The sequence below is a fragment of the Triticum urartu genome, chromosome 1A (assembly GCF_056163025.1).
Source record: "Triticum urartu cultivar PI428250 chromosome 1A, HENAU_Tu73, whole genome shotgun sequence".
Classification (NCBI taxonomy): Eukaryota; Viridiplantae; Streptophyta; class Magnoliopsida; order Poales; family Poaceae; genus Triticum; species Triticum urartu.
In genome coordinates, this window is record NC_141873.1 from 420,181,434 (window position 1) to 420,325,612 (window position 144,179).

The window sequence follows — 144,179 nt, forward strand, 5'->3', positions numbered from 1 at the left end:
CACATATTGCCTTGCCTTACCTATAAGCTTAAATAGTCTTGATCGCGAGGGTGCGAGATTGCTGAGTCCCCGTGGCTCACAGTTTACTTCCAAACCAGATGCAGGGCCCGATGACTCCGTTCCAGATGATGCGCTTGAGCTCAAGTGGGAGTTCGACGAAGACTCACATCGTTACTATGTGTCTTTCCCAGATGATCAGTAGTGGGGCCCAGTTGGGGCGATCGGGACCATATCGCTTGTTGGGGTTGATCTTTTATTTTGGTATCGTAGTCTGACCATGAGTGTATTGGATGATTGTAATGCTATTTAACTACTTTGTGTGACGTGGCGAGTGTAAGCCAACTATGTACCTTTCCCCTTATTATCTTTTTACATGGGTTGTTGTGAAGATTACCTTACTTGCGACATTGCTTTCAATGCGGTTATGCCTCTAAGTTGTGCTTCGACACGTAGGAGCTATAGCCGCATCGAGGGCGTTACACTTCATATCTCTCGACCCGGGCGTGAGCTTGGAAAACCATTTTCAGCTCTTGGAACATCTGATATGCTCCGTGTTGCTCAAAACGCTTTTGGAGCCCCTGTTCTAAGCTGTAAAGCATGCCGCACTGAATCGGGGAGTAATCATCACTACGTGTCTGCCAAGCGTTCATAACGTCTTGTTCTGCAGGGAAAACAGGTGCTTCACCTAGCGGTGCATCAAGGACATATGCTTTCTTGGCAGCTATGAGGATAATCCTCAGGTTACGGACCCAGTCCATGTAGTTGCTGCCATCGTCTTTCATCTTGGTTTTCTCTAGGAACGCGTTGAAGTTGAGGGCAACATTAGCGTGGGCCATTTGATCTACAAGACATATTGCAAAGATTTTAGACTAAGTTCATGATAATTAAGTTCATCTAATCAAATTATTTAATGAACTCCCACTCAGATAGACATCCCTCTAGTCATCTAAGTGATACATGATCCGATTCAACTAGGCCGTGTCCGATCATCACGTGAGACGGACTAGTCATCATCGGTGAACATCTTCATGTTGATCGTATCTTCTATACGACTCATGTTCGACCTTTCGGTCTTCCGTGTTCTGAGGCCATGTCTGTACATGCTAGGCTCGTCAAGTCAACCTAAGTGTATTGCGTGTGTAAATCTGGCTTACACCCGTTGTATGCGAACGTTAGAGCCTATCACACCCGATCATCACGTGGTGCTTCAGAACAACGGACCTTAGAAACGGTGCACAGTTAGGGGGAACACTTTCTTGAAATTATTGTGAGGGATCATCTTATTTACCACCATCGTTCTAAGCAAATAAGAAGCAAAAACATGATAAACATCACATGCAATCAAATAGTGACATGATATGGCCAATATCATTTGCTCCTTTTGATCTCCATCTTCGGGGCGCCATGATCATCATCGTCATCGGCATGACACCATGATCTCCATCATCGTGTCTTCATGAAGTTATCTCGTCATCTATTACTTCTACTACTATGGCTAACGGTTTAGCAATAAAGTAAAGTAATTACATGACGTTTATGTTGACATGCAGGTCATAAATAAATTAAGACAACTCCTATGGCTCCTGCCGGTTGTCATACTCATCGACATGCAAGTCGTGATTCCTATTACAAGAACATGATCAATCTCATACATCACATATATCATTCACCACATCCTTTTGGCCATATCACATCACATGGCACATGCTGCAAAAACAAGTTAGACGTCCTCTAATTGTTGTTGCAAGTTTTTACGTGGCTGCTATAGGTTTCTAGCAAGAACGTTTCTTACCTACGCAAAAACCACAACGTGATATGCCAATTTCTATTTACCCTTCATAAGGACCCTTTTCATCGAATCTGATCCGACTAAAGTGGGAGAGACAGACACCCGCTAGCCACCTTATGCAACTAGTGCATGTCAGTCGGTGGAACCAGTCTCACGTAAGCGTACGTGTAAGGTCGGTCCGGGCCGCTTCATCCCACGATGCCGCCGAATCAAGATAAGACTAGTAACGGCAAGTAAATTGACAAAATCAACGCCCACAACAACTTGTGTTCTACTCGTGCATAGAAACTACGCATAGCCTAGCTCATGATGCCACTGTTGGGGAACGTAGCAGAATTTTAAAATTTTCTATGCATCACTAAGATCAATCTATAGAGTCATCTAGCAACGAGGGAGAGGGGAGTGCATCTACATACCCTTGTAGATCACGAGCGGAAGCGTTCAAGAGAATGGGGTTGATGGAGTCGTACTCGTCGTGATCCAAAACACCGATGACCTAGCGTCGAACGGATGGCACCTCCGCGTTCAACACACGTACGGTTGGGAAGACGTCTCCTCCTTCTTGATCCAGCAAGGGGAAGGAGAGGTTGATGGAGACCCAGCAGCACGACGGCGTGGTGGTGGAAGCAACGGTGATCTCGGCAGGGCTTCGCCAAGCTCCAACGAGATAGAGAGAGAGAGAGAGAGAGAGAGAGAGGTGTTACGTGGGGAGAGGGAGGCGCCAGAGACTTGGTGCGGCTGCCCTCCCTCCCCCCCCCCACTATATATAGGGCCCCTAGGGGGGCGCCGGCCCTAGGAGATGGGATCTCCAAGGGGGGCGGCCAAGGGGGGAACTTGCCCCCCAAGCCAAGTGGGGTGCCCCCAACCCCTAGGGTTTCCAACCCTAGGCGTAGGGGGAGGCCAATGGGGGGCGCACCAGCCCACCATGGGCTGGTTCCCCTCCCACTTCAGCCCATGGGGCCCTCCGAGATAGGTGGCCCCACCTGGTGGACCCCCGGGACCCTTCCGGTGGTCCCGGTACAATACCGATTACCCCCGAAACTTTCCCGATGGCCGAAACTAGACTTCCTATATATAAATCTTCACCTCCGGAACATTCCGGAACTCCTCGTGACATCCGGGATCTCATCCGAGACTCCGAACAATTTTCAGGTTACCGCATACTAATATCTCTACAACCCTAGCGTCACCGAACCTTAAGTGTGTAGACCCTACGGGTTCGGGAGACACGTAGACATGACCGAGACGGCTCTCCGGTCAATAACCAACAGCGGGATCTGGATACCCATGTTGGCTCCCACATGTTCCACGATGATCTCATCGGATGAACCATGATGTCGAGGATTCAATCAATCCCGTATACAATTCCCTTTGTCAATCGGTACGTTACTTGCCCGAGATTCGATCGTCGGTATCCCAATACCTCGTTCAATCTCGTTACCGGCAAGTCACTTTACTCGTACCGTAATGCATGATCCCGTGACCGAACACTTGGTCACATTGAGCTCATTATGATGATGCATTACCGAGTGGGCCTAGAGATACCTCTCCGTCATACGGAGTGACAAATTCCAGTCTCGATAGTGTCAACCCAACAGATACTTTCGGGGATACCTGTAGTATACCTTTATAGTCACCAAGTTACATTGTGACGTTTGGTACACCCAAAGCACTCCTACGGCATCCGGGAGTTACACGATCCCATGGTCTAAGGAAATGATACTTCACACTAGAAAAGCTCTAGCAAATGAACTACACGATCTTGTGCTATCCTTAGGATTGGGTCTTGTCCATCACATCATTCTCCTAATGATGTGATCACGTTATCAATGACATCCAATGTCCATAGTCAGGAAACCGTGACTATCTATTGATCAATGAGCTAGTTAACTAGAGGCTTACTAGGGACATGTTATGGTCTATGTATTCACACATGCATTATGATTTCCGGATAACACAATTATAGCATGAACAATAGACAATTATCATGAACAAGGAAATATAATAATAATCATTTTATAATTGCCTCTAGGGCATATTTCCAACAAGAACGAGGGGGAGAGATAGAATTTTAGATGGGCCTATCGAGTGCGAGTGAGATATGCATGTGTATGTGTGACCTAGGTGGATGGAGAGTTTGAGAGAGGGGGAAGACCTCCGAGACGACATAGTGGTGTGTGAGAGAGTTACAGTCAAAGAGCCAAGGAATCTTTGTGCGTACGATGAGTGCACCCAAGATATCTAGCTTGGACTAGCTAGAGTATCATACATAGTGTGCGAGAGAGACCTATAGATGGTGTATATATGTTGGGGAACGTAGTAATTTCAAAAAAAAATCCTACGCACACGCAAGATCTTGGTGATGCATAGCAACGAGGGGAGAGTGTGATCTACGTACCTTGTAGATCGACAACGGAAGCGTTTGGTTGATGTAGTCGTACATCTCCACGGCCCGACCGATCAAGCACCGAAACTATGGCACCTCCGAGTTCTAGCACACGTTCAGCTCGATGACGATCCCCGGACTCCGATCCAGCAAAGTGTCGGGGAAGAGTTCTGTCAGCACGACGGCGTGGTGACGATCTTGATGTACTATCGTCGCAGGGCTTCGCCTAAGCACCGCTACAATATTATCGAGGACTATGGTGGAAGGGGGCACCGCACACGGCTAAGAATATGATCACGTGGATCAACTTGTGTGTTTCTGGGGTGCCCCTGCCTCCGTATATAAAGGACTAAAGGGGGGGTGCGGCCGGCCTAGGAGAGGCACACCAGGAGAGTCCTACTCCATCTGGGAGTAGGATTCCCCCCCCCCAATCCTAGTTGGAATAGGATTCGCGGAGGGGGGAAAAGAGAGAGGGTGGTCGACCCCCTCTCCTTGTCCTATTCGGACCAAGGGAGGGGAGGGGCGCGCGGCCCACTTTGGGATGCCCCTTCTCTTTTCCACTAAGGCCCACTGTGGCCCATATAGCTCCCGGGGGGTTCCGGTAACCTCCCGGTACTCCGGTAAAATCCCGATTTCACCCGGAACACTTCCGATATCCAAACATAGGCTTCCAATATATCAATCTTTATGTCTCGACCATTTCGAGACTCCTCATCATGTCCGTGATCACATCTGGGACTCCGAACAAACTTCGATACATCAAAATGCATAAACTCATAATAAAACTGTCATCGTAACCTTAAGCGTGCGGACCCTACGGGTTCGAGAACAATGTAGACATGACCGAGACACGTCTCCGGTCAATAACCAATAGCGGAACCTGGATGCTCATATTGGCTCCTACATATTCTACGAAGATCTTTATCGGTCAGACCGCATAACAACATACGTTGTTCCATTTGTCATCGGTATGTTACTTGCCCGAGATTCGATCGTCGGTATTCCAATACCTAGTTCAATCTCGTTACCGGCAAGTCTCTTTACTCGTTCTGTAATACATCATCTCACAACTAACTCATTAGTTGCAATGCTTGCAAGGCTTATGTGATGTGCATTACCGAGAGGGCCCAGAGATACCTCTCCGACAATCGGAGTGACAAATCCTAATCTCGAAATACGCCAACCCAACATGTACCTTTGGAGACACCTGTAGAGCACCTTTATAATCACCCAGTTACGTTGTGACGTTTGGTAGCACACAAAGTGTTCGTCCGGTAAACGGGAGTTGCATAATCTCATAGTCATAGGAACATGTATAAGTCATGAAGAAAGCAATAGCAACATACTAAACGATCGGGTGCTAAGCTAATGGAATGGGTCATGTCAATCAGATCATTCACCTAATGATGTGATCCCGTTAATCAAATAACAACTCTTTGTCCATGGTTAGGAAACATAACCATCTTTGATTAACGAGCTAGTCAAGTAGAGGCATACTAGTGACACTATGTTTGTCTATGTATTCACACATGTATTATGTTTCCGGTTAATACAACTCTAGCATGAATAATAAAAATTTATCATGATATAAGGAAATAAATAATAACTTTATTATTGCCTCTAGGGCATATTTCCTTCAGTCTCCCACTTGCACTAGAGTCAATAATCTAGATCACATCGCCATGTGATTTAACATCAATAGTTCACATCTTTATGTGATTGGTTCACATCTTCATGTGACTAACACCCAAAGGGTTTACTAGATTCAATAATCTAGTTCACATCGCTATGTGATTAAGACCCAAAAAATGATTATGTTTTGCTTGTGAGAGAAGTTTAGTCAACGGGTCTGCCACATTCAAATCCGCATGTATTTTGCAAATTTCTATGTCAACAATGCTCTGCATGGAGCTACTCTAGCTAATTGCTCCCACTTTCAATATGTATCCAGATTGAGACTTAGAGTCATCTGGATCAGTGTCAAAACTTGCATCGACGTAACCCTTTACGACGAACCTTTTGTCACCTCCGTAATCGAGAAACATATCCTTATTCCAGTAAGGATAATTTTGACCGCTGTCCATTGATCTACTCCTAGATCACTATTGTACTCCCTCTCTTAACACAGTGTATGGTATACAATAGATCTGGTACATAGCATGGCATACTTTATAGAACCTATGACTGAGGCATAGGGAATGACTTTCATTCTCTTTCTATCTTCTGCCGTGGTCGGGCTTTGAGTCTTACTCAACTTCACACCTTGTAACACAGGTAAGAAACTTTTTCTTTGACTGTTCCATTTTGAACTACTTCAAAATCTTGTCAAGGTATGTACTCATTGAAAAAACTTATCAAGCGTCTTGATCTATCTCTATAGATCTTGATACTCAATATGTAAGCAGCTTCACCGAGGTCTTTCTTTGAAAAACTCCTTTCAAACATTCCTTTATGCTTTGCAGAATAATTCTACATTATCTCTGATCAACAATATGTCTTTCACATATACTTTATTAGAAATGTTGTAGTGCTCCCACTCACTTTCTTGTAAATACAGGCTTCACCGCAAGTCTGTATAAAACTATATGCTTTGATCAACTTATCAAAGCATATATTCCAACTCCGAGATGTTTGCACCAGTCCATAGATGGATCGCTGGAGCTTGCACATTTTGTTAGCACCTTTAAGATTGACAAAACCTTCTGGTTGTGTCATATACAACTCTTCTTTAATAAATCCATTAAGGAATGCAGTTTTGTTTATCCATTTGCCGGATTTCATAAAATGCGGCAATTGCTAACATGATTCGGACAGACTTAAGCATAGATACGAGTGAGAAACTCTCATCGTAGTCAACACCTTGAACTTGTCAAAAACCTTTTTGCGACAATTCTAGCTTTGTAGATAGTAACACTACTATCAGCGTCCGTCTTTCTCTTGAAGATCCGTTTATTTTCTATGGCTTGCCGATCATCGGGAAAATCCATCAAAGTCCATACTTTGTTCTCATACATGGATCATATCTCAGATTTCATGGCCTCAAACCATTTTGCGGAATCTGGGCTCATCATCGCTTCCTCATAGTTCGCAAGTTCGTCATGGTCAAGTAACATGACCTCCAGAATAGGATTACCGTACCAATCTGGTGCGGATCTCACTCTGGTTTACCTACGAGATTCGATAGTAACTTGATCTGAAGTTACATGATCATCATCATTAGCTTCCTCACTAATTGGTGTAGTAGTCACAGGAACAGATTTCTGTGATGAACTACTTTCCAATAAGGGAGCAGGTACAGTTACCTCATCAATTTCTCTACTTTCCTCCCACTCACTTCTTTCGAGAGAAACTCCTTCTCTAGAAAGGATCCATTCTTAGCAACGAATATCTTGCCTTCGGATCTGTGATAGAAGGTGTACCCAACTGTCTCCTTTGGGTATCCTATGAAGACATATTTCTCCGATTTGAGTTTGAGCTTATCGAGATGAAACTTTTTCACATAAGCATCGCAACTCCAAACTTTAAGAAACGATAGCTTAGGTTTCTTGCCAAACCATAGTTCACACGGTGTCATCTCAACGGATTTAGATGGTGCCCTATTTAACGTGAATGCAGCTGTCTCTAATGCATAACCCCAAAACGATAGTGGTAGATCGGTAACAGACATCATAGATTGCACTATATCCAATAAAGTACGGTTATGACGTTCGGACACACCATTATGCTGTGGTGTTCCATGTGGCATGAGTTTGTGAAATTTTTCCACATTGTTTTAATTGAAGACCAAACTTGTAACTCAAATATTCTCCTCCACGATCAGATCGTAGGAATTTTATTTTCTTATTACGATGATTTTCAACTTCACTCTGAAATTCTTTGAACTTTTCAAACATTTCAGACTTGTGTTTCATTAAGTAGATATACCCATATCTGCTTAAGTCATCTGTGAAGGTGAGAAAATAACGATATCCGCCACGAGCTTCAACATTCATCGGACCACATACATCTGTATGTATGATTTCTAACAAATCTGTTGCTCTCTCCATAGTACCGGAGAACGGTGTTTTTGTCATCTTACCCATAAGGCACGGTTCGCAAGTACCAAGTGATTCATAATCAAGTGGTTCCAAAAGCCCATCAGTATGGAGTTTCTTCATGCATTTTATACCGATATGACCTAAACGGCAGTGCCACAAATAAGTTGCACTATCATTATCAACTCTGCATCTTTTGGTTTCAATATTATGATTATGTGTATCACTACGATCGAGATCCAACGAACTATTTTCATCGGGTGTGTAACCATATAAGGTTTTATTCAGGTAAACAGAACAACAATTTATTCTCTTACTTAAATGAATAACCGTATTACAATAAACATGATCAAATCATATTCATGCTCAACGCAAACACCAAATAACACTTATTCAGGTTCAACACTAATCCCGAAAGTATAGGGAGTGTGCGATGATGATCATATCAATCTTAGAACCACTTCCAACACACATCGTCACTTCACCCTTAACTAGTCCCTGTTTATTCTGCAACTCCCGTTTCGAGTTACTAATCTTAGCAACTGAACTAGTATCAAATACTAAGGGGTTGCTATAAACACTAGTAAAGTACACATCAATAACATGTATATCAAATATACTTATGTTCACTTTGCCATCCTTCTTATCCGCCAATCACTTGGGGTAGTTCCGCTTCCAGTGACCAGTCCCTTTGCAGTAGAAGCACTTAGTCTCAGGCTTAGGATCAGACTTGGGCTTCTTCACTTGAGCAGCAACTTGCTTGCTGTTCTTTTTGAAGTTTCCCTTCTTCCCTCTGCCCTTTTCTTGAAACTAGTGCTCTTGTCTACCATCAACACTTGATGTTTTTCTCGATTTCTACCTTCATCAATTTCCGCATTACGAAGAGCTTGGGAATCGTTTCCGTTATCCCTTGCATATCATAGTTCATCACGAAGTTCTACTAACTTGGTGATGGTGACTAGAGAATTCTGTCAATCACTATCTTATCTGGAAGATTAACTCCCACTTGATTCAAGCGATTGTAGTACTCAAACAATCTGGGCACATGCTCACTAGTTGAGCGATTCTCCTCCATCTTTTAGCTATAGAACTTGTTGGAGACTTCATATCTCTCAACTCGGGTATTTGCTTGAAATATTAACTTCAACTCCTGGAACATCTCATATGGTCCATGATGTTCAAAACGTCTTTGAAGTCCCGATTCTAAGCCATTAAGCATGGTGCACTAAACTATCAAGTAGTCATCATATTGAGCTAGCCAAACGTTCATAACGTCTGCATATGCTCCTGCAATAGGTCTGTCACCTAGCGGTGCATCAAGGACATAATTCTTCTGTGCAGCAATGAGGATAAACCTCAGATCACGGATCCAGTCCGCATCATTGCTACTAACATCTTTCAACACAATTTTCTCTAGGAACATATCAAAATAAACACAGGGAAGCAACAATGCGAGCTATTGATCTACAACATAATTTGCAAAATACTACCAGGACTAAGTTCATGATAAATTTAAGTTCAATTTAATCATATTACTTAAGAACTCCCACTTAGATAGACATCCCTCTAATCCTCTAAGTGATCACGTGATCCAAATCAACTAAACCATGTCCGATCATCATGTGAGATGGAGTAGTTTCATTGGTGAACATCACCATGTTGATCATATCTACTATATGATTCACGCTCAACCTTTCGGTCTCTGTGTTCCGAGGCCATATCTGTATATGCTTGGCTCGTCAAGTATAACCTGAGTATTCCGCGTGTGCAACTGTTTTGCACCCGTTGTATTTGAACGTAGAGCCTATCACACCCGATCATCACGTGGTGTCTCAGCACGAAGAACTTTCGCAACGGTGCATACACAGGGAGAACACTTCTTGATAATTAGTGAGAGATCATCTTAAAATGCTACCTTCAAACTAAGCAAAATAAGATGTATAAAAGATAAACATCATATGCAATCAAAATATGTGACATGATATGGCCATCATCATCTTGCGCCTTTGATCTCCATCTCCAAAGTACTGTCATGATCTCTACCGTCACCGGCATGACACCATGATCTCCATCATCTTGATCTATATCAATGTGTCATCACACGGTCGTCTCGCCAACTATTGCTCTTGCAACTATTGCTATCGCATAGCGATAAAGTAAAGCAATTATTTGGCGCTTGCATCTTATGCAATAAAGAGACAACCATAAGGCTTTTGCCAGTTGCTGATAACTTTAACAAAACATGATCATCTCATACAACAACTTATATCTCATCACGTTTTGACCATATCACATCACAACATGCCCTGCAAAAACAAGTTAGACGTCCTCTACTTTGTTGTTGCAAGTTTTATGTGGCTGCTACGGGCTTAAGCAAGAACCAATCTTACCTACGCATCAAAACCACAACGATAGTTTGTCAAGTTGGTGCTATTTTAACCTTCGCAAGGACCGGGCGTAGCCACACTCGGTTCAACTAAAGTTGGAGAAACTGTCACCCGCTAGCCACCTTTGTGCAAAGCACGTCGGGAGAACCGGTCTCGCGTAAGCGTACGCGTAATGTCGGTCCGGGCCGCTTCGTCCAACAATACCGCCGAACCAAAGTATGACATGCTGGTAAGCAGTATGACTTATATCGCCCACAACTCACTTGTGTTCTACTCGTGCATACAACATCAACACATAAAACCTAGGCTCGGATGCCACTGTTGGGGAACGTAGTAATTTCAAAAAAAATTCCTACGCACATGCAAGATCATGGTGATGCATAGCAACGAGGGGAGAGTGTGATCTACGTACCTTGTAGATCGACAACGGAAGCGTTTGGTTGATGTAGTCGTACGTCTCCACGGCCCGACCGATCAAGCACCGAAACTATGGCACCTCCGAGTTCTAGCACACGTTCAGCTCGATGACAATCCCCGGACTCCGATCCAGCAAAGTGTCGGGGAAGAGTTCTGTCAGCACGACGGCGTGGTGACGATCTTGATGTACTACCGTCGCAGGGCTTCGCCTAAGCACCGCTACAATATTATCGAGGACTATGGTGGAAGGGGGCACCGCACACGGCTAAGAATATGATCACGTGGATCAACTTGTGTGTTTCTGGGGTGCCCCTGCTTCCGTATATAAAGGACTAAAGGGGGGTGCGGCCGGCCATGGAGAGGCGCGCCAGGAGAGTCCTACTCCCTCTGGGAGTAGGATTCCCCCCCCCCCACCCAATCCTAGTTGGAATAGGATTCGCGGAGGGGGGAAAAGAGAGAGGGTGGCCGGCCCCCTCTCCTTGTCCTATTCGGACCAAGGGAGGGGAGGGGCGCGCGGCCCATTTTGGGCTGCCCCTTCTCTTTTCCACTAAGGCCCACTATGGCCCATATAGCTCCCGGGGGGTTCCGGTAACCTCCCGGTACTCCGGTAAAATCCCGATTTCACCCGGAACACTTCCGATATCCAAACATAGGCTTCCAATATATCAATCTTTATGTCTCGACCATTTCGAGACTCCTCGTCATGTCCGTGATCACATCTGGGACTCCGAACAAACTTCGATACATCAAAATGCATAAACTCATAATAAAACTGTCATCGTAACCTTAAGCGTGCGGACCCTACGGGTTCGAGAACAATGTAGACATGACCGAGACACGTCTCCGGTCAATAACCAATAGCGGAACCTGGATGCTCATATTGGCTCCTACATATTCTACGAAGATCTTTATCGGTCAGACCGCATAACAACATACGTTGTTCCATTTGTCATCGGTATGTTACTTGCCCGAGATTCGATCGTCGGTATTCCAATACCTAGTTCAATCTCGTTACCGGCAAGTCTCTTTACTCGTTCTGTAATACATCATCTCACAACTAACTCATTAGTTGCAATGCTTGCAAGGCTTATGTGATGTGCATTACCGAGAGGGCCTAGAGATACCTCTCCGACAATCGGAGTGACAAATCCTAATCTTGAAATACGCCAACCCAACATGTACCTTTGGAGACACCTGTAGAGCACCTTTATAATCACCCAGTTACGTTGTGACGTTTGGTAGCACACAAAGTGTTCCTCCGGTAAACAGGAGTTGCATAATCTCATAGTCATAGGAACATGTATAAGTCATGAAGAAAGCAATAGCAACATACTAAACGATCGGGTGCTAAGCTAATGGAATGGGTCATGTCAATCAGATCATTCACCTAATGATGTGATCCCATTAATCAAATAACAACTCTTTGTCCATGGTTAGGAAACATAACCATCTTTGATTAATGAGCTAGTCAAGTAGAGGCATACTAGTGACACTCTGTTTGTCTATGTATTCACACATGTATTATGTTTCCGGTTAATACAATTCTAGCATGAATAATAAACATTTATCATGATATAAGGAAATAAATAATAACTTTATTATTGCCTCTAGGGCATATTTCCTTCAATATATGCATGCGAACTAGAAAGACCCCCCCCACACACACACACAAAGAGAGATAGATATGGAGAGAAAGGGAGAGGGACGAACAAGGTTTTTGTGTCGGATGCGTGCAACAGAACTGAAGATTGTCAACGAGAGAGAGAGAGAGAGAGAGCAGGAGTCCGAGAGAGGGGGAGGTCGCTTTTTGTGCATCAAAGACTGATATAAACCATGTTTCGATATAAACTTGCATTCAAATATTTAAATTGGAGAACATGTTGTCTGCAATCCACACATGAATGGATATATGCGTATATCAAATAAGTTCATTAATTTGACTTTCAACATGTTCATGGAGTACTATAATATTGTACAACATGCTACTCGATTGAGGTGTTCAATTTTGGATTTAGTTCACTATTTTGCACTACTGAATGAGCTATTTCATTGAATCAAGATATTTCATTTTGGGTTTGATTCGCGTTTTTGAGTGGGTCAACTATTTGTCATATAGTAAATCGCTAGCAACGAGCATGTAAAAACACATTACTCCCGAGCATCATCTCTCCATCTAAAAAAGAAGTGGCAAGCTAATATTTCAAAAGTTGATCCGAATCGACTTGGTAAGGTAGACGTGGATACTTGTTCTCCCAAAATTTGAACGAACCGTTAAACATCCTCTCTGCTCGGTGGAATTCGCCCGAGCAAATAAATGGGAGACGCGAAATTACCGTCCTATGTGGGACATGCATCAATTGGCCCGTTGTACATCGAGGGTAGTTTCGTAACTTCATCCAAGCGCGCCTTCTCCTCGACCGAAATGACATGTGCCGAATAATTCATAAACCATGGTCGGCAAAACATGCTCTCCTCGCCCGAAATAGCTCGCTCCCACTATTTGAAAACACGCTCTCCTCGCCCGAAATCGCTCGCGCCCACTATAGTTCGAAACACGCCCTCCTCGCCCGAAATCGCTCCCGCCCATAGAAGCAAAGTTACTCTACTATCCCCGACCCTCAGTACACAAACCAAAGCCGAGAAGCCTATAGGAAAGGGTAGAACTGTAACTCCCCCTCACATTTCAGACAAATGCGTCTGTAAGACATGGTTCCACTGCCCTCCCAATTTCCCCCGCCCGCCCCCATTCATACCTCGTGGGCGCCAAATCACCTTCTCCCCGGGAAGCTCCCTTCTCTCGAGCCACGAAACCTCAGCCCCACCTCCATGGCGCCCCCCACCGCACCAATTTCACAACCGCCCTCCTCCCTAATGCCGGAGACGATGTCCATTTGCCGTCGTGCAATGGGCCGTGTGCCTCTTACTCCGTGTTGCTGGTGCTGCCTCGACGATGGCCGCGTGAACCGTATCGGAGCCGATTCACCCCTGCTGTTGTTCACGGCGCCGGAGCGGCTCCAACTTCGGATCCGTCCAGAGTCCTAGCGCTGCTTCGGCGTAGCCGTCGACCATCGCGACATCGCTCTTTCCCTGCCGCCGGTCGCCACCGCAACCGCGTCGGCCTCACCGACTCGGTAGCTGGACCTGCCTACTTCACCATGCCGCCAGATATGTCGCACCCTCATTTCAAATCACCTTATTTAGGCGTGAGTTGTCTGAATTTTTATTCTGGGCCAATCGATTTGCAATGGGAAGCAGCACCCCTCGAGACGGCGGAGCTCCTAGGCTGTCGGTTGGCTGGTGTCTAACGTAAGGGTGCGGGGCCGCAAGTTTGCCACGGAAGCAGCGCTTAGATGGCTATCTTTTAGAGTTGCGTGGGTTGAAGATACTGCCGCCGCCGGATCTGGATGACAGGGAGTCTTTGTGGATTGGCTCGGGGGCGGCGCAACCACGGCAGTGCGGTGGGGCGGAGAGCGGGGTTTTGGCCGGGGCCACGGACGGCGGAGGCAGGCTGCTCTGCCGTTGGTCGCTGGCTCTTCGGGGAAGATTCCGAACAGTGTCAGCCGGGAGGCACAAGACGGCCAGCCATCCGGCGTAGATCGGACAGTACCAAAATAAAATAAAATCGTGTGACCCCAATTTAGTCTTCAGTCAACAGACGTGTGACCACTCTTGTACCTTGCTGTTGATCTCTTAGTGTATTTCTTCAGATCAAAGAGATATGTCGTTCTTAACATTATGTGTTATCTGCATCTTCAGACACACCGTCTTCCGACTCACCGCAGCTGCTCCAACAAGGGAAGCATACACCAGAAGGGAGCTATAGTCCCCACTCAACAGTTCCCTGCATCGAATGCGCGTGCCCGACATGCACAGCCACAACAACTGCAGGGCCATCGACAAGTCAGCACATGATGCTCACTCCTATGGATGGCAGCCAGATAGGTTGTACCCTCATCTTACTTGTGTGCAACATTTATGGCTTTGTTATTCATCTAAGCATGGAAAATAGATCATCACATTTCACTGTATATTCATGCTGATCTTATGGGTCTTGTTCAGGAGTTAACGTTGTTCCATAGTTCAGCTAAGATACTTGTTCTTTAGGTAACACTGTTCCATAGTTATCATCCATCAGCCAATGCTATCCCCCAGGCTCGTGATTATAGTATTATACCACTTCTAGTATTTCCTATGTTGTTCTTTAATACTTTTGTGTGCCATCTAGTTAATCTCGAGTACAAACGATACATATTCTATAGCTTTCATTTGTGTTCTCCCTTTAGTTTATGAGACATGTTGCTGCTAGTTAACCCCAGTCCTACTATTTATGTCGTCTCCTACAGGCACTCATTACATAAATCTAACTACTAGTTGTCTTCCATGCATGTCAGATATAATTGCACACACTGATATATCCACAAGAACCTCACGGAGCAATGTAAAGGCCAATAAACTTGATGTCAGTGATACCCAATATGATGGAACATGTAAAGGCAGTTCTTCAAAAGACTTGCAGAAAGATGATGAATCCTCTTCACCCCACAAGGTCCTTGCTCTAACTTGGCCTGTGATATGGGTACAACATGCATATAATGTCCTGAAGTGTATCTACTCTGTTGCAATGCCATGTGCTTAGCATGCTGATCATGCATGTAAATATGTCATGCCTTCCTGTTTTTAAGTACCTATTCCATTCATGATAACATGTTTTCAAATTCAAGTACTATCATTCTACTCTATCGCAATGCCATCTGCTTAACTTGGACATCATGCTTCTGAATATCTTATGCATTGTTATTCATCAGTATGTACTTCATCTGTCTACCATACCATGTTTTTTACATTGAAGTGTTGTTCTAGTGCTCTGTTGCAATGCCATCTTATTTTCCCAATCATACACGTGTGTGTTGCCTTAGTTATTTCTGTACATATTCCGCTAGCATACAGTTTTACATTCAACTAGTGTTTTTTTTTGCTGTGTTGTCCTGTTGTATCCCTAGCTCTTACACCATACTCCCTCCGTCCGGATTACATGTTGCCGAAATGGATAAAAAGGATGTATCTAGAACTGAAATACGCCTAGACCCATCCATTTTTTTCCGGATGGAGGGAATACATGTCAATATGGCATGCCTTTCTATTCTTCAGTGCCTATTCCATCTCTTTGCTGCCGCATGTTTTATAATTAAAGCATCATTCTTCTATACAAGGCATGCAAGGGGAAGACGACTATGTTAGAATCTGAAGGGTTACAAACAAGGCCTTTGCAAAAGATCCAAACGCCAGGAGATAATAAACCAACTCCAGTTTTTATAGATACTTCTCCAGCACAGAGAAACCCAACTCCTACTGATAATAAGCAGATTCCAGTGGCCAAAGAACTAGTCCGCTCCAGTCTAGCAAAAATATGTCAACTCAATATTAAGAAGCGTGTGCGTATCCTTGCATCATGAAATTTTATAGCATGCTGATCATATTTTCTACATGTTTCTTACCCATCTCTCTTTTAGAAAATAAGCTTGCCAGATAGAAGATTTTCTGCAATGGTATCATTTATGAGGAAAGATTCTTGCAGGAATTCTCTGTGCTCCAATGTAGATGTAATTACCTGTCGTATATCACTATATTTTTACATCAGCATGTATTTTGTTAATCAGCGTGAATCCAACCTTTATCTGATCTAAATTTAGTTGTAGCAAAATGTATGATTAAAGGCCACAATGTTGATTTTTGCAAGGAAAACTGCCTGGTAGTTTTGCATCCTGAGTTGCATGAGTGTACTATCTCATATCAGTGGGTTTGAATACTTTGGTTCTGCAGTGGGTTTTTCAGTGTTTTCTTTATTGTGTTGTCCTGTCGTATCCCTAGCTCTTACATCATACTCCCTCCGTCCGGATTAAATGTCGCAGAAATGGATAAAACTGGATGTATCTAGAACTGAAATACGCCTAGACCCATCCATTTATTTCCGGATGGAGTGAATACATGCCAATATGTCATGCCTTTCTATTCTTCGGTACCTATTCCATCTCTGCTGTAGCATGTTTTATAACTGAATCACCATTCGTCTATATAAGGCATGCCAGGGGAAGACGGCTATGTTAGAATCTGAAGGGTTACAAACCAGGTCTTTGCAAAAGATCCAAACTCTAGGAGATAATAAACCAACTCCATTTTTCATAGATACTGCTCCAGCACAGAGAAACCCAACTCCCACTGATAATAAGCAGATTCCAGTGGCCAAATAACTAATCCGCTCCAGTCCAGCAAAAGATTGTCAACTCCATTCTAAGAAGCGTGTGCGTATCCTCACATCATGAAATTTTATAGCATTCTGATCATATTTTCTACATGTTTCTTACCCATCTCTCTTTTAGAAAATAAGGTTAAACGATACAAGACTTCCTCCATTGGTATTGTATTCGAGGAAAATATCTTGCGGGAATTCTCTATGCTCCAATGCTGATGTAAGTACCTGTTGTATATCACTATATTTTTACATCAGCATGTATTTTGTTAATTGGCGTGAATCTCACCTTTATCTGATCTAAAATTAGTTGTAGCAAAATGTTAAAGGCGCCAATGTTGATTTTTGTAAGGAAAACTGCCTGGTAGTTTTGCATACTGAGCTGCATGAATGTACTATCCCATATCACGCACATTACTGAATTTTAGTGCTTCTCTGGTTGCCCATTCATTCATTGTGTCAATGTTGCTTTCGTATTACCTTACCTGGCTGATAATAGTTGTGCCATATTGTGTTAATTTGCTGTAGGCTAGTTTCCCAAACGTTCGTTGTGTCAATGTTGCTTTCCTATTATCTGACTTGGCCAATGATAGCAATGCTAGTGTGTTAATTTTGTGCATGCTGCTGAAGATAAGAAGACAAACTCTGAAAACAGCAAGGCAACCCCATTGTTTCTTTCCAGTAAATCTAGGCCAGATAATATGGCAATAACTCATGATTAATCTGTTTGGTTCCCATCCTAATTTATGTTATGATGCACTGGTCGAGACACTCTCCACTATCAATAATACAAGCCTGCCAAAATCGCCATCTGAATCTGTTCAGTATCCTCTGTCTCGAATGCAATGGAATAAATGTATGTTTGTGAACCAATTAATGGCTGAAGCAATGATGGAAATGGTGGATGAATCAGAGGTGCAGAGTCGTGCGACACAACAACTGATCAATGTTTTCAGAGACAATGTAGCAAAGCAGCAAGAACTTGCCCACATGCTTATGGGCGTCATCTGTGCTAAGGTTGCAGATTGTGACGTTGTAGATGGTTAGGTTCTGCTCATTTATTTGCACTGGCATCAATCTTTGATTGCCCAGCGGATGTAATTTCCTGTAATATATGCTGGATGTGCAACGTTATTCCCTGTATGCCGTACCTTTTCTCGTCATAATGGGCTCAAATTATCTAATTTGGCCTAAAGACATGAACGAACTTTAGTGGGCCCATTAAGTTAATGGACCGTTACTAGGCCGAAAGTTAATGGTCGGCCCTCTTACCTCCCGGGTCATTAACAGGCGGACATCGAAGCGGGCAACAGGTGGCCCCAATTTATTTCACGGGCCGTTAACAAGCCGTTACTAAGTTTGGGCTACATATGGCCCAACTATAATGTAGGCCTTTAGCAGGCCGAAAGAGACAGCGGGCTTGTATTGGACCATGAAGAGCATGGGTCGCTAAGAGGGCGAAAGTCAGGTCGTATTGTAAACGACCCAACTGTGTTGTTGGCCTTTAGCAGGTCGAAAGGGAAATCGGGCTGGTATTGGACCATGAAGGGCATGGACCGTTAAGAGGCCAAAACTAAGGTCCGACTACAAATGGCCCAACTCATTTATGGTCCGTTAACAGGCCGAAAGGCACACAGGGCCGGGAATTGGCCCAACACTTAAATGGGTCACTAAAAGGCCAAAACTCAGGTCCGACTACAATTGGCCCAACTAATTTATGGGCCGTCAACAGGTTGAAAGTGACACCGGGCCAGAAATTGGCCCAACACTTAAATGGGCCGCTAAAAGGCCGAAACTCAGGTCCGACTACAAATGGCCCGTCAGATTTATGGGTTGTCAACAGGCTGAAAGACACACCGGGCCGGAAATTAGCCCAACATTTAAATGGGTCGCTAAAAGGCCGAAAGATGTACATCCTGAAAATTGGCCCATCCATTAAATGGGCCGTTAACAGGACGAAATCTCATCGGGCCGATATTGAGCCCAAATATATAGCGGGCTGTTAACGGGCTCGAACTGACGATGGGCTGCAATGGTGTCAAATCTTTAACGGGCCGAATTGGCACATCTCGTATGGGCCGTCAGCTTAAATGGACCTGACACAAGTAGGCCTTATATGGGTCAGCCTGCTAATTTTTACTAGGTCGGCCTTTTTCACCGGAATGGGCCACTGTTGGGCCGTGCCATGTGTCGACCTATCATAGGCGCCTCTTGTCCAATGAGTGGATGACATCTGTCCCAACGATGAGCCGACACATGTTTCCTCTAGCCAATGATGATTTTACACGTGGAAAATCCCCATTGGTCGGGGCTGTTAACGGGTTATCGGATCCAAAACCCGACCCGATAGCTTAACGATGTTCCGTTACGGTGGATGCCACGTGTCGGTCACCCTTGACGAAAGCACTTCTGTGATGCACGATTTATCGTCATGGAAGTGGACACTTCCGTGATGATAATTTTGGTAATGTCATGGAACACTTCTACGACAGCACAGTTATGACTATCTTGATTCTGTCATAAATTTGTCATGGATGTACATGCATGACAAAAAACACGACCTACTGTGACAAACACGTATCATCACGGAAGTGTATTTTTTTGTAGTGTCGCCTGCCGGCTCGACGGCCTCCTCGCCTGACTCAGGTTCCTTGACGGTTTCCGCCGGCCCGGCTGCATCCTCGCCGGCGGCCACGGCACCCCCGATTCCCGTTGAGTCCGTAGCCTGGTCAGCGAGTGCATCCCCAACGCCTGACCCTGCCTCCTCGACGGCTTCTTCGTCTGCCTTGTCGCCGGCCCCGTCCGCCTCGCCGGCTGCGCCACCGGCCCTGCCGGTTGCCCCGGACACCCACATGGTCACCCGTGCTCGCGCCGGTATTCACCGGCCCAGCACGCGTTATTCTACGGATGAGTACCTCCTCGCTGCCTCGACGTCTGTGTCGTCACCCCTCCCGTCGTCCGCTCGAGCCGCACTTCGCGATCTGTATTGGCTCGCGACGATGCAGGAGGAGTTCGACACGCTGGTGCGCATCCGCACCTGGCAGCTTGTCCCGCGGCCACCCCATGCCAACGTCATCTCTGGCAAGTGGGTCTTTGCTACCTCTTGAGCACTGCGTTGGATTTCCCCGAAGAGGAAAGGATGATGCAGCAAAGTAGCGTAAGTATTTCCCTCAATTTTTGAGAACCAAGGTATCAATCCAGTAGGAGGTTGCGCGCGCGTCCCCTAGTACCTGCACAAAGCAAATAACTCCTCGCAACCAACGTGATAATGGGTTGTCAATCCCTTCATGGTCACTTACGAGAGTGAGATCTGATTGATATGATAAGATAATATTTTTGGTATTTTTGTGATAAAGATGCAAAGGAAAATAAAGGCAAAGTAAAAAGCAAAGGAAATAACTAAGTATTGGAAGATTAATATGATGAAGATAGACCCGGGGGCCATAGGTTTCACTAGTGGCTTCTCTCAAGAGCATAAGTATTTTACGGTGGGTGAACGAATTACTGTTGAGCAATTGACAGAATTGAGCATAATTATGAGAATATCTAGGTATGATCATGTATATAGGCATCACGTCCAAGACAAGTAGACTGACTCCTGACTGCATCTACTACTATTACTCCACTCATCGACCGCTATCCAGCATGCATCTAGAGTATTAAGTTCATGAAAACAGAGTAACGCCTTAAGCAAGATGACATGATGTAGAGGGATAAATTCATGCAATATGATAAAAAACCATCTTGTTATCCTCGATGGCAACAATACAATACGTGCCTTGCTGCCCCTACTGTCACTAGGAAAGGACACCACAAGATTGAACCCAAAGCTAAGAACTTCTCCCATTGCAAGAAAGATCAATCTAGTAGGCCAAACCAAACTGATAATTCGAAGAGACTTGCAAAGATAACCAATCATACATAAAAGAATTCAGAGAAGATTCAAATATTGTTCATATATAAACTTGATCATAAACCCACAATTCATCGGTCTCAACAAACACACCGCAAAAAGAAGATTACATCGAATAGATCTCCACAAGAGAGGGCGAGAACATTGTATTGAGATCCAAAAAGAGAGAAGAAGCCATCTAGCTAATCACTATGGACCCGAAGGTCTGAGGTAAACTACTCACACTTCATCGAAGAGGCTATGGTGTTGATGTAGAAGCCCTCCGTGATGGATACCCCCTCAGGCGGAGCTCCGAAACAGGCCCCAAGATGGGATCTCATGGATACAGAAAGTTACGGCGGTGGAATTAGGGTTTTGGCTCCGTGTCTAGTCGTTTGGGGTGCGTAGGTATATATAGGAGGAAGGAGTACGTCGGTGGAGCAATAGGGGGGCCTCGAGGGTGGAGGGCGCACCCCCCTACCTCGTGGCCTCCTCCTTTGTTTCTTGACGTAGGGTCCAAGTCTCCTGGATCATGTTCGGTGAGAAAATCACGTTCCCGAAGGTTTCATTCTGTTTGGACTCCGTTTGATATTCCTTTTCTTCGAAACCCTAAAATACGCAAAAAAAACAGCAATTCTGGGCTGGGCCTCCGGATAATAGGTTAGTCCCAAAAATAATATAAAAGTGGATAATAAAGCCCAATAATGTCCAAAACAGTAGATAATATAGCATGGAGCAATCAAAAATTATAGATATGTTGGAGACGTATCAGTCTACCGGCATAAGACTCGCCCTGATGGGTCTCTCGAGCGCTATAAGGCTCGGTGGGTGGTCCGCGGGTTTCGGCAGTGCGCTGGAGTCGACTTCACCGACAGGTTCGCCCCGATTGTCAAACCGGGCACGATTCGCGCGGTCCTTCAGCTCGCGGTCTCTCGCGCCTGGCCGGTGCATCAGATAGATGTGTCGAATGCGTTCTTGCATGGACATCTCTCGGAGCAGGTTTTCTGTCAGCAGCCGACCAACTTCGTCGACACGGCTCAGCCTGACCATGTATGTCTGCTCTCCCGCTCGTTGTACAGGTTGAAGCAAGCCCCTCGCACCTGGTACCAGCGAATCGCCGGTTTTCTGCAGCAACTCGGGTTTCGAGCTACTCGGGTTTGTCTACCACCAGGCTCCGGCGACCGCTTACCTGCTCCTATACGTCGACGACATCATCCTGACGGCTTCCTCGCCCGAGCTCCTTCACCAGCATACTGCTCGCCTCAACGCTGAGTTCGCCATTAAGGACCTCGGCACGTTGCACTACTTCCTCGGCATTGACGTGGTACGACGCGTTGATGGGTTTTCTCTACACCAGTAGCAGTATGCACAGGACCTTCTCGAGCGGGCAGGTATGCTTAATTGCAAGCCTGTCCCCACGCCTATTGACACGAAGGCCAAGGTCTCTGCGCTCGACGGCTCACCCGCGCCAGATGCAGCGTTCTATCGCTCCATCGCCGGTGCTCTCCAGTACTTGACCCTCACTCGGCCGGACCTGCAGTACGCCGTCCAGCAGGTGTGTCTCCACATGCACGCCCCTCGCGACACTCATTGGAACCTGGTGAAGCGGATTCTTCGGTACATCCGCGGCACCACGGCTCTGGGTCTTACGTTGACGGTCTCGCCCTCAACTGACCTGGTCGCCTACAGTGACGCTGATTGGGCTGGCTACCCGGACACGCGACGCTCGACTTCAGGCTATTGCGTCTACCTAGGGCCCTCGCTCATACCGTGGTCGTCTAAACTACAACCCACGGTATCCCACTCCAGTGTCGAGGCTGAGTATCTTGTTGTGGCCAATGCCGTCGCCGAGTGCTCGTGGCTACGACAGTTTCTTCAGGAGTTGCTTCTTGATGTCCCGAAGGCCATCATTGTCTACTGTGACAATGTCTCTGCGGTCTACCTCTCCATGCGAGAGCAGGTGGCTCTTGGGCGCGTCCGCGTTCTTCATGTTCCTACCGCTCAGCAGTTTGCCGATGTCATGACGAAGGGGTTACCGACGCCTACATTTGAGGAGTTCCGGTCCAGTCTATGCGTCACTGGTGACATGTCGACTGCGGGGGGGGGGGGGGGGGGGGGCGAACATATATGTGCATGTATCTGTTAGGATAATCTCCTACCGGCCCCGCCTCTAGTTTCCTTGTATAGATGAGGCTGAGGGCTGCCCTTGTACCCATATATACGTCCACCGTGCACCCGATCAATACATCGAGAGTTGCATTGCCTTCAACAACAAGGTTTGCCCGGCTCCGGCGAGGAAGGGCGATGACAGCGGCACGCCTTTGGCTCGCTTCAGTGCTTGTAGTCGTCGCTAGATGGTTTACGAATCTGGATGTAATTTTTATTATTTCTAGTGTTCGTTGTACTACCATGGTTGAAAATGAATAGATTGGAAGTTTTTCCCGCAAAAAATATTTAGCCGTTACGAAGATAGAAACCACCGAAAACAGTGTCAATCTCCTGATAACAAAACCGTGTCCACCAGAAGTTGGACTCCGCTTAGCTGAGCCAGGAAGCAATCCTGTCTAGGAAGAAACTTCACGCTCGCTTGTCTTCTAGTCTTAGACGAAGCCGTAAGGCAACATGGCACATGCCACTTGCTTGGCCCTTCTTCAGTTCCTCCCCAAATTCCCAGAAAACCCTAGCCACCGACACGCAACATGCACCACCTAATCCCCACCACCACCTCAAATAGATAGAGACGGGGACGTGTTTCACATTCACACCGCGAGCATGCACGCTACGTACGTTCTCTCCATCGCCATCACAATGCTATCGGACATATGGGGACAAGTAGCCATCAACCGTTTGAATTTCAGCAGGAGGATATCAGAATACCAGCCCTTTGATCCTGTACTTTTCATGCATGTATACACATCACCATCGATCAAATATTGCTGTCCCCGTAATTTTCATCCGAATCGCCGTCAAGTGACCGCATCCGCAAGATCGCCAGCGAGAGAGCGCGACGGCGCAAAGTTGAACAGCCATCTATCTAACATTCCATGCTGAAAGGCAGGCGTAAAAGAAAGGCCAGATCTGTTTGCCAGATATATATCTCAACATCTGGGGCAGTTGATCAGCCTAACAATGCCATCTATGACCGGCGTCAGTGGCCTGGGTGGGTGCGAGCATAGGCTGAGCTGTCTTCAGAGACGGAAGGGGAGCACAGGAGGGTGGCATCATTGAAGACCTGATAGTGACGCCCCAACAAACTGGCCACACCCACGGCGATCATGGCCGTGGTGGTATAAGAAAGAACGAAACGTACCACTGCTAGGAAGCGAGCCTCACTTCTTCGTCTGACCACCACTGACCTCCAGCGTAGGCAGCACCGGGAAGCAACCTCTCTGCTCAGGCTAGCATGGGGAAGGTGTGCTGCAGCAGCGAGTCGGAGGAGGAGGCGGGGTTCAGCTTCCTGGGGCTCCTCGTCGCGGCCGTCATCGCCCTGGTGTTCATGCTCCTCTGCACCCCGCCGAAGCGGCGCTCCGTCACCATCTACCCGTGCTGTTGAGGCTGAGGAGTCTCCAAGGATCTCTGGTTGCTGGGAGGAAGGTTATTCGGCTGTTCATGGGAGAGAGCAGGCCAGGCAATGGTCCCTGGTTTTCTTCGGTTCAGAAAATAATTTCTACTACTGAATTGTAGGGCTCGTCGAAACTGTAAGCCATGTTTTATCGGTATATTATTAGGCTGTCCATCTCCATCTGTAGCATGAACTGATACATCTGGGGAAAATAGATATCATCAGACTTGTTATGTTGTTTTCACTTGTCCTGTTCCCTTCCCTCTTTCTCTCCTCTGTTTATTTTTTGTTTTTCTTTCAGATTTTTGATATGATCGTAACAGAAAAGCATAGATGCTTGGTTATCTGTTAGCGCAGCCAGGATGCAATTAAATAACAGAAAAGTTCAGTGATATTTTTTTGGTGATCAAGTGGTTCTGTAATGACTCCAGGAGGGTGCACGTCTTAGTGCAAGTTCCAGTAGGAAAGCACTGATCAGAAACAGGGCTACAAAATAGTTCAATATTAGGCCAAAGATTCTACACTTCTTAGCTGATCTGAAAATTCTACTAGGCGGTCTGAAGAAGACCATCATTCAACTGTTTGATTTCCTATTTATCAGTTACTGTAGATAACTGTCAGTACATGTTAAGCCGCACCAGGAGCACCAGGCCGGTATTGCTTTGCGGTTCATGGTTATCTCTGTTTGCTTATCTAGGCTCTTTCCCCCGGAAGAATCTCAGACTCCAGTACACCTCTGTAAACTCCCCAGTCTCCAGAAGGGCCTCTACACCTGCAGAATGTCACCCCTTTTCTGAATTTTTCTCCTTTCACATAATTTTCCAGGAATGCCTGCACTCTCCAGATTCAGGAATCTTGCTTGCTAGTTTAGCAGGGATCCATGAAGATCTGCTCAGTCTTCAAGATCTCACTGGGTGCAACGATCTCTTCATGAACACCCATTTCACACTTCAGTTCTATCCTCCGAATTCCGGCACTGAAACTCCTTCCTGAAAATTATTCCTCTCAGATAGGCATGGCTTGACGTCACTTTCTACGGGAAGTGGGACGAATGTGGACCCCAGGATTGTCATTTGCCAATGCCATGAGATAAACTTTTCGATAAAGGGTGGATTTTATTGCCTCAAAATGGAGCATCAAGAGAATACAACCACTCGCCCAGCCTCCAAGACTACTCGGGCAAGTCAAGTCGACCTAAGGCGGTTTAGCGATCCCAACCTCCTCCCGAGTCGCCCCCGTGTGGCTGCCAGGAGGCTCCCAGATCCCGCCGCCCAGCCTCCCCTTCTCCTCCTCCTCCTCCCTCGCTGCCGCCCGAGGGCGCGGCAGGGCGAAGCCTTGCCGTCACCGCCGGCGGCAGGGACTCGGGGCCCTCCCGCTCGTGAGGGGCTGGCGCGGGTCGGCGCCCCCGGGCCGGAGCGTGGTGTGTGGCCGGGCGCCACGGCGGGGGGTGGCGGCGATCCAGCGATCCCATACCTCCACGGCAGGCGGCTTCAAGGTCTAGGGCGTCGCGGTCATCAGGGATGGCGGCGGCGCGACCGGATCGGCGGCGGCACGGCCGGATCTGGGCCCAGGCATGGGCTTGGCTTCCGGGTCGCGGTCGGCACGATGGCGGGTGCGACACGTCGGCAGCTGGGCGGATCTGCGGATTCCATCCTTGTTTGGTCCTTGATAGCGCGGGCAACTGCGGGGGAACCCCTAGATCTCCTTGGGATCGAGCGATGGCAGTGCTTTTGCGTCGTAGTCCCTTCTCAGGGCATCGTTTTGGAGTTTGCTCCGGTTGAAGGGATCAGCGACGCCGACGGCGCACGCCCGGTGGCACAAGTGCCGATGAAAATCGCGTCAACTATGATCACGGCAGACGATGGCGACGTCTTTGATGTCATTCCCTTGTCGAGGCATCGTCGTTGCAGTTTGCATCATCAGGCTCGGGATGCTTCGAGGGAAACCCTAGATCTGGGTCTCCCGGATCGGATGATGATGGCGTTCTCTGTATTGCTTTCCCTGCTGGGGGCATCGTTTTGGAGCAAGTGATGCATGGCTGGAGGTGGCAAGAGGAGGAGCGGTGTTACATCTACCATAAGGCCGACGACGGATCATGGCGGCTGGCGCTGCGAAGTTTCAGCGATGGGCGCGCGTGGATGGACACGCGCAGGATGGTGGCGTTATCTAACGCCATGGTGGCATGGACGGCAGGCCTAGCAAGGTTGGTGCGTCAGGACCTGCTCTAGAGATGGATCAGTGGTTGGTGGTGGGGGCGGCCTCTGAGAGTGCGCCAGACCAGCGTGTGACCCAATCCCGACATTGTGGCTTGGTTGGGGCATCCGGCTTTAGATGTTAGGATTTGGTGCGATGTCTGTTTGATATTAGGCTCGGACATTTGGCACCCCTTCATCAAGGGGATAGGAATAGCGACAGGTGTGTTGCTAAGATGGTGGCTTCAGGCATACTAATGTATTACTTTGTAAGGTCCTTGTGAATGATTAATAATATGACCGCATGCATCATCCAGATGCAGAGGCCGGGGATATATCCTCCTTTTCAAAAAAGAAGAGAATAATGTTAGACCTTTGAACCTGAGCATTGACAGTTGTGGATGACACTAGGAGAGTTGGGACAATTTTCGTTGGTTTATTTCTCACACAATGCCATGCCAACCTGAGGGGTTGGGGATACATACTTATAGACTGCTAGCCAGCCAAGCATATGCTGAGATGCTGCTAAGATGCCAGTCTAAGATGCTAGTCTAAGATGCCAGTCTAAGATGCTAGTCTAAGATGCTATCCTAACTGCCAATCCTTGATGGTCAGGAACTCTATCCTAACTGCCACAAGGACCATGTGCTGCAGCCCCACAACGACCCTAGTACACAGACTTATCCATCATTCTCCCCCTAAGTCTTGTACGTCGTATTGTGGGAGAGTTGAATCATCCCGATCCTGGAGCAAAGCTCAAGGAACATGACCCTCCCAAGAGGCTTGGTGAGCAGGTCTGCGAGCTGGTCCGTGGTGTTGATGTAGCTCGCCTCGATGCTCCCTTCTTCCACACAGCTGCGGATGAAGTGATACCTCAGTTGGATGTGCTTGCTCCGTTCGTGGAACACGGGGTTCTTTGCCAGGGCTAGGGCGGACTTGCTGTCCACCAGGAGCTGCACCGTTCTGGTGTCTTGAACGAGAAGATCACCAAGCAGTCGAGCGAGTCAGAGTGCCTGAGTGCAGGCGGTGGCGGCCGCTATGTACTCAGCCTCGCAGCTGGACAGGGCCACCACGTGCTGCTTGACTGATTGCCAGCTCACAAGACACTTACCAAGGAAGAAGAGGATCCCACTCGTGCTCTTACTGGTGTCGATGTCACCGGCGTGGTCGCTGTCGCTGTACCCGACGAAGTGTGCCGCCCCGGACACCTAGGGTAGTGGAGGCTGTGGTCGATGGTCCCTGCTACGTAGCGGACAATCCTGTTCATTGCCTGCTGGTGTTCCGACGTTGGTCGCTCCATGAACCGACTGACATAGCCGACAGAGAATGCCAAGTCCGGTCGTTGATACGTCTCCAACATATCTATAATTTTTGTTTGCTCCATGCTATATTATTTACTGTTTTGAATGTTTATGGGCTTTATTATACACTTTTATATCATTTTTGGGACTAACCTATTAACCCAGAGCCCAGTGTCAGTTTCTATTTTTTACCCTATTTTAGGGTTTCGAAGTAAAGGAAAATCAAACGGAGCCAAAAACCTAATTCCACCGCTGCAACTTTCTATATCCACGAGATCCCATCTTGGGGCCTGTTCCGGAGCTCCGCCGGAGGGGGCATAGATCACGGAGGGCTTCTACATCATCATCCAAGCCCCTCCGATGAAGTGTGAGTAGTTTACTTCAGACCTACGGGGCCATAGCTAGTAGCTAGATGGCTTCTTCTCTCTTTTTGGATCTCAATACAATGTTCTCCCCCTCTCTTTTGGAGATCTATTCGATGTAATCTTCTTTTTGCGGTGTGTTTGTTGAGAACGATGAATTGTGGGTTTATGATCCAGTCTATCTATGAATAATATTTGAATCTTCTCTGAATTCTTTTATGTATGATTGGTTATCTTTTCAAGTCTCGTCGAATTATCAGTTTGGTTTGGCCTACTAGATTGGTTGTTCTTGCCATGGGAGAAGTGCTTACCTTTGGGTTCAATCTTGTGGTGTCATTTCCCAGTGATAGAAGGGGCAGAAAGGCACGTATTGTATTGTTGCCATCGAGGATAACAAGATGGGGTTTTTATTATATTGCATGAAATTATCCCTCTACAACATGTCATCTTGCTTAAGGCGTTACTCTGTTTTTAACTTAATACTCTAGATGCATGTTGGATAGCGGTCGATGAGTGGAGTAATAGTAGTAGATGCAGAATCGTTTCGGTCTACTTGTCTCGGACGTGATGCCTATATACATGATCATATCTAGATATTCTCATAACTATGCTCAATTTTGTCAATTGCTCAACAGTAATTTGTTCACCCACCGTAGAATACTTATGCTCTTGAGAGAAGCCACTAGTGAAACCTATGGCCCCCGGGTCTCTTTCTCATCGTATCAATCTCCATCACTTTATTATTGCTTTGCTTTTACTTTATTTACTTTGCATCTTTATACCAAAAATACCAAAAATATTATTTATCATCTCTATCAGATCTCACTTTCGTAAGTGACCGTGAAGGGATTGACAACCCCTAAGCGTGTTGGTTGCGTTGAGCTATTGTTTTTGTGTAGGAACGAGGGACTCGAGCATAGCCTCCTACTGTATTGATACCTTGGTTCTGAAAAACTGAGGGAAATACTTACGCTACTTTGTTGCATCATCCCTTCGTCTTCGGGGAAATCCAACGCAGTGCTCAAGAGGTAGCAAGAAGAATTTCTGGCGCTGTTGCCGGGGAGTCTACGCAAAAGTCAACATACCAAGTACCCATCACAATCCCTATCTCCCGCATTACATTATTTGCCATTTGCCTCTCGTTTTCCTCTCCCCCCAATTCACCCTTGCCGTTTTACTCGCCCTCTCTCTCTATCCTCCCTCTCTTTCTTCGTTTGCCTTTTTGTTTGCTCGTGTGTTAGTTTGTTTGCTTGTCGTTATGGCTAGTCTCTTATCTTCACCGTTGACCCCTGAGTTTGAAATCTTTCACTTTAAACAAAGGGAGGGAGAAAATCTAAAAGATGCTTGGTATAGAATTTGCAATGCTCAAAATAGATGTACCAGGAAGCAATCTACTTCAGTTCTTCTCCGCAATTTTTATGTAGGTGTAAATCCTTGGTATAGATATATCCTTGATACCATTACCGGAGGGAATTTCTTTGGTAGTCATACTTTTTATTCTTATAATGCTATGTTAGATTTATTTGGCTCACCATCTCTTTTGGTTAATGGAACTATATTAACTTTGGAGCATGTTATGCAAAGACTTGAAATTATTGAAAATAAAGTTGCTACTATTGAATTAATTGAAAATCTAGATAAAAAGATCCACAATCAAATTACTCAATATGGATCTAAGGTAGGAATGACTTTGAAAAATATTAAGGAAAAAGGAACCCATAGTTAATGAGAAGATAAACTTAGATTCTATTAGAATTGATAAACTTGAGGGTATCATTACAAACTTGGGAACCGCTTTTTCTTCCGTAAAGAATACTCCAAGTCCTCCTACTAAAATTTCCAAGCTTATGTATGTTCCTAAAAATAAGGGTGACTCATCTATTAAGGAAACTGCGGATCTTAAATCTATAAGTATTCATCCCAATCTCTTTGCTATCATTAAGGAACCACTTGCTACGAATGAATTTTTCGATCTTGTGCCTAAGAGTTTGATAATCACTAGAAATAAAGAAATTCCTAAGGGAGATAGATGCCTCATCGAAGAATTGCCTACCAAAGATGGCAATACCTAGATCTATTCTTACTTGTTATGCCTAGCTAGGGGCGTTAAACGATAGCGCTTGTTGGGAGGCAACCCAATTTTATTTTTATTCCTTGCTTTTTGATCCTGTTTAGTAATAAATAAATTATTTGGCCTCTGTTTTGGTTGTGATTTTTGTGTTTAATTAGTGTTTGTGCCAAGTAGAACCGTTGGGAAGACTTGGGGAAAGTCTTGATTAAACTTGCTGTAAAAAACAGAAACTTTAGCGCTCACGAGAACTGCTGTCATTTTTATTTGGAAAGTGATATTTAGTTAATTCTTTTTGCAGATGATTAATAGATAAATTCCTCACGTCCAGAAATTTATTTTAGAATTTTTGGGGTTCAGATCTTGCGCTAGCTACAGATTACTACAGACTTTTCTGTTTCTGACAGATTCTGTTTTTCATGTGTTGTTTGCTTATTTTGATGAATCTATGACTAGTAAAATAGTTTATAATCCATAGAGAAGTTGGAATACAGTAGGTATAACACCAATATAAATAAATAATGAGTTCATTACAGTACCTTGAAGTGGTCTTTTGTTTTATTTCGCTAACAGAGCTCACGAGATTTTCTACTTTAAGTTTTGTGTTGTGAAGTTTTCAAGTTTTTGGTAAAGATTTGATGGATTATGGAACAAGAAGTGGCAAGAAACTAAGCTTGGGGATGCCCATGGCACCCCCAAGATAATCTAAGGACACCTAAAAGCCAAAGCTTGGGGATGCCCTGGAAGGCATCCCCTCTTTCGTCTACTTCTATCGGTAACTTTACTTGGAGCTATATTTTTATTCACCACATGATATGTGTTTTGCTTGGAGCGTCTTTTATGATTTGAGTCTTTGCTTGTTAGTCTACCACAATCATCCTTGCTGTACACACCTTTTGAGAGAGCCATACATGATTTGGAATTTGATAGAGTACTCTATGTGCTTCACTTATATCTTTTGAGCTTTATAATTTTACTCTAGTGCTTCACTCATATCTTTTAGAGCACGGTGGTGGATTTGTTTTATAGAAACTATTGATCTCTCATGCTTCGCTTAGATTATTTTGAGAGTCTTATTAGCATGGTAATTTGCTTAAAATCCTAATATGCTTGGTATGCAAGATTAATAATAAAACTTTCATATGAGTGTGTTGAATACTAAGAAAAGTTTGATGCTTGATGATTGTTTCGAGATATGGAGGTAATAATATCAAAGTCATGCTAGTTGAGTAGTTGTGAAATTGAGAAATACTTGTGTTGAGGTTTGCAAGTCTCGTAGCATGCACGTATGGTAAACGTTATGCAACAAATTTGAAACATGAGGTGTTATTTGATTGTCTTCCTTATGAGTGGCGGTCTGGGACGAGTGATGGTCTTTTCCTACCAATCTATCCCCCTAGGAGCATGCACGTAGTGCCGAGGTTTTTGATGACTTGTAGATTTTTGCAATAAGTATGTGAGTTCTTTATGACTAATGTTGAGTCCATGGATTATACGCACTCTCACCCTTCCATCCTTGCTAGCCTCTTCGGTATCGTGCATTGCCCTTTCTCACATTGAGAGTTGGCGCAAACTTCGCCGGTGCATCCAAACCCCATGATATGATACGCTCTTCACACATAAACATCCTTATATCTTCCTCAAAACAGCCACCATACCTACCTATTATGGCACTTCCATAGCCATTCCGAGATATATTGCCATGCAACTTTCCATCATTCCGTTCATCATGACACATTCATCATTGTCATATTGCTTAGTATGATCATGTAGTTGACATAGTATTTGTGGCAAAGCCACCGTTCATAATTCTTTCATACATGTCACTCTTGGTTCATTGCATATCCCGGTACACCGCCGGAGGCATTCACATAGAGTCATCTTTGTTCTAGTGTCGAGTTGTAATCATTGAGTTGTAAATAAATAGAAGTGTGATGATCATCATTATTAGAGCATTGTCCCAAGTGAGAAATAAATAAATAAAAATAAAGGCCATAAAAAGAGAAGGCCCAAAAAAAGAGAAAGGTCGTAAAAAAGAGAAGGCCCAAAAAAATGAGAGAAAAAAAGAGAAGGGACAATGTTACTATCCTTTTACCACACTTGTGCTTCAAAGTAGCACCATGATATTCATAGTAGAGAGTCTCTCATATTATCACTTTCATATACTAGTGGGAATATTTCATTATAGAACTTGGCTTGTATATTCCAACAATGGGCCTCCTCAAGTGCCCTAGGTCTTCGTGAGCAAGCAAGTTGGATGCACACCCACTAGTTTCTTTTGTTGAGCTTTCATACATTTATAGCTCTAGTGCATCCGTCGCATGGCAATCCCTACTCCTTGCATTAACATAAATCGGTGGGCATCTCCATAGCCCATTGATTAGCCTCGTTGATGTGAGACTTTCTTCTTTTTGTCTTCTCCACATAACCCCCCTCATTATATTCTATTCCACCCATAGTGCTATATCCATGGCTCGCGCTCATGTATTGCGTGAAAGTTTATAGGTTTGAGATTACTAAAGTATGAAACAATTGCTTGGCTTGTCATCGGGGTTGTGCATGATGAGAGCATTCTTGTGTGACGAAAATGAAACATGACTAAACTATATGATTTTGTAGGGATGAACTTTCTTTGGCCATGTTATTTTGAGAAGACATAATTGCTTAGTTAGTATGCTTGAAGTATTATCATTTTTATGTCAATATGAAATTTTGTCTTGAATCTTTCGGATTTGGATATTCATACCACAATTAAGAAGAATCACATTGAAATTATGCCACGTAGCACTCCGCATCAAAAATTCTTTTTTATCATTTACCTACTCGAGGACGAGCAGGAATTAAGCTTGGGGATGCTGATACGTCTCCAACGTACATATAATTTTTGTTTGCTCCATGCTATATTATCTACTGTTTTGAATGTTTATGGGCTTTATTATACACTTTTATATCATTTTTGGGACTAACCTATTAACCCAGAGCCCAGTGCCAGTTTCTGTTTTTTACCCTGTTTTAGGGTTTCGAAGTAAAGGAAAATCAAACGGAGCCAAAAACCTAATTCCACCGCCGCAACTTTCTGTATCCACGAGATCCCATCTTGGGGCCTGTTCCGGAGCTCCGCTGGAGGGGGCATCGATCACGAAGGGCTTCTACATCATCATCCAAGCCCCTCCGATGAAGTGTGAGTAGTTTACTTCAGACCTACGGGTCCATAGCTAGTAGCTAGATGGCTTCTTCTCTCTTTTTGGATTTCAATACAATGTTCTCCCCCTCTCTTGTGGAGATCTATTCGATGTAATCTTCTTTTTGCGGTGTGTTTGTTGAGACCGATGAATTGTGGGTTTATGATCCAGTCTATCTATGAATAATATTTGAATCTTCTCTGAATTCTTTTATGTATGATTGGTTATCTTTGCAAGTCTGTTTGAATTATCAGTTTGGTTTGGCCTACTAGATTGGTTGTTCTTGCCATGGGAGAAGTGCTTAGCTTTGGGTTCAATCTTGTGGTGTCCTTTCCCAGTGACAGAAGGGGCAGCAAGGCATATATTGCATTGTTGCCATCGAGGATAACAAGATGGGGTTTTTATCATATTGCATGAAATTATCCCTCTACATCATGTCATCTTGCTTAAGGCGTTACTCTGTTTTTAACTTAATACTCTAGATGCATGTTGGATAGCGGTCGATGAGTGGAGTAATAGTAGTAGATGCAGAATCGTTTCGGTCTACTTGTCTCAGACGTGATACCTATATACATGATCATACCTAGATATTCTCATAACTATGCTCAATTTTGTCAATTGCTCAACAGTAATTTGTTCACCCACCGTAGAATACTTATGCTCTTGAGAGAAGCCACTAGTGAAACCTATGGCCCCCGGGTCTCTTTCTCATCATATCAATCTCCATAACTTTATTATTGCTTTGCTTTTACTTTGCTTTTACTTTATTCACTTTGCATCTTTATACCAAAAATACCAAAAATATTATTTATCATCTCTATCTGATCTCACTTTCGTAAGTGATCGTGAAGGGATTGACAACCCCTAAGCGCATTGGTTGCGTTGAGCTATTGTTTTTGTGTAGGAACGAGGGACTCGAGCGTAGCCTCCTACTGTATTGATACCTTGGTTCTCAAAAACTAAGGGAAATACTTACGCTACTTTGCTGCATCATCCCTTCCTCTTCGGGGAAATCCAACGCAGTGCTCAAGAGGTAGCAAGAAGAATTTCTGGCGCTGTTGTCGGGGAGTCTGCGCAAAAGTCAACATACCAAGTACCCATCACAATCCCTATCTCCCGCATTACATTATTTGCCATTTGCCTCTCGTTTTCCTCTCCCCCCCAATTCACCCTTGCCGTTTTATTCGCCCTCTCTCTCTATCCTCCCTCTCTTTCTCCGTTTGCCTTTTTGTTTGCTCGTGTGTTAGTTTGTTTGCTTGTCATTATGGCTAGTCTCTTAGGTAGCAAAGTAGCGTAAGTATTTCCCTCAGTTTTTGAGAACCAAGGTATCAATACAGTAGGAGGCTACGCTCGAGTCCCTCGTTCCTTCATAAAAACAATAGCTCAACGCAACCAACGCGCTTAGGGGTTGTCAATCCCTTCACGGTCACTTACGAAAGTGAGATCTGATAGAGATGATAAATAATATTTTTGGTATTTTTGGTATAAAGATGCAAAGTAAATAAAGTAAAAGCAAAGTAAAAGCAAAGCAATAATAAAGTGATGGAGATTGATATGATGAGAAAGAGACCCGGGGGCCATAGGTTTCACAAGTGGCTTCTCTCAAGACCATAAGTATTCTATGGTGGGTGAACAAATTACTGTTGAGCAATTGACAGAATTGAGCATAGTTATGAGAATATCTAGGTATGATCATGTATATAGGCATCACGTCCGAGACAAGTAGACCGAAATGATTCTGCATCTACTACTATTACTCCACTCATCGACCGCTATCCAGCATGCATCTAGAGTATTAAGTTAAAAACGGAGTGACGCCTTAAGCTAGAGGACATGATGTAGAGGGATAATTTCATGCAATATGATAAAAAACCATCTTCTTATCCTCGATGGCAACAATACAATACGTGCCTTGCTGCCCCTTCTGTCACTAGGAAAGGACACCGCAAGATTGAACCCAAAGCTAAACACTTCTCCCATGGCAAGAACAACCAATCTAGTAGGCCAAACCAAACTGATAATTCGAAGAGACTTGCAAAGATAACCAATCATACATAAAAGAATTCAGAGAAGATTCAAATATTATTCATAGATAGACTTGATCATAAACCCACAATTCATCAGTCTCAACAAACACGCCGCAAAAAGAAGATTACATCGAATAGATCTCCACAAGAGAGGGGGAGAACATTGTATTGAGATCCAAAAAGAGAGAAGAAGCCATCTAGCTACTAGCTATGGACCCGTAGGTCTGAAGTAAACTACTCACACTTCATCGGAGGGGCTTGGATGATGATGTAGAAGCCCTCCGTGATCGATGCCCCCTCCGGCGGAGCTCTGGAACAGGCCCCAAGATGGGATCTCATGGATACAGAAAGTTGCGGTGGTGGAACTAGGTTTTTGGCTCCGTCCCCGGTCATTTGGGGGTACGTGGATATATATAGGAGGAAGAAGTACGTCGGTGGAGCGCTTCGAGGGGCCCACGAGGCAGGGGGCGCGCCCCCCCTACCCTCGTGACCACCTCGTGGCTTCCTTGACGGAGGGTCCAAGTCTCCTCGATCTTATCTGATGATAAAATCACGTTTCTGAAGGTTCATTCCATTTGGACTCCGTTTGATATTCCTTTTCTTCGAAACCCTAAAACAGGCAAAAAACAACAATTCTGGGCTGGGCCTCCGGTAAATAGGTTAGTCCCAAAAATAATATAAAAATGGAAAATAAAGCCCAATAATGTCTAAAACAATAGATAATATAGCACGGAGCAATCAAAAATTATAGATACGTTGGAGACGTATCACCGAGCTCCTTAGCGAACGCAAGACAACCAAAGACCCGCAAATGGGAGCCCGCCGGCTTCCGCCCATGCCAGGCCTCGTACGGTGTCCTGCCGTCGAGTGCCTTAGTAGGCGAGTGGTTGAGGATGTAGATGGCCGTCAGCACCGCCTCTCCCCAGAAAACAGCCGGCATCCCTCTCCGCTTGAGGAGATCCCGAGCCATCCCCACGACCGTCTGGTTGCGCCGCTCGACGACTCCGTTTTGCTGCGGGCTGTACGGCGCGGAGTAGTGGCGCTGGATGCCCTCATCGACGCAGTACGACGCGAATTCAGCCGTCGTTGTCAGTGCGCAACACGCGCAATTTGCGGCCGCTCTCTGCCTCCACACCAACCTGCGCGCGCCTGATGGCGTCCGCCGCTTCTCCCTTGCTACTGAGAATCATCGCCCACATGTAGCGAGAGAGATCGTTGATGAGCAGCAGGAAGTAGCGTCAACCTCCTGGTGTGGCTGGCGTCACCGGGCTGCACAAATCTCCGTGCACGAGCTCCAGCTTCTCCTTGGCCCGAAAACTCGCCTGTTGGGGAAAGGGGAGTCGTCTCTGCTTCGTCAGTACGCAGATGTCGCAGAACTGCTCCACATGGTCGAGGTATGGCAGGCCTCGTACCATCTCCTTGGCACTTAGACGCTTCAGAGCCTCAAAATGAAGGTGCCCAAAGCGCTCATGCCATTGTCACGCCTCGTCGTCCCGACGGACAGCGAGACAGACCGGTTGTGCCACCTGCACATCAAGGACGTAAAGTCAATTTTCACCTCTGGGTACCTTGGCGAGAAGGCGACCCTGGCGATCCCAGATGCGTAGGACCCCATGCTCAATCAGCACGCGTGAGCCGTTCTCATCCAGCTGTCCCAAGCTAATGATGGAGTTCCTTAGTGCGGGGATGTAGTAGACACCGGTGAGCAGCCGGTGCTCTCCCGTCTTGGTGGTGAAGATGACGGAACCGATGCCCTTAATTTCCACTGCGGAGGCATCCCCAAACTTGACGGAGCCTCGCGCATCGGAGTCAAGCTCGGCGAAGAATTCCCTTCGACCGGGCATGTGGTAGGTGGCGCCGGTGTCGAGGCACCACCCCGTAGTCTTGTCTTTCCCGGAGCCATCTCCGAGAAGAGTGTGTGCTTTTGGCTCATCAAGGTGGATGAGAGCTTTTGCGACTGGTGTCACTGAAGATAGCTCAATGCTTGCAGCCATGAACAGAGCCGTCTCCTCCTCCTTCGCCTGTGCGACGTGAGCCTGGCCTTGTCGTGGTTGCTGACACTCATTGGCCCAATGGCCAAACCGGCCACAGTTGTGGAAACTGTTGTCTTGTGCCGGCTTGGGCTTGCTAGCGGCGCCGTCCTTAGCGCCTCCGCGGGCGTCACCTTCGGCACGTCCTTGTGCCCTGCCCGGGGGGCCTCTTCACATCTTACGCTGCTCGCCACGCTTGCGGCCGCCCGTCATGGAAGAAGGCTCCCCCTTCTTCCTGTCACCAAGGCTGGCATCCCACGGCTCCCGAGTTAGGAGCAGCTTCCCGCCGGTGGTGATGGGCCCCGGGGAAGGTTGTGGCTCGTCGGTGTCGACGACCTTGAGGCGACCTATCGCCTCCTCGATTGTCATCATGGAGAGGTCCAGCAAAGACTCGATCGACCGAGCCATCTGCTTGTACTTCTCGGGGATGCACCAAAAAAGCTTCTCAACAGCTCTCTCCTCGGTGTAGGTGGCATCACCAAACTTCACCAACTTCCGCAGCAGAGTGTTGAGACGGAGAGCAAAGTCATCAACGTCCTCACCTGGCTTGAAACCCAGGCTCTCCCACTCCTTGCGAAGTGCCTGCAGAGTGGACTTGCGAGCGCGGTCGCTGCCGATGCGTGCCGCGGCGATGGCGTCCCAAGCTTCCTTGGCAGTCCGTTTGCTGGAAAGCGAGAGCTGCATCTCGGGCGGGGACTGCGGCGATGAGGGCGTCCAGCTCCCGTCGGTCCTCTTGGTGGTCAACGTTGCTGTCCTGGACTGCCTCCCACATGCGCCGCACCTGGAGCCTGATCTTCATGATCCCGGCCCACTCGACGTAGTTGGTTTTAGTGAGGGTAGGCCACCCAGCACTGGGACCAACATCCCCGACCACAATCCAGACCTTGTAGAGGCTGCGGTCCTGGTCGTTGCAGCCGTCGTCGCGGTGCGCACCTCCACCTGGAGCGCGGGCGTGCTCGGCTGCCCACTGCGCCGTCCGCTCTTGTGCCACTTTGGCGCGGTCTGCGTCAACACCGTCGTCCGCAGGCGCAGAGCTATTGGAGCTGCCGGAGCCGCCGCGGAGTGCCTTGGCATCCGTCGTAGCCTCACGTGATGCGTCTGCTGCTGCTGCTGCTTCTACCTCCGCCCTGGCTGCTTCTACCTCCGCTCTGGCCACTGCCAGCTCCGCTGCAACCAGCCTCGACACCCTTGCTGCCGCAGCAGCTGTTGCTACAGCTGCTCGCTCACGCTCCTCTGCCACGGCGCGCTCGGCCTCCTACCGGCGCCGTATGCTCGAGGTAGCAGTGTGCTAAGAACGACCTGCAGACATGGCTCGCTGCAGGGGGTTGTTGCGTGAAGAGGAGGCTGTTGAAGACGAACTGCTGCTCGACAGTCCGAAGGGAGGAAGGTAACCAGAGGCAGACGGAGCAGTTGTTGCTACCGACTTAGGCTGCTCACATGAAATGCTCAGGGTACAAGTTAACGAGGCTCTGATACCACTTGTTAGACCTTTGAATCTAAGTATTGATAGTTGTGGATGACACTAGGAGAGTTGGGACAATTTTCGTTGGTTTATTTCTCACACAATGCCATGCCAACCTGAGGGGTTAGGGATACATACTTATAGGCTGCTAGCCAGCCAAGCATATGCTGAGATGCTGCTAAGATGCCAATCTAAGATGTTATCCTCACTGTCAGTCCTTGATGGTCAGGAACTCTATCCTAACTGCCACAAGGACCATGTGCTGCAGCCCTACAGCGACTCTAGTACACAGACTTATCCATCAAATACAATCACAAAGAATACACATCCTACCTCTGCATAATTAGGATACACACGACTATGAGATAAACTAAACTAATCCTTCAAACTTTTTGAAATGATGTGTCAAAGTCAGACGAAACCTAAGGCCGCTACACAGTCCGAGAACAAAAGAAGATGCAAGATAGGACTAGGGAGAACGCTCTAAGCTTGATACCAGCTCGCACCGCTCAGTGGGACGCGAGACAAAGGGGAACTTCAGTTCAAGATCAAGGTGAGATATCAAGCTTGTCATCACCTGCAACTGCAAATGTCTCTTTGTCGTTCCCGGTCATAGTGACACACTGCCACCGCCTGTGGTCAGCTGGGCTGCGTTTGCGGCGTCCGGCCGGGTTCAGTGGTGGCGGAGCCAGAAGCGTTTTATAGTGTGCGTCATGGTTTCAAAATTTTCTTCCTTTTTAGTATAATTTTCCGCAGTGTCATGTTTCCCATTTCTAGAATGTACTGGTAACAATTTGGCCTCAATGCCACGGCATGCTTTATTAATTAAGCATTGAAATGCCGTAACCTTAACGAGGAACTCCAGTTCCTTCGTCTTAAATAATAAACAGAGTAAAAGAAAGAGAAAAAATAGTTTGATATGGTGGTATACATGTGTATTTTTTTTTAGATTTTCTTGAAACTGAAAATTTTGATTTTTTTTCCTTTTTTTAATAAAAAATTGGTCTCCAAATTGCCCTACTCCTCAAGGCGGCGTTATACAAATTTCCATGTAACAAGTCTACTACTTCTGTCTATTAGACCCTATCTTTCTTTAGTTAAATTTTGAACATAAATTTAACTAAAAAAACTATATGTCACAAAAATTATAACGTGCAAAATCTCTTTCATATACAAATCTATCTAATTGTATTATTTGACCCAAAATTCGTAAACCCAGATGGAGGAAGTACTCAGTAAAAGCTTTTAACTCCTTGCTCCATTTTCTGTTGTTTGTTTCATCATCACTTTTTTTCTTCTTCTTACAACGTTTTTTCTACTCATTGCCTACTTGAAATTCAAAATTGACAAGTATTTCCATCTTGTTTCTAAAAAATTCAATCTGACGTAATTTGTTTTATTAACGAATAAAACAGTTCGTTTCTCAAACAACATGTAATACAACCCTGAAGTAGGATGATGTATTCTCTCGTAAAGGAAATTAATTAATACATAGACCATACAGAAACGAGAGAACATCAGATGTTAAACAGAACTGGCATTGTCAATTTGTCACCAACGTGTTTATACACCAAGTCACAAGTCATGGAGTTTATTATTTGTATTGGACTATACAACAACAGTGTTTGGTATTTCCCCATCTCTATTGTTCCTTACTTCCATTTACATCAAAGCAGTGCCACGAGGGCATCAAGATACAAAAGGATTGGCATATATTTACAAAAGGTCCAGCAAAGCCAAGTACAGATGTTTGCATCCTATAAGTTCAGTTATTTGTACCCACCAAACTGACCTGGAGACGAAATACCTCATGGACAGCACCACGGTTGAGAATGACTAGAACTTTTGCCCCGTCGTCGCTGGTGAGCCAACTCAGTGAGTTTTTGTACGATTCATAGTCATCGGGCAACCTAAAACCATAGAACCATCGACCAAGCTTGAGCAAGCTCACACACACCTTCCTTTCTGCTACCTGGCAGGCTTGAAGTGCTTTATCCACCTCATTGGGCTGCAAGAATAATTGCATGTCAAATCCGCATTTTAGGAGCATATATCCAAACTTGGTCCGATTACTCAAGCAAGAACATATGTTGTGAAGCAAAATAAAACTTCACAAGGCTTGACAATTATATTGTCCAAAGCTTTCTGATGTTACCAATCATATATTATCTGAAGTAGTAAAGTGTTCTCTTGAGGTATGTCATAGTACGTTTATACATGACCAAACATGGCATGCCTGTGCAAAGGGACTACCCATTTGTCCTTACGGTGTGCATAGTCTGCTATTAAACACCTGAAGTGCTTCAAGCTAACATAAGCTTCCAGAACAAAACTTGACCTTGTTTGAGGAAAAAGACATAATGAAGCTTGACCTCAGTGCAACAGAGTGTGACACGCTGAACCTAACAATGGTGAATTTTGGAGGAAAGATGAGATCAAAGATTCGAGGGGACTAATAAAGTTTGTTTACATCTGAATGATATAGCTCTCTATACCAGGTAATAGGTAATGGTATTTCAAGAACAACAGTGAAAAATGGTTCCAACAACTTTCTATAGCAAAAAAAAAAAAAGTAGTGTAAACTTATTGGGTCACAGAGAGCATGTATCATAAGAAGAGCTCAACAAGAATATCAGGAATCATAACTCACCAGTATATGCAAATATGCAATGGAGTAATGCAATCCAATAAGATTTATTATCGCACTGCGATTTCTTGAAAGCAAGAAAAACTGGACATTGACGAAGCCTATATCCTTCATCAATGCCAAATCAGACATAGCTTTCAAATAACATTCAGCTTCAAGCGAACCGTTATGCGTGCTGCTCTCCACAAATTCAACCACTCTAGAGATAGCCACAGAAGTTCTTCCATGGTTGTTGATGTAGAGAGCTTTCCATCCCTAGAGTACAAGTTACACCAAAAAGCAAGGTTAATCTGTTATGCTTTGGGCAGCAAGGAATAGGTGAATGTGACGAGAAATACAATCTGGAATGGATTAAATAGTTCTTCAAGTTCATTTTATACAACAGACAAGTGAAGACCTCAAAAATAATATAGGTACCATTCTGGTCCTACACCTATGAAGAACACTACATTTTAAACTGATCCGAGACATTTTAAACAGTTCTGCATAATATTCTGGCTAAGAGACCCCTCTTTTTTTCTTTTCTTTTTTTTTTGCGAACTGGCTAAGAGGCCTCATGAAGGGAAGGAAAACCTGGGGTGCCTATTGGCTCTACACAAAAATTGGACCTTAGACTGAACTAGAACCCAAGTTCAAGTGCGTCTTTCCTCTACAAAAGCGAAGACATATTTTAGTAAGAAACTCATGAATTGTCCTAGTATCCGAGACTTATTTGTGAGGTCTTCACTTGTCTGTTGTATGGTATCGCGACAAAATAATTCCTAGTTGACGTACGACAGTGAAATTAGCTTCACATCAGTTTCTGCACAGAATCTAGCATGACACACCGACTTTAGTAGCATAGCAAACAACACTGCAGGGTGTGAAAGCCCTGAATAAGTATTAAACTGAACTTGAAGAAGCAAACACTAAATGAAAACAGTACCAACTACCAAGTGCCAAAAGCTACATCAGATTTGTTACTTATATGAACTATCATAGTTGTTCAATCTAGTATGCAGGCCACATGAACTGTGAACCCAAGAGAAAAATCTGTTGGGGGAAATGGACATGAGAGCTGTATTCTGCTCTCTGCAGTCTGTACCCACCTGCGCACGGGAAGCCCCTGCCCCTCCGGCCGCCATAGCGGCCGCGGTGGCCGGCCAGCAGCGGCGGAAGAGGCCCTCCCACACGAAGTTGGCGTCGCAGGCGCGGCGCCAGGACCGGGAGCACCCGCCGAGAGCGCACACGTCGGCCTCCTGAGCACGGCTCGAGCCAGTCAACGAGCGAGCCACATACATACTTCAGCGAGCTACGCGTATACAGAGGAACGGTGAGAGAGAGGCGCACCTGGAGGCGGGACGCGACGGCGATGGCTATGTCGTCGGGAAGGTCGCCCCACCTCTCCTCCGGCGAGGACGGCGACGGCGAGAGCCCCATTCCGATTCCCCTCCCCTCTGCTCCGATTCTGCAGTGTCAAGCTAACGTAACTGCTTTGTGTCGGGGAAGCGGCGGGACTCGGATCATTTGCGGCCGCGCGATCGGGCCACGTCAGGGCCACGTGGAGGAAGGGCCTGGGTCGCACGCGTACCCCCGGGATTCTTTGTGGCGGATCCGTCTCGGGTCGCACCTCTCCCCCTCCTCAATCAATTCCCGACGGCGACCGAGGTGGACCAGCACGCCACGAGCGTAACCAGCACCTAATCAAATTAAAACGCCCCTAGTAGTAGTAAAAAAAATTCAAAAAATAACGTGCCGTGTTAGGAGACCGCGGATTATTTTACTCTACTCCGTATTTTATTTTATTTACCGCCCCCTTCAACTTTTTGCCATATATACGTATTTTCTTTCGTACTTTCGCTTGCCCTGCACTTCTCCTACTCCGAATATTTCTCTCTCGCAGGCCCGACGCGACGCGACCCCCTCCCCTCCCTAATCATTGATTGATTGCCCCTCGCTCGACCGGGCCGAGGTTTCTCCCGCCGGCGAGGAGCGGGCCCGCTCGCGCGCAGACAGAATCCGGTCTGAAGGGCGGTTTTGCTCCGCTCCGGCTCGGTGTGTTTGGTGGATCGAGGGGATGGAGCGGCGGCGGTGGCTGCAGGCCGCGGTTCTAATGTGCTTGCTGCTGCTTTGCTCCGGGAGAGGTACGGCTGCTCGCTTTTCTCTCGCCCTGACTGTAGTTTCTACATGTGCTGCGAACCTGCCCTGCTTGCCGGTTAGGCTTGCCTCGGGTCAGGGCAATGTTGTGGCTATGTTCATGAGTCGATTAGGAGCTACAACGCCATTATTAACCAGCAGTTGTCTGGTCACTAGTTCACCACATGTTGTTTGATACTTTGATTGACTCCTGTTATGTGCTCAAACTCCAAAAAACTTATATGCTTGTGCACACCTTGTCATCCTCTGCAATGATTCTTAGCCTAGCTACTCGGTTCTATACCGTGTCATGATCGATTACTCAACGCATTCTTGTATTCTCATGTTGGTCCTGTTTTCTTCATTCAGAACTTAAGAACGAAAGACAAGCGCCAGCATATAATTCCACTCTCGCCAAGACGCTTGCAGAGTATACTTCAGCAGTAAGTTTGCCTGTCATCTTGTCTTCTTCATCGTCCAATTCAGATTTCTAGTGTAATATCTATCCAGTAGTAATGGGTTTAAACATTGCTGCTGTTTTTTACAGGTTTATACTAATGACCTGTCACAGTTATTCACCTGGACCTGTGAAAAATGTGGTGACTTAACGGAGGTATTCTTCCTCATCTCTTATGCATGATTTTTTAAAGAAAGGGCAAGAAGATGGTTTTGTTCAAGATTTATCATTATTCATATGTAGTTTGGTGTGGTTGACTGATTAGGTTTGTTTTATGACGCAGGGGTTCGAGGTGATCGAGCTGATTATTGATGTGAAAAATTGCTTGGAGGTTATCCCTCTATCCATGATCTTTCTTTTTTACCTTGAATATACTCTTCTTTCACATTGATGTTGATAGTTTTGATGAGCCAGGCATATGTCGGTTTTGCAAGTGACATGAATGCTGTTGTAGTTGCATTCAGAGGGACTCAGGAGAACAGGTTCTTCTTCTATATCTTTTCCTTATTAGTGGTTATTACTTATTATAAAGGCTGCTTTGGAATGTATTATTCAGTAAGCATATAACATCAGAAACAATGAATTATTTCTAACATGTGAGGTATCTTAAATTGATACCTGAAGTCTTGCTCAATCAGATAAATTTGACATAGTTCACATCCTGCTATTTTTATGTAAATAATGTTTCTCCTCCATTCTCTCAGCATCCAGAATTGGATTGAGGACTTATTTTGGAAACAACTTGATTTTGACTATCCAGGCATGACTGAAGCAAAGGTCAGCATGGCTAAAGTTTTTGTGATGAAAATGCTGGTTCATGCACTGTATTAATGTTGGTGATCTATCTGTTTATAGGTGCACAGTGGGTTTTATTCTGCATATCATAATACAACATTGCGTGATGGAGTCATCAATGGCATCCAGAAGACCAGGGAAGCATATGGCAATATTCCCATCATGGTGACAGGACATTCCATGGGAGGGGCCATGGCTTCGTTTTGTGCCCTTGATCTAATTGTGGGTGCTAATATTTGTCTGAAGAAGATATGCTTTCATTTATTTAGAAGTTTATCTACTTTTCATGAATTCATCCTCCTGCTAAATTCTACTACAAGCTGTCCTTTTTGAATGGAATAGGGTGCATTGTTGGGGATTCCATTCCTCCTCTGTTCTTAGTTTTAATCAATTCATTCATCTGTATAAAATGCATTGAAAGAACTTCTAACATCACTAAAATCAATACTACATAATTAGTGCACAATTCTCAGACTGAACTCTCTTTACATTTGATAGACTAGTTATTACTAATATTTTGTTGGGGATCACAGCAAGTGTCAGCCGATCAAGAACCTCAGTGATAGTATAATCTGATTTCTGTGCTTGTTCTTCTAAATACAAAAATCTTAGACGTGGCAGATGTAACTATCTTTGTTCATGTGTGGACAGTACACCTTCTGTATATTTGAACAGTTGCATCAAGCATAAGTAATACTAGCGTCTGTTTTTGTCATCCTGAAAAGTAAGACATTCTTCTGATTTTAGCCACCATGGTAACACATATTTCTGTGTTCTTGTAGGTCAACTATGGGTTAAAGGACGTGACCCTGCTGACATTTGGGCAACCTCGGATTGGTAATGCTGTGTTTGCTTCCCACTTTAAGAAATACTTGCCAAACGCAATTCGAGTTACCAACGCACATGATATTGTGCCTCATCTACCCCCGTACTACCAGTACTTCCCACAAAAAACCTACCATCATTTCCCACGAGAGGTATACATCGTTCTGTCTCACTTCCACCTTTGCTAATAACTAAAACTCTAGTCTTACACCTGATGTTTATGCTTTTCTGGGAGATGTGGTGAAAATTATCCGTCATTTAACCGTCTCCTGTCCATTTTCTGGCGCATTTCACATATATTTTCAGGTATGGGTTCATAATATTGGACTCGATAGCCTAGTATACCCGATCGAGCAAATCTGTGACGATTCTGGTGAAGACCCCACTTGCAGCAGGTCCTTCCCGCTCTCACGTTTTAACATTCTGTCCTTAGTGAACTCTTTGCCAGCTGATGTTCTTTCACCCTAACATTGCTTTTCTAATCAGGTCCGTGAGTGGAAATAGCGTGCAAGACCATATCCACTATCTTGGCATTAGCATGCATTCTGATTCGCGCGGATCATGCAGGATCGTCACGGATGACAATATGCTCAGGCACAAAGTTGACACTGTAGACGGTGCTATTGTCTTCTCGAAGCAGCCTGGTTTATCAGTTGATCAGCTACTCAGTACACAGTAAACAAGCTCAAGATTACATGGATTTATTTTGATGGTTCTTTTTTTTTCCAAAGTACAATATTCTTGTTGGCAATCAAAGCACCATCTCATGTATATATACGCGCGTGATCCTGGCTGGATTAAATTCTCCTAGCTGAGGGTGTATTTCTGAAGTGTACAAACATATTTATGCTGATTAACTTGTTCATATTCTTGTATATAATTTAATTTGTTTAAGCATGGTGGTTGCTTTCATTATGTATGGTGAAGTGCACAGGTCAGTTTGTGGTATCAATGTTTTCAAAAATGTTGAGGATGTCTGTACACAATGGTTTTTGACATTCCTCCCATCAAATGCTTTGTTTTACAATTGCCTGGTTTTGATATTCAAGTTAGACTATTAAACTTTACAAGGATGTGGTAAAAATTTAAAAATCTGCACAACTATAGTACATACATTCCATTGGATATGGAAATCAAGCGTCTCCCTAAATAGAAATTCTTTTTTTGGCTTCTCCTTTAAGACAGACTGAACACAAGGGGTTTACTAAACAGAAATAATTTCTATGTCAGAAAATAACAGATGTGTTTATGTGTGATGATGAACCTAATGAAGATTACATCCACCTTTTCTTTTTATGTGACTTTAGTCGGAACTTCTGGATTGCACTTGGTTTTTAATGGAATGCCATAGTTGATATGCTGATGGAAGCCAAAAATAGAAGGACCCTGATAAGTGGCACACATGTGGCACGAACACATGACAACTCCGAACTTTTTTATGACAAGTTTAGTAACACGATGATGGCAACTTTCTTTTTGGGTGGCAATTTTCATTTTTTTGGAGGCTTATTTTTTCTTTTCGGACGGCAACTTCAGTTGTAAAAAATGTTAGGGTCGGAGTGCTTCGTGTCACAGGTGTAAGACTTACCATTTAGGAAATAGAATGCCAATTCCATGATTCAAAGAGTGCCTGATCACTGGATGTTGGAGCATATGGAAGCAGAGAAATAGTACAAATTTGACCACAAGCAAAGAAATCTAGAATACTGTATCAGTAGCTTCGGGGAACATTTTGCTATGGTAATCAAGAAAACCAAGCCTAGGCTTAAGGAGGGTATGCAATCATGGTGATTATTTGTAGACAGCATTTGTAAGATTCATACATACATGATAATTCATAAATATTCATGTACTGCTATCATCTTCCATCATAGAAATATGAATCCTACTACCGGATGTAGTTACACTCATTTCTCATATACTACCATATAATAGTATATACTATACTTTATTATTTTTAGTATATTTATATATTATATCTAAGATATTTCAAAGCGAGTTATATGAAAAAATTACAAGTGAGCTCATAGTTTTATTGTATTTATGAAATACATACATATTTGTACGTGAAATGAAGTATACACAAAATATAGTACATACTATCAAAAAAGTAGAATATATACTATCTAAATATACTACTCCCTCTGTCCTAAAATAAGTGAGTTAAAGTCGAGTTACTTATTTTGAGACGAAGGGAGTATATAATACGTACGAAATAAAAATGGGAGTAACTACACTCAGTAGTAAGAAAAATTTGTCCTATATACAACAACAACGACAACAACAACAACGACAATAACAACAACAACAACCAACAACAACAACGACGACGACAACAACAACAACAACAACAACAACAACAACAACAACAACAACAACAACAACAACAACAACAACAACAACAACTATTACAACAACAACTACTATATCTAAGATACTTGAAAGCGAGTTATACGAAAAAATTACATGTGAGCTCATAGTTTTATTATATTTATGAAATACGTACATATTTGTACGTGAAATGAAGTATACACAAAATATGGTACATACTATCAAAAAAGTAGAATATATACTATCTAAACATTCTTATATACTACTCCCTCTGTCCCAAAATAAGTGAGTCAAAATCGAGTTATTTATTTTGAGACGAAGGGAGTATATAATACGCACGAAATAAAAATGGGAATAACTACACTCGGTAGTAGGAAAAATTTGTTCTATATACAACAACAACAACAACAACGACAACAACGACGATGACAACAACGACGACAACAACAACAACAACAACAACAACTAACAATAACGACAACAACGACGACGACAACAACGACGACGACGATGACAACAACAACAACAACAACAACAACAACAACAACAACAACAACAACAACAACAACAACAACAACAACACCAACCAACCAACCAACCAACCAACCAACAACAACCAACAACAACAACAACAACCAACAGCAACCACAACAACAACAACAACAACAACAACAACAACAACAACGACAACGACAACAACAACAACGACGACGACAACAACGACGACGACAACAACGACGACAACAACAACAACAACCACAACAACAACAACCAAAAACAACAACAACAACAACAACAACAACAACAACCAACAACAACAACAACAACAACAACCAACAACCACCACCACCACAACAACAACAACGACAACAACAACAACAACAACAACAACAACAACAACAACAACAACAACAACAACAACAACGACGACGACGACGACGATGACGACGACAACGACGACGACGACCACAACAACAACAACAACAACAACAACAACAACAACAACAACAACAACAACAACAACAACAACTCTGAACATCCCCTTTGTTTTTGAAGATTGGTACTAATATACTCCGTCTCCATTCTTCTGGCATCTTGTTTACCCGAAAAATGAGGTTGAAAAGCTTTGTTAGCCATACTATCGCTATGTCCCCGAGGCTTCTCCACACCTCAATGGGGATACAATCAAGGCCCATCGCCTTGCCTCCTTTCATTCTTTTTAAAGCCTTCTTGACCTCAGACTCCTGAATTCGCCGCACAAAACGCATGCTGGTCTCATCAAAGGAGTCGTCCAGTTCAACAGTAGAACTCTTATTCTCTCCATTGAACAACTTGTCGAAGTACTCCTGCCATCTATGCTTAATCTCCTCGTCCTTCACCAAGAATTGGTCTGCTCCGTCCTTCATGCCTTTGACTTGGCCAATATCCCTCGTCTTCCTCTCTTGGATCTTGGCCATCTTATAGATGTCCCTTTCGCCTTCCTTTGTGCCTAACCGTTGGTAGTGGTCCTCATATGCCTGACCCCTTACTTCACTAACAGCTCGCTTTGCGTCCTTCTTCGCATCTTGTACTTCTCTATGTTGCCTGCACTCCTATCCAGGTATAGGCGTCTGAAGCAATATTTCTTCTCTTTAATCGCCTTCTGGACATCATCATTCCGCCACCAGGTATCCTTATCTTCGCTTCTTCTTCCCCTAGGCACTCCAAACTCCTCCAAGGACACCTTACGAATGCAAGTCGCTATCTTCATCCACACATTGTTCGCATCCCCTCCTTCCACCCAAGGGCCCTCCTTAATGACCCTCTCCTTGAATGCCTGAACTACCTCCCCCTTGAGCTTCCACCACTTCGTTCTAGCGACTTTGGCATGGTTATCCCACTAGACACGAATCCGAAAGCGGAAGTCAGCAACCACCAGCTTGTGCTGAGGTACAACACTCTCTCCAGGTATCACCTTACAGTCTAGGCACGCACGCCTATCTTCTCTTCTTGAGAGGATGAAATCAATCTGGCTAGAGTGTTGGCCACTACTAAAAGTCACCAGATGTGATTCTCTCTTTCTAAAAAGGGTGCTAGCTACAATCATGTCGTAGGCTAGAGCAAAGCTTAAGACATCTTCTCCTTCTTGATTCCTGATGCCATGGCCAAAGCCCCCATGCATCCCTTCAAAACCTGTGTTAGATGTACCCACATGGCCATTGAGGTCTCCTCCTATGAAGAGCATCTCGCCAATCGGTATACTCCTAACCATGTCTTCCATGCCTTTCTAGAACTCCCTCTTGGTGTTCTCATCGTGGCCTACTTGCGGGGCCTACGCGCTGATAACACGCACGCCCACATACACACACACACAGTTGATAAAATTTGTCTAAAATGGTTGTGTACTCTTGGGAGTACGTACTCCCACTCCTCATACACTACATAGATGAATATTTTATACCTCATTATTTTTTCTAATATACTTCATTAATAATTACTAGATACCCCAAAATGAATTTCATGAAGAAAAAAATCATGTGTCTCATATTTTTGAACAGTTACGTATATACTGATTTGTTTGTACGTGAAAAAAGTATATACAAAAAGTACGCCGCAATGATATATACATACTCTCAGGAGTACAGAAAATTAATCCTATATATAATCACACGATATCCAAATTTTCCATAAACATGAGACGAACATCGAGGTTCACATCCAAGTACACATACATGACATACATCATATCCAGGTTCACATATACATCATGAGCAGCACAAAAGTGACTTTAACTGAAAGAAATTAGATGATGTTCACAAGCTGAGCCTTCTTTTGCCTCTTGTGCTAATTGTAGGGCTGTCCAAGGTTTACTTGGCTTCTCTTGCCCATTGCAGGGTTGTCAAATGACATCATAGGAATGTTTTCATCCTTTTTAGCAAGCACTATCTTTTCCCTTTTGGCCCTTGCCTTCACAGCATAGTCTGCTTGCTCCGTAGGAACATGAATAGGCTCAAGAATGAGCTCAGGTTTATTAGATCCAGTTCTTGATCTACATTTGTCCATGGATGGTAGGCGGTAGTAATAATTTTAGAGCAAATAACAACATTAACCATGCATAATATTCAGAACTCGCAAAGCTCACCTTTTACCCTCTTTTCCTTTTTTTTTCTTATTTGTAGTCTCCAACCTTTGGCTATGGATTAGGTCAATACATACAAATCGAATTCAATTTTCATTTGGCACAAATCAATCTCGGTTTTCATTTGGCACAAGTGGAATTGCTAACCTTGGTAGAAAACACATAGCGGTTGTCGGTGCCTCATCCTCTCTTGACACAATGGATGACTCGGGTAGTGTTTCTCCTCTTCTTTGGTGGTTCTCTACATGAGCAATTTTTTTAACATGTATGGTTGAGTACAAAACACTAATGCCCGAAAGTATAAGAAATTAGAAAACAAGTTGATTAACTCACAACCATCATAGTAGCAATGTCATCTGGGTTACCCTTCTTGAAATTGCGCCAATGGTGTCTCCTTACAATTTTGTTGAGGTCATGGGACGAGGCACATGATATACATGCAGTCAACAGTAAATAAAATATATGTTCTCACCTTCCATTTTAACTAAAGTCCGAGCAAACCAGTGCTAGATGCATCCATTTGAGGAACAAGCTTGAGACAAGCTTTTTCAAACGGAGGAAGTATTTTTTAAGAGCATGCACAGTGGTTTATAAGACAATAAAACAGTGTACAATGGGCATAATGCAATAAGAAAGTATACAATGTGCATAAAAAACATTTTCCTCTTGGTTCTCACTCCTTTGTTTCGCACTTAGTAACTAAATACCTCTAAATATGTGGTTCTCGTTTTGAGCCCACAACCGTACGAGGTGACCATTTCGTCGTTTCGTATTACCCACGTAGCAGCTCAATTTTAGCCGCTCCCAGTCAAGAAAAAAGAAACAATGAGTGGAATAAGCGTGGGCCACAATACTAGGAGCACTCACCTCACCTCACTCTCCACCAAGCTTCAGTTTTGAGATCCCAAATTCGCATCCCAAGAAGGGGGTTTTGATTTTTAGCCACCACTTACTTCGCACTTTGATAATTTGCCACTCTTTACATTATAATTGATGTGTTGCCACTCAATACTTTGCACTTTGATTTTTTATCCTCTGTCAAGTGGGTCCCATGTAAAATGACTAGAGTACCCCGCCCTATATATTGATTATTCCCACCCTCTCGCCCGCAACGAGGCTAAATTTCGTGTTTTGACCCTTTTCTGAAACCTATTCGAGATCCCTAGTTTGAAAAAAATTCAAGATCTAACCCTTTGTGCATGCCCTACCGCCAAAAACCTCCTAAGTATTGAACAAAGTGCATGCTCGTACCTCCCGCCAAGCACCTTGGCGGTAGGGTTGTGCAGGCTACCGCCAGCCCGGTTGGCGGTAGCGATGGCGGTATGCTGTTAGACCCTACCGCCATGGACTCTGGCGATAGCAAAAGGGTCAGATCTTAAAAAAAATTCAAACTAGGGTCAAATCTTGAATAGGTTTCAGAAAAGGGTCAAAACATAAAAATTTGCCCCGCAACGATGGCAGAGACGGCGGCAACGCTCGTCATCCCCGGCCAAGCCCCGTTCTGCCTCCTCCTTCCCTCGATCCGCGCCATGGCCGCCGCCTAGAACCGTGAGTCATGACCAAACAGGCACTGGGCGGGCACCGGAGAGAGCGCATGCTGGCCTGGCGCGGTGCTTCAGCGACCGAAGCGCGCCCGTCAGCCGCGCTGGCGCGTGCGGAGTGGATCCGGCGGCCGTTGTCACGCGCACATCCACTTCCTCGTCGCTGACAAGGCGACGATGGAAAGAGTTGCTACTGCCGTTGCGCTTGACCACGTTGCTGCTCCTCTGCTTCTTCTCCATGAACTGCGGCGCCGCGCCCCTGTCCACTCCGTCGGACACAAGCAGCAGCAGCTCCATGGACGTACACGCTACACATACACAAAGCTAGCTAAGGTAAGCTATTGATTGATTCTTTGGAAGACAAGCACGTACAAGCTACACCTACGCAACTGCCAAAGCTGCTTAATTGATTCTCGCGAATAATGCAACACTCAGACAACGCACGAGACACCTACGCACGTGAAAAGAGATTGATTCAAGCTACAACTCCACTATGGAGAGGCAGCGGCGACGACGGGGAGCAGCAGCACGGGGTGGGGAGCAGCACGACCCACGTCACTGACTACATCTGGTATTCCGACGGCGCGGCCGCTGAAGACTGGAGGAGAGTGGCGCAAGGAGGCCGCCATCAGCAACCACATGACACATGTGGTAAGCAATTCAAACAATTTCAAAAAAAGGAGGCCGCCATCAGCAGAGGGCGGCGGCGGTGTACCGGTTCATCGCCTCTTTGTGAATCGGCCGGCATCGGTGAAACTAGCACAAAGGCAATTTTGGTCCACTGATTTATGTACACATTATGTCAATTGTTTAGAAGTATTGTTTTTGTGTGTAAAAGTGGCAAAAGATTAAAGTTTAAAGTAAAAAGTGGCAACAGATCAATTACAATGTAAGGGGTGGCAAATTATCAAAATGCAAAATAAGTGATGGCAAAAAATCAAATACCTCCCTCAAGAATCCCAGCTTCGCGACGCCATGGATAATGGATTGACCTAGAACCTACCAGACCAAGCACCTGGGAGGGCAAAGAGGAGTGATTACCTGGGAAGAACTACCGCTCATCTTGAAGGGTGGCCAGCTCCACGTCCATCCATCGGCGGCGGCGAGCGGCAGTCAGCACGAGGTCTGGATGGAGGGCCACGAGCACCAGGAGGCACGTCGAGGGGCACCACGAGGCACCATGGTCACTGCGGGAACACGCCCAACGTGAAGGCCATCACCAGCCGCCGTCCACGCTCCGGAGCTTAGGTAAGCAAATCCATTCCCCTACCTTTGGGTAGTCAAGGTAAATCCTTTATGCTTGAGGGTACCAAACAGACTATTGAGTGAATGAAACTTGTGGTTGGCTGCTATATGTGTTGTTTGATGCTTGGTTCGGTAGAAAAATTGCATTAATTTCAGTTTAATTTAATCATCACTCGGCTTCAGGATTATGTATCTCTGCACGTAAGATTTCCATGTTTAGAGAAAAACCTGTATGTTAAAACAAGATGCCACCGTGAATTAATTTACAGCAAGATAGCATCATGTTCTCATCAGAAAAAGGAGTTAAAGTTTCAACCATGATAGAGACCTGGTTAAAAATGGAGTAGTGCTAAAAGGAAAAATTAATTGGATGCACACTGCATATTATTTCTAGGAAGGCCTGTGTGAAACATTTCCGGGAAGCCACGTGTAATTTTTTTTCATGAAAACATTCTAAGATAGTAACCAAGGTCAGTTTCTTTTATCACGAAAATTTTGCAAATGCGCAACCTTTCAACAGTATGTAAAGATTTCCTCACATATGCAAGAGTAGCCTCACAAGCCCACCCTGTAAGGAATGATTTACCTAAGAACACCAACTGCTGGCATATCTATATTTGGGTGATGACTGGAAAAGCTTGCACTCGCATCTCTGAAAATGCAGCAGAGACTTAATTCCTGGGAACACGCCAAACCCGAAGGCCATCACCAGCCGCTGTCCACGCTCTAGAGCTTTTTTTCCGAAAAGGGGGTATGCCCCAGCCTCTGCATCTGAATGATGCATACGACTAATATTATTAAAAAGCAAAATATCCAAAAACAGTCTCCAAGTCTCGACCAAGAAAGGTAAAAGGCTCCACCAGAGCTAAACAGAAATAAAGAAAAGCCACAACCGGCTGGCATAAAAAGAGAATAGCACTACATGCCTATCCTATTACATGACTGTCATACAAACTGGTTGAAAATACCCCGTGTTACCATCTCTCATCAGGTAGACACAGTAACCAAACGCTCCCTGGCCTCCGTCGGAGTGAATAGCGACCACATATGAATCAACGTAGTGGCCCTGAATATAACCTGCAAAAAGTGAATATTTGTTGTTCTGGTAAAAACCAAATCATTTCTGCAATTCCAAACTGCCCATAATAAAGCACACACTCCCACACGAATGAGTCTCGTAATCTCAAAATTTATCCCATCTAACCACATCCCAAATAACGTATTGATGGAATTCGGTGGAGTGATGTTAAAAGTTATGTGGACCGACCGCCATAATTTTTTTGCCAAAGGACAATCCAGAAAGAGATGTTTGATGGATTCGTGTTGGTCGCAGAAACTACATCTGGTAGATCCTGTCCAATTGCGTTTTGCTAGATTATCCTTCGTTAAAATAACTTGTTTATGCACAAACCACATAAACACTTTGATTTTCAAAGGAACTTTGACTTTCCAAAGATGTTTCGATCGAGGAATCGCACTAGAGTTGATAACATCCAAATACATGGATTTAACCAAAAATTTGCCATTCTTAGTTGGTTTCCAGCACAACTGATCGGGCAGTTGAGACAGCTGAACATCTATTAATCTTCGGAAAAGCTTAAGCCACGCTTCCCAACGGGTCCCCACTAGCGTCCTCCTAAACTGGATATTAAGCGGAATGAACTGCATCACTGTTGCAACGTAGGCATCTCTACGCTGAACGATGTTATACAAGGAAGGATATTGGAGAGCAAGGGGCGTCTCCCCTAGCCATGTATCCTCCCAAAACCTCGTAGCAGTACCGTTTCCCACTATGAATCTTGTCCTATTGAAAAAGAGTGATTTAACTCTCATCAGTCCTTTCCAAAAAGGCGAATCGGTCGGCCTCACTGTCACCTGGGATAAGGTTCTGGAGTGAAGGTACTTGTTCCGCAAGATCTGAGCCCAAGTGGCCTCCGTCCCGACAGAAAGCTTAAACAACCACTTGCTAAGGAGACATCTGTTCTTCACTTCCAGATTCTCAATACCAAGACCCCCTTGGTTTTTCGGCCTACAGATGATATCCCATTTAGCAAGTCTGTATTTTCTCTTAACATCATCACTCTGCCAAAAGAATCGTGATCGATAGAAATCTAGCCTCTTCCGGACTCCCACCGGAACCTCGAAGAACGAGAGAAGAAACATGGGCATACTCGTGAGGACCGAATTAACTAGAATTAATCGTCCTCCGTATGACATCAGCTTGCCTTTCCAGCAACTCAATTTACTCTCAAAGCGATCCTCAATACACTTCCATTCTCTGTTGGTTAGCTTACGATGGTGAATTGGTATACCTAAATACGTGAAAGGTAGAGCCCCCAATTCAAATCCGAACAATTGCTTGTACGCATCTTGTTCATCATTAGCTCTTCTAAAACAAAACAACCCGCTCTTGTGGAAGTTAATCTTTAATCCGGACAATTGTTCGAACAAGCATAACACGAGCTTCATTTTACGGGCTTTAGCCAAGTCGTGCTCCATGAAAATGATGGTATCATCGGCATACTGTAGAATGGATACACCTCCGTCTACTAAGTGCGGGACGAGGCCTCCTACCTGACCTGCATCCTTGACCCTTCCTATAAGAATTGCCAACATATCAGCCACTATGTTGAAGAGGATAGGAGACATCGGATCCCCTTGCCTCAGTCCTTTGTGTGTTTGGAAATAGTGTCCTATGTCATCATTCACTTTAATTCCAACACTCCCTTTTTGCGTAAAGGAGTCGACCTGGTGTCTCCAGGCCTGATCAAAATCTTTCATACGCAAAGCCTGTTGTAGGAATGGCCATTTGACCTTGTCGTATGCCTTTTAAAAGTCCACTTTGAAAACTACTCCATCTAGTTTTTTGAGTGGATTTCATGGAGTGTTTCATGCAAAACGACAACCCCTTCCAGGATATTTCTGTCTGGCATGGAAGCAGTTTGGGACGGCTGCACCACAGAGTGCGCGATCTGCGTAAGCCTATTAGTCCTGACCTTGGTGAAAATTTTGAAACTTACATTAAGAAGACAGATGGGCCGGAACTGCTCAATACGAACAACCTCTATCTTCTTGGGGAGTAAAGTAATCGTTCCAAAATTAAGTTGAAACAACTGAAGTTGTCCAGAGAAAAGATCATGGAACATTGGGAGTAAATCCCCTTTGATGATGTGCCAGCATTTTTTATAAAACTCTGCCGGGAAGCCATCCGGCCCGGGAGCCTTATTGTTCTTCATTTGTGAAATAGCCTCAAACACCTCTTTCTCCGTAAAAGGGGCAGTCAAGACTCCATTCTTGTCTGATGCAAGTTGAGGTACATCCTCAACCCTGGACTCATCTAGGGACACACAGTTATCTTCCGGCGGCCCAAACAGCTGCCTATAGTAATTCGTAATATAGACTTTCAGATTTTGTTGACCTACAATCGTCCCCTCATCCTGCTCAAGCTGAAATATCCTCTTCTTGTGGTGCTTGCCATTGGCAATCATGTGAAAGAATTGAGTGTTGTCATCCCCTTGGACGATCTTGCGAACCTTAGCCTGCAATGCCCACTTCAATTCCTCCTCCCGAAGGAGATCTCTTAATCTTAATTCCACCTCTACCTTAGTTTCCAACTCCCTGGCATCTAAAATACTGGATTCGGCTTTTAAGTCTAGGGACTGAATAAGTAAAAGGAGTCTTTCCTTCTCAGCCTTATAAATCCCATGTGTATGTTTAGCCCATCCACGCAGGAATCTTCACAGATGCCTAATCTTATTCTGCCATCTCTCGATAGGAGACTTTCCTCCTGAATCTTTAGCCCATTCTCTAGCCACCAAGTCAAGGAACCCTTCTCTATCAAACCACGAGAGCTCAAAAGAGAATATATTCTTATTCCCCACATGAGATGGATCGCCAGAGTCAACTAGCAACGGAGTGTGATCCGAAATTCCGCGCGATAACGCCTGGACAGTTACGAGAGGGAACTTTTGTTCCCATTCGACACTAGCGAGAACACGATCCAGCTTCTCAAAGGTCGGGTTAGGTAGCGAATTAGCCCAAGTGAATTTCCTACCAGATAGTTCTATCTCTCTAAGATCCAAGCTTTCGATTGTGGTATTGAACATGAACGACCATCTGCCGTCAAAATTATCATTATTCTTCTCCTCCCTCCTTCGAATAATGTTAAAATCACCCCCAACTAGGATTGGGAGTTGCTCGCTACCACAAATACGAACCACATCGACCAGAAAATCTGGTTTGAGCTCTGGTTGCGCGGCCCCATAAACCGCCACTAAAGCCAAATTAAACCCATCGACCTTTGATCCGACCCAAAACTTTACCGCAAAATCCCCCATGACCACACTCCGCACTTCCAACGAGTCACACCTAACCCCGAGTAGGATCCCGCCAGACCTTCCTCTTGGAGGTAGGCAGTGCCAGTCAAAGTCAATACCTCCAGATAAAGTACTAAGGAATTGGGGTGTAAAATTGTCCCTTCCAGTCTCGGAGAGGGCAATAAAATCCAACTGGTGTTCAATAGATGCTTCCGCTAGAAACCGTCTTTTAGCCAAGTCTTTTAGACCTCTGCTATTCCAAAAAATTCCTCTCATATTTCATCATGGAATTTTTTTAGATGTATGGATCCTAGCACTTCTACGCACAGCCTGAAGGAAATATGCCCTAGAGGCAATAATAAATTTATTATTTATTTTCTTATATCATGATAAATGTTTATTATTCATGCTAGAATTGTATTAACCGGAAACATAATACTTGTGTGAATACATATACAAACTAAACGTCACTAGTATGCCTCTACTTGACTAGCTCGTTAATCGAAGATGGTTATGTTTCCTAACCATAGACATGTGTTGTCATTTGATTAACGAGATCACATCATTAGGAGAATGATGTGATTGACATGACCCATTCCATTAGCTTAGCACCCGATCGTTTAGTATGTTGCTATTGCTTTCTTCATGACTTATACATGTTCCTGTGACTATGAGATTATGCAACTCCCGTTTGCCGGAGGAACACTTTGTGTGCTACCAAATGTCACAACGTAACTGGGTGATTATAAAGGTGCTCTACAGGTGTCTCCAAAGGTACATGTTGGGTTGGCGTATTTCGAGATTAGGATTTGTCACTCCGATTGTCGGAGAGGTATCTCTGGGCCCTCTCGGTAATGCACATCACTTTAGCCTTGCAAGCAATGCAACTAATGAGTTAGTTGCGAGATGATGTATTACGGAATGAGTAAAGAGACTTGCCGGTAACAAGATTGAACTAGGTATTGAGATACCGACGATCGAATCTCGGGCAAGTAACATACCGATGACAAAGGGAACAACGTATGTTGTTATGCGGTCTGACCGATAAAAGATCTTCGTAGAATATGTAGGAGCCAATATGAGCATCCAGGTTCCGCTATTGGTTATTGACCGGAGACGTGTCTCGGTCATGTCTACATTGTTCTCGAACCCGTAGCAAGCAAGTTGTTGCTCAGGAGAAGAAACCCAATTCTGGACCTAAGCCTGAAACTGAGTGCTTCTACTGCAAGCAGACTGGTCACTGGAAGCGGAACTGCCCCAAGTATTTGGCGGATAAGAAGGATGGCAAGGTGAACAAAGGTATATGTGATATACATGTTATTGATGTGTACCTTACTAGAGCTCGCAGTAGCACCTGGGTATTTGATACTGGTTCTGTTGCTAATATTTGCAACTCGAAACAGGGACTACGGATTAAGCGAACACTGGCGAAGGACGAGGTGACGATGCGCGTGGGAAATGGTTCCAAAGTCGATGTGATCGCAGTTGGCACGCTACCTCTACATCTACCATCGGGATTAGTATTAGACCGAAATAATTGTTATTTGGTGCCAGCGTTAAGCATGAACATTATATCTGGATCTTGTTTGATGCGAGATGGTTATTCATTTAAATCAGAGAATAATGGTTGTTCTATTTATATGAGTAATATCTTTTATGGTCATGCACCCTTGAAGAGTGGTCTATTTTTGATGAATCTCGATAGTAGTGATACACATATTCATAATGTTGAAGCCAAAAGATGCAGAGTTGATAATGATAGTGCGACTTATTTGTGGCACTGCCGTTTAGGTCATATCGGTGTAAAGCGCATGAAGAAACTCCATACTGATGGACTTTTGGAACCACTTGATTATGAATCACTTGGTACTTGCGAACCGTGCTTCATGGGCAAGATGACTAAAACGCCGTTCTCCGGTACTATGGAGAGAGCAACAGATTTGTTGGAAATCATACATACAGATGTATGTGGTCCAATGAATGTTGAAGCTCGTGGCGTATATCGTTATTTTATCACCTTCACAGATGATTTAAGCAGATATGGGTATATCTACTTAATGAAACATAAGTCTGAAACATTTTAGAAGTTCAAAGAATTTCAGAGTGAAGTTGAAAATCATCATAACAAGAAAATAAAGTTTCTACGATCTGATCGTGGAGGAGAATATTTGAGTTACGAGTTTGGTCTACATTTGAAACAATGCGGAATAGTTTCGCAACTCACGCCACCCGGAACACCACAGCGTAATGGTGTGTCCGAACATCGTAATCGTACTTTACTTGAAATGGTGCGATCTATGATGTCTCTTACAGATTTACCGCTATCGTTTTGGGGTTATGCTTTAGAGACGGCCGCATTCACGTTAAATAGGGCACCATCAAAATCCGTTGAGACGACGCCTTATGAACTGTGGTTTGGCAAGAAACCAAAGTTGTTGTTTCTAAAAGTTTGGGGCCGCGATGCTTATGTGAAAAAACTTCAACCTGATAAGCTCGAACCTAAATCGGAGAAATGTGTCTTCATAGGATACCCAAAGGAGACAGTTGGGTACACCTTCTATCACAGATCCGAAGGCAAGACATTTGTTGCTAAGAATGGATCCTTTCTAGAGAAGGAATTTCTCTCGAAAGAAGTGAGTGGGAGGAAAGTAGAACTTGATGAGGTAACTGTACCTGCCCCCTTATTGGAAAGTAGTACATCACAGAAACCGGTTTCTGTGACACCTGCACAAATTAGTGAGGAAGCTAATGATGATGATCATGAAACTTCAGAACAAGTTACTACTGAACCTCGTAGATCAACCAGAGTAAGATCCACACCAGAGTGGTACGGTAATCCTGTTCTGGAAGTCATGCTACTAGATCATGATGAACTTATGAACTATGAAGAAGCGATGGTGAGCCCAGATTCCACAAAATGGCTTGAAGCCATGAAATCTGAGATGGGATCCATGTATGAGAACAAAGTGTGGACTTTGATTGACTTGCCCAATGATCGGCAAGCAATTGAGAATAAATGGATCTTCAAGAAGAAGACTGACGCTGACGGTAATGTTACTGTCTACAAAGCTCGACTTGTCGCAAAAGGTTTTCGACAAGTTCGAGGGATTGACTATGATGAGACCTTCTCACCCGTAGCGATGCTTAAGTCTGTCCGAATCATGTTATCAATTGCCGCATTTTATGATTATGAAATTTGACAGATGGATGTCAAAACTGCATTCCTGAATGGTGTCGGTGTACTAGAGTAGGGGTACCCTAGTATCCCGAACTTGTGCACGGGCAGTCGCAGCATCCCGCGGCAAGGCTTGCCGGGTGGCCGCCAAGGTCCTCCGTGGTTCCTTTGGAGCCATTCAAGAACAAAGTGTACAAGCTAAGAAGACAAGACCCCGGCAAGAGGAGCTTGCCGGGAAGGCTAACAAAAGCATCCCAAGACCCCGGCAAGAGGAGCTTGCCGGGAAGGCCACCCAAGGCAGTTCAAGGAACTTGCCGCGGCGCACCACGCGCCCCGGCAAGGCCCGGTGAGCGACAAGCTCCCGGACGCGACAAGACAACGACAGCGGCAAGGCGCTTGCCGCGGCAAGCCACCTCCCTGGGCCCGCGCTCTAGCACATCCACCAACGTGTCGCTCTGGGGCCCTTCCAGGCGTACGTGGCGGGAGGCTGTGCAGCCAGCGGCGTGCGGTGGCAAGCAGCGCTGACAAGATCGCCATCGTGGCGAACGGTGGCGTCCCTGGCGGTCCCTTTTCGCACTGTTTAGGCGACACAGACGGGCATTTAAGGCCCTTGTCCCTTGCCGTCAGGGTTAGGTATGATACACTGTAGCAGGTAGCTGTGCCTACCACAGCATCTTTCCTTTTTTGCCCTTTACCTCCGTTGCCACCTGTCGGTAACCCCTTGAGCATATAAAAGGAGGCCCGTGCAACGTAGAGGGGGGGTTCGAACACTCACGCTCGGTCTTGCTAGCTGCTGGTGTGTACTGTAGCACTCCGCGCTCCCGAGTGAGAAATCGATACAAACCACAAAGCAGGAGTAGGGTTTTACGCATCCGTGCGGCCCGAACCTGGGTAAATCGCTCGCGTGTATCGCCTGATTTGCTCTTTGCACGACCTCCGCCCCCGCCGAACCGAAAGGGACCCGGTCCGCCGGTCCCATAGGTGCCCGTGGATCAGTACCCCGGCATCTTTGGCGTGCCAGGTAGGGGGCGTCGAAGTTGTGTGAACCAGATCCGGCGTTCTCGCGAGCTAGATCTTCATCATCTTCATCAACATGCCGCCGAAGAAGAAGGTTTCGGAGGCAGCTGCTCCATCCGCGCCGAGCCAACCACCGCCGGAGCAAACGGTTGGTGGGGCAGACGCCGGCGGAAGAACGGGCGTCGACGAGGGAGCTCGCGGTGCTGCCAGGTCCAAGGACAGGGCTGTGCTGCCCATCGGCGGCGTAGCTGGCTCCCACAACGACCGGGCGCACTCCAAGACCTCGGCGTCCGTGCATGCACCGCGCCCGTCTCACGAGGCGCGGGACCGGCAGCGTCATGGTACTCACGGTACCATGCATTCGCTAGACCAAGATTGAGCTGGTGGATCTCGGAGCGCTCAGGACCACCATGCACGTCAACCTGCTGGCGCGAGCGAGACACGGTCGCCTGGACGGGATACTGCTCCTTCTAACGTGGTTAGAAGTCCGAGCATATCCCGCTCCTCGCACCGGTCGCCACCGCCACCCGCCACTGCAGCAGAAGCTCTGGCGCGAGCTCAGCTGCTCCTAGACTACCCTCCAACGGCAGACAAGATCGACGATTGGAGGGCCACCATCCAGAGTCTCATCGGCTTCGCCAACGGCGACACACCACGGCAGCCGAGCACGTGCAGCCGCGGCAAGCCAACCAGGCACGAGCCGGAGACGACAAGACTGGTGGGGGTGCAACTACTGTGCACTCTCCGCCCCGAAGGCCAAGATCGCCGATTCGCCGGATCCACCTCGACGCGACTCCACCGCGTCGTCAGATCCGTGAGCTCATCGCGATCAGCGCCAAGTTCTTCAAGAACGACAACAAGAAGACGCTCGTACTCGCATCGAGCGCCGAAGAGAAGCGCGACGTCAATCAGACCAGCGCGCTGGGCCCTCTGTTGACATGCATGCGCCAGGGAAACCAGGCGACTTGCCGTACGCGGTAGGTTGCCCTGCGTTCACTCGTGAGCTGCGGCAAGTCCAGTGGCCCAGCACGAAGAATTTCAAACCAGATGTACCGGAGAAGTACGACGGCAAGACGCATCCGTCGGAGTTCCTCAGCATCTACACCATCGCGGTGCAGGCTGCCGGGGGGCGAGACGACAAGATCCTTGCCAATTACTTCCCGTTGGTGCTCAAGCCCAACGTCAGATCCTGGCTCATGCACTTGCCGGACAACTCCATATCCTCCTGGGCTGACCTATGCCATTAGTTTGTCGGCGCCTTTACAGGCGGCCACAAACCTCATGGCCAAGAGAGCGACCTTCACCTGCTCGCCCAGAAGGAAGGAGAGCCCCTGCGCAAGTACATTCAGAGGTTCAGCCATGTACAGTATAACATCCCAGACGTCCACCCCGCCGCGGTCATCAGCGCCTTCCATCAGAACGTGCGTAACCGTAGGATGCGGGCGGAGATGGCGATGTGCAGGATCAGAGACGTCAGTGAGCTGTATGCCCTGGCCGACAAGTGTGCACGTGCTGAGGAAGGGAGGAGACTCCCCGGAGAGAAGACCGGAGCGGAAGGATCTGACAGTGAGGATGCTGCCCCGGCAAAGAAAAACCGGCGGCGCAACAGGAAGAAGAAAGGCAAAGAGGTGCTAGTCGTCGAGCAGTCCGGCAACGAAGGTGGCGCCAGGCAGGCCAAAGTTGGTAGCTCCGGCAAGGAGGTTGCCGCATGCGCCAACTGCCAGGCTGTGGCGGTCGCCGACAAGCAGGACGGCTCCGACAAGCAGTACTGCAAGATTCACCGCACCAAGGGCCATGACCTCCAGAGCTGCAAAAAAGTCGAGCAGCTTGTTCAGCAGCAAAAGGCTGAGTATGAGCGACGCGACAAGGAGAGGGCCCAAGGAGGTGCTGGAGAATCCGGCAAGAAGCGTGCCGGCCGGGGAGGGCGCCGCGGCAAGGCCAAGCAGCGGCAAGGAGATAGACCTCCCCGCGGCCGCGACAACAATGAAGAAGACGACGACGACGAAGACATGGATGATGTTGAGACCAGTGAGCAGGAGTTTCAGAAAGCCACAGAGGTCTTGTGCGTTGACGGCGGTGCTTCCCTGCATACTTCACACCGCCAACTCAAGCAGTGGGTGCGGGAAGTCAACGCAGCGGAGCCACCTGTCGAATCACGCAAACTTCTGAAATGGTCCAGCACGCCTATCATCTTTGATATTGAGGACCACCCTGATCGCACAACTGCGGTCGGGTGTTTGCCGATGCTGGTTTCACCAACTATCCGCAACCTCAAGGTCACTAAGATGCTAGTTGACGGCGGGGCCGGCTTGAACCTGATCTCCTCCGCTGTACTCCAAAAACTCCAAATCCCTGACAGCGAGCTCGAAGAGACCGGCACATTCCAAGGGATCAATCCGGGAAGGAGCAAGCCGAAGGGGAAAGTCATGCTGCCAGTGACATTTGGCAGCGAGCTCAACTTCAGGACTGAGAGGGTCACATTTGACGTTGCTGATATTCCATTGCCTTACAATGGGATACTTGGCCGTCCAGCACTCGTCAAGTTCATGGTAGCCTCTCATTACGCATATAACATGCTGAAGATGCCAGGCCCGATAAGCGTCATCTCTATCCCTGGCGACAAGAAGGATGCGCTTATCTGTGCCGACAAGATCTACCGGGAAGCAGCAGCCACAGCAGATCACAAGCCACTTGCCGCTGAAGCTCCCGGGGGGAAGAAGACCAAGTCCGGCAAGAGCTCTGATGCCCACTCCGGCAAGCGCACCTCTTCAGAGTGCTGCGCTGCCGTCGAGGACGCACCATCGAGCTCCACCGGCAAGTGTAAGAAGACGATGACAGCTCCACCAGAGACGAAGAAGGTGTCCGCCAAGGAGGACGGCACTGGTGGTACCTTCACCATCAGTGCCACTCTTGACCCCAAATAGGAAAGCGCGCTCGTTGCTTTCCTGCGGGCGAATGTCGACGTGTTTGCGTGGCAACCGTCTGACATCCCCGGTGTTCCCAGGAAAGTAATTGAGCACCACCTTGCCATTTGTCCTCATGCGCGGCCCGTTAAGCAGAAGGTCAGGAAGCAGGCGGTGGAGCGCCAAGAGTTCATTGCAGAAGAGATCAAGAAGCTGGAAGCAGCAGGCCTTATCAAAGGAGTACTCCATCCTACGTGGTTGGCCAATCCTGTAGTCGTGCGCAAGGCAAATGGGAAATGGAGGCTTTGTATCGATTTTACTGTGTTAACAAAGCTTGTCCCAAAGACCCATTTCCTTTGCCGCGCATTGACCAGATTGTTGACTCCACAGCCGGATGTGATTTCCTTTCATTTCTTGACGCATATTCAGGATACCATCAGATCTTCATGGCAGAAGAGGATGAGGAGAAGACCGCATTTATTACTCCATGTGGCACGTACTGTTTCGTACGGATGCCTTTTGAATTAAAAAATGCTGGTTCAACATTTGCAAGAGTAGTCCATGTCGCTCTTGAGCCACAAATACACAGAAATGTAGAAGCTTACATGGATGATATAGTGGTCAAGAGCAAGGACAGAGCAACTTTGATTCAAGATTTAGACGAGACCTTTGCAAATCTGCGCAAGATCAGCCTCAAGCTCAACCCAGAGAAGTGTGTGTTTGGAGTTCCCTCCGGCAAGCTTCTCGGGTTCTTTGTGTCTCAGCGGGGAATTGAAGCCAATCCCGACAAGATCAAGGCCATTGAGCAGATTGAAGCACCAAAGCGCGTCAAAGATGTACAAAGACTTGCCGGTTGCGTGGCTGCTCTCAGCAGGTTTATCTCTAGGTCTGCTGAGTGCGCCCTGCCCTTTTTCAAATTATTGAAAAAGGCAGGTCCAATGAGATGGACTCCAGAAGCGGAGGCTGCGCTGCAAGACTTGAAGAGATACCTGTCCTCCCCCCCAATACTTGTCGCAGCTAAGCCACAAGAGAAGTTGCTGCTCTATATAGCGGCAACCAATCAAGTGGTTAGTGCTGCGTTAGTAGCGGAGAGGGAGGCAGATGATGAGCCTGCAACCACGGCAAGCACATCCAGCGACAAGCAGGGGGCTTCCCCGACAAGCTCTGGTCCCGACAAAGATAGATCTGCGCAGATGCACGACGAGATACAGAAGAAGATGGTGCAGCGCCCAGTTTACTTTGTCAGCTCCCTTCTGCAGGGGGCTAGGTCAAGGTACTCTGGTGTGCAGAAATTGCTTTTCGGCCTTCTCATGGCCTCGAGAAAGCTGCGCCATTACTTCCAAGCACATGAGATCACAGTTGTCACTCGCTTTCCGCTGAAGAGGATACTGCAGAATCCAGAAGCGACAGGCAGGATTGTTCAGTGGGCACTGGAACTGTCAAGCTTTGGCCTCAAGTTTGAAAGTACTTCAACTATCCAGAGCAGAGCATTGGCAGAATTTATAGCAGAATGGACGCCAACACCAGATGAAGAAATTCCAGAAACGAGCATCCCCGACAAGGAAGTAAACAAAGAGTGGCTGACGTACTTCGATGGTGCCTTTTCGCTGCAAGGCGCCGGCGCTGGTGTGCTGCTTGTCGCACCCACCGGAGAGCACCTCAAGTACGTAGTCCAGATGCACTTTCCCAAGGAGCAAGCGACAAACAATACTGCAGAGTATGAAGGCTTGCTTGCCGGTCTCCGGATCGCGGCAGACCTTGGGATCAAGAAGCTCATTGTCAGGGGTGACTCACAGCTTGTCGTCCGCCAAGTAAACAAGAATTATCAGAGTCCGTTGATGGAAGCTTACGTCGACGAAGTGAGAGAGCTAGAGGAACACTTTGACGGCCTACAAATGGAACACGTTCCAAGAGCTCAGAACGCCATTGCAGATGGCCTGTCGAAGTGCGCTGCACTCAAGTTACCTGTGGAACCAGGGATCTTTGTGCTCAAGCTGACTCAGCCGTCCGTAACGCCATCAACTGGACAGAGCAAAAAGAGGAAATTGATTTCTAGTGACTATTTGCCGGCAGAGCTTCCCGAAGCCGCCGCCAAAAAGGTCCCCAAGATCAACGCCAAAAGCGCTGAGGAGCAGTCTGCTCCGGCAAGCCCTAGGGTTTGTCCCGTTGTAGCAGAAGCTCCCGACAAGTTTTGCTCCGGCAAGCTTGCCGGGGAACGTCACGCTCTGGCAGAGCCGCAGGTTCTTGCCGTAGAAGCGGATGTTCCCGCAGCAGCAGATTTGCCTTTAGTCCTTGTTGTCGAGCCACAAGCTCCAGCATGGGTGCAGCAGATTGTCCGTTTCCTTCAGACAGGACAACTTCCCGAAGAGCAAGAAGAGGCGGAAAGAGTAGCCCGGCAGTCAAGTATGTACCAGTTTGTCGACAAGACACTGTACAGAAGAAGACTCAACGGTGTGAAATTGAAGTGTATTCACCGGGAAGACGGACAGAAGCTGTTGGCAGAGATACATGGAGGCATATGTGGTCACCACATTGGCGCAAGAGCACTTGTCGGCAAAGCATTCCGGCAAGGTTTCTTCTGGCCAACAGCCCTCCAGGATGCAACTGCACAAGTAACCAAGTGTGAAGCGTGCCAGTTCCATTCTAAGCAGATACACCAGCCAGCTCAAGCTCTCCAGACGATCCCTTTATCCTGGCCATTTTCGGTCTGGGGGCTCGACATCCTCGGCCCCTTTGCCCGAGCTGTCAGGGGCTTGGAGTACTTGTATGTTGCAATCGACAAGTTCACAAAGTGGCCGGAAGTGGAACCAGTGAGGAAGGTGACCACACAGTCAGCAGTCAAGTTCTTCAGGTCGATTGTTTGCCGCTTCGGGATCCCTAACAGGATAATCACCGACAACGGTACACAATTTACGAGCCGCACCTTCATGCAGTACGTCCAAGATCTTGGCGCCAAGGTCTGCTTCGCTTCTGTTGCTCACCCGAGAAGCAACGGTCAAGCGGAGAGGGCAAATGCTGAAGTGCTATGTGGGCTCAAGACCAGAACTTTCGACAGGCTGCACAAGTGCGGAAGAAACTGGATCGAGGAGCTGCCGGTGGTTCTTTGGTCGATCAGGACGACGCCAAATCGAGCCACTGGACAGACACCTTTCGCTCTAGTCTATGGAGCAGAGGCAGTTATCCCCACGGAACTCGTATACGGGTCACCTCGAGTGCTCGCTTATGATGAGCTTGAGCAAGAGCAGCTGCGACAAGATGACGCGCTGCTCCTTGAGGAAGATCGTCTTCAGGCTGCTGTGCGAGCTGCTCGCTACCAGCAAGCTTTGCGCCGCTACCATAGCCGCAAAGTTAATGCCAGAAGTCTCGAGGAAGGCGACCTTGTTCTTCGGCGTGTTCAGTCCGCCAAGAATTCCAACAAGTTGACGCCGAAGTGGGAAGGCCCTTACCGGGTGAAACGAGTCACTAGGCCTGGCGCTGTCCGCCTTGAGACCGAAGATGGCATTCCGGTGAGCAACTCCTGGAACATTGAACATCTTCGTAAGTTTTACCCGTAAGGCACGGTTGTCGGAACCTGTTCCGGCAACCACCCTTTGTACAAGTCTTGCCGCTGTTGCATGTAATCCTTCATACAAAGCCGGGCGCAGATCCCGTGCGTAAATAAAGCTCATGTGCTCCGCACATTTTGTCGATTTTATGCTTTCTATTTTTTGGCATATATGATCTGACACTTTGTGCAGCACCTACTCCACGGTAAGTAGTAACGAGCCGTAAAGCTCCATATTTGTATTTGTCTCTTCTTTCTTTCGAAAGGAAGGTTCCCCTCGCCCACAAGTTTGCCGGGGGGGAGAGGAGAAGACGATGGTATGGACCAGGCATCGCTCAAGGAAGTTTCGTCTTGCCGGGAAGCAAACAACAGAAAAGCTAAGTTGCCAAAGTTTGAGCAATCAAATTTTTTAAAATTTTAAGTTATCTCCCTTGAACGACCACACTTTGTATGGAAAACCTGTGCGCGGAGGAACCAACTCGTAGCTAGTTGCGCCTTTACTTTGTTTCGAGTCCGCTCAACAACTTAAGCGAGCTGCTAGCGCCCTTACTTTGCTTCGAGTCTGCTCAGCAACTTAAGTGAGCCGCCAGCGCCCTTACTTTGTTTCGAGTTCGCTCGGCAACGTAAGTGAGCTGCAACTAGTTGCGACAAGGTTTCTTGCCGGTAGCGGCACCGCCAGCAGGCTGCTGACGTCCCGCACTCAGCGCTCGCGGCCCAGGTGCCTGCACCGGCAAGTTCCCTAAAAGCGTAGGGTGAGAAGACATACAAAGGGGGGAGTCAAGTAAAGGAAATAACGTTGCAATCATTGCCCAGAATAAAAGTTATATTACAAGGATAGCTTGTCGCGGCTCTAATAGTTTGTTTTCACAACATGCCAAACAGCGACAAGGAAAGAAGAAATGGGCGGCCTAATCTACGCGATCGCCTTTAACCCTCTTGATCCCGCTCACCTTGTCCACAATGGATGCGACAAGGGCCTTGAGCTCCTCCAGATCGGCCTCCGGTGGCAAGGTCCTGAGGATGTTGGTGAGGCGGAGGCCCGGATTGCGGAAGGCCACCTTCATCAACACTTTCTCGAGGGCTCCTGCGCAGATCTTGCGCGATTCGTCGGCCAGCTGCTTGGGGATCCTCTCCCGGAGTCACTGGAGGGCTGTCGCCACGCCCTTGAAGAACAGGACGAGCTTGGCGCTGGGCTGGAGGTTGTCGTCGGAGGGATACCCAAGATCCTCCATTCCCAGCTGCGCCAGCTCCTTGTCGATATCTATGGCGGCGTTCACCAGACTCTCCGTCTAGTGCGTCACAGTCTCCCTGAAGGGTTCTGGGCGGCGGCAGCGCTCTCCAACAGCGCCTTGTCGGCCTTGATCTCCTCCTTCAAGGCCGCCTCCCGCTTCTTGGCGCTGTCCAGAGTCTTGGTCAAAGTGGTTACCTTCAACTCAAGATCCACGTTGGAGACCTTGGCGGCGCTGAGCTCTCTGCCCTTCTCGGCGAGATCGGCTTCTAGCTGCGCCACCTTCGTCTTCAACTCCTCCTTGGCGGCTTCGGCGGCGGCGGCGACGTCCTCTGCTTGTTTGAGGGCTTCACCGAGCTTTCCCTCGCGCACGGCAAGCTCCTCCTCGTGGGAGTCGAGATTGACCTTCCGCTGCGCCAGCTCGCCCTCCTCCACGGCTAGCTTCACAGCGGCAAGTCGCTACCGCTCTTCGACTTCGGCCTTCTCAAGGAGGAAGGCCTTCTGTGCTTCACCAAGCTGCTCCCGCTCCTCCGCCAGGGACCGGAGGGCTTCCCGGTGGAAACCCCTGAGCTCTTCTGCGCGCTTTTCAATGTCAGCTCCCGCCTTCGCGACAAGTGCCTCGCGGGACTCCAGCTTGGCTTGCCGCGCACGGTAGAGCGACATCAACTTCCGCAGCAGCCGCTCTTCTTCGGGCTCGTTGCTGCTGCTGCTTGGCGCGTCGACCAGCTTCAACCCCGCGGAGGCAAGCACTTCTCCGTCGAAGATCTCCCCCTCGACCGGCGCCCTGGAGCTTGACGCCCAGGGGAGGTTGATGAAGACACCTTCGCCGGCCTTCAAGTAAACGCCCGGCTGGGGCTCCTCGGTGCTTGGCGCTGCGGCTTCGGCGGACGGGTCGGCGGTCGGTGTAGCGCTTGGCGCTCCTGCGGCCTCTGGGCCGTCAGTACGATCGCCAGATCCCTCGCCAGTCGCCGCGGCGCCAGCCTTGGCGGCCTCGGCGCCGGCGGGATCACCCGCGCCGGCTACGTCCTCGGCGGCGACCTCGGTCTCCATCCGCTCCGCAGCAGATGGGTCTGACAGCCGGCAAGGAGAGAAGAGTCAAGCAAAATCCAGCAAAAACTTAAGAAGATCAAAAGAAGAAGAACCCAAGGGAAGTTTTGAAGCAAGAGGAGTACCTGCACCGGGCTCTGCAGTAGTGGTCTCCGCCGTCGGGGGGCCGCTGGTGCTGTCCCTTGCCGGAGAACCCTCCCTTGCCGGAGACTTCTCCCTTACCGGGAAGCCCTCCCTTGCCGGAGAGTTCTCCCTTGTCGGGGAATTCTCCCTTGGCTCCTGGTGGGGCTGCTCGGCTCCTACACAAGTCAACAAGCAGATATCAGCAAAGACAAGTACCCAAGCGCGCCTCGCAGCAGAGAGTAAATCACACTTACGCTGGGGGCTGCCCTGGACGAAAGTCGCCGGGTCCAGCAAGATTGTCTCGGGCGCGCCACCTGCTGTCGCAGTAGGCTCGTCCTCGATGACGATCACCGGGACCTTGGCTCTCTTTGCCGTTCTCTGGGCCAGAGTCCTAAAGAGGAACAAGTTCAGAAGAAAAGCAAGTGAGAAACAACATCAACAGCAAGAATTGAAGAACTACAAGTACAGCAAGAGAAGCTTACTCTTCTTCTTCTTCCTCGTCGGAGCTTAACGCGGAGAAGTCGAAGCCCGGCGGGAGGAGGCAGAGGAGAAGCTTCCCTTGGCCGCTTGGCGGGAGCAGTGGCGGCGGTCTGAGACGACCCCGCTCCGGCTGTCGGCGCGGCGTGAGCAGCGGTAGGAACTGAAGCGGTGGTCCGGCTAGACTCCGCTCCAGTTGCCGTCGCAGTATGAGGCGCTCCCGCGGCAACGGTGTTTGCCGCGGTGGAGCGTGTCACACGGCGCGGCGACTGTTGACCCGCTTGCCGCTCCGCCACGTCACCGACCTTGCGGAGACGCCTTCTTGGTGGGGATGGAGGCTCTGCTCGCGGTGGGCTGTCTGAAGACGAGGTAGAAGAGGAGTTGATTTCCAACAAGTCGCTTGTGCCCTTGGCGGGCTCGCTCGGCTCGGCGTCACGCCCGGCAAGCTCCTTCTTGCCGGCAGGCTCCCCTCGCTCGGCATGGCTTGCCGCCTCCGCTGCATCTGCTTCCTCCATAGTGAACCCAAACTCGCCCGCGGCTGCGGCTGCCGCTGCCTCCTCCAGCCGAGTGTTTATAAGCGCCATCTCCGCATCCGTGGTGTCGCGGGTGAGGCCGTCCTTCTCGTCGGGGCGGATTGCCACTTCCACAAAGTCGTCGAAGAACTGCTGCACGACCTCGTCTGCAGGCTCCTGCCAAGTTGGCACAATCCCGTGCGAGTCGCACTCCGACATCATTGCACGGATGTGGTCGAGCGTGGAATTGTTGCACAACGGCATGACGCCCCCCGGCAACCTAAACACCTCGGGATGTTGGGGGTCGTACTTGAACAGTTCCTGCAGCATCGCGTTGAGCTCCAGGACTGTGAAGTTGTAGTTGAGGCCCGGCCGCAGCCTCATGATATCTGCCGCGTTCTTGAACTCCCAAGTGGGCCTCCCACGTTTCTGCAGGGGGGCGATGCGGCGGCGAAGGGAGTCTGCGCCAACAGCGCCAACAGTAAGCCCGGCAAGCCTCAGGCACAGGATCCTGGTGACAGCAATCTTCAGCTTGTCGTCCTCCGGGGCCACGTCACTCCAATCGCTGCCGCGGACTACTGGGGTTCGGCGCCGGATGGTGAATGGCTGCGGGCTCTCCTCGTCAATCCAGCACCAATCAGCTCTCCAGTCCTCCCACTTGCCACGGAATTCTCCCTCTAGATACGTTTCCTTCTTGCCGGACCTTGAGACCCAGGCGATTCCGCCAGATAGAGGCTCTCCTCTCTCCACTCGGGGTATGAAGAAGTGGCGGAAGAGGGTTACGTTGGGAAGGACTCCGACAAAGTTTTCGCAGAGGTGTGCGAAAACTGCCATTGTCAGGACGGCATTGGGGGTGAAGTCAAGGAGGTGGAATCCATAGGTGTTCATGATGTCGCAGAAGAAATCAGAGAAAGGTGGGCAGAGCCCGCAGTAGAAGAACAGAGCAAAAAAGGGGTATCCATTCGGAGCCTTCTTCTAAGCGGCGGCGGGGAGTACCTTTGTGCGCGGATGCGCGCGCGTCTCCGCCGACCAGAACAGGTAGTAGTTCTCCCTCAGCTCCTTCGCGCCAAGCTTGGGGGGGAAGACGGATCGCTCCTTCCGCAGCGCCGCGAGCCGCTGCGCCTCGGTCGACTTCACGGCCTTCCCCTTGTCGGCTTTCGGAGCCATGGCGGAAGCAGTGGAGGAGATTGACGGCGCTGGTGGTGCTGGTGGCGATGGGGGGCGGAGCGCTGCTCTCTCTCTCTTAGCCTTGGGAAGGCGAGGGAGCGGCGGAGATTCCTGAGATTGGAAACGGCAACGGGCGAGTGGGCCAACTGCCCCTGTTTCCCCTGCTTATAAAGAGGGAGGGGGCGGACGTTCCGCATTTCCGAATAAAGAAACCCCCACGATCTCTCCCACGACGCCGCATTCAACGCATGCCGTTCGGGGAGGGCGCGGTGGATACGGAGTGAGATACGGCGTAACCTAGGCCGCGCGTGCCCATGCCCTGTTTTGGGCCTGGCCCAACAGCGCTTGGCACCGTTATGGCCCAGGCCCGGGGGCTCCTATCGGTGTACTAGAGTAGGGGTACCCTAATATCCCGAACTTGTGCACGGGCAGTCGCAGCATCCCGCGGCAAGGCTTGCCGGGTGGCCGCCAAGGTCCTCCGTGGTTCCTTTGGAGCCATTCAAGAACAAAGTGTACAAGCTAAGAAGACAAGACCCCGGCAAGAGGAGCTTACCGGGAAGGCTAACAAAAGCATCCCAAGACCCCGGCAAGAGGAGCTTGCCGGGAAGACCACCCAAGGCAGTTCAAGGAACTTGCCGCAGCGCACCACGCGCCCCGGCAAGGCCCGGTGAGCGACAAGCTCCCAGACGCGACAAGACAACGACAGCGGCAAGGCGCTTTCCGCGGCAAGCCACCTCCCTGGGCCCGCGCTCCAGCACATCCACCAACGTGTCTCTCTGGGGCCCTTCCAGGCGTACGTGGCGGGAGGCTGTGCAGCCAGCGGCGTGCGGTGGCAAGCGGCGCTGACAAGATCGCCATCGTGGCGAACGGTGGCGTCCCTGGCGGTCCCTTTTCGCACTGTTTAGGCGACACAGACGGGCATTTAAGGCCCTTATCCCCTGCCGTCAGGGTTAGGTATGATACACTGTAGCAGGTAGCTGTGCCTACCACAGCATCTTTCCTTTTTTGCCCTTTACCTCCGTTGCCACCTGTCGGTAACCCCTTGAGCATATAAAAGGAGGCCCGTGTGCAACGTAGAGGGGGGTTCGAACACTCACGCTCGGTCTTGCTAGCTGCTGGTGTGTACTGTAGCACTCCGCGCTCCTGAGCGAGAAATCGATACAAACCACAAAGCAGGAGTAGGGTTTTACGCATCCGTGCGGCCCGAACCTGGGTAAATCGCTCGCGTGTATCGCCTCAATTTGCTCTTTGCACGACCTCCGCCCCTGCCGAACCAAAAGGGACCCGGTCCGCCGGTCCCATAGGTGCCCGTGGATCAGTACCCCGGCGAATGGATTTCTGGAAGAAGAGTCGTATATGATGCAGCCGGAAGGTTTTGTCGATCCAAAGGGAGCTAACAAGGTGTGCAAGCTCCAGCGATCCATTTATGGACTGGTGCAAGCCTCTCGGAGTTGGAATAAACGCTTTGATAGTGTGATCAAAGCATTTGGTTTTGTACAGACTTTTGGAGAAGCCTGTATTTACAAGAAAGTGAGTGGGAGCTCTATAGCATTTCTGATATTATATGTGGATGACATATTGCTAATCGAAAATGATATAGAATTTCTGGATAGCATAAAGGGATACTTGAATAAGAGTTTTTCAATGAAAGACCTTGGTGAAGCTGCTTACATATTGGGCATTAAGATCTATAGAGATAGATCAAGATGCTTAATTGGACTTTCACAAAGCACATACCTTGACAAAGTTTTGAAGAAGTTCAAAATGGATCAAGCAAATAAAGGATTCTTGCCTGTGTTACAAGGTGTGAAGTTGAGTAAGACTCAATGCCCGACCACTGCAGAAGATAGAGAGAAAATGAAAGGTGTTCCCTATGCTTCAGCCATAGGCTCTATCATGTATGCAATGCTGTGTACTAGACCTGATGTGTGTCTTGCTATAAGTCTAGCAGGGAGGTACCAAAGTAATCCAGGAATGGATCACTGGACAGCGGTCAAGAACATCCTGAAATACCTAAAAAGGACTAAGGATATGTTTCTCGTATATGGAGGTGACAAAGAGCTCATCGTAAATGGTTACGTTGATGCAAGCTTTGACACTGATCCGGACGATTCTAAATCGCAAACCGGATACGTATTTACATTAAACGGTGGAGCTATCAGTTGGTGCAGTTCTAAACAAAGCGTTGTGGCGGGATCTACATGTGAAGCGGAGTACATAGCTGCTTCGGAAGCAGCAAACGAAGGAGTCTGGATGAAGGAGTTCATATCCGATCTAGGTGTCATACCTAGTGCATCGGGTCCAATGAAAATATTTTGTGACAATACTAGTGCAATTGCCTTGGCAAAGGAATCCAGATTTCACAAGAGAACCAAGCACATCAAGAGACGCTTCAATTCCATTTGGGATCTAGTCCAGGTGGGAGACATAGAGATTTGCAAGATACATACGGATCTGAATGTAGCAGACCCGTTGACTAAGCCTCTTCCACGAGCAAAACATGATCAGCACCAAGGCTCCATGGGTGTTAGAATCATTACTGTGTAATCTAGATTATTGACTCTAGTGCAAGTGGGAGACTGAAGGAAATATGCCCTAGAGGCAATAATAAAGTTATTCTTTATTTCCTTATATCATGATAAATGTTTATTATTCATGCTAGAATTGTATTAACCGGAAACATAATACTTGTGTGAATACATAGAGAAACTAAACGTCACTAGTATGCCTCTACTTGACTAGCTCGTTAATCGAAGATGGTTATGTTTCCTAACCATAGACATGTGTTGACATTTGATTAACGGGATCACATCATTAGGAGAATGATGTGATTGACATGACCCATTCCATTAGCTTAGCACCCGATCGTTTAGTATGTTGCTATTGCTTTCTTCATGACTTATACATGTTCCTGTGACTATGAGATTATGCAACTCCCGTTTGCCGGAGGAACACTTTGTGTGCTACCAAACGTCACAACGTAACTGGGTGATTATAAAGGTGCTCTACAGGTGTCTCCAAAGGTACATGTTGGGTTGGCGTATTTCGAGATTAGGATTTGTCACTCCGATTATCGGAGAGGTATCTCTGGGCCCTCTCGGTAATGCACATCACTTAAGCCTTGCAAGCAATGCAACTAATGAGTTAGTTGTGAGATGATGTATTACGGAACGAGTAAAGAGACTTGCTGGTAACTAGATTGAACTAGGTATTGAGATACCGACGATCGAATCTCGGGCAAGTAACATACCGATGACAAAGGAAACAACATATGTTGTTACGCGGTCTGACCGATAAAGATCTTCGTAGAATATGTAGGAGCCAATATGAGCATCCAGGTTCCGCTATTGGTTATTGACCGGAGACATGTCTCGGTCATGTCTACATTGTTCTCGAACCCTTAGGGTCCGCACGCTTAACGTTACGATGACAGTTTCATTATAAGTTTATATATTTTGATGTACCGAAGGTTGTTCGGAGTCCCGGATGTGATCACGGACATGAAGAGGAGTCTCGAAATGGTCGAGACATAAAGATCGATATATTGGACGGCTATATTCGAACACCGGAAGTGTATCGGGTGATTTCGGAGAAAACCGGAGTACCGGAAGGGTTACCGGAACCCCCCGGGGAAGTATTGGGCCTTTGTGGGCATGAGGGGAGAGAGAGGGCAGCAGCCTAGGAGATGGCGCACCCCCTCCCATGAGGAGTCCGAATTGGACTAGGGGAGGGGGGTGCGGCCCCTCTTTCCCTCTCCCTCTCCCTCTCTTTTCTTCCCCCCTCTCTCTTCCTAGTTGGACTAGGAAAGGGGAGTCCTACTCCTACTAGGAGGAGGACTCCCCCCTCCTTGGCGCGCCCCAAGGGCCGGCCGGCCTCCCCCTTGCTCCTTTATATACGGGGGCAGGGGGCACCTCTAGACACACAAGTTGATCTTCGTGATCGTTCTCTTAGCCGTGTGCGGTGCCCCCCTCCACCATAATCCTCAATAATATTGTAGCGGTGCTTAGGCGAAGCCCTGCAACGGTAGAACATCAAGATCGTCATCACGCCGTCGTGCTGACGGAACTCTTCCCCGACACTTTGCTGGATCAGAGTCCGGGGATTGTCATCGAGCTGAACGTGTGCTAGAACTCGGAGGCGTCGTAGTTTCGGTGCTTGATCGGTCGGGTCGTGAAGACGTACGACTACATCAACCGCGTTGTCATAACGCTTCCGCTCTCGGTCTATGAGGGTACGTGGACAACACTCTTCCCTCTCGTTGCTATGCACCACCATGATCTTGCGTGTACGTAGGAATTTTTTGAAATTACTACGTTCCCCAACAGTGGTATCAGAGCCTAGGTTTTATGCGTTGATGCTGTGCACGAGTAGAACACAAGTGAGTTGTGGGCGATATAAGTCATACTGCTTACCAGCATGTCACACTTTGGTTCGGCGGTATTGTTGGATGAAGCGGCCCGGACCGACATTACGCGTACACTTACGCGAGACTGGTTCTACAGACGTGCTTTGCACACAGGTGGCTGGCGGGTGTCAGTTTCTCCAACTTTAGTTGAACCGAGTGTGGCTACGCCCGGTCCTTGCGAATGTTAAAACAGCACCAACTTGACAAACTATCATTGTGGTTTTGATGTGTAGGTAAGAACGGTTCTTGCTCAGCCTGTAGCAGCCACGTAAAACTTGCAACAACAAAGTAGAGGACGTCTAACTTGTTTTTGCAGGGCATGTTGTGATGTGATATGGTCAAGACATGATGCTAAATTTTATTGTATGAGATGATCATGTTTTCTAACCGAGTTATCGGCAACTGACAGGAGCCATATGGTTGTCGCTTTATTGTATGCAATGCAATTGCGCTGTAATGCTTTACTTTATCACTAAGCGGTAGCGATAGTCGTGGAAGCATAAGATTGGCGAGACGACAACGATGCTACGATGGTGATCAAGGTGTCGCGCCGGTGACGATGGTGATCATGACGGTGCTTCGTAGATGGAGATCACAAGCACAAGATGATGATGGCCATATCATATCACTTATATTGATTGCATGTGATGTTTATCTTTTATGCATCTTATCTTGCTTTGTTTGACAGTAGCATTATAAGATGATCTCTCACTAAATTTCAAGATAAAAGTGTTCTCCCTGAGTATGCACCGTTGCCAAAGTTCATCGTGCCCAGACACCACGTGATGATCGGGTGTGATAAGCTCTACCTCCATCTACAACGGGTGCAAGCCAGTTTTGCACACGCAGAATACTCAGGTTAAACTTGACGAGCCTAGCATATGCAGATATGGCCTCGGAACACTAAGACCAAAAGGTCGAGCGTGAATCATATAGTAGATATGATCAACATAATGATGTTCACCATTGAAAGCTATTCCATTTCACGTGATGATCGGTTATGGTTTAGTTGATTTGGATCACGTGATCACTTAGATGATTAGAGGGATGTCTATCTAAGTGGGAGTTCTTAAGTAATATGATTAATTGAACTTTAATTTATCATGAACTTAGTCCTGGTAGTATTAGCATATCTATGTTGTAGATCAATAGCTCGCGATGTTGCTCCCCATTTAATTTTTATATGTTCCTAGAGAAAACTAAGTTGAAAAATGTTAGTAGCAATGATGCGGATTGGATCCATGATCTGAGGATTATCCTCATTGCTGCACAGAAGAATTATGTCCTTGATGCACCGCTAGGTGACAGACCTATTGCAGGAGAAGATGCAGACATTCTGAACGTTTGGCTAGCTCAATATGATGACTACTTGATAGTTTAGTGCACCATGCTTAACGGCTTAGAATCGGGACTTCAAAGGCGTTTTTAACATCATGGAACATATGAGATGTTCCAGGAGTTGAAGTTAATATTTCAAGCAAATACCCGAGTTGGGAGATATGAAGTCTCCAACAAGTTCTATAGCTAAAAGATGGAGGAGAATAGCTCAAGCAGTGAGCATGTGCTCATATTGTCTGGGTACTACAATCGCTTGAATCAAGTGGGAGTTAGGTGGCCTTTGTTTGGGCTGCAGCTTCCGATTCCCAGATTCTGACCCTTCCAGCAGCTGAATCCTAAACAAACACTCAGCTTCCGAACGGGGTTCCTAGAATCGATTTTGGAAATGTACTACGAGCGAGCCCAAAATCGAAAGCTGCGAAATCGCTGATTCCCGAGCTTCCCAAGCCCGTTTTCAAGTCAGCCCAATGCTCTGACTGTTATTACAGAGCAAATGCCACCGGAGGAAACAGAACATGCCCCTTCCCTTCTCTCGTCATCCCCCCGATCCCCTTTCTTCTCCACTCGAACCAACACAGCGAGAGGCGGCCAGGCTCCGACGGCTGCACCTGCGCCGCCACCGTCGGTGCCCAAGTAGCGGATCCCAGCGCCTCGCCCCATCCCTGACCTCCGGCGAACATCCTCTGCCCCACCCCTAGTCACCATCCTCCGCGCCACACTCAACCACCATTAACCGCCTCCCATGAGCTCCGCCAGCGCCCGCCCATGACCTTCGACAAGCACCTTCACGGGCTCGCGCCACCCGTACCGACCTGCGCCAGCCTTGAGCAGTATCTTCCCTGTGAAGGTTCACCTCCTATGCTTGAAGCTCTAGTATTCAGGGGAGATACGAACATTTCACAATCCTCCCGGTTCCTGCAGCTGTTCAACATTACGTAAACAAACGGCCCGCTTCTGATTCTCGGGAATCCGCAGCTGCAGCTGATTCTCAGGAATCACTGCCATAGAGATTCTAAAGAATCTATAGCCCAAACAAAGGGGGCCTTAATCTTCCAGATAAAATAGTGATTGGCAGAATTCTCTAGTAACCATCACCAAGTTAGTAGAACTTCGTGATGAACTATAATATGCAAGGGATAACGGAAATGATTCCCAAGCTCTTCGCGATGCTTAAATCGACGAAGGTAGAAATCAAGAAAAGCATCAAGTGTTGATGGTAAACAAAACCACTAGTTTCAAGTAAAGGGACAAAGGGAAGAAAGGGGAACTTCAAGAAGAACGGCAAGCAAGTTGCTGCTCAAGTGCAAAACCCAAGTCTGGACCAAAGCCTGAAACTGAGTGCTTCTACTGCAAAGGGACTGGTCATTGGAAGCGGAACTACCCCAAGTATTTGGCGGATAAGAAGGATGGCAAAGTGAACAAAGGTATATTTGATATACATATTATTGATGTGTATTTTACTAGTGTTTGTAGATCCCCTCGGTATTTGATACTGGTTCAGTTGCTAAGAGTAGTAACTCAAAACGGGAGTTGCAGAATGAACAGAGACTAGTTAAGGGTGAAGTGACGATGTGTGTTGGAAGTGGTTCCAAGATTGATATGATCATCATCGCGCACTCCCTATACTTTCGGGATTAGTGTTGAACCTAAATAAGTGTCATTTGGTGTTTGCGTTGAGCATGAATATGATTTGATCATGTTTATTGCAATACTGTTCACACACGAACACGTCACCGTGTACCCTCGACGCCGGGGGTGATGCACCGCAGCTCGCGTCGAAGGAGATCCGACCGGCAGCGCGATACGCAAGATAGCCGGCAGATGCTTTTGTAGACCCGAAGCCCCGCTTGCCCGGGAGGGACCCCGTCAGGGCTCGCGGCGGCTATGGGCTACTCCAGGTCGATTCGCTCGACCCTAGAGCCTCGTGGATTCACAGCCCTCCAACATGAAGAACTAGCGAAGAACGAGAAGAAAGATACAAGGGAGATATAAAAAGTAGATGAACATGAAAAAGTAGTAGATGTGTTTGTTCGATTGGTGTTGTTCAATCGGCCATCACCCCCAACATATATAAGAGGCGGCTGGACTTCCCGTACAAGCAAAGGATTCATCTAGGCCTTCCTTACAAAAAAAATTACATCAATTCACGTCCTACAGTCCTAGTTCTATTCCAACTCGGATTCAGTCTGAATCTGGCCCATCTTCTGTCTTCCTCCTTGCACGGGCCGCCGAGCTTGCATATGACCTCCAATCAAGACGTCCCAAATATAAAACTTGTGCGCCTCGACGAGACGAACAATCCTTATGTTGAACACTTTTCCAAATAAGACCATCCTGAATACTCTATGAAGCCATCTTTAATATCCAGTCGGATTCGGTCATGTAACGAACTGGATTGTCCGAGTCTCGTAGTGAACTTACAGGCCGTATACTATCTCATATGATAACGACTCCAAAACCAAAGTTCACCGTTTTGACGATGCGCACAACTTCCGTGTTGATCACTTTTCCATCCGAGGTCATCTGGATTACCTTTCGAGCACATCTTCAGTTTCACTCGGATCCGAGCTCATCCACTCGGATATTAGAGTTTTTCGTCCGACTGGACCTTTTCACTCAGATGTTAGAGTCTTTCACTCGGAAGACAATCTTTCACTCGGATGACTATAATTTCACTCGGAAGACAATCTTTCACTCGGATGACTATATTTCGCTCGGAAGGCAATATCTTATTCGAACGTCAAGTTTTCATTCCGATGGTAATCTTTTCACTCGGAATAACTTCACTCGGATGATAATTTCACTCAGCTTGCTATATTTTCACTCGGAAGCCAATCTTTTACTCGATCGATAAGTTTTTCACTCGACATTTTACTCGATCGGTAGGTTTTCACTCGGATGGTAAACTTTTCACTCGGATTTCCCGACTGAAAACACAGCCTGATCTCGATTTGCCTCTCCAGGTTGCATACGACCTCGGATTGAGACAAATTTTATATGAAAAACGATCGGCTCGACGAGACAAAACTTTTTCGTGTTGAAGGTTTTTCGATTCAAGACCGTCTTGATGGCCGAATTACTCGCGCAACCTATCAGACAAGTGTCTGGCACCTCGCGCCATATTTCCATTGAGGTTCGGTCTGCAGTGTATTGCCTCTAACTTTTGCATATGAACTCGGATTGAGATGATTTATATATCAAAATCGATTGGCTCGACGAGATGAAGACAATTCCTTAAGAGTGCTCCTTCATCCGAGGTCATCTTGAAGACGTGATTGGCCAAAAACCACTTGAAACATTGAATTATGACACTCGGAGTATAGTTTCGGTCCGTAAGATAAGGTCGAATGAATATAACCGAAACATCAAAGTTGTTCCACTCGGCGGCGTGAATCTTTTCATGCTGAAAACCCTTTTACTCGAGACCATCTTCATTGCAATCTATATCTTGCCAAAATCAGGTGTCAACACATGCCCCCCTGTTTTCTGGCAGAGCTTGCGTGCCAGAAAATACCTTGCTTAGGGTAATGTTTAAGCACGATGTCAACACTCCATCGGCTGTGCATGTTGAGTATGATAATTTTAATCATCCATATGCTCATGTTTGTTGCTTCTTCGGTAGAGCCTCTTGGATAATAGTTGTCTAAAAACAACAATTGGATGTCACAAAGGCTTCCACGTAAGTTTCTTATGTCAATCCGGACCTTGCATTTGTCCAGGCATTCCCTGGGAATATTAGAACCCTTCAACGAAGACAGTTGCCGAACGATTATGACCATGCTCCTCAAAGGAATACCGTCAACTGTTCGGCGACTCAACTCGTTATCAAAGTACACCATCAAGCCTTCGTCGAACAACGTCTGTCTCCTGACTTGGATCCTACAAATAAATCATATTTGGAGTCGGGGCTCTTTTATGCACTAGACCCTTGATTTGTGGTCAACTCAATAATTAAGTCTGCCTCGCCAGTATTGGCAAACAATGAGCATCGGCTATAGGAGTAGGAAATCAACCATGGTGAACACCGTTAGCCAGATGCCGGGTTTGTCAACACAATGAATTCTGAGGGCGATATGCAAATATCGGCCATGCGTTCTTATCTCAAAAGTGCTCGGGAGTCCGTCCACCAAAGTGTGAATAGCCGAAATAAGTCAGATGTTTCAGCTGAGGATAAATTCCATAGCGTTGATTTTGATGGTACATTGAAGAATATGGATGAGACGCCTCCTGGAGTCTCCTATATGAAAATTGTCATCCTCGCCTATGGGCTTTACACTTGTACTCCCTTATTTCTGCTGGCTTCGCAACAGGAGATGTGATGCCGCTCTTGACTCGAGGATTTCCCTTAGGAACCCAGGCCATGTTCTTCTTCTCCAGCTCTTTGGCCCTAAGCCGTTTTAGCTTCTTCTGTTGGGAATATGGTAAGCCGAGTGGGCGTCCCGGCTAGGACTTTGGTTTATGCACTGGCAAATTCTTCCTGGCTATTGGATCCTTGAAATTTACTTGCTTCACTTTCTTGTCCTTAGCAGCCAACATAGGCTCGGCTGGCTTTTTGTCATTTGGAGTCGGATCTGAAATTGCACTCTTGCGGCCATCCTTTTCGTTCTTTTTTTAACACTTGTTGCAATAGAAGGTCGGACATCATTTCTATTTTCACTGCTCCTCTTGGGAACCCATGTCATGTTCTTCTTTCTCAACTCATGTGCACTAAGTCTTTGTAATTCCTTCTCTTTCCAATGTGCTAAGCCGAGTGGGCACCTTGGCTGTGATTCTGTTTCAACCAATGCCAACTCTTTTTTTGGCCTTTTGCACTCTCAACTTCTTCCCTTCAGATTTGGCACTTGATTGACTTGCCTCGTTGCCTTTTGTAGCCAATGTCAATACTTTAACTGGCTCTTTGTTATTTGAGAACAAATCTGAAGTAGCACACTTACGACCATCTTTCTTGACCTGGTACACTTACTTGACCACCTCTTTCTTGTTCCTTGAGCTCCGGACCGATTCCTTATGATTGAAACGGTCGTTGACGTGTGATTGTTCATCAAATGTTAATCTTTTTGGAGCTGCATAATGTTGGCGAGATGATCTAAAATAAGATGGATAATTTGCCCTTGTATCATACCTGCCCCATGATGGATATGGATTTACATGAGCGTAGGGAGGCATCCACGACATTGGCATTGGCGGCCCAAAAGCAGGATATGAAGTCTGCTTGCTCAACGTCTTCCTTTGCCAATCCAAGTCTTCAGATTTATGCCTTGGGGGTGACTTTGATGCTTTTGCTTCACTCGGCCGATAAGCACTCTTTGCCTCACTTATCTTTTGGTACTTTTCTAATAACTGCGCGAAAGTGACTTTCGGCCTTTTGCTTTTGTGCTTACCATGGCATTTGCTTTCTTTGGTTGTGCGTGCACCGGTCTTTGAATTCTCTTGTTGCCCCCTAGTGCTAGATGTTACCATTGTAGCTTTGATGGAATTTCCGTCTTCAAGATTGTTCTTGATGCACTTCTTAACAATATCCTTGCTCGAAGAATTGACCCCATCATCACTGACGTGTACATGTCCACTTTTAGATAAATCAGCTGAAGATAGTCGAGTCAACATTTGATGGCCGTCAAAATGATCCGACTGTCCAAATGATCGTGCCTCAACAAATTCCAATCGTCCTATCTTGTCCGATTGCTTGACTTCATGGATCATGTTGCAATCTTTGACATTTTGCTTGAACGAACATTGCGTTGGCTCTTGTCTTGACGGCTCGACGTCGTGATCAATTATAATAATAGGATTAGTCAGCGATGTACCGATGATGTGATCCACTATGACTGCACTGGACGTACACTCCTGGTCCATTAACCGATATTGTGATACCGGCTTCGATACAAAACAACCGAGCGGTGTCAGTTTAACTTCATCCGACTCGTCTATGCATTGATTTTCGTCCTCCTTTCCCGATGCTCTTGAATCGGTTATCCTGGAGAACTTTGAACCTGGCTTTATATTCCTGCAACCAAAAAATTACAGAATATACGTCTCATCTGAGACCAAATGTTAGCCAGGCATGAAACAAACAAAGTTGCCCATATGAATATAAAGTTCAGTCGGCATGACGGGAACAACTTTGGTTGCGATAAGTTGTCACTATTAGCCTCTATGAATGGTGCCATGTGTTGATCAGCATGATTAGTAACAAGATAATTCGAAACAAACAGATTACTCATCTTGACTGGTCTTTCAAAATTAATTAGAATCTTACTAACGGGTGCATCAACAATATGATTTTGACCGAATCGAAAACTAAGTAAACTCTCGGCTAGGTGTACCTTTGTGAAGTCGTTGGAACGAGAAGATGGTTGCACCACTGGAACAATACCTTGCTCCACTTCTGAATAATTCTCGAATGCATCTTCCTCTTTTTCTGGATCTCGTGCCTCATCACTCGGATTATCTGAATAGATTTGACTTGGATTTCCCGAGTAGATTTCACTCGGATTACCCGAATGGATTCCACTCGGCCGCTCTTCGTCAGCTATACTTCGTTCAGCTGCACGCTCTGGTTCTTGGTCTTCGTCACTAGTCAAACTTTGTTTGGCCATATAACTTTGCTCTTGATGCTCATCAATTTATTTGGCACGGAACTCATAGGGCAGCATGTAAGCTCCCTCACATCCAGAAAAATCGAGCACGGCCAATTTGTTGCGTTTACCGTTCTTTTTCTCGGTGAAGCTTGCATCTTCTATTTTGGTACACGCAACAATAACTGGCTTGATGCACTCGGCTCTAGCGGCTTTAACCAGTGATGCACTCGTCTGGAATGATGCACTCGGCTGACACGATGCACTCGGCTGGCTCGATGCAACGCACTCGGCCTTAAACGTCTCAGTGGTCAATTTGGTTTCAATTGAATCCACCATTGTCTTGTCACTAAAGGAACTGTTCAACTTAGCTGTAGACGACTTAGTCATATTTGACTCAGTTTCAACCGAATCAACTGTATTAGCCGAGTGAACCCTTTCTTGACGATTTTCTTGCAAAGCTTCTTTTTTATCTTGCCCCAAAATTGCAAAGGAGCCAACATGGTTGCTACATGGAGGAAGGCACTTGACGTATTCTTGCAAATATTCCACTCCACGTTTCTTCTTGAGTGCTTCATAAGCATGCCGATATTTTGCTGGTAATTCCTCAAGAGTTGGCATAGTAAATTCGTTGACGCTATTCCCTGTGAGCTTTGGCTTGATCTTGTCCACTTGGGCCACATGTTTTTCTTTAAACTCAGCCCTGCTTGGATCAGCTTGCCCCCAAATACTTTTATGATCTTTCGGCAATGAATTGATGTTGCCGAAATTTTGCGATTGTATAGGGGGTGTATAACATGCTGCAATGATAGGTGAAGACATGTGCACTGTTGTTGAATATTTTCTCATGCCAATTTGATCAATCGGTAACACTTCATCTTCTTTCAAAACCCTAGATTTTATTGCCTCATAATCAGGAACCAAACCTTTATCATGTTGCTCAAGGCAAAGAGCGGTAATATTCTCATTTTGCGCTAAGCTTTTTAACGCAGCCAAAGTCACCTCATCTCCTGCAATATTAGACACATACACTCCTGTAGAATCTCCATTCACTCGGCCATACAAGTGAGCCGAGTCATGAATACTTTTAGTTGCATATGATGCTGAACAATTAATATCATGAGGTGTATTATATGATGACTGAGGATAACCAGTCAAATAGCTAATGGAAGCATGGCCGATTGCCTCATTCATCGGCATGTTTGGGGATAAACCCGCATATTGCAAGTTGGCTGCCGATGGATAAAACTGTGAGATGCCCTCCTGCACATGAGGTGTCATATATTGATCACTCGAACAAATCGTGTTGTTCACCGGAATATTGAAAGATGTTGCCGATGCACGAAAGTTCAGATTCATAAGTTGCATGTCGCGATTATGTAAATTCCAAGTTTCTCCAACGGAATAACTAGTCGGCCTTTGCTCGTTAGGGCTAGCCGACACGACATGTCCATTGAAAGATCTAGCAACATCAACATAATGGCTATTTGCATCTACGTAAGGAGATTGATGATACATGTTACCGTTGTAGATTGCAGCCGCTCGATGACGCTCTCCTTGTAGCAAGAACAGGCTGGAGACTGTTCAAAGCTTCTTCCCCAACGGAGTCGCCAAAAAGTGTATTCACACACGAACACATCACCGTGTACCCTCGACGCCGGGGGTGATGCACCACAGCTCGCGTCGAAAGAGATCCGACCGGCAGCGCGATACGCAAGACAACCGGCAGATGCTTTTGTAGACCCGAAGCTCCGCTTGCCCGGGAGGGACCCCGTCAGGGCTCGCGGCGGCTATGGGCTGCTCCAGGTCGATTCGCCCGCCCCTAGAGCCTCGTGGATTCACAGCCCTCCAGCATGAAGAACTAGCGAAGAACGAGAAGAAAGATACAAGGGAGAGATAAAAAGTAGATGAACACGAAAAAGTAGTAGATGTGTTTGTTCGATTGGTGTTGTTCAATCGGCCATCATCCCCAACATATATAAGAGGCGGCTGGACTTCCCGTACAAGCAAAGGATTCATCTAGGCTTTCCTTACAAAAAAATTACATCAATTCACGTCCTAGAGTCCTAGTTCTATTCCAACTCGGATTCAGTCTGAATCTGGCCCAACTTCTGTCTTCCTCCTTGCACGGGACGCCGAGCTTGCATATGACCTCCGATCAAGACGGCCCAAATATGAAACTTGTGCGCCTCCATGAGACGAACAATCCTTATGTTGAACACTTCTCCAAATAAGACCACCTTGAATACTCTATGAAGCCATCTTTAATATCCAGTCGGATTCGGTAATGTAACGGACTGGATTGTCCGAGTCTCGTAGTGAACTTACAGGTCGTATACTATCTCATATGATAATGACTCCAAAACCAAAGTTCACCGTTTTGATGATGCGCACAACTTCCGTGTTGATCACTTTTCCATCCGGGGTCATCTGGATTACCTTTCATGCACATCTTCAGTTTCACTCGGATCCGAGCTCATCCACTCGGATATTAGAGTTTTTCGTCCGACTGGACCTTTTCACTCGGATGTTAGAGTCTTTCACTCGGATGACTATAATTTCACTCAGAAGACAATCTTTCACTCGGATGACTATATTTCGCTCGGAAGGCAATATCTTATTCGAACGTCAAGTTTTCATTCCGATGGTAATCTTTTCACTCGGAATAACTTCATTCGGATGATAATTTCACTCGGCTTGCTATATTTTCACTCGGAAGCCAATCTTTTACTCGATCGATAAGGTTTTCACTCGACATTTTACTCGATCGGTAGGTTTTCACTCGGATGGTAAACCTTTCACTCAGATTTCCCGACTGAAAACACAACCTGATCTTGATTTGCCTCTCCAGGTTGCATACGACCTCGGATTGAGACAAATTTTATATGAAAAACGATCGTCTCGACGAGACAAAACTTTTTCGTGTTGAAGGTTTTTCGATTCAAGGCCGTCTTGATGGCCGAATTACTCGCGCAACCTATCAGACAAGTGTCTGGCACCTCGCGCCATATTTCCGTTGAGATCCGGTCTGCAGTGTATTGCCTCTAACTTTTGCATATGAACTCGGATTGAGATGATTTATATATCAAAATTGATTGGCTCGACGAGATGAAGACAATTCCTTAAGAGTGCTCCTTCATCCGAGGTCATCTTGAAGACGTGATTGGCCAAAAACCACTCGAAACATTGAATTATGACACTCGGAGTATAGTTTCGGTCCGTAAGATAAGGTCGAATGAATATAACCGAAACATCAAAGTTGTTCCACTCGGCGACGTGAATCTTTTCATGCTGAAAACCCGTTTACTCGAGACCATCTTCATTGCAATCTATATCTTGCCAAAATCAGGTGTCAACAATACGGTTATTCATTTAAGTAAGAGAATAAATTGTTGTTCTGTTTACATGAATAAAACCTTATATGGTTACACACCCAATGAAAATGCTTCGTTGGATCTCGATCGTAGTGATACACATATTCATAATATTGAAACCAAAAGATGCAAAGTTAATAATGATAGTGCAACTTATTTGTGGCACTGCCGTTTAGGTAATATTGGTGTAAAACGCAAGGAGAAAATCCTTGCTGATGGGCTTTTGGAATCACTTGATTATGAATCAATTGATGCTTGCGAACCATGCCTCATGGGCAAGATGACTAAGACTCCATTCTCCGGAACAATGGAGCAAGCAACAGATTTGTTGGAAATCATACATACTGATGTATGTGGTCCGATGAATATTGAGGCTCGCGGCAGGTATCATTATTTTCTGATCTTCACAGATGATTTGAGCAGATATGAGTATATCTACTTGATAAAACAGAAATCTGAAACATTTGAAAAGTTCGAAGAATTTCAGAGTGAAGTGGAGAATCATCATAACAAAAATAAAAGTTTCTACGATATGATCGCAGAAGGAAAATATTTGAGTTATGAGTTTGGCCTTCAGTTAAAACATTGTGAAATAGTTTCACTACTCACGCCACCTGGAACACCACAGTGTAATGGTGTGTCTGAACGTCGTAACCGTACTTTATTAGATATGGTGCGATCTATGACGTCTCATACTGATTTACCGCTATCGTTTTGGGGTTATGCATTAGAGACAGCTACATTCACGTTAAATAGGGAACCATCTAAATCCGTTGAGACGACACCGTATGAACTATGGTTTGGCAAGAAACCTAAGATGTCGTTTCTTAAAGTTTGAGGTTGCATTGCTTATGTGAAAAAGTTTCAACCTGATAATCTCAAACCCAAATCAGAGAAGTGCGTCTTCATAGGATACCCAAAAGAAAATGTTGGGTACACCTTCTATCACAGATCCGAAGGCAAGATATTCATTGCTGAGAATGGATCCTTTCTAGAGAAGGAGTTTCTCTCGAAAGAAGTGAGTGGGAGGAAAGTAGAACTTGATGAGGTAACTGTACCTGCTCCCTTATTGGAAAGTAGTTCATCATAGAAATATGTTCCTGTGACTACTACACCAATTAGTGAGGAAGCTAATGATGATGATCATGTAACTTCATATCAAGTTACTACCGAAACCTCTTAGGTAAACCAGAGTGAGATTCGCACCAGAGTGGTACGGTAATCCTGTTCTAGAGGTCATGTTACTTGACCATGATGAGCCTACGAACTATGAGGAAGCGATGATGAGCCCAGATTCCGCGAAATGGCTTGAGGCCATGAAATCTGAGATGAGATCCATTTATGAGAACAAAGTATGGACTTTGATTGACTTGCCCAATGATCGGCGAGCCATTGAGATTAAATGGAACTTCAAGAGGAAGACGGACGCTGATATTTGTGTTACTATCTACAAAGCTAGAATTGTCGCAAAAAGGTTTTCGACAAGTTCAAGGTGTTGACTACGATGAGAGTTTCTCACTCGTATCTATGCTTAAGTCTGTCCGAATCATGTTAGCAATTGCCGCATTTTATGAAATCTGGCAAATGGATAAACAAAATTGCATTCCTTAATGGATTTATTAAAGAAGAGTTGTATATGATGCAACCAGAAGGTTTTGTCAATCCTAAAGGTACTAACAAAATATGCAAGCTCCAGCGATCCATCTATGGACTGGTGCAAGCATCTCGAAGTTGGAATATACGCTTTGATAAGTTGATCAAAGCATATAGTTTTATACAGACTTGCGATGAAGCCTTTATTTACAAGAAAGTGAGTGGGAGCACTTCAACATTTCTGATAAGTATATGTGAATGACACATTGTTGATCGGAGATAATGTAGAATTATTCTGCAAAGCATAAAGGAATATTTGAAAGGAGTTTTTCAAAGAAAGACCTCGGTGAAGCTGCTTACATATTGAGCATCAAGATCTATAGAGATAGATCAAGACACTTGATAAGTTTTTCAATGAGTACATACCTTGACAAGATTTTGAAGTAGTTCAAAATGGAACAGTCAAAGGAGTTATTGCCTGTGTTACAAGGTGTGAAGTTGAGTAAGACTCAAAACCCGACCACGGCAGAAGATAGAGAGAAAATGAAAGTCATTCCCTATGCCTCAGCCATAGGTTCTATAAAGTATGCCATGATGTGTACCAGACCTATTGTATACCCTGCCCTGAGTTTGGCAAGGGAGTACAATAGTGATCTAGGTGTAGATCACTAGACAGCGGTCAAAATTGTCCTTAGTGGAATAAGGATATGTTTCTCGATTATGGAGGTGACAAAAAGGTTCGTCGTAAAGGGTTACGTCGATGCAAATTTTGACACTGATCCAGATGACTCTAAATCTCAATCTGGATACATATTGAAAGTGGGAGCAATTAGCTAGAGTAGCTCCGTGCAGAGCATTGTTGACATAGAAATTTGCAAAATGCTTACGGATCTGAATGTAGCAGACCCGTTGACTAAACTTCTCTCACAAGCAAAACATGATCACACCTTAGTACTCTTTGGGTGTTAATCACATAGCGATGTGAACTAGATTATTGACTCTAGTAAACCCTTTGGGTGTTGGTCACATGTTGATGTGAACTATGGGTGTTAATCACATGGTGATGTGAACTATTGGTATTAAATCACATGGCGATGTGAACTAGATTATTGACTCTAGTGCAAGTGGGAGACTGAAGGAAATATGGCCTAGAGGCAATAATAAAGTTATTATTTATTTCCTTATATCATGATAAATGTTTATTATTCATGCTAGAATTGTATTAACCGGAAACATAATACATGTGTGAATACATAGACAAACAGAGTGTCACTAGTATGCCTCTACTTGACTAGCTCGTTGATCAAAGATGGTTATGTTTCCTAACCATAGACATGAGTTGTCATTTGATTAACGGGATCACATCATTAGGAGAATGATGTGATTGACTTGACCCATTCCGTTAGCATAGCACTTGACCGTTTAGTTTGTTGCTATTGCTTTATTCATGACTTATACATGTTCCTATGACTATGAGATTATGCAACTCCCGTTTACCGGAGGAACACTTTGTGTGCTACCAAACGTCACAACGTAACTGGGTGATTATAAAGGTACTCTACAGGTGTCTCCGAAGGTACTTGTTGGGTTGGCGTATTTCGAGATTAGGATTTGTTACTCCGATTGTCGGAGAGGTATCTCTGGGCCCTCTCGGTAATGCACATCACTTAAGCCTTGCAAGCATTGCAACTAATGAGTTAGTTGCAGGATGATGTATTACGGAACAAGTAAAGAGACTTGCCGGTAACGAGATTGAACTAGGTATTGAGATACCGACGATCGAATCTCGGGCAAGTAACATACCGATGACAAAGGGAACAATGTATGTTGTTATGTGGTCTGACCGATAAAGATCTTCGTAGAATATGTGGGAGCCAATATGAGCATCCAGGTTCCACTATTGGTTATTGACCGGAGACGTGTCTCGGTCATGTCTACATTGTTCTCGAACCCGTAGGGTCCGCACGCTTAAGGTTTCGATGACAGTTTATGAGTTTTGATGTACCGAAGGAGTTTGGAGTCTCGGATGAGATCGGGGACATGACGAGGAGTCTCGAAATGGTCGAGACGTAAAGATCGATATATTGGACGACTATATTCGGACATTGGAAAGGTTCCGAGTGATTCGGGTATATTTCGAAGTACTAGAGAGTTACGGGAATTCGTCGGGGAGTATATGGGCCTTATTGGGCCATACGGGAATAGAGGAGAAAGGCCAAAAGGAAGGAGGCGCGCGCCCCCCCTCTGGTCCGAATTGGACAAGGGGTGCAGCCCACTTTTCCTTGTTCCTCTCCCCCTCTTTCCTTCTCTCCTACTCCAACAAGGGAAGGAGGAGTCCTACTCCCGGTGGGAGTAGGACTCCCCCCTTGGCGCGCCCTCCTCCTAGGTCGGCCGCCTCCCTCCCTTACTCCTTTATATACGGGGGCAGGAGCACCCCATAGACACAACAGTTGATCATTGATCTCTTAGCCGTGTGCGGTGCCCCCCTCCACCATAGTCCTCGATAATATTGTAGTGGTGCTTAGGCGAAGCCCTGCGACAGTAGAACATCAAGATCGTCACCACGCCGTCGTGCTGACGGAACTCTTCCTCAACATTCTGCTGGATCGGAGTCCGGGGATCGTCATCGAGCTGAACGTGTGCTAGAACTCGGAGGTGCCGTAGTTTCGGTGCTTGATCGGTCGGGCCGTGAAGACGTACGACTACATCAACCGCGTTGTGCTAGCGCTTCCGCTTTCGGTCTACGAGGGTACATGGACAACACTCTCCCCTCTCGTTGCTATGCATCACCATGATCTTGCGTGTGCGTAGGATTTTTTTAAAATTACTACGTTCCCTAACACTCCTCTCTCGTGGCCCTGTTGGGGGTAAGACCGCCTGCCCGGCCCCCAACAGAACTTAACTGACCTGGATCGGCCGAAAGATCACCAGGAATCCTCGAGGCCTCTCGCGGCCTTGGCCGGTGTCCGGATCCCGGAGACACCACAAGATCCCCACCAAGCACAGGCGCAACACCAGCACCTGTGAAAGCTGAGACGGGCGATGCCGCAAGAGTAGGTTGGCGCGGCGAAACAGCGGAAGTCCCCTGGCCGCCCACACCAGGCGACCCTCCCACCAGGGCAGCCATCGCCAGTGATGGCACCGTAGAAGATGTCGGGGGACGCATCGCCAGGGAAGGAGAAGGTGGTGCGCAGGCCTCCTGCCCGCACGCCCCTCCCAGGCCCGCCAGAGCCACTAGGTGGCCCCTAGCCGCCGAGTTTGCCTTGGGTCCCCCAGAAGCAGTTGTAGAATCGGCAGATGAGGGCCGGACCTCCTGCCCGCCCACCGCCGCCGAACCGTCCGGAGCAGCCGTCACCTCCATCCTAGGCAACGGAGATGAAGGTGGAATAACATGGACCTCCTGCCCACCGGTTGCTCCCACTCCGTCCATGACCAACAGAGAGTCAGACCCCGCAATCGCCGGCGGAAAATGTTCCGACGGATCATCCATATCGACGCGATCACTACAAAGATGAGTAGGTGCTGAAAAAGCTCCCAAGGATCCCAGCTGCAGCATGTTAGATGGAACAGAAGTCGGCAATTTCCCCTGAGCAGACTCTCCTGCCTTAGACGAATCCGCAGGCCCTGTGGCCTTGTCACCATCATTGGGTGCATTACCATCCTGGTTCCCCGGAGCATCACCCCCTCAGAAGTATCCATATGATGTATCTCCTCAAAATCCTGAAACATATCAGGGTCCTCATACTCGATATCCAACATATATGCAATTCCCAAGTGGCCTCCATCCCGACAGAAAGCTTAAACAACCACTTGCTAAGGAGACATCTGTTCTTCACTTCCAGATTCTCAATACCAAGACCCCCTTGGTTTTTCGGCCTATAGATGATATCCCATTTAGCAAGTCTGTATTTTCGCTTAACATCATCACTCTGCCAAAAGAATCATGATCGATAGAAATCTAGCCTCTTCCGGACTCCCATCGGAACCTCGAAGAACGAGAGAAGAAACATGGGCATACTCGTGAGGACCGAATTAACTAGAATTAATCGTCCTCCGTATGACATCAGCTTGCCTTTCCAGCAACTCAATTTATTCTCAAAGCGATCCTCAATACACTTCCATTCTCTGTTGGTTAGCTTACGATGGTGAATTGGTATACCTAAATACGTGAAAGGTAGAGCCCCTAATTCACATCTGAACAATTGCTTGTACGCATCTTGTTCATCATTAGCTCTTCCAAAACAAAACAACTTGCTCTTGGGGAAGTTAATCTTTAATACAGACAATTGTTCGAACAAGCATAACACGAGCTTCATGTTACGGGCTTTAGCCAAGTCGTGCTCCATGAAAATGATGGTATCATCGCCATATTGTAGAATGGATACACCTCCATCTACTAAGTGCGGGACGAGGCCTCCTACCTGACTTGCATCCTTGGCCCTTCCTATAAGAATTGCCAACATATCAGCCACTATGTTGAAGAGGATAGGAGACATCGGATCCCCTTGCCTCAGTCCTTTGTGTGTTTGGAAATAGTGTCCTATGTCATCATTCACTTTAATTCCAACACTCCCTTTTTGCGTAAAGGAGTCGACCTGGTGTCTCCAGGCCTGATCAAAACCTTTCATACGCAAAGCCTGTTGTAGGAATGACCATTTGACCTTGTCGTATGCCTTTTCAAAGTCCACTTTGAAAACTACTCCATCTAGTTTTTTTGAGTGGATTTCATGGAGTGTTTCATGCAAAACGACAACCCCTTCCAGGATATTTCTTTCTGGCATGAAAGCAGTTTGGGACGGCTGCACCACAGAGTGCGCGATCTGCGTAAGCCTATTAGTCCCGACCTTGGTGAAAATTTTGAAACTTACATTAAGAAGACAGATGGGTCGGAACTGCTCTATACGAACAACCTCTGTCTTCTTGGGGAGTAAAGTAATCGTTCCAAAATTAAGTTGAAACAACTGAAGTTGTCCAGAGAAAAGATCATGGAACATTGGGAGTAAATCCCCTTTGATGATGTGCCAGCATTTTTATAAAACTCTGCCGGGAAGCCATCCGGCCCGGGAGCCTTATTGTTCTTCATTTGTGAAATAGCCTCAAACACCTCTTTGTCCGTAAAAGGGGCAGTCAAGACTCCATTCTCGTCCGATGCAAGTTGAGGTACATCCTCAACCCTGGACTCATCTAGGGACACACAGTTATCTTCCGGCGGCCCAAACAGCTGCCTATAGTAATTCGTAATATAGACTTTCAGATTTTCTTGACCTACAATCGTCCCCTCATCCTGCTCAAGCTGAAATATCCTCTTCTTGCGGTGCTTGCCATTGGCAATCATGTGAAAGAATTGAGTGTTGTCATCCCCTTGGACGATCTTGCGAACCTTAGCCCTCAATGCCCACTTCAATTCCTCCTCCCGAAGGAGATCTCTTAATCTTAATTCCACCTCTACCTTAGTTTCCAACTCCCTGGCATCTAAAATACTGGATTCGGCTTTTAAGTCTAGGGACTGAATAAGTAAAAGGAGTTTTTCCTTCTCAGCCTTATAAATCCCATGTGTATGTTTAGCCCATCCACGCAGGAATCTTCGCAGATGCCTAATCTTATTCTGCCATCTCTCGATAGGAGACTTTCCTCCTGAATCTTTAGCCCATTCTCTAGCCACCAAGTCAAGGAACCCTTCTGTATCAAACCACGAGAGCTCAAAAGAGAATATATTCTTATTCCCCACATGAGATGGATCACCAGAGTCAACTAGCAATGGAGTGTGATCCGAAATTCTGCGCGACAACGCCTGGACAGTTACAAGAGGGAACTTTTGTTCCCATTCGACACTAGCGAGAACACGATCCAGCTTCTCAAAGGTCGGGTTAGTTAGCGAATTAGCCCAAGTGAATTTCCTACCAGATAGTTCTATCTCTCTAAGATCCAAGCTTTCGATTGTGGTATTGAACATGAACGACCATCTGCCGTCAAAATTATCATTATTCTTCTCCTCCCTCCTTCGAATAATGTTAAAATCACCCCCAACTAGGATTGGGAGTTGCTCGCTACCACAAATACGAACCACATCGACCAGAAAATCTGGTTTGAGCTCTGGTTGCGCGGCCCCATAAACTGCCACTAAAGCCCAATTAAACACATCAACCTTTGATCTGACCCGAAACTTTACCGCAAAATTCCCCATGACCACACTCCGCACTTCCAACGAGTCACACCTAACCCCGAGTAGGATCCCGCCGGACCTTCCTCTTGGAGGTAGGCAGTGCCAGTCAAAGTCAATACCTCCGGATAAAGTACTAAGGAATTGGGGTGTAAAATTGTCCCTTCCAGTCTCGGAGAGGGCAATAAAATCCAACTGGTGTTCAATAGATGCTTCTGCTAGAAACCGTCTTTTAGCCAAGTCTTTTAGACCTCTGCTATTCCAAAAAATTCCTCTCATGTTTCATCATGGAATTTTTTTTAGATGTACGGATCCTAGCACTTCTACGCACAGCCGGAGCTGGATAAACCTTCTGTTTCCACTTCCGCTTAGGCTTATACTGCTCCATCTACCGGTCCTCACAACCGGGCTCTGGGGATTTAGCCTCTGGAACATCTACATGACTAGAGGCCATAGGGGAATCGAGTCCCTCTTCCTCCTGCAACTCAGGGTCCAGATCCGCACACAAGCTATCAAGAGTCCTAACTCCCAACGCATCTATGTCATGATCATTCATGGGTTTAACAACTGCTATGTTACGAATCATCTCCAAAGCGCGCTCTGCTTCGAGATCGAGAATATCATTAACGGATCTATTGATTTCAGTACCATTTCTACCTAGGGAGACCCCTAATTGATTTGCATTGTGAACAATCTCATCATTGTAAAAATGCAAAATCGAATTAGACAAATTGACAGACATACCAGTAGTGACCTCAATGTCACGAAGCTTGGTCGCTCGCCTAGCACACCTTAGCTGCATGTCGTCCACATCCGGTTGCTCCTGGAGACGGCTGCTTATCCGCCGCCCCTCAGAAACCGGATCTGGGATCCCTCCAAAAGTAATGACCTCCTCTCTCGTGGCCCTGTTGGGGGTAAGACCGCCTGCCCGCCCCCCAACAGAACTTAACTGAACTGGATCGGCCGAAAGATCACCAGGAATCCTCGAGGCCTCTCGCGGCCTTGGCCGGTGTCCGGATCCCGGAGACGCCACAAGATTCCCACCAAGCACAGGCGCAACACCAGCACCCGTGAAAGCTGAGACGGGCGATGCCACAAGAGTAGGTCGGTGCGGCGAAATAGCGGAAGGCCCCTGGCCGCCCACACCAGGCGACCCTCCCACCAGGGCAGCCATCGCCAGTGATGGTGCCGCAGAAGATGTCGGGGGACGCATCGCCAAGGAAGGAGAAGGTGGTGCGCAGGCCTCCTGCCCGCACGCCCCTCCTAGGCCCGCCAGAGCCACTAGGTGGCCCCTAGCCGTCGAGTTTGCCTTGGGCCCCCCCCGAAGCAGTTGTAGAATCGGCAGATGAGGGCCGGACCTCCTGCCCGCCCACCGCCGCCGAACCGTCCGGAGCAGCCGTCACCTCCATCCTAGGAAACGGAGATGAAGGTGGAGTAACATGGACCTCCTGCCCACCGGTTGCTCCCACTCCGTCCATGACCAACAGAGAGTCAGACCCCGCAATCGCCGCTGGAAAAAGTTCTGACGGATCATCCATATCGACGCGACCACTCCAAATACGAGGAGGCGCTGAAAAAGCTCCCAAGGATCCCAGCTGCAGCATGTTAGACGGAACAGAAGTCAGCGATTTCCCCTGAGCAGACTCTCCTTCCTTAGACGAATTCACGGGCCCTGTGGCCTTGTCACCATCATTGGGTGCATTACCATCCTGGTTCCTCGGAGCATCTCCCCCCTCAGAAGTATCCATATGATGTATCTCCTCAAAATCCTGAAACAGATCAGGGTCCTCATACTCGACATCCAACATATATGCAATTCCCTCGTGAGTCCATCTTACCACATCCGGTAAGAACCGAATGTTAGCCACACTAACCAGCAAGCGCGCCACACCATGAGCACGCGTGAAGGGCATATCTACCTGCTCCATCTTGCCAAGCAGGGATCCCAGGCTCCAAGTGACCAGGAAGTTATCCAGGGGTTCAGATGGCGCCCCTGAAAAATGAACCCAAATCTGAGTCAGTGGTGTACCCTGAGGCTCTTTCTTTTTCCACTCATCAAATTGTAACACATAGCTTGTTCCAGTAACTCTACACATGCCAAACTTGAGAATTCTCATCTAATCCTCCTTAGAAGGGAAATCCACTTTGTAAGTCTGATATGATAACTTCAACAGAGACCAGTTAAAATTCCCCGGTGCCAACTCCCGCAACTGCTGAATAATCTGAGCTTCAGTAAGAGGTCCATTTACTACCTTAACCACACCTGGGAAGGAAGTTTCAATCACGGGAGCCACCGGAGCCATACTTGGTGACTCAAAGAACATCAACTCAGAGCAACAGAGCCCATAAATATTAACCGTCGGTTTGGGCCCTAAAAGAAGCGGACATTCAGCCGTTGTATGCTTCGGTTTCTGACATATATCACATAACTCAGCAGAGCAATCAACCATAAAGTGTCCCGTTTCACCGCACCGGAAGCAGGTCAACTTTTTCTTCTTAGCCACCCATTTGGACAGCTTGTCACCCCCGGACTTCTCCGTACCTTTGTCGGATGCAGCATCAGCAGGCTGAATGGACTCCGGCACCATCACATCTGCGAGGGCCCGGACTGTCTCCACCGCAACCTGAGGTAGACCAGCACCATCGGCGGGCACCTCCTCAAGGCCCGTGACCGAACCCGTGGCAACGGGCAGATGGCACGGGGGAGGAGGGTGCCGGTGACCACCACGACCTCGGTAGCGGCCCCGGAACCGGTTATTGGGGCCAACCGCACCCTCAACAAAGTTTCCCGGTGGTCCTTGAAACCCTCGACCGGCAACACCGTGATCAGTCCTAGCATAGCCACGCCCACCACCGGTGGACGACGAACCTCGATGAAGGCCATCCCCGTAAGCATCGTAGCCATCATCCCCCCACTGACCACGGGGGGGGGGGGGATAGCGGCTGTAACCTGTGAACGTGCCCGAACCGCGGCCAACAGCTCCACGAGCAGCTCCACCCCGCCCGCCGGCCATCTGTCTAGGCCACGGGCGCTGTGACTGAGGGGGTGCAGCCTCTGTTAGCGGCGGTGCCGCAACCCTGGCAGGAGGCGCCATGGCCCACTCTGGCGCCGGAGCGGCCGCACCCGAAGCCGCCGCAACCGCAACAGCAGCCCCCGACGGTGTCTTCGCAGGCGCAGCCTTCGCCGGTTGCGGAGCCTTGGGCGGCATCACGACCTCGCCGGCCAACGCCGCAAGCGCGCCAAACTGGCCCGTTGCCTTCCTCGCATGGCGACACACAACAGTAGGAAAACCAATCCGTCCTCGGCGGCGAACCCTAGCGACAGCACTGTTTCGGCAGGAACACGATCGTGCATGCGAGGGCACCCAATCCGATGTAGACTCATGCACGCTGGCCTCCACAGCCCGTGCGCCGTCAGCCGGTTTTGCCTGGGCCACTAGCCCCGCTAATCCCGGCCCACGCGCAGATGATGCATCCTGACCCGACAGCCCAAGCTCAGGTACACCCACACAGCGGCCCACCGCTTCCAGCTGTCAAAGCCCAACAGCATTTTCAAACGCGAGATCCGCTCCGCAAGGATCACGCTCGATCGGTCGATCACCGGCGCCGGCGCCTGCGCCACCGATGTTCGTCGTTTCTCCTTCCTCTTCACTACCTTCCACGATCCCTCTGTAATGAAATCAGACAAAATCGGTTTGGGGAGACTCACCTTCGGAAGAGGCCCCTTCCACGGCCGGATTGCCATAGCCGCCGTCCATCGATGAACCACCCGTCTGATTAGCTCGATCCCATCCTCTGACCGCAAGCCTCGTCTCGCCGGATCATCGAAGGGAATCGCCAAATCCACCATCATTGCCACCTCTTCCTCCGGATATCCCACCCGCAATGCTTCGTAGACGGCATCAGACGGCGTGGGAGATGCCATGCCCGCCAGGCCGCCGTCGGAGTCGCCATCTTCGCCGTCGGAGTCGCCAGTGGAGGCCTCAGCTAGCGCCCAAAATCGGCCCCCCACGCGTCTCTCACCGGCGGGGGCAGCGACGGCGAGCCGGGGCGTCGGTGAAGTCATCGCCCCCTAGTCGCCTATCGCCCCCTTAGCAAGTAATTTTGATGAAAGGGCTTTTTTCACGCTCTGGAGCTCAGGTGAGCAAATCCATTCCCCTATCAGATTCAGATATCTTTGGGTAGTGAGGGAGTCTTGGATTACGGGGTCTTCGGATAGCCGTACTATCTCCATTGGCCGGACTGTTAGACTATGAAGATACAAGATTGAAGACTTCGTCTCATGTCCGGATGGGACTCTACTTGGCGTGGAAGGCAAGCTAGGAAATACGTATATGGATATCTCCTCCTTTGTAACCGACCTTGTGTAACCCTAACCCTCTCCGGTGTCTATATAAACCGAAGGGTTTTAGTCCGTAGGACAACAATCACAACATACAATCATACAATAGGCTAGCTTCTAGGGTTTAGCCTCTCTGATCTCGTGGTAGATCTACTCTTGTAACACCCATATCTTCAATATTAATTAAGCAGGATGTAGGGTTTTACCTCCATGAAGAGGGCCCGAACCTAGGTAAAACTTCGTGTCCCTTGCCTCCTGTTACCATCCGGCCTAGACGCATAGTTCGGGACCCCCTACCCGAGATCCGCCGGTTTTGACACCGACATTGGTGCTTTCATTGAGAGTTCCTCTGTGTCGTCGCCGTTAGGCTTGATGGCTCCTACTATCATCGGTAGCGATGCGGTCCAGGGTGAGACTTTTCCCCCCGGACAGATCTTCGTATTGGGCGGCTTTGCACTGCGGGCTAATTCGCTTGGCCATCTGGAGCAGATTGAAAGCTACGCCCCTGGCCATCAGGTCAGATTTGGAAGTTTGAATTACACGGCCAACATCCGTGGTTACTTGATCTTCGATGGACTTGAGCCACAGCCGAGCGTGCCGCACTGTCGCGATGGGTATGACCTAGCTCTGCCACCAGACGGTACCCCAGAGGCCGCGCCCGCATCAGCTCCGACCCTTAGCTCGGAGCCAACTGCACCAATCGAGGACGAGTGGCTAGACACCGCCTCAGGGGCTGCAGTCTCGATGGCGATCGAGCCAAACACCAGCATAATCCTCCGCATGGCCCGTGACTCCAAGGTGCCGGACTCTCTTCCGGGCCCCGAACCATCCGCGCCCCTGCCAATCGAATCCAATTGGGCGCCGATCATGGAATTGACCGCCGCGGATATCTTTCAGCACTCGCCCTTCGACGACATCCTGAATTCACTAAGGTCTCTCTCTTTGATAGGAGAGCCCTGGCCGGATTATGGCCAACAGGATTGGGATGCGGACGACGAAGAAATTCGACGTCCACCCACCACCAACTTTGTAGCCACTGTCGATGATTTAACCGACATGCTCGACTTCGACTCCGAAGACATCGACGGTATGGACGACGACATAGGAGACGAACATGAACCAGCACCTATAGGGCACTGGAAAGCCACCTCGTCGTATGACATATACATGGTGGATACACCCAATGAAGGCAACGGTGACGAGATAGCGGAGGGTGACCCCTCCAAGAAGCAACCCAAGCGTCGACGTCAGCGGCGCCGCTCTAAGCCCCGCCAAAGCAAAAGTGGTGATACCGGCACAGGAGATAATAACACTCCGGATAGCGCCGAAGACAACAACAATCCCCTCCAGCAAGATTTAGAGCAGGAGGATGAAGGAGCCAGCTCTCCTGAGAGGGCGGCTGGCGGAGAGGAGGAGGATGACAATTACATGCCCCCCTCCGAAGACGAGGCAAGCCTCGGCGACGATGAATTCGCCGTACCAGAGGATCCCGTCGAATAAGAGCGCTTCAAGCGCAGGCTTATGGCCACGGCAAATAGCCTGAAGAAAAAACAGCAGCAGCTTCAAGCTGATCAAGATCTGCTAGCTGACAAATGGACTGAAGTCCTCGCGGTCGAGGAATATAAACTCGAGCGTCCCTCCAAGAGCCACCCAAGGCGCAGGTTATTACCCCGGCTGGAGGAAGAAGCGTATGATACGGCTGATCGGCCACCTCGTGGCCGTGATAGAGAGGCATTCCAGCCAAAAGCTTAGCCTCCACCCCAACGCCAATCCAAATAAAAAGGCATGGGGAGATACGTCAGACCTGCGAGACATATTGGAGGACAAAGCAAAGCACTCAAGATCGATCTACAAATCATGAGGGCCCACCACTCTATGAGATGGTAAACGTCACACCGGATACAGTAAAAGCAAATCCGGCCGGGCCGAACACAGCGGGCAGGACCCATATGAGCTGCGTCGCGATATAGCCCAATACAGAGGTGCCGCACACCCCTTATGCTTCACGGACGAAGTAATGGAACATCAATTCCCAGAAGGTTTCAAACTTGTAAACATTGAATCATACAACGACACAACAGATCCCGTAGTATGGATTGAGGACTTCATCCTCCACATCCACATGGCCCGCGGTGATGACTTACATGCCATCAAGTACCTCCCACTAAAACTCAAAGGACCAGCGCGGCATTGGCTTAATAGCTTGCCAGCAGACTCCATTAGTTGTTGGGAAGATCTGGAGGCCGCATTCCTCGACAACTTTCAAGGCACTTATGTGCGACCACCAGACGCCGATGACTTGAGCCACATAATTCAGCAGCCAGAAGAGTCGACCAGGCAATTCTGGACTCGGTTCCTTACAAAGAAAAATCAAATCGTCGACTGTCCGGATGCGGAGGCCTTAGAGGCTTTCAAGCACAACATCCGAGACGAGTGGCTAGCCTGGCACCTTGGCCAGGAAAAGCCGAAATCTATGGCAGCTCTCACGACGCTCATGACCCGCTTCTGTGCGGGAGAAGACAACTGGTTGGCTCGCAGTAATAACATATCAAAGAACCATGGTACCTCTGATACCAAGGACGGCAATAGCAGGTCATGTCGCAACAAGCATAAGCGCCGCATTAATAGCGAAAGTACTGAGGATACGGCAGTCAATGCCGGATTCAAAGGCTCTAAACCCGGTCAGCAGAAAAAGTCATTCAAACAAAGCACGCCGGGTCCGTCCAGCTTGGACCGTATACTCGATCGCTCGTGTCAAATACACGGCACCCCAGACAAGCCAGTCAATCACACCAACAGGGATTGTTGGGTGTTCAAGCAGGCCGACAAGTTAATTGCCGAAAACAAGGACAAGGGGCCGCATAGCGATGACGAGGAAGAACCCCGGCAGCCACACTGCAAGTGCGGACGGTGAACATGATATACGCAACCCACATCCTCAAGAAGGAGCGGAAGCGTGCGCTCAGGGACGTATATGCATTGGAGCCAGTCGCCCCAAAGTTCAACCCTTGGTCCTCCTGTCCAATCACCTTCAATCGCAGGGACCACCCCACTAGTATCCGTCATGGCGGATTCGCCGCACTGGTCTTAGACCCAATCATCGACGGATTTCACCTCACTCGAGTCCTTATGGATGGCGGCAGCAGCCTGAACCTACTTTATCAGGACATAGTGCGCAAAATGGGTATAGACCCCTCAAGGATCAAACCCACAAAAACGACCTTTAAAGGCGTCATTCCAGGCGTAGAGGCCCACTGCACAGGCTCAATTACACTGGAAGTGGTCTTCGGATCCCCGGATAACTTCCGAAGCGAAGAGTTAATCTTCGATATAGTCCCGTTCCGCAGTGGTTATCACGCGCTTCTCGGACGAACCGCATTCTCTAGATTCAATGCGGTACCACATTATGCATACCTCAAGCTCAAGATGCCAGGACCTCGCGGAATTATCACAGTCAATGGAAACACAGAGCACTCTCTCCGAACTGAGGAGCACACCGCGGCCCTTGGAGCAGAAGCGCAAAGCAGCCTCTCAAGGCAATCTACCAGTTCGGCGTTTCAAAGCCCGGACACCTTCAAGCGCGCTCGGGGCAATCGGCAGACAGACCGCCTGGCGCGATCTGAGCTCGCGTAGCAATACGGCGGCCACCCCAATCCCAGCCCAACGGCGTTGTTCATGCCGTGCGTACATAATTACGCATTAAAAATACCATGGGCACAGGTAGGGAGGGGGGCACAACTACGGCACGCCCCAAAACGCGGCCTAAACCGCACCAGGGGCTTCCCGTTTGGTTATTTTTCTTTTTCTTTCAGGACTTCAATCTCTGGAAACACTGTCCGGCAGCTCTATTGCCGAACACATGATACGGCAACCAAGGAGGCCGACAACTACGGAATTCCCAGGTGGATTACACATTTCATATAATTCCTCAGCTCGCCCTTGGAAGGGACATAGTCCTACTCTTTTGATTATTACACTATCTGTATCACTCTGCTTTAATGCAATTTTTTAATACAATGCATGACATTAAGACTATTATCGCATTTTTGTTATATGTATACATATCTATGTGTTCATTAATGACGCCTAGCAACCGTACACTCTGGTACGGCTAATGCACCAGGGGCTTACGTACCCACAATATGGTGTGAAAAGTCTGAACACTTTCACAAGTGCGGCACCCTGAACTTATAGCATTATATGCATCAGCTCCGAATCATGTCTTTGGTCAAATGTTGGGTTTGCCCGGCTCCTATGTTTTGGTACCTTACGTTCCGCTCTATCGGCTAAGGTAGCGCTAGGAGAACTACTGCAATTGTGTCCCGGTTCTACCAGGCCGAGCACCTCAGTAGAGAAAGCTAAAACTGACTGTCATGATAAGGCGAGAGACTGATCGCTGTTCGGCGAGGTTTTTCGAGTCCCTAAAGACTTATGCCGGTTAGGGCGAGGGGCCGGCTCCGTCCGGCTTACAGGCGTGTATCGCGCCCCGAATTCGGTCTTCCGAATACCAGGGGCTTCGCCGAAATTTAAAATTATAGAATTCTATGGCTAAGTGAGAGTGATAAAGCATTATTAGTCCGGTTGCCTTGTTCGTTGTGCTGAGCACCTCCCTCGAAGGACCCAAACATGGGAACAAGATTGCTCAGGTTTATCCTGAACACCCCGGCACTCATGGCATGGGGGCAGAAGCCGAGGACTAGCCATCTCTCAGATTGGATAAACAGCCAAACAGAAGGTAATATTTTAAATTCATACAAGTGTTGCATAGCGAATACGATCCAAGTTTTCATACATACAGGACAAAACGAGCAAGTCTCATTCAAATATTACATTTTGTGAACACTCATCCGCGATAAGACGGGCGCCCGACAGAACACCCTCGTAGTACATCTCGGGGTGGCGGTGCTCCTTGCCCTCCGGCGGCCCCTCCTTGATCAGCTTCACGGTGTCTAGCTTGACCCACTGCGTTTTTACACGGGCGAAGGCCCGGCATGCACCTTCAATGCAGACGGATCGCTTGACGACCTCCAGCCGTGGGCAGGCATCCACAAGCCGCCTCACCAGGCCGAAGAAGCTATTCGGAAGGGCATCGCCAGGCCACAACCGGACTATGAATCCCTTCATGGCCTGATCGGCCGCCTTATGTAGCTCGGCCATCTACTTCAGCTAGTCGCTCAATGGCACCGGATGTTCGGCCTCCGCATACTGAGACCAGAACAGCTTCTCCGTCGAGCTTCCGTCCCCGGCCCAGTAGAATTGTGCGACATTGGACACACTACGGGGCAAATCTGCGAATGCTCCTAAAGAGCTCTGGATTCGGGTAAGTAATCGGTAATTCACCTTTACATGCTTGCTTTGCATATAGAAAGCCTTACCCACCGCTATCTTCTTCATCGTGTCGATCTCCTGAAGGGCCTTCTGGGCCTCGGCCTTGGCACTCTTCGCGCTCTCACGAGCCGCGGCAAGCTCAGACTCTCGCGTCTTCAAGTCAAGCTCCAACGCCTCGTGCTTCGTCACGAGAGCCTGGAGCTCTTGCTGCACCTCGCCCACCCGAGCCTCATGCCTCTCTCGCTCGGTACGCTCCTGGGCCGCCTTCTCTTCGGCCTGGGACAGTGCTTGCTTTAGGGTCGCCACCTCGGTCGTGGCCCCTGGCAACATACAATGATCCTGTCATTTAGCAATCGCGTCCTTTTTCTCATCTATAGACGGGGTATTACTTACCCTTGTTCTCCTCGAGCTGCCTCTTAGCAAGGCCGAGCTCTTTTCGGGACCCCTCGAGGGCCTCCTTCAGTACGGCGACCTCCGCAGTCAGTGCGGCGGACGCCAGCAGCGAAGCCTGCATATGCATATTGACATACTTATATTAGACTCATGCGGCATTATTTGATCCTCTGTTCGGCTTTTCTTTGTGAACACCGAACAAAGCATCAGGGGCTACTGTCTATGCGGTAATATTTCTACTACATTTTAAAACACTTACCTCGAAGCCTGTTAGAAGCCTAGTACAGGCTTCAGTCAATCTGCTCTTGGCGGACTGAACCTTCTGGATCACCGCACTCATGATAGTGCGGTGCTCCTCCTCGATGGAAGCGCTGCGAAGCGCTTCCAACATAGTGTCCGGCGCCTCTAGATGGACAGAGGTCACCGGCACAGGCGTCTCACCCCCCTTAGAAGGGGACCGCCTGCCCGAGCTCGGAGCCGTTGGAGGGTCCAGCGTTGTGTTCGGCTAAGAGCCGAACTCGGAGCTCTCGGGGACCCCGTCCCCTCGGCTCCCGGAGTCCGGAAGGTCGCCTTGAGGCACCTCCAGGACTGTCCCCCCTCGATCCGATGCCTCTTGAGACAGCACCTCGGCGTCGTCGCCTAGATGAGGGGAGGTGGCGGTCGGGACTGGATCGCTATCCATGTCCGACGAGCCCAGGGAACCGTCCGAGGATACCTCGACATTGGCTCGGGGCGGCCTGCACAATTGAGTTCGGCGTTAGGGAAAGCAATGCAACAAAGGAATCCTATGGGTTAATTTGGTATCCGAATACTTACGATCTCCCCTGGGGCTTGGCCCTGGGCAACCACTCGTCTTCACTTTCGTCAGCAGCGGTGGAGCTGTCCGGAAGGAGCGTCCTTCCCTTCTTGGACCCTCTGGCCTCCCCAGTTGGGGCGGCCTTCCTTTTCTTGTCTCCCCCAGTCGGTGGGGGAGCCTCTTCTTCCTCTTCCTCGTCTTCGGGGGAAGAGTGCGCCGCAGAGTCATCGGACGGTGAGTCCGACGACGCCTGGCGTCGGGAACTCTTTCGAGCTCCCTTGGCCTTCTTGGTCTTCTCCGGCACCTTATAAGGGGCCGGAGTCAGCATCTTCGTCAGAAGAGTGTCTGCGGGGCCTTCGGGCAAGGGAGCCGGACAGTCGATCTGTCCGGCCATCTTCTGCCAGTCCTGTTAACGGCACGGGAGTTTAGATCCCGCATAGAATTAATCTATATAGAAAACAAGTATCCTGTGAAAGGTAAAACAACTTACCGCACTGGCGTGGCGCTTCGCGCTGAATCCGCGATCCTCAGTAATGGGGGGAGGGACCGCGGCGCCCTTGAACAGCACCTTCCAGGCATCTTCATGAGTCGTGTCGAAGAGACTGTTCAAAGTTCGGTGCTGCACCGGATTGAACTCCCACAAGGTAAACTCCCGTTGTTGGCACGGGAGTATCCGGCGAACGAGCATAACCTGGACTATGTTGACAAGCTTGAGCTTCTTATCCACCATGTTCTGAATACATGACTGGAGTCCGGTCAGCTCTTTTGAATTACCCCGGGACAGGCCCTTCTCTTTCCAGGAGGTGAGCCGCATGGGGATGCCAGATCAGAACTCGGGGGCCGCTACCCATGCGGGGTCGCGCGGCTCGGTGATATAGAACCACCCCGATTGCCACCCCTTTATGGTGTCCATGAAGGTGCCCTCGAGCAATGTGATGTTGGGCATCTTGCCCACCATGGCGCCTCCGCACTCCGCCTGGCGGCCGCTCACTACCTTCGGCTTGACATTGAAGGTCTTCAGCCATAAGCCGAAGTGGGGCTTGATGCGGAGGAAGGCCTCGCACACGACGATAAACGCCGAGATGTTGAGGATGAAGTTTGGGGCCAGATCGTGGAAATCCAGGCCGTAATAAAACATGAGCCCCAGACGAAGGGATGGAGAGGGAATCCCAGTCCGCGGAGGAAAGGGTGAGGAATACCATCCTCTCATGGGGCTCGGGGGTGGGGATGAGCTGTCCCTCATCTGGGAGCCGGTGCGCGATATCTTCGGGCAGGTATCCGGCTCTCCTCAGTTTCTTGATGTCTCCCTCCGTGATGGAGGAGACCATCCACTTGCCTCCCGCTCCGGACATGGTTGGAGAAGGTTGAGATGGAAGTGAGGACTTGGGCGCTAGAGCTCGAGTGTGCGGGAGCGGATGAGCAGAGGAGGAAGAAGGCGTGGATAGAAAGGTGAATCCTTATCCCTTTATATGGGCGGACAAAATTAAACGTCCCCACTTGCCTGGTAAAACTCGCTTATCCCCCAAGCGCCACAATTGATGGCGCGGTTGGGTTACCCACGCCCGTATTGATGAGAATCCCATAATAAGGGGACACGATCTCTGCTTTGACAAGACGTGCCGAAAAACTGCCTCGCATTATGTGCGGGGCTGGTTAAAAGAAATGGTTCGAATAATCACCGGGCCATGACGTAACGTCAAGTGGTCAAAACAAGCTAGCGGATTAGATCTGCGAAAACATTATTCTCTCTACGGTGAAATGTGGAACTTATTTTGCAGGGTCGGACACTATCCTCGTATTCAGATTCTTCTGTGATGTATTCGGAGAAGGAACCCGCCTTGCAATGTCGAAGACAACTGCGTGCCGGACTCATCGTCATTGAAGCCTGGTTCAAGGGCTACTGAGGGAGTCCTGGATTAGGGGGTCTCCGGACAGCCGGACTATCTCCATTGGCCGGACTGTTAGACTATGAAGATACAAGATTGAAGACTTCGTCTCGTGTCCGGATGGGACTCTACTTGGCGTGGAAGGCAAGCCAGGCAATACGTATATGGATATCTCCTCCTTTGTAACCGACCTTGTGTAACCCTAACCCTCTCCGGTGTCTATATAAACCGAAGGGTTTTAGTCCGTAGGACAACAATCACAACATACAATCATACCATAGGCTAGCTTCTAGAGTTTAGCCTCTCTGATCTCGTGGTAGATCTACTCTTGTAACACCCATATCTTCAATATTAATCAAGCAAGACGTAGGGTTTTACCTCCATCAAGAGGGCCCGAACCTGGGTAAAACTTCGTGTCCCTTGCCTCATGTTACCATCCGGCCTAGACGCACAGTTTGGGACCCCCTACCCGAGATCCGCCGGTTTTGACACCGACAGGTAGACAAGGTAAATCCTTTATGCTTGAGGGTACCATGAACAGACTATTGAGTGAATGAAACTTGTGGTTGGCTGCTATTGTGTTGTTTGATGCTTGGTTCAGAAGCTCCAGTTTAATTTAAACATCACTTGGCTTCAGGGTTATGCATCCTGTACGTATCAGATTTCCATGTTTACAGAAACAAACTATGTTAAAGTAAGATGTCACGGTGAATTAATTTACACCAAGATAGCATCATGTTCTTATAAAAAAAGAGTTAAAAGTTCAGCCATGCCAGTGACCTGGTTAAAAATAGAGTAATGCAAAAGGAATAAATAATTTTATATATATATATACCTCACAAGCCCAGCCCTTAAGGAATATATATACCTCACAAGCCCAACCCTTAAGGAATGATTTACCTAAGAACACAAACTGCTGGCATATCTATATTTGGGTGATGATTGAAAAAGCTTGCACTCACATCTCTGAAAATACAGCAGAGACTTATTCCTGGGAGTTTAGGACTGTTGTGGTGTATATGCACAAATGACATGCTTGGATGTTCATTTGATCTAGGTGTATATACTAGAGTTAAACAGAACCATACTAATTCTAAAATCAGGTTTGGACATGATCTCCAAAAGTTTGAATGTTCCAGTAGCACTCAGCTTGATAGCCGTGTGTGGTTTGCTAGGGCTTGCAGCAGCACCGCTTGCAGGGCTTGCAGCAAGCACACAAGCATGTTCAAAAGCTAAGTAGGTGTACGCACTGTCTGTAGAGGACATGAACAATGTGCTGTAGGCCTGTAGCTCTTCCTTTGCTGTAGCACTTTGCAAAAAGGATCCTCAATCAATTGTAATCCTTGCTTTTCTTTCTCTTTACAAGTCATTCTCCACTTATTTACTTGTCATCGTTCTTTCCGTTTTCACTTTGACAGGGAGTAGTATTATTTTCACCAAGATGGGGGGAACTGGAGCCGGTCCACTTTCATCAAGGCTTGCTGGAGATGTTGGATGCTGTAGCTGACACTGCTGCTTATTGGTGCTCTGTTCTTGGATTTGGATGTGTTGCCACTTGCCAGGAGGAGGCTTGAAGCAGAGTATCTGGAAGAATAGCAGATATGTTGATCAAAACCTTTATCTTAGCTTTCTGTCTACTACTTCCTTATGTCATTAGATAAAAAGATCATTAGAGACACCGGCTTTGGAGATATGCAGCTTACAATTTCTTCCTAAACTCAGAAATGCTATGCTAGTGTTACAAAGGGCTGTTTTGTGGATGTTGTTGGAGTAGTGTAGTTTTCTGTATTTAACTTAGTTTTGTGTAAGGTATAATTTGATCTTTAGGCCTCTAGTGCTTGGTTCCTACAAATCTTACAGTGCAGATGAAGTGTTAATGTTCTTCATGCATTCTACTCAGTAGATGGGAGTTTAACTGACGATGTATTGAGAGTTTTTAGTCGAATATCCAATTCTGTGCCCAGGCTCATCTGCACCCGGTGAGCAGTGTCATCTACAGCATCCAACATCTCCAGCAGGCGTTGACAAAAGTTGACGGGGTCTGTTTGTAGTGGGCATGGACAGTGTACTGTAGGCCTGTAGGTCTTCCTTGGCAGTAGCACTTTGCAAAAAGGATCCTTAGTCAGTTGCAACCCTTAATTAAGTACTCCAACTTAGCATAAGCTCTGTTCCCAGTCCTTAGGTTAGAATCATCACCGAGTGTTGGCCAAGGACATGTTTCTTTGCTTTTCTTTCTCTTTACAAGTCATTGTCCTCTGATTTACTCCAACTATTTTCACCAACGCCTGCTGGAGATGTTGGATGATGTAGCTAACACTGCTGTGTGTTGGTGCTCTGTTCTTTGGGTAGAGATGTGTTGCCTGGAGGAGGCTTGAAGCAGAGTATCCCGGAGACTAGCAGATATGATGATCGAAACTTTTATCTTAGCTTTCTGTCTCTACTACTTCCTGATGTGATTATTAGATGAACGATTATTGGTTGAACTCTGTGCTTTTTTGTTTGGACCCTAGGCCATATAGGTCAAGGACGAACCGCACTGCTGTTGTCTGGAATCTTAAGTTTGGACGTGGAGCATCCACTGCACTGTAGCTTTTTTGTTGATTGGGTACCTCTTTCTCCACCAGCCAGCCAAGGGACGACACGCCCTCTCCCACTGCTCTCCACACTCAGTGCACTCAGGGCATGGGCGTCTCTTCAATCAACACTCTGACACGTATCATATACCCCCGTCGTCCTCTCTCCCTTCCTCTCCGTTGCCTATTAAGACCACCACCACCCCTCCTCACACAGCAGCCACCAGTTCCACCCTCACCCTCTTCTACCCATTGGAAATCGCAGCTCTGAACTCATGTCCAAGCTCTCAAGCCTCTCTCCATCTCTCTCTTGCACCTAACCTAGTCTTCTTCCAGGTTTCAGCCGATCCCAACCATGTCGTCCTTCGCCCACCTCCTACTCTCACTCACCCTCATCTTCCAACATCTCACAAAGGCTTCTCCTAGCCATAAAAAATACATTCTCCTTTTGAGGCCACCCGCCGACACCGGCTGCTTCACGTGGACATCAGTCCATCCACAGCATGTGTACACTTCGTGGGTGTGACTCCGCTGACATAGTAGCCGGGATAGACGAAGCTATCAAGGATGGGGTTGATGTGCTCTCACTCTCCCTCGCCCTGTCTGTTTTTTATGTTAAATTCAGTCGAGACATGTCTGTAACTAGTAGGGTTTCCATGTCTGTAAAATAATTCAAGTTTGGACATGTAGCATCCATTCCTCTATAACTCTGTTACTTTGAAAATGTAAATGATTTGGTATCAGATCATTTGGTTCATATGGTTTGCTTACATCTATATGGAAACATGCAACACTATGTTGTTTGGATACTGAACTATGCTGGTTGTCTTATGCTTTGTATTATTTATGGATTCAGCCATGTGGACATGCTCTTAGCTACAAATGTTCTGATGAAGGATGTGCGTAACTAAAATAATTGTGTTTCACTGAATTAGATGTAGATAAGATCTGAAAGGTTTTGAGATTTGTGTTTATTTTACGCCTGTATGCTCCGAAGTTACCTTAGTTTTGCCTTAGCATCATAAGACATACAGTGAGTCATATTATACATTTTCTTTGTTTGCTAGCTTACCAGGCCACCAGGAACATTTCTTTGTACAGCCAATTGTTCCTAATCTGCCATAAGATTATTCTACAGAACTAATGCCATGGTTTTGTCAGAAGTTGTATCCCTGTATCACTAATAATAATATGCATTGTAGCTCATGTAGTTCTGAGTTGATTTAATACTTAATTGTCCACCTCGATATAATCTGGGATGTTATTTTAAAACTCACTCTATAAGTTCCTGTTTATAAACTTCATGTACTCAAATTACTATTATCATTATTATTGGCTCACATCTTTATAAATCAGAGTTTCTGCATATCACAGTTATAAACATGCTCGTGATTTAGCTACATCTAGATTTAGCTTCATACAAAATATTTCCTTTTGACTTCAGGTACTTTTGAATTGTCAAAATTTGCTCATTTACTCGTGTTCTTTTCGGAACTGCATATATTCCTATGCAAAAGGATGCACAGTGTATGTATATATCTTGGCACACAAATTCTTGGACATGTATGCTCTTCAAGTTGTCAACTCAACTATCACATGGCATATGTGGTAAGCCATCTCATAATGAATCCAACAATAAGTTGCCAAAGATAAGAAAATGAAGGTAAAAGATAATTCTCTTATGTAGGGATAAGGCTCTCCTTTTCACTGTATATCTCAGATGCTTAACCAACAACAGCTAGAACAGGGTACAGTTAATGCAATTTCGAAAAAAAAACATGATATATCAAAATTGGCCAGAATATAGAAGTCGCCATTTTTTTTTAAATGATGGATAGGATGATCCTCTTCTTGTGCTTCGACTTAAGTGTCCAGACAAGTTAAACTTCTCTCGGGAAGAAAAAGCACCGTACCGTATTGTAGATGTCTGGTGACTGGAGGTTAAGTTAGTTTCGCTGAAGCCACTCAATCGGCAAGGTGATCCATGGAAAATTCTTGGACCATCCCCTGTATCTTAAAAGTATCTTGCCTTTTGGGTTGTTCTTGATGTCTATTTTATGGATAATGTGGTGATAACAAAACTGGCTTGCTTTTTTTTGTGAGATGAATAAAGAAACACGTTAAAACTAGACTGGAGTGCACATAGTTTTGATTTGATTTCCTGCAAGTAAAAGATGATGTCGGTAGCTGATGCATGTTATCATATTATGATAGTTTTCTTGATATAGTACGTGCAGTTCTCATGCATGGTTTGAAAAAGCATATTGTGCCAGCTTTATTATTTGAGGTTCCTCTGTTTCTGAATTTTGTAAATGATACTTTTATTCTTCTTAATGACATAGTTAGCCATCTGAAGTGATCTAAGGTGCCGCCCAGAATCTGGGTGGCGAAGGAACTTCTGTCAGCAGTGCACAAGAACAAAGGCATCTGCACAGGCTTTATTTTAGATGATGAGGACACTTCAAGATGATTAATGGTGTTGCCGATGCTACGAGAAATAGTGCATCATAAAGAAAAATTGAGTAACTATTGTGCATCTATTAGTTAGATATTGCTACTTTTTTTAGCTCACAGTACAGTCTGCCTTTTATGTTGTTGTGGGTGTTGCTGTTTTTAAGTTGTTCTGCACATACATGCCTTTGCAGATTAGTTTTTCCTTGATCATGGCACCCTTAAAATTATATAACTACAGTAAACATAAGATCTGCACATCTATGGGCTTCTTTTCTGCTAGGATAAAAGTTTTTTAGCATGCTTCAGTCATCTGAGGAATAAATTCTATGTAAACTGAGACACATTTTAATGCAGATAAATCGAATAAATGTTCTTTTGTACTAAATAAAAATTAGAACATACATGGACATTTATTTTCTTTCTACACAACAGTTAGTTTAAAAAGAAAATATGGTCAGGTGTACATGATAAAGAGATACAACATCTGAGAAACTTGTAATTATATTGCAATGTTTTGATATGGTTGCACATTCCTGTATTTTTTTTTTCAAGGATGCATCAAAGATTGACGCATCAGCAGCATAGATAGAAGGGCCCAAGAAGGGCAAAGGAGTAGTTACAAGCCACGGTTACACAACCACAGAGACAGAGGTCCACATGCGGATCACTCGCCACTATCCAACCTATCTACCGAACATGGGAGAGAGTCCGATTCCTTAAGCAAACCCGCAGCCCTCCAGTCCCTACCTTCTAACTCGATCCTCCTGAGCACGGCATCTGCCGAAGGCGAGGCACCATTGAACACGATGTCATTCATGTGCTTCCATAGCATCCAGGCCACTAGCGTTACCACCGTCCATGTTTCCTTCCTTAGGTGTTTTTGTGGGTTGAGGGACGTCCACCATTTCACTAAGGTCGCGTCTATCGTCGGCATCCAGGAGGGTCTGCCCCAAGCATTGGTAACGCCGGACCATACTTGACGAGCCAACACGCAGCCAAGCAGCAAGTGGTCGATTGATTCCTGCGCCTGATCACAGAAGGGGCATGCCGAGGGGTGAGGGAGCAACCTTCGTTCCAATCTATCTGCCGTCCAGCACCTATTTCTTGCAGCTAGCCAGACGAAGAACTTGCAAGAATTAGGAGCTCTCGATTTCCAAATCTGGGTGGCACCATCCGCCTCAATCCTGCCGGCGAAGAAAGCCCTGTAAGCCGACTTAACCGAAAACTGCCCCGAGCTCTCCCGAGCCCAGTAGATCCTGTCCTCCGAGCCGTGTGTGAGAACCACATCTTGCGTCTTGTCCACAAGCACCATGAACTCCCGCAGCGCGTCTGCACACATGTCCGGCGAGATGTCGAGCCACCAGCCCTCAGTTAGAGCCTGCCGAACAGTTTTCAGCCGGCCAGAACGCCTCACCAAGGCGTAGAGGTTGGGCGTCAGGTCCTCAAGTCTACCATCCCACAGCCACCAATCCGTCCAGAAGCACACCGACTCGCCATCCCCAATAGTGCATCTCGTGGCAGCCTTGTATAAACTCAAAGACTCATGCGAAACCTGCATGTTAAACTCGGCCCAGGGTCTAAGGGGATCGGTTCGTTGGAGCCACGGCCATCTGGCGCGCAAAGCAGTATTCATCAACCTCAAGTTGGGCACCCCGAGGCCTCCGAGGTCCTTAGGAGCGCAAACTCTGTCCCAGGCCACCAAACAATGTCCACCATTCACATCCCGACGCCCCTTCCATAGGAATCCACGACAGATCTTGTTGGCCGCGGTAATCATCTTTACCGGCAAGTCAATCGCCATCATAGCATGCATTGGCATGGAGGCCAACGTAGAGCGCAACAGCTCCAATCTGCCTGCGCGGAAGAGAAGCCTGGCCTGCCAAGCGGGCAAATGGTCGGCCATCCTGTCTATCATGTACTGCAGCTGCGCCGCCGAGACCTTACGCAAGGAAAGCGACAGCCCGAGATATCTGCAGGGCCAGTCCATGACCTGACACTCCAACTCGGCGGCAATCAGCTGAACTTGCTCCTCTGAGCATCTAATGGGATGGGCCAAGCTTTTGACCAGATTCGTACGCAAGCCAGACGCCGACCCGAAATCATGTAGCAGCATCGAGCAAGCCCTAAGGCTTAGCAGGTCCGGTTTGATGAATGTGACCACGTCATCGGCGTATATGGAGGTGTGTTGCCGGAAACCTGCGGCCGCCAGGGGCTGCAGCACACCTTCCCTCGTGGCCGAGCCTAGCAGATGGTGAAGAACCTCCATGACAAGGACAAATAAGAGCGGTGAAACTGGGTCACCTTGCCGCAGGCCCTGTCGATTGAAGATGACCTCCCCGGGTACGCCGTTCAGCAAAACCCTAGTAGATGAGGAGGCGAGCAGGCCAGCTATCCACGAGATCCACTTGGCCCCGAAGCCCACGTGTCGCAGCACATCCAACAGGAAAGCCCAGTCCACCGTGTCGAAGACCTTGGTAATGTCGAGCTTGAGCATCACCGCTTCTTTCTTAGACGCATGCAATTTCCTGGCCATCCCTTGCACCAACATAAAGTTGTCATGCAACCAACGTCCTCTGATGAAAGCGCTCTGGTGAGGTCCTACCAGACCCGGCATCTCATTGGCGAGCCGCGTCGCCAACACCTTGGCCGCCAGCTTAGGGAAACTATGGATCAAGCTAATCGGCCGAAACTCATGAACCTCCAAGGCGGCGGGGTGCTTGGGAAGCAATGTGATGAATGCATGATTGATGGAGGTAAGCCCACGGAAGTCCAATCTTTGAAGCGAAGCAAACGCCTCCATCACATCCTCTCCGATGATCGACCAGCAAGTCACGTAAAATCTGGCCGGGAACCCATCGGGCCCCGGCGCCTTGTCCAGCCCTTGCGCGCGTACTGCCGCCAGCACCTCCTCCTCAGTAAAATCACAGTCAAGGTTGGCGAGATCCTTGAGAGGAACCCCTATTGCCTCGAGATCTAGCGTGTACTCACGGTCGGTGGATTCCCCAAGCAGCTGGGCAAAGAAGGAGTCTATAGCACCCGCCATGATCTCGTGGTCAGTCGAGATCACGCCCTCCACCTTGAGCTTGGAGATATAGTTTTTCCGGCGCCTGTGACTGGCGTGAGCGTGAAAGAACTTGGTTCACACGTCTCCCTCTCTGAGCGGAAGAAGCCTGGCACGCTGCCTGGCAATCGTACGCTCCAGCGAGGCTAGCCCAAGCAGCTTGCGCTTGAGTAGTCTCCTGAGATCCATCTCCGCCGGAGACAGGGCCCTCCCCTCCATGGCAATATCCAAGCGCAAAACGACCTCGTTTGCGATGCTAATCTGTTGCTTGACGTTACCCACATATTTACTGCTCCACCTGGCGAGATGCTTTGTCGTGGCCCTGAGCTTAGCCGCCAGCCTTTTGAACGGGTTCCGGATCCCCGACTGACTACTCCAAGCTGCCTGAACCACCTCATGGAACCCATCCACCTTAGTCCAGAAAGACTCGAAGTGAAACCTTCTGCCCCGCATCAGTTTAGCTTCCAGAACGAGGTGCAAAGGGCAATGATCTGACACGTTCGTGCTGAGTGCGGACAGGAACGAGGAAGGGTACAGTGCCTCCCAATCCACGGAAACGAGGACTCGATCTAGCTTCGTGAGCGTTGCCTCCTCCCTCTCGTTCGACCAAGTATACCTCCTTCCATTGAGGTAGAGCTCGTGCAAGTCGAGATCTGATATGCACCTTCTAAACCGTCCCATCATCCGTCTGTTGCACCGATCATTGCTTTTATCAGACAAGTCCGCGATCAAGTTGAAATCACCGGCGACCAACCAGGGACCTGCATGTAAATCTCGAATGTCGCGGAGCTCCTGCATGAAAGCCACCTTATCCCCATCCTCCTGTGGACCGTATACCCCTGTGAACCACCATCCCACCGAGCCGTGGAATTGCACCCACGTTGTCACCGTGTTTGCCATGATGTGAGGATTGGACAGCTGTGCGTATATAGACTTGCATGCTAGAATAATACCGCCGTGGGTGCCAAGGGCCGGCGCACAAAAGAACTGGTCGAATTCCGGCCCTAGGCAGTGCCGCACAAGCTGCGGGTCCATGTTTTGTATCTTCGTCTCCTGGAGACAGACCACACTCGCGCCCGAGCCAAAAATAGCATTCTTGATAGAATTACGTCTAGCGGGATTGTTTAAACCGCGCACGTTCCACACAACCACCGTATGGTTCGGTCTGCCATAATAAAAAGACCTACGGGCGTCCACCAGCCGAGCAGCATCTAAAGTGCTACCCCGTCCGCGTCTCTACCAAGCGGTAGCACGTCTGCCTGCCAACCGAAAAGCCCGACGATGGCCGCAATGTGAGCCTGTTGGAGCGGCTTTGAGAAAAGCTCCATGTATGCTTGCATGGCCTCGTCACCGATAACCTCGCCTTCGCGCGCGATCCCAAGCTGCACCATGAGCGTGCGCTGTTGAGACTTCACCGATGCACCACCAGTCAGCCTCCCGTTGATCCGCAGGCTACGCCGAACCGTAGATGGCGGGGTCCTGCGCTTCCTCATCTGCCTTGTGGACCGAGGCCTAGGCAGGACCGGCGTCACCTTCTTCACGTACTTCTTCCTGAACCTTGATAGAGGGCAGTTGATCGAACGTGTCGTGGAGTGCGCACTGTTGCCCACCGATCCCGAGAGGCTGACGACAAAGGTGTCCAGCGCCCCCACCTGTCCGCCAGGCTCGCGGGCCAATCCAGGGCCGTCCCAGCTGGCGCTGGAGACCAAGAGAGCACGATTTGAAAGTTGGAACCCGGCACTCTCCGCTGACCCCCCAGGCGAAAGAAGCCACCGCTCCTGGCCACTCTCGAACTGCCATGGCGATTCTTCCAGATCCTCCCTGTCCCTGCTGGGGACAGGTGTCGAGAAGCCACCGGCCGAGTCACAAACAGTTGTCCCGCAGTTCAGCTGCTCCTCATCCATCCTGGTCAAAAGTGGCTGGCTTATCCTGACCTGATCCGCGGGCCCCTCCACGCCTATGCGCCCGCCATCGTCATCGCACCTCGGGGCCTGCGCTGGCCCCAACGACCCAGCATCCAAGGCCGCAGCCGTGTCCTGTAGGGCAGCCACCACCTCCATCACCGTGGCCCCCATGGCCCTACCGTCATCCACCGTTAGCGGGGCCAGCCGGTCAGGGGGAGCCACCTCCACCTCGGCGCCGTTAGCCTCCGACGGCGCCGCTATGTAGGATCTAGAAGTAGATGTGTCTAGAGGGGGGTGATTAGACACTTAGTGCTAAAGTTGCAATTTTTAGGCCTTTTTGGTTTGAGTGGAGTTTTAGGCACAATTTCAACATACACAATACATATCAAGCAAGCATGCAAAGAGTATATGAGCAGCGGAATGTAAAGCATGCAACTTGCAAGAATGTAAGGGAAGGGTTTGGAGAATTCAAACGCAATTGGAGACACGGATGTTTTTCCCGTGGTTCGGATAGGTGGTGCTATCCTACATCCACGTTGATGGAGACTTCAACCCACGAAGGGTAACGGTTGCGCGAGTCCACGGAGGGCTCCACCCACGAAGGGTAATGGTTGCGCGAGTACATGGAGGGCTCCACCCACGAAGGGTCCACGAAGAAGCAGCCACCCACGAAGGGTCCACGAAGAAGCAACCTTGTCTATCCCACCATGGCCATCGCCCACGAAGGACTTGCCTCACTAGCGGTAGATCTTCACGAAGTAGGCGATCTCCTTGCCCTTACAAACTCCTTGGTTCAACTCCACAATCTTGTCGGAGGCTCCCAAGTAACACCTAGCCAATCTAGGAGACACCACTCTCCAAGAAGTAACAAATGGTGTGTAGGTAATGAACTCCTTGCTCTTGTGCTTCAAATGATAGTCTCCCCAACACTCAACTCTCTCTCATAGGATTTGGATTTTGTGGAAAGAAGATTTGAGTGGAAAGCAACTTGGGGAAGGCTAGAGATCAAGATTCATATGGTAGGAATGGAATATCTTGGTCTCAACACATGAGTAGGTGGTTCTCTCTCAGAACATATGAGTTGGAATTGTGTATGTGTTCTGATGGCTCTCTCCATGAATGAAGAGGAGGTGGAGGGGTATATATAGCCTCCACACAAAATCCAACCGTTACACACAGTTTTCCAATCACGGTGGGACCGAATCAACAAACTCGGTCGGACCGAAAAGGTAAACCTAGTGACCGTTAGAGATTTTCGGTGGGACTGACATGCAACTCGGTAGGACCGATATGGTTAGGGTTTGGGCATAACGTAATCTCGGTGAGACCGATTACACAAACTCGGTGAGACCGAGTTTGGTAATAAGCTAACCAGAGAGTTGGTCAGGTAAACTCGGTGGGACCGATTTGCTCTTTCGGTGAGACCGAAAAGTTACAAAAGGGAAATAGAGAGTTTACATTGCAATCTCGGTGGGACCGATTTGCTCTTTCGGTGAGACCGAAAAGTTACGAAAGGGAAACAGAGAGTTTGCAATCCCATCTCGGTGAGACCGAGATCCCTATCAGTAGAACCGAATTGCTAGGGTTTGGCAGTGGCTTATGACAAGTGAAACTCGGTGGCGCCGGATAGGAATAATCGGTAGGTCCGAGTTTGGCTTTGGGTTTAGGTCATATGTGGAAGTGGGAAAGTAGCTGAGGATTTTGGAGCATATCATTAAGCACATGAAGCAAGAGGCTCATTAAGCAACACCTCATCCCTCCTTAATAGTATTGGCTTTTCCTATGGACTCAATGTGATCTTGGATCACTAAAATGTAAAATGAAGAGTCTTGAGCTTGAAGCTTTAGCCAATCCTTTGTCCTTAGCATCTTGAAGGAGTTCCCACAACCTTTAGTCCATGCCACTCCATTGTTGAACTTATCTGAAACATGCTAGATAGAAATGTTAGTCCAACAAGAGATATCTTGTCATCAATTATCAAAACCACCTAGGGAGCACTTGTGCTTTGAATCTCCCCCTTTTTGGTAATTGATGGCAACATACCTCAAAGCTTTAGATAAAGATATAAAGAACAGCAAGTAAAGCTTTGGAAGGACATGTAACAAGCATAGGCTCCCCCTACATGTATGCACTCATGTAAATATGAAATATAGAGGCATGTGAGAGCATAACCATGACAGAGTAGGCAATGTGTTACCTGTATCTTGGCCATATGCATCAGAGCAAAAGATTATCAAGGAAAATACCTTCATGCTCATGAGTCCTTCTTGCAAAAAGTATGTACATAAGCAAGAACTCCTCATACTCATGATTTTGATGCATATACTTACCTTGTGGTCTTGAGTTGGCTTAGGATGGAATGAACCTGCACAAACAAAGTTAGATAACACAGGTACATCCACTAACCAGAGCAAACAAAAGAAACCACAAGAATACCAAGACTGGGATGACATGTAGAGAGTGAGTACAAGGTACCACATTGGATTCAACATTTCCCCAAGAATAAAGATATGCAATGAATTTGACTGATTTCTTTCCCTTAGGTGTCTTGCTCCCCCTGAATCTTACATGGGATATTGGGAGAAGATAGGGAACAAAAAATCAGAGCTGAAAGATACAAATGGATAGAACTTAATGCAAATACATGTCTTTCCCCCCAAAAGGCATGTGACATCTCTCCTCTTGAACATCAAGCATCAAGCATCTGGGACATCTGGGATCCTTGAGTATTCTCTCCCCTTGGAAGTCTCTCTCTCCCCCTTAATACTTTCTCTCTTGTAGGTTTGGTCCTTGAGACTTTTTCTCTCCCTTGATGTGATCTCTCTCTCCTACAAGCTTTGATGTGATCTCTCTCTCCCCCTTTGACATCAATTTCCAAGAAGGGCTTTCTGGAATCCGTTGTATAGGTTTGGTCCTTGAGACTCAGCACAAAGCAATGGATAAAACTGTGATGCTTGTAGAGGACAAGATTCATTGAGTAGAGCTGGATCAGAAGAAATATAGAACAAGTGGCAAACTGTTTTTCCTGTTGCGAAGTTGGTGGCACCGAGTGGTATGTTTCGGTGGCACCGAAAAGATTCGGTTGGACCGAAAATTACAAGTCGGTGAAACCGAGTTTACACAGAGAAAAGCACTTGTCACCTCAGCTCACTAGACATGTAGGATCTCACAAAGATTTGCAATGAATTACCTGAAGGATTTGCAAGGAATTAAATACAGAAAATGCAGAACAAAAACAAAGAGAAAAGAGAAGAAACTGAAAGATCTAGATGAAGTTTTTTTTCAAAAAGAGAAAGAAAATAAACATGCATGAGACAAATGCAATAACACAGAAAAGAACACAAGAGAACTTCATCTAGAGTTGGGCGGTGACATAGTCACCTATGTTAGAGTATATTGACTTAGGAGTCAAGTGAGAACACTTGATCATAGGTCATACTCATCGTTTAAGCTCAAAATGAGGTTACCATTTTTCGTTTAAGCATCTTGATGTATTCACATCTTGTTGAGTTGCTTTGACTCATGTCTTGGAGTAAAGCTTCTCTAAGATGGAATAACATACCTTGGGTGGTGGTGTGTTTCTTGCTCATGTAGTTGAACTTGTGTGGGTGCTCAAGGTTGATGTAGCTCATCAAGAGTTGGGAGCACCACTTGGAGTTTGAGTTCATCTACCTACATGGGTTAGTTCTTGCAAGGAAGAGCACTTGTGTATCCAAAAATGACAATCATGAAGCTCAACATAGAATTTGTCAAAGGATATGTTTGAATGGTTTTGTGCTTCCTTGTCTTCAACCACCATTGTGTAGAGTCTTGGTGATGTAGAGATTGCTCAAGATGTGAGTGAGTCGCAATCTCATGGAATTAGATTCAACCAAGCACCTACATGGGTTAGACAACATGCAAGGTGCAAATATATCCAAGACATAAGATAGTTATCATAAGAGATATATCATGGATTAGTCATAAGCTCATGTCTTGCATGTATCCAATGGAGTTTCTACTCCAAGTTCGAAGCATCAATGATGTTCAATTCTCCTCTCAACCTGCAAAACACTTTCTCATCAAGAGGTTTAGTAAATATATCCGCTAATTGCTTGTCGGTGCGAACATGCTTAAGATTAATGTCACCCTTAGCAACATGATCTCGAATGAAATGATGACGAACTTCAATATTCTTAGTTTGAGAATGTTGTACAGGATTATGACCAATTTTGATAGCACTTTCATTGTCACAAAGAAGTGGAACATGTTTCACATAAATCCCATAATCTTTAAGAGTTTGGGTCATCCAAAGTAATTGAGCACAACATGAACCAGCGGCAATGTATTCCGCTTCGGCGGTGGATAAGGATACCGAGTTTTGTTTCTTGGAAGACCAAGACACAAGAGATCTACCAAGAAATTGACAAGTACCCGAAGTGGACTTTCTATCAACCTTGTTTCCGGCATAATCTGAGTCGGAATAGCCAACAAGATCAAAAGAAGACCTCTTAGGATACCAAATGCCAAAATTTGGTGTATGGATTAAATATCTCACTATCCTTTTCACAGCCTTAAGATGACATTCTTTAGGAGCAGCTTGATATCGTGCACACATGCACACACTTAACATAATATCGGGACGTGAAGCACATAGGTATAACAATGAACCAATCATAGAGCGATAAACCTTTTGATCAACCGGTTCACCATCTTTGGTTAAATCATTATGTCCACTAGTAGGCATGGGTGTAGACATACCTTTGCATTCTTGCATATTGAACTTCTTGAATAAGTCCTTGGTGTACTTCGTTTGAGAGACAAATGTACCTTCCTTAGTTTGCTTGATTTGCAAACCGAGAAAGAATTTGAGTTCACTCATCATAGACATCTCAAACTTCTCTGACATTAGCTTTCCAAACTTTTCACTAAAGAGAGGGTTAGTTGAACCAAATATGATATCATCAACATAAATTTGGCATACAAATAGTTCTCCATTAACCCTTTTAGTAAAACGAGTAGAATCAATTTTACCAATTTCAAAACCACTTGTAATAAGGAACTTGGTCAAGCATTTATACCATGCTCTAGGAGCTTGTTTAAGACCATAAAGAGCTTTGTGAAGTTTGTAAACATGATTTGGTTTCTTAGGATTGATAAAGCCGGGAGGTTGTTTGACATAAACTTCCTCCTCTATTTCACCATTTAGAAAAGCACTTTTAATGTCCATTTGGTACAAGGTGATATTATGGTGATTAGCATAGGCAAGTAAGATGCGAATGGACTCAAGTCTAGCAACGGGAGCATATGTCTCACCATAGTCCATACCTTTGACTTGTGTATACCCTTGGGCGACGAGACGTGCTTTGTTGCGAACCACTTGTCCATCTTCATCTTGCTTGTTGCGAAACACCCATTTGGTACCAATGATGTTGTGGTTGTTGTCGGGCTTCTCAACCAATGTCCAAACTTGGTTTCTCTCAAAATTGTGTAGCTCTTCATGCATAGCATTTATCCAATCCGGATCTTCCAATGCTTCTTCAACCTTCATAGGTTCAATGCTAGAGATGAATGAATAGTTTTCACAAAAGTTAGCTAAACGAGTTTTTGAGCGAGTGATTCTCCCGGTTTGTATATCATTGAGGATTTGCTCGACGGGATGATCTTTGGCAATTCTTGCTCGAACTCGTGAGAGCTTTTGCTTGGGTCTTCATTGAACATCTTCTTCATCTTGTTCTTCTTCTTGGCCTTCTTCATTGTTGACGTCGTCGTTCTCTTGTCGTGGTCGAGAAATAGGTTGTTGATGTTCGTCTTGATGCATTTCCTTGTCTTCTTCATCTTGGTGTGTCCCACTTGTGGATGCTTCCATGTCGATTCTTGGTTCACCTTGTCGTGAAGTAGAAGCTTCCACTTGGACAGATGAAGTACTCTCCTTCACCTCCATTGGACGAATTTTGCCAATGGACAAGTCTTGGATTGCTTCTGAAGGGTCTTTGTCTCCTACATCAATTGGCAATTGCTCTACTTGCGAGCCATTAGATTCATCAAACTTCACATCTACCATCTCTTCAACCTTTCGGGTGAAATTGTTGTAGACACGGTAAGTGTGAGAGTTTGAGCCATAACCAAGTAGAAAACCTTCATGAGATTTAGGAGCAAACTTTGAACGGCGATGCTTATCAAGAATGTAGCACTTTGAGCCGAATACTCGAAAGTATCCAACTTGGGGTTTGTTACCGGTGAGAAGCTCGTATGCCGTCTTGCCGAGTAGCTTGTGAAGATATAAGCGATTTGTTGCGTGACAAGCTGTCTCAAACGCTTCTGCCCAAAAGTGCTTCGGCGTCTTGTATTCATCAAGCATCGTTCTTGCCATTTCGATGAGCGTCCGGTTCTTCCTCTCAACAACTCCATTTTGTTGAGGTGTGTACGTAGCCGAGAACTCGTGTGAAATCCCTTCTTCGTCAAGAAAGGTGTCCACATTTGCGTTCTTGAACTCCATTCCGTTGTCACTCCGAACCTTCTTGATCTTCACGTCAAACTGATTTTGGGCCTTCCTAGCGAAGTTTCTGAAGATCTTCTGGACCTGCGACTTGTCATTAAGAAAGAACACCCACGTAAATCTTAAAAAATCATCAACTATAACTAGACCAAAAGAATTTCCACCGAGACTCTTGTAGGCGTTGGGACCAAAAAGATCCATATGAAGTAGCTCGAGTGGCCTTCTTGTGGTCATGATGTTCTTCACGGGATGCCTTCCTCCAACCTGTTTACCTGCTTGACAAGCACTGCAAAGTCTATCCTTATCAAATATGACATCGTTAACTCCAAGGATATGATTTCCTTTAATAAGTTTGTCAAGGTTTCTCATGCCAACGTGACCTAGTCGTCTATGCCACAACCAACCTTTTGAGGATTTAGCAATAAAGCAAGTTTTAGGTTGTGCCTTTTTAGAGAAATCGACAATGTAAAGATCACCTCTACGCATACCGGTAAAGACCATTTTATGATTGTCTCGACGAAATACTTGGCAATCTACCTCAGTAAATAGGACATTCAAACCGAAATCAGCAAGTCTAGATACTGAAAGTAAGTTGTAGCCAAGAGATTCAACGAGCATGACATTTTGAATGGTACTATCATGTGAGATGGCCACCTTACCAAGGCCAACCACTTTACCCTTTGAATTATCACCAAAGGTGACATATTTTCGAGGGCCGTCATTTTCAGCAAGCTCACGAAACATCTCTTCATCTCCGGTCATATGATCAGTACATCCACTATCAAGAACCCATTCCTTTCCTCCTGATTCATATCCCCGAAGATTTGCCATAAGACCAAAATGTCTCATTGCATCATCAAGATCGAAGTCACTATCATCATCATCATAGTATCCATGTTCATCATGATCTTGTGACTCATCATTTCCTAGAGAGGGTAATTCATTAGATAAATGATCATCAAAGTGGTCACTTTTATGAATTCTTATAGCTTCGAATATGATATCACTAATGATTCCAACATCTCCTTTAGCATGCTTAAGATTGGTAAGTTCAAATAGACAATTACCAAAACTAGGATCACTAGAGTTCATCTTACTCAAGGCAATAGATTTATGGAGAATTTCATCCAAAGTTTTCAAGGAATGATCGGGAAATCGTTCATCAAGAAATTTCCATATAGTATAGGCACAATTAAGAGTAGGCAAACTAGCAATCAAATTTTTGGGCAATCCTCTAATGATGAGCTCAATAGTTCTAAGATTGCGGATCATGTCAATATCTTCATCTAGGGTAGGATGCAAAGGATCAATATGAGGTGCACAAGGGCTAGCAATATACTTGTTCAAATGATATTGATTGAAAATTACAAGCATCTCATTTTTCCACTCATGAAAATACTCTCCATCAAGAATAGGCACTCTATGTCTAAGACTCCCTAAGGTAGACACATCCATCTTCCTCCAATGGTGATTAAACCAAGGCAATGGAGACCAAAGCTCTGATACCACTTGTAGGATCTAGAAGTAGATGTGTCTAGAGGGGGGTGATTAGACACTTAGTGCTGAAGTTGCAATTTTTAGGCCTTTTTGGTTTGAGTGGAGTTTTAGGCACAATTTCAACATACACAATACATATCAAGCAAGCATGCAAAGAGTATATGAGCAGCGGAATGTAAAGCATGCAACTTGCAAGAATGTAAGGGGAAGGGTTTGGAGAATTCAAACGCAATTGGAGACACGGATGTTTTTCCCGTGGTTCGGATAGGTGGTGCTATCCTACATCCACGTTGATGGAGACTTCAACCCACGAAGGGTAACGGTTGCGCGAGTCCACGGAGGGCTCCACCCACGAAGGGTAATGGTTGCGCGAGTCCACGGAGGGCTCCACCCATGAAGGGTCCACGAAGAAGCAACCACCCACGAAGGGTCCACGAAGAAGCAACCTTGTCTATCCCACCATGGCCATCGCCCACGAAGGACTTGCCTCACTAGCGGTAGATCTTCACGAAGTAGGCGATCTCCTTGCCCTTACAAACTCCTTGGTTCAACTCCACAATCTTGTCGGAGGCTCCCAAGTAACACCTAGCCAATCTAGGAGACACCACTCTCCAAGAAGTAACAAATGGTGTGTAGGTAATGAACTCCTTGCTCTTGTGCTTCAAATGATAGTCTCCCCAACACTCAACTCTCTCTCATAGGATTTGGATTTTGTGGAAAGAAGATTTGAGTGGAAAGCAACTTGGGGAAGGCTAGAGATCAAGATTCATATGGTAGGAATGGAATATCTTGGTCTCAACACATGAGTAGGTGGTTCTCTCTCAGAACATATGAGTTGGAATTGTGTATGTGTTCTGATGGCTCTCTCCACGAATGAAGAGGAGGTGGAGGGGTATATATAGCCTCCACACAAAATCCAACCGTTACACACAGTTTTCCAATCTCGGTGGGACCGAATCAACAAACTCGGTCGGACCGAAAAGGTAAACCTAGTGACCGTTAGAGATTTTCGGTGGGACTGACATGCAACTCGGTAGGACCGATATGGTTAGGGTTTGGGAATAACGTAATCTCGGTGAGACCGATTACACAAACTCGGTGAGACCGAGTTTGGTAATAAGCTAACCAGAGAGTTGGTCAGGTAAACTCGGTGGGACCGATTTGCTCTTTCGGTGAGACCGAAAAGTTACAAAAGGGAAATAGAGAGTTTACATTGCAATCTCTGTGGGACCGATTCGCTCTTTCGGTGAGACCGAAAAGTTACGAAAGGGAAACAGAGAGTTTGCAATCCCATCTCGGTGAGACCGAGATCCCTATCGGTAGAACCGAATTGCTAGGGTTTGGCAGTGGCTTATGACAAGTGAAACTCGGTGGCGCCGGATAGGAATAATCGGTAGGTCCGAGTTTGGCTTTGGGTTTAGGTCATATGTGGAAGTGGGAAAGTACATGAGGATTTTGGAGCATATCATTAAGCACATGAAGCAAGAGGCTCATTAAGCAAAACCTCATCCGTCCTTGATAGTATTGGCTTTTCCTATGGACTCAATGTGATCTTGGATCACTAAAATGTAAAATGAAGAGTCTTGAGCTTGAAGCTTTAGCCAATCCTTTGTCCTTAGCATCTTGAAGGAGTTCCCATAACCTTTAGTCCATGCCACTCCATTGTTGAACTTATCTGAAACATGCTAGATAGAAATGTTAGTCCAACAAGAGATATGTTGTCATGAATTATCAAAACCACCTAGGGAGCACTTGTGCTTTCACGCTACACCCGAGCCAGGCCTCACCGGAGAAGCAACCTCATGATCAGCCGACCTTGCCGCGGTGCCCGCTGCAGGCCGCGGTGACCAAGGCGCGACCACCGTGGCCAGGTCCACAGCCACCCGGCGGTGGCCAGACGCATCTCCACGGCGGCCGGCGTGCCGCCTCCGCCTCTCCTCGCTGTCCCGCGAACCCCTAGAGCACGTGAAGCGGCGGCGAGCTTGACGCGCGCCTACAGGTCCCTCCGAGTCGGCCGACGGCAGATCGAAGCCACCATCGTTGTCATCATCGTCGGAAGAGGGGCCGGACCCCTCCAGCGTGTTCTCTGTGGCGTATGTTTGGACTGACGATCCGTCTCGTCTGCCCTTGGAGAAGCTGGTCTTGGTGGAAGAGCCCGATGAGGCGATGGAGGTGGAGCTGGCGGACGGGCTTGTCCTGCCGGCGGATGCGCTGGTGCCGCTGGAGAAGAGCATGCTGGCACATTCCTGTATTGACTAGGCCAGATGTCTCGCATGGCTCAATTTAGTTAGTGTACCCCTTATTATCAGGTAGGTACTACTTAAAACATCTCTTATTAATGTTTTATTTCGTGGTATACAGTATGATGGAGCGTTAGTTGGCTTGGCTTTTGTGGCACTCATTGATGAGCTTTCGATTTAGTAGTTTTTGTGCCCTCTTGATCCATGAGAGTATGTTCATGTTGAAGAAATTGTAGCAATAATGAGGGGCGCGAGAAATATTTGTTATCTGGCATGCTTTCCTAATGAATTTCACATGTGGACCATTTATTGTTTGTGTTATTGGAATTTTGTTGCATTATTCATACAGAAAAATACTCCATCCGTCCCAAAATACAAAGTTGAGTCACTTATTTTGGGACGGTTCTCGGGCTGAAACTGATATTCAAAATTGGAGGTTCTGTGAGAGTGTTGTAATGTTTGTAATTATATATTGCTTTTGATCTTAATATGTGCTGCCTCCCATTGTATATTTCTTGCAAGACATGATAACTACAGTTATTTGGATTGTCCCCTTGAACTAGGTTGGCCCTGATTAAGAAGTACAGAGTTTGTAGGTTGTTTGATCTACTATATCAAGTGACATCTGACTTCTCATGGCTCTCCCGGCATTTGCCAGAACAATGGTTAGCACACACTACCTAGAGCTATGGATATTAGAAAGGAAAAAAATGTCCTGCCGTTTATTAAATGTTATAAATCGTGTACATTCCTCCACATTAAAAAAATCTGACACAAAATAGTATTTTCTTTTTCCAAGCATATATTTTACTGAAGCACATCTTTGTAAGAGCTCTTGGCCTTTTTCACCCTTTTCCTTGAGTTTATTTGTGTGATGCTGTTAAGGTGTTCAGCAAATACCTTTTATTTTCAATACCCTTCGATTGTTCTGTGGTACCTATTTTGCATCACATAAGAGAAACTTGACTCCGGTAGACGATCCCAGTTGTCTATAACCTAGTAGCTGAATCATTGCTTGCATTCAATTCCATATTAATATACTCAATCCAACTGCAGTTGTTCTTAAACCTTGCAGGAAAAAACCCTCTTGAATTATTCTCTCACTTGAACAGAATTCTCTTTGATATCATTTATAGCATAAACATGTGAAATATTCTAAGCTCTCTTTATGGTAGTGTTGTCAGTAATTATAGAGACAGTTTTGTAAATTAAAAAGAGCAGAATGAAGAATAATCGTAACATCATCGTCACATCATTTCTGCTAAAAGAATGTGTCTGGACTGCGCATAACTGGATGTAAGGCTAGGAATTACTTGGAACTTGGAAGCTTAAGCACGTGTGGAGTGCATATGTAGTTTTCTAAAAAGAACTTTGGTCATATTGCTTGATGAAATGTCTCTATTACTGTCAAAAACTCTGAAAGTTATTTTTTTTTGCGGGGAACTCTGAAAGTTAATTCTCTTTTTCATAAAAATGCATAAGGTCGTAAGGATTTTTTTATAGTGAATAGAAATCAGTATTAGTGTTCCAAGAATGTGGCATCCCAGAGGGGTCGGTAACTCTTGCCTTCTCCCGAACTATTTCTATCCTTTGCTCAAATTCCATGGTTATGTGATTATGATTGTTCTCTCCTTTCACTATGTGTTTGTAGCCAGGCTACAGGAGGAGCTGAACTTTAGAGTGATATTTTCTTTAGCAGAGGTTTGATCAATGATTGTTGTTGACCTATTAATTGTTGCGACTGCACCCCTGCAATTACAGGAATAAAGTTGAGGTCGTTTTTTTTTGGAATTTTTTGTGGGTTTTTTTGTTTACTTGATTTGGATTGTTCACTTATAGTTGTGAATCTGTGCATGCCATGCCAATCTGTAACGTTCACAAGTTTTCTGTCCATATCACATGCTGGATACAAAGCCAGAATGAATACCAACTTGACATACTTATTAAATTGGTCTGAATTTTGCCATTTACATGGCAATCAGCAATGCCCTGGAATGGCACCTAACTGAGATTGGACATGAAAGATCTTTGAATTGGTAGTGATTGTGCCTACCTTGGTGTAAGTTGTTACCACATTCAGAAGTGTCATGCCATGCAATCTTGCATCCTTTTTTTATAGGAGGAAGGCAGGGAGCCCCATAGACATCTTAAGTAGAGCAAAGTTAAATACTCTCATTTCTTTTTTTCGAAACGGAGATACTCTCATTTCTAGCTCACTGTAGTCCTGGATCATCCAACTACCTGAAACTACTCCCTCCGTTCCATATTACTCGTCGCTGATTTAATACAAATGGGCTTTTGAAGTTTAATACTCCCTCCATTTCATATTACTCGTCGCTGATTTAGTACAGGGGAGTATTAAACTCCAAAAGCCCAACACTCTGCAAGCAAGAGAAAATAGCTCCACATGCAACATATCATTTGATGTTTTTTTGTCTCTCAAGGAATTCGATCTTTCGGCATTATCGTGCCAATGCTTGGAACCATGTCGTGCGCAGTGCAGTCCGATCGTCACAGTTGTCGAACTAGTTTCTCCACTGCTGCAAGTCGGAAGAAGAGCGTGTGTTCCATGAGTTGTATTCTAGAGCAATGGCTGCCTTTTAACCAGTAGGGTTTTCATGCGTGTAAAGTGAAGTACTGTAAGAGCATCTCCAGCCGTTCGGCCTCCCAGGACGCCGAAAAAGTGCCTCCTGGAGGCGAGCCGGTGCTAGATTGACGCGTAGGAGCGACCTTGCTCCCAGTCGTGGTCCATAGGTCGCCCCGGTTTAGCGATGTCGCGTACGAAAATATGTGCAAACTTGGCGACTTTTGCACGAACTCGGCGAAACTTCGTTGAAATTTGAACAGAAAACATCAAAACATGCAAACTACGCCTGAACTACGCCTAAACTATGCCAAACTACGCCTAGCCGCCACCGCCGTAGTCGTCTACATGCCGAGAAGTCTGTAGAAGCGGGTGTAGTCACCGCCGTCGCCGTCATCATCGTCGTCGTCGTCGCGTGGGTGGCTTGGGCCGGCGCCGTCCCTGCTGCAGCCCTGGCCAAGGTCGCCGAGGCATGGTGGCGCGCTGGACAGCCCGGCCTCGTCTTCCTCGTCGCTGTCGAGGACGATGACGCTGCCCTCCTCGCGCCCGCGGCGCCGGGCCTGAAGTGCTTCCTGTCACAGGTGTAACACTTACCATTTAGGAAATAGAATGCCAATTTCATGTTTCAAAGAGTGTCTGATCACTCGATGTTGGAGCATATGGAAGCACAAAAGTAGTACAAATTTGACCACAAGCAAAGAAATCTAGAATACTGTATCACTAGCTTCGGGGAACATTTTGCTATGGTAATCAAGAAAACCAAGCCTAGGCTTAAGGAGGGTATGCAATCATGGTGATTATTTGTAGACAGCATTTGTAAGATTCATACATATATGATAATTCATAAATATTCATGTACTGCTACCATGTTCCACCATAGAAATATGAATCCTACTACCGGGTGTAGTTACACTCATTTCTCATATACTACCATATGGTAGTATATACTATACTTTATTATTTTTAGTATGTTCATATACTATATCTAAGATACTTCAAAGCGAGTTATATGAAAAAATTACGAGTGAGCTCATAGTTTTATTGTATTTATGAAATACGTACATATTTGTACGTGAAATGAAGTATGCACAAAATATGGTACATACTATAAAAAAGTAGAATATGTACTATCTAAACATTCTTATATACTACTCCCTCTGTCCCAGAATAAGTGACTCAAAGTCGAGTTACTTATTTTGAGACGAAGGGAGTACATAATACGCACGAAATAAAAATGGGAGTAACTACACTCGGTAGTAGGAAAAATTTGTCCTATATACAACAACAACAACAACAACAACAACAAAGCCTTTAGTCCCAAACAAGTTGGGGTAGGCTAGAGGTGAAACCCATAAGATCTCGCGACCAACTCATGGCTCTAGCACTTGGATAGTAAGCCTTCACGCACCCCTATCCATAGCTAGTTCTTTGGTGATACTCCAATCCTTCAGGTATCTCTTAACGGACTCCCCCCATGTCAAATTCGGTGTATCCCAACCTCTCTTGACATTCTCCGCATGCTTTAGCCATCCGCTATGCACTGGAGCTTCTGGAGGCCTCTGCTGAATATGCCCAAACCATCATTCCGGACTCTATCCTTCCTCATGTGGCCACACATCCATTTCAACATACGCAACTCCGCCACACCTAACTGTTGAACATGTCGCCTTTTAGTCAGCCAACACTCAGCGCCATACAACATTGTGGGTCGAACAGTCGTCCTGTAGAACTTGCCTTTTAGCTTTTGTGGCACTCTCTTGTCACAGAGAATGCCAGAAGCTTGGCGCCACTTCATCCATCTGGCTTTGAGTCGATGGTTCACATCTTCGTTAATACCCCCATCCTCCTGCAACACTGACCGCAAATATCGAAAGGTGTCCTTCTGAGGTACCACCTGCCCATAAAGGCTAACCTTCTCCTCCTCACACCTAGTAGTATTGAAACCGCACATCATGTACTCGGTTTTAGTTCTACTAAGCCTAAACACTTTCGATTCCAAGGTTTGTCTCCATAACTCGAACTTTCTATTTACCCCCGTCTGACTATCGTCAACTAGCACCACGTCATCCGCAAAGAGCATACACCATGGGATATCTCCTCATATATCCCTTGTGACCTCATCCATCACCAAGGCAAAAGGATAAGGGCTCAAAGCTGACCCTGATGCAGTCCTATCTTAAACGGGAAGTCATCAGTGTCGACATCACTTGTTCGGACACTTGTCACAACATTATCGTACATGTCCTTGATGAGGGTAATGTACTTTGCTGGGACTTTGTGTTTCTCCAAGGCCCACCACATGACATTCCGCGGTATATTATCATAGGCCTTCTCCAAGTCAATGAACACCATGTGCAAGTCCTTCTTTTGCTCCCTATATCTTTCCATAAGTTGTCGTACCAAGAAAATGGCTTCCATGGTCAACCTCCCAGACATGAAACCAAACTAATTTTTGGTCACGCCTGTCATTCTTCTTAAGCGGTGCTCAATGACTCTCTTCCATAGCTTCATTGTATGGCTCATCAGCTTAATTCCACGGTAATTAGTACAACTCTGAACATCCCCTTTGTTCTTGATGATTGGTACTAATATACTCCGTCTCCATTCTTCTGGCATCTTGTTTACCTGAAAAATGAGGTTGAAAAGCTTTGTTAGCCATACTATCGCTATGTCCCCGAGGCTTTTCCACACCTCAATGGGGATACAATCAGGGACCATCGCCTTGCCTCCTTTCATTCTTTTTAAAGTCTTCTTGACCTCAGACTCCTGGATTCGCCGCACAAAACGCATGCTGGTCTCATCAAAGGAGTCATCCAGTTCAACAGTAGAACTCTCATTCTCTCCATTGAACAACTTGTCGAAGTACTCCTGCCATCTATGCTTAATCCCCTCGTCCTTCACCAAGAGTTGGTCTGCTCCGTCCTTAATGCCTTTGACTTGGCCAATATCCCTCGTCTTCCTCTCTCGGATCTTGGCCATCTTATAGATGTCCCTTTCGCCTTCCTTCATGCCTAACCGTTGGTAGTGGTCCTCATATGCCTGACCCCTTACTTCACTGACAGCTCGCTTTGCGGCCTTCTTCGCATCTTGTACTTCTCTATGTTGCCTGCACTCCTATCCAGGTATAGGCATCTGAAGCAATATTTCTTCTCTTTAATCGCCTTCTGTACATCATCATTCCGCCACCAGGTATCCTTATCTTCGCTTCTTCTTCCCCTAGGCACTCCAAACTCCTCCAAGGACACCTTACGAATGCAAGTCGCTATCTTCATCCACACATTGTTCGCATCCCCTCCTTCCACCCAAGGGCCCTCCTTAATGACCCTCTCCTTGAACGCCTGAACTACCTCCCCCTTGAGCTTCCACCACTTCGTTCTAGCGACTTTGGCATGGTTATCTCACTGGACACGAATCCGAAAGCGGAAGTCAGCAACCACCAGCTTGTGCTGAGGTACAACACTCTCTCCAGGTATCACCTTACAGTCTAGGCACGCACGCCTATCTTCTCTTCTTGAGAGGATGAAATCAATCTGGCTAGAGTGTTGGCCACTACTAAAAGTCACCAGATGTGATTCTCCTTCTTGATTCCTGCTAGCTACAATCATGTCGTAGGCTAGAGCAAAGCTTAAGACATCTTCTCCTTCTTGATTCCTGATGCCATAGCCAAACCCCTCATGCATCCCTTCAAAACCTGTGTTAGATGTACCCACGTGGCCATTGAGGTCTCCTCCTATAAAATTTGTCTAAAATGGTTGTGTACTCCTGGGAGTACGTACTGCCACTCCTCATACACTACATAGATGAATATTTTATACCTCATTATTTTTTCTAATATACTTCATTAATAACTACTAGATACCCCAAAATGAATTTCATGAAGAAAACAATCATGTGTCTCATATTTTTGAATAGTTATGTATATACTGATTTGTTTGTATGTGAAAAAAGTGTATACAAAAAGTACGCCGCAATGATATATACATACTCTCAGGAGTACAGAAAATTAATCCTATATATAATCACACGATATCCAAATTTTCCATAAACATGAGACGAACATCGAGGTTCACATCCAAGTACACATACATGACATACATCATATCCAGGTTCACATATACATCATGAGCAGCACAAAAGTGACTTTAACTGAAAGAAATTAGATGATGTTCACAAGCTGAGCCTTCTTTTGCCTCTTGTGCTAATTGTAGGGCTGTCCAAGGTTTACTTGGCTTCTCTTGCCCATTGCAGAGTTGTCAAATGACATCATAGGAATGCTTTCATCCTTTTTAGCAAGCACTATCTTTTCCCTTTTGGCCCTTGCCTTCACAGCATAGTCTGCTTGCTCCGTAGGAACATGAATAGGCTCAAGAATGAGCTCAGGTTTATTAGATCCAGTTCTTGATCTACATTTGTCCATGGATGGTAGGCGGTAGCAATAATGAGGTATAAAATATTAACCATGATATACATGGTGTCTCCTTACAATTTTGTTGAGGTCATGGGACGAGGCACATGATATACATGCAGTCAACAGTAAATAAAATATATGTTCTCACCTTCCATTTTAACTAAAGTCCGAGCAAACCAGTGCTAGATGCATCCATTTGAGGAACAAGCTTGAGACAAGCTTTTTCAGACAGAGGAAGTATTTTTTAAGAGCATGCACAGTGGTTTCTAAGACAATAAAACAGTGTACAATGGGCATAATGCAATTAAAAAGTATACAATGTGCATAAAAAACATTTTCCTCTTGGTTCTCACTCCTTTGTTTCGCACTTAGTAACTAAATACCTCTAAATATGTGGTTCTCGTTTTTAGCCCACAACCGTACGAGGTGACCATTTCATCGTTTTGTATTACCCATGTAGCAGCTCAATTTTAGCCGCTCCCAGTCAAGAAAAAAGAAACAATGAGTGGAATAAGCATGGGATATTACTACTGGGCGTAAACCGGCCTATCTGGGCCGGATTAGCTTCATCAGTAGTTAAGCATGTTAAAGCCCATGAAGGTAGATGAGGGCTCAAGACCCATAATTGGTTGAGAGCCCGTAGCCGTAAACCGGCGTCAATATGTAACTTGTATTGTAAGTTAGGAATAAGTAGAGACCAAACTGGACACATCTATGAGCCGGTGTTGGGACGCTGTAAACCGACGGGCGTCACCCATGTATATAAGGGGACGACCCGGCGGCGGTTCAGGAGGGACAGACAACAACTCGAGACATAGGTGAAGCTTATTTGCTCCCTAGTCATCGAAACACCCATCAATTCCATCACAACTAGACGTAGGCTTTTACCTTCATCGAAGGGGCCGAACTAGTATAAACTCTCTTGCGTCCTTGTGTCCGCTTTAACCCCTTCAAGCTAACCCGTCGCGCTGGCTCCACGACTAAGTCCTTTCTCTAGGACATCTGCCGTGACAAACCCACGACAGTTGGCGCCCACCGTGGGGCTATCGCACGATGGTTTCCGGTTTTTGGAGGGCCGCTTTGAAGGACTCAAGGGCTACGTTGTAGGCCGGATTACTAAGAGTCATCGCGGCAAACTTTACATCGACGACGCAGGCTGGGGCCCCGAGGTCGGCTCAATTGAGTACGGGTACCGGGTCCCCTTTGGTAGCATTCACGTTTTCATTGGCAAGATCGGTGAACCGGGCCCTGAGCCGGACATCTGCACCGACCTCGTCGAGACGGCTCAGCGTGCGCGATCCGCCCGGATTAAACCGGCCATGAAGTGTGCCTTCGTGGGAATGATCCATGGAGGGAGTTGTGAGGGTGGATCGGAGCTTCGCGGGGCAACTACCGTTTGTTCCGGTGACGACTTTTCGACCGGAGAAACCGAATCTCTTTATCAGCTACAAGATGGCCGGATTGAGAGCTGTTCCGATGGTGACAGTATTCCGGACCTGTCTGATCTGCCTAACCGGGTTGGGATATTCATGACCGGAACACAAGCAGTGCTTCACTCTTCAACAGCCGCGACAACGATCTCCGGTTCAGCAGCGGCAACGGCTGCCGGGGCAGGAGGCCCCGTGCGCCCGCCGGCTCAGGTTCTATCAGAACTATTTGATGCGTTTGCTGTGCTTATGGCAGAAGTTAATCCGCCAGATCAGGACGTTCACAACACGGAGATTGCAAAGGTAAAGGAACAAATCGCCCAGGCCAAGACGGATCTAGCAGCTGAGGATACCAGGATGGCCGCAGAGTGGGCCGCTTTAGACGCACAGGCCTACAGGCTTATGTTGGACCAGAGTGCGTCGCATGAAGTCATGAGGAGGAAGCACCGGTCTCGCTTACCTCCGGTTTTCGAGGCTAGAGACCTTTTTAACACTCCAAGGCCAAGAGCCAGCAATCCGCGGGAGGGGAACCGGGCAGAAGCCCCTGGGACCGGTGCGCCGGTTCAACCCCGTCAGCTGGACCCACCTCGTCCAAACACCGTTATACCTCAGGATGCTTTAACACCTCCGGGTCACTACTCCAACCCAATGGACAATCTTGTTGCCGCTGCTGCATGACTGGAGGCCATTCCAGTTGAGGGTGACTTGCCGCAGGCAGTAGAGACGCGACGGGTCAAGGAACTTCTGAGAACAGCTTTGGCCCAACAGGAAGCGTACTCGTACAGCCGCGACCGGATCCACTCGACCCCCTGTCCAAGCCGGAGTTATAGCAGACATATGGATGAACCAGCAGTGTCGAGTAATGAACGACGTGGAGCACCCCGTGGTAACAACCCGACGAGTGGAGCTGATGACGCTCAGGAAGTGGTGAACCGGGCCCGAGCGCGCAGGGAGGCCGAGTTAGCCGCACAGCATCAGGCTCGGCAGCTCACGCCGGTTCGTCCAACCATTTCGATCGAACCTGGTGTTACTTCTAGTTCTTTGGGGGTGCCTTGCCTCGTCCCCGCTTTACGCAACGTGCGCCTACCCAAGGATTTCAAAGGCCCACGCAAGGTACCAAATTATACGGCGGATCAACCACCAGAGACATGGGTAGAGAGCTATGAGATGGCCATGGAGATGCTTGATGTGTATGACACGGCGTGTGCGAAATACTTCACCATGATGCTTGAAGGAACGGCCCGTACTTGGTTAAAAAGCTTGCCCGCTAATTCTATCAGCTCATGGGCCCAATTACGAGCCCGGTTTATCAACAATTTCAAGGATACCTGTAAACAGCCTATGTCGATAGTGGACTTAGCTGCATGCGTCCAGGAGGAAGGAGAGTCAACGACTCATTGGGTGCGTCGGGTTTCATAAGTGTTGCACTCCTCAGACCGCATCAATGCTGACACCGCAGTATTAACCCCAACTGCCGGTTTGGGCCCCTGAAGTTGAAATTGGGACGGATGAAGCGTCATTGCACCGACATGGGGACCCTCATGGCCGCTTTGGTAAAATATGCTGACTCTGATAGTACCAAGGATCCCGAATCTGATGATGACAAGACAGGGAAGGGGAAGAAGAACAGCAGCTCCAAAGATCAGCAGCATCACTGGGTAGGCAATGGCGGAGGAGGCAAGCGTAAAGCGGATGGCAACATAGATTTTGTGGCTAATACCAACGTACAGGACAATGGCCAGCGGCGCAAGGGTAGGCCGAAAAATCGTAGTGGAGCACCCAACCCCAACCCAAACCGCCTGAACTATCTGCTAAGCCAGCCCTGTCCAAAACATGGGACGAAGGAGGAGCCAGCAAACCACCTTTGGAAGGATTGCTTTATTATGCAGGAGTTCAAGAATTCTAATAATTTCCGGTATGATCACGGATCTGGCGGTGGCTCAGGGTCCGGGCCGGGTTACGGCGGAGGAAGTTCCGGTTCAGGATTTAATGGTAATCCGGGCGGACATAATGGTCAAAATAGTCAGAACAACCAGGGTGGTTACAACCAACAGCAGCAACAGTCAGGTTACCAAAGCAACCCAAAGCAGTTGAGTAGTGGGCAGTACCATGTCTTTACCACTAGCTTGGACAAGCGAGACCGAAAGGTTCAGAGGTGGGCAGTCAACTCTATTGAACCGGCCACACCCCGTTATCTACGTTGGTCTGAACAGCCAATCATATGGAGCAGAGAGGATCACCCACTCCAGATCAATAATCCGGGTCAGTTGGCTCCGGTGGTGGCGCCTCAGGTGGGAGGTTATAAGTTCACCAAGGTGCTCATGGATGGAGGGAGCAACATTAACATCCTATACTATGAGACCTTCCATCGTATGGGACTAACAGATAAGAATCTCAAACCGTCCAATACAGTATTCCACGGTGTAGTGCCTGGCAGATCAGCATATCCCGTTGGTAAGATAGCTCTTGAAGTGGCCTTTGGGGATGATCATGATTCCGGGTCGGAGACATTAACGTTTGAAGTGGTGAAAATCCAAAGTCCATATCATGCCCTGTTTGGGCGTCCAACATACGCCAAGTTTATGGCTCGGCCCTGTTATGTGTATTTGCAGCTCAAGATGCCGGGTCACAAGGGGACAATAACGGTTCACGGAAGCCGCAAAATCGCTTTGGAATGCGAGGAAGGAGATGCGGCTTATGCAGAGTCGGTTTGTGCCACCGAGGAGTTGAAGTACTATAAAGACAATGTTGATTCGGCGGATATGACTCCGTTGAAGAAGCCAACTACGGAGCATGATCCGGCCCTGAAGTTCAAATCGGCAGCAGAAACTAAGCTTGTTGACTTCGTACCTGGCGATTCGTCCAAGCAGTTCAGCATTAGTGCCAACTTGGATCCGAAATAGGAAAGCGCGCTCATCAAGTTCATCCGTGAGAATTAGGACATTTTTGCATGGAAACCCTCTGACATGCCAGGTGTACCGAGGCAACTCGCTGAGCACACACTTAATGTGGATCCTAAATACAAATCAGTGAAACAGTTCCTCCGTCGGTTTAACGAAGAAAGACGCAAGGCGATTGGAGAAATGGTAGCCAGGCTCTTAGCAGCTGGTTTTATTGTTGAAGTTTTTCACCCTGAGTGGCTTGCCAATCCGGTGCTAGTCCTTAAGAAGAACGGCACCTGGCGTATGTGTGTGGATTACACAGATCTTAATAAGGCTTGTCCAGTAGATCCTTTTGCCCTCCCCCGTATTGATCAAATCATTGATGCTACGGCGGGTTGTGAGCGTTTAAGTTTTTTGGATGCATATTCTGGCTATCATCAGATCAAAATGGCAGTTAAGGACCAGGAGAAGACGGCATTCATAACTCCCTTTGGAGCCTTCTGCTATGTGTCTATGCCCTTTGGGCTCAAAAGTGCCCAGGCAACTTATCAACGGTGTGTACAAAATTGTCTTCACAAGTAGATTGGCCGTAATGTACATGCTTATGTGGATGATATCGTGGTTAAATCCAGGGAGAAGGAGACTCTGGTTGATGATTTGAAGGAAACCTTTGATAACCTAAGGACGTACAAGATGATGCTTAATCCGGACAAGTGTGTCTTTGGTGTACCGGCGGGCAAGTTATTGGGTTTTCTGGTGTCCAACAAGGGAATTGAGGCTAATCCGGAGAAGATCACAGCCATCACCTCCCTGGCTAAACTGAAGTGTATCAATGATGTTCAACGCCTGGCAGGCCGGATTGCCGCGTTAAGCCGGTTTATCAGCCGCCTTGGTGAGAAGGCGATCCCTTTGTATCAGATGTTGAAGAAGACGGATCAGTTCGTCTGGAGTTCTGCCGCTGATGAAGCATTTGAGGACTTAAAGCGGCAATTGGCCAATCCGCCTATGCTCACCGCTCCCATTGACAAGGAGCCGTTGCTGCTATATGTTGCTGCTAACGCTCGTGCGGTCAGCGTGGCTATTGTGGTGGAACGAAAGGAGGCAGGTAAGGAGCATCCAGTTCAACGTCCGGTCTATTATATCAGCGAGGTACTCATTGAGTCCAAGCAAAGGTATCCGCATTGGTAGAAGCTGGTGTACGGAGTTTTTATGGCAAGCCGGAAGCTTAAGCAATACATCCAAGGGCACCCAATTACGATGGTCAGTTCTGCTCCTTTGGGAGATATCATCCAGAACCGGGAAGCAACTGGCCGGATTGCAAAGTGGGCTATAGAGCTGGGGCCGTACGGTTTGAAATATGTGCCTCGGACAGCGGTTAAGTCTCAAGCGCTTGTTGATTTCATCAATGATTGGACGGAAATGCAAGCACCTGAAGAAAAGTCGGATCATACATATTGGACCATCCATTTTGACGGATCCAGGTAGTTGGAAGGCTTGGGGGCTGGAGTCGTATTAACTTCCCCACGAGGTGATAAGTTTTGTTATGTTCTCCGTTTAATGTTCCCTTGTACTAACAATGCAGCTGACTATGAAGCCTTGCTCCATGGTCTTCGGATGGCTAAGGAGATGAGTCTAAGTCGAGTTAAGTGCTTCGGTGATTCGGACCTTGTGGCTCAGCAAGTGTCTGGCACTTGGGACTCCAAGGACCCACTCATGGCAGTATATCGTCGTGAGGTGGATATTGTTGCAGGTTATTTCAGAGGCTATCAGGTGGACCACGTGGACCGGCGGAAAAATGAAGCGGCGGACGCTTTAAGCCGGCTGGGCTCTCAGCGCAAACCGGTCCCACCCAATGTTTTTCTGGATGTACTACACAACCCGTCGGTGAAGATCCCTGGTGAAGAGGATTTGGCCATTCCTGATCCGGAGACTCAATTGGTGGCAGTTCTTCATGTTATTCCGGATTGTATGCTTCCTTATCTGGCGTACAAGAACCGGGGCGAGTTGCCAGAAGATGAGATTCTGGCCCGGCAGGTAATCCAGCGATCCAAGTCCATGGCTGTCATCAACGGTGAGTTGCATCATTGCAGTGTATCAGAAGCTTTTCAACGTTGCGTGTCTCCTGAAGAAGGCCGTGAAATTTTGCAGGAGATCCACGAAGGAGATTGTGGTCACCATGCCGGTTCAAAGTCTTTGGTGGCTAAGGCGTTTCGCCATGGTTTCTATTGGTTAACTGCTCATGCTGATGCGAAGGATCTGGTTAGACGATGTGATGGTTGCCAAAGGTTTTCAAGACGTGCTCATGTACCGGCTCAAGAATTGAGGATGATTCCAATTACTTGGCCATTTGCGACTTGAGGGCTGGATATGGTTGGGCCTTTCAAAAGGTCCAAAGATAAGAAGACCCACCTCCTGGTGGCGGTGGACAAGTTTACAAAGTGGGTGGAGGCAGAACCTGTTAGCAAGTGTGATGCGGCCACGGCGGTTCAGTTAATCAAAAAGGTGATTTTCCGGTTTGGCTTTCCGCACAGTATTATCATAGATAATGATACCAATTTAT

General features: G+C 47.0%; 3 protein-coding genes and 1 pseudogene across 3 annotated transcripts; 2 read left to right on the forward strand and 2 right to left on the reverse strand.

The window, feature by feature from the left end:
- Positions 1–20,259: 20,259 nt before the first annotated feature.
- LOC125534880 (putative mitochondrial protein AtMg00810) lies at positions 20,260–24,705 on the forward strand. The gene is made up of 5 exons (XM_087538697.1): positions 20,260–20,349; positions 22,152–22,202; positions 22,324–22,476; positions 22,588–23,112; positions 24,520–24,705. The coding sequence occupies exons 1-5, from the start codon at positions 20,260–20,262 to the stop codon at positions 24,703–24,705; spliced, it is 1,005 nt and encodes a 334-aa protein (XP_087394823.1).
- An 11,620-nt stretch (positions 24,706–36,325) lies between these two features.
- On the reverse strand, positions 36,326–39,185 carry LOC147991502 (uncharacterized; annotated as a pseudogene).
- Positions 39,186–40,857: 1,672 nt separating this feature from the next.
- On the reverse strand, positions 40,858–43,477 carry LOC125515243 (F-box-like protein). The gene is made up of 4 exons (XM_048680682.2): positions 43,315–43,477; positions 43,074–43,223; positions 41,989–42,240; positions 40,858–41,346 (listed from the first exon to the last, which is right to left on the reverse strand). The coding sequence occupies exons 1-4, from the start codon at positions 43,402–43,404 to the stop codon at positions 41,104–41,106; spliced, it is 735 nt and encodes a 244-aa protein (XP_048536639.2). The 5' UTR covers positions 43,405–43,477; the 3' UTR covers positions 40,858–41,103.
- Positions 43,478–43,816: 339 nt separating this feature from the next.
- On the forward strand, positions 43,817–47,071 carry LOC125515235 (lipase). The gene is made up of 10 exons (XM_048680676.2): positions 43,817–44,108; positions 44,470–44,543; positions 44,648–44,713; positions 44,841–44,888; positions 44,972–45,039; positions 45,262–45,334; positions 45,413–45,574; positions 46,135–46,329; positions 46,484–46,572; positions 46,664–47,071. The coding sequence occupies exons 1-10, from the start codon at positions 44,042–44,044 to the stop codon at positions 46,854–46,856; spliced, it is 1,035 nt and encodes a 344-aa protein (XP_048536633.2). The 5' UTR covers positions 43,817–44,041; the 3' UTR covers positions 46,857–47,071.
- Positions 47,072–144,179: the final 97,108 nt, after the last annotated feature.

What these genes read in the sequence shown, in the direction of transcription:
- LOC125534880 (XM_087538697.1), top strand. Translation starts at nt 20,260, where the DNA reads ATGCAGGAGGAGTTCGACACGCTGGTGCGCATCCGCACCTGGCAGCTT. An exon ending in ACGTCATCTCTGGCAAGTGG is followed by an intron (nt 20,350 to 22,151) that starts GTCTTTGCTACC and finishes CTCTCGGAGCAG; the next exon opens with GTTTTCTGTCAGCAGCCGAC. An exon ending in ACCTCTCCATGCGAGAGCAG is followed by an intron (nt 23,113 to 24,519) that starts GTGGCTCTTGGG and finishes CCTCCAGCGTAG; the next exon opens with GCAGCACCGGGAAGCAACCT.
- LOC125515243 (XM_048680682.2), bottom strand. Translation starts at nt 43,404, where the DNA reads ATGGGGCTCTCGCCGTCGCCGTCCTCGCCGGAGGAGAGGTGGGGCGAC. An exon ending in CCGTCGCGTCCCGCCTCCAG is followed by an intron (nt 43,224 to 43,314) that starts GTGCGCCTCTCT and finishes AGCCGTGCTCAG; the next exon opens with GAGGCCGACGTGTGCGCTCT. An exon ending in TTGCATATTTGCATATACTG is followed by an intron (nt 41,347 to 41,988) that starts GTGAGTTATGAT and finishes TTATTCTTGCAG; the next exon opens with CCCAATGAGGTGGATAAAGC.
- LOC125515235 (XM_048680676.2), top strand. Translation starts at nt 44,042, where the DNA reads ATGGAGCGGCGGCGGTGGCTGCAGGCCGCGGTTCTAATGTGCTTGCTG. An exon ending in TTGCAGAGTATACTTCAGCA is followed by an intron (nt 44,544 to 44,647) that starts GTAAGTTTGCCT and finishes TGTTTTTTACAG; the next exon opens with GTTTATACTAATGACCTGTC. An exon ending in AATGTGGTGACTTAACGGAG is followed by an intron (nt 44,714 to 44,840) that starts GTATTCTTCCTC and finishes TTTATGACGCAG; the next exon opens with GGGTTCGAGGTGATCGAGCT.